Source organism: Elephas maximus, chromosome 17 (assembly GCF_024166365.1).
Source record: "Elephas maximus indicus isolate mEleMax1 chromosome 17, mEleMax1 primary haplotype, whole genome shotgun sequence".
NCBI lineage: Eukaryota > Metazoa > Chordata > Mammalia > Proboscidea > Elephantidae > Elephas > Elephas maximus.
The window spans coordinates 44639669-44783847 of record NC_064835.1 but is presented as its reverse complement, the minus strand read 5'-3'; the positions used below and the strand labels follow the sequence as shown (position 1 = coordinate 44783847).

The following is a 144179-nucleotide window of genomic DNA, read 5'->3' as shown; positions in this document are numbered from 1 at the left end:
CTACTTGAATCTTTACTTTGCCTTAAATAAATACTGCTGGTGCATTCTGGGATGGACGATGAAGATTAATTCTCATAATCTGTTTCAAATTTCACCCAGGGCTGCCAAGATATTCACCTATGAGAGAACCAAATAAGGAGGTTCCTAATTTCCAAGGAAAAGAGTATAAAAGAGGCGTAAGATCTGCCCAAGTAAGTTTCTATCCAGTTCTTACAGCCTCTAAATTTTTGTTCAACTTTCTGGTTTTATCCCCTGACTATTCTCGGGAGCTCAAATTGGTTTGATTTGGTTTCATTTTATCTTAATATATTATTTCATTCTATCCTGTTTAATTCAATTCGTTTTGATTCAAATTGATTTGAGTATTTTGATTTATTACTGACCCTCCATTCTCCCCTTGGCCTAAGAGCTGTTGTAGAGGGGTCAACATACAAATTTCTAGAAGTACTCTGAGTCATCTAGTGCTGCTATAACGGAAATACCTCAGGTAGATGACTTCAACAAAGAGAAATTTATTCTCTCACAGTGTAGTAGGTTTTGTGTCCAAACCCAGGGTTTCAGCTCCAGGAGAAAGGTTTTTCTCTTTATTGGCTCTGGAGGAAGAGTCCTTGTCATCAAACTTCCCCTGGTGTAGGAGCTTCTCAGGCTGAAGGACCCAAAGTCCAAAGGAAACACTCTTGTTCCAGGTGGTGCTTGCTTGGTGCTCTGAGGTCCCCACACTCTGCTTGCTTCCCTTTCCTTTTATCTCTTGAGAGATAAAAGGTGGTTCATGTCACACCCCAGGGAAACTCCCTTTACCATGGATCAGGGGGGTGACCAGAGTAAGGGTGGTGTTGAAGGAGAGAAAATACATTTTCTGTAGTGGTTTAGTATGAAAATAAGAGAGAATGTATTTTCTAGTTTAGTTGTATAAGCTTTGATTACAACCTTTAGTCTGAAAACGTCGATTATTTGCTCTGGAATCTGTCTCATGATTGTTCCGTTGTAGAAAAACAAATTCCATTGTAGAAAAACAAGGTAATCAAGATCTTTGTTGTTGATTAAACCATACTTCTCTCCGAGGTGACAAAAACACTGAGCAATGCCATCAGGACCAGAGATAATTGGGCAAAACCCAGACCCATCCAGTGACAGAAACCAAGATGGCATAAAGAGGCTTGCAAGACGTCAACAATAAGTCACTTGGTCATTTCGTTCCCCTCAAAGAAGAATCAACATTCCTGGGAATTTCTAAATTCTCCCTGTAAAACTCTTTTGTAGCCCTCGTGGGGCAGACAAAATCTGAGGGAAACTTTGCCCCCTCTGTCTCTTCAACAGGGTGTTCAGTAAAGCCCTCTTGCTGCTTACCTCCTCCTGTCTCACTATTGGCTTGAGGCAAGGGGCTGGAATCTGCAAATTGAGGTAACAAATTCTTGCTCCCAAAGTGGGGCATTTTGTCCCTTGAGAGGTGGTGGCCGTGGGTGGGGCTAGGACAGGCCAATTAACCCTTAAGTGGCCGCTGGAGGTTTTTTTTTAAAGCTCAGAAGGGAAACACTAAAAAAAAAAAAAAAGTTTTTTTTTTTTTTTTTTTAACCTCAGAAGGGAAACATTGTAGGGTCCTTATTCTCTCATTGACACTGCGGGTCCCTAACCACACAGAAGCGATGTAAGCAGGGCGCAAGATTGGCTAAGGAAAAACTCCTGGGGCGAGTCTGCGAAACCTCTCCCTGTTGCGCTCAGGGCCAGGGCAAATAGAGGAAGCCCAGAGGGGGCTTAGACTCTTGGTTTCTGAAGCCAGTGCTGTTTCCGATGACTGACCCTGTGAGTAGATTCGTATAAGGGACTCTTGGTGGCTCTAGAGTCTTGGCTTTAGTTTTTTGGGTGTGTGAATGAGGCTGTCACAATTACCTCTGTCATTCTAGGGATTGTCTGGGAGGTTGAGATTGCCGAGGGTGAATGTGAGGCCAGCCAAGTAGTTGGTGCAGGTGTGTGTGCGTATGTGTGTAGGTATATGTGTGAATGTGGGAACTTCACTTGAACTTGACTGATGGAGAGTGTCCAGCTGAGGCACTTGAGATACTGCACTGTCTCTGTCACCGTGTCAGCCCCTATCTGTATATGACCTGTTCCCAAATCCGTGAATACTTTTGGTCCCAGTTTTCTGAGCATGACGACTAGTTTCATAAATTTTCAGTAGCACATCAAGCTCAGGTGTTGTTGGAAAACCATCTCAGTGAGAACTGGGGACCAAAAATCAGCATCAGGGGCATTTTAACTGAAATTATGTTGATAACAGCAGAGATTGAATTTCAAGTAGATGTGGCCGCAGATTGCATTCAAGCAGAAAGGAGAAGGGCCCGGCCTTCCATCACAGTTGAGAAAATAGACCGGGGACCAGGGATGGGAGGGGGATCCTCCATACTGGTAGAGGCCCCCTTGGCATGCGTTCTGACCAGTTCGGGGCCCTACAGTTATGCCCCAATGACTAAAAAGATGATTTTTCTATGCAATAGTGTTTGACCACAAGATAAATTGGCAAGTCAGGAAGCTTTGCCTAAGTTTGGGTCATTAAAGTTTAATACAATTTTTTCAATTGGACCTGTTTTTTAGAAAAGAAAAGAAATGGGGCGAAGTTCCCTAGGTTCAAGCTTTTATGTCACTATATCAGAATATGCACCCTTCTAACCAAGTTCTTTTTCAAGGCAAAGAGAAGCCAAAAGTACTTCCTGATTCCTCCTGTGAGGACCCCTTGTTGGGGGGGATGGGCTCTGGTTTCAGCTGCGGCCCCACCTCCTCCTTATGGTGGCGGTGATGCCTCTGGTGGAGGAGGACAGTGTCGGAGGAGGAGAAAGCACACTTCCCCACCAGGGCCAGAACCAGACTCTAGTGCTAGTCCATCGAGGGGAGCAGAAAGGGGAGACACGGAGGAGATGGGCGGTGGAGACAGGGCTTCAGGTATGGTTTCCCCTTCTCGTACCTGGCAGGGTACAGTTTTCGGTGAGGGAGCCCCGAACACCAAGCAGGGCGTTATCCCCTTCCAGAGGCATCAGCGGGGGTGGATGAAGCAGGCCGTCCCCGGAGGCCGATACTGGGATAGACTCCGTTTTCCACCTCTGACTTACATAATTGGAAAAATCACACCCGCCATATCGGAGCGACCCTAATCGCATGATTGAACATTTTCTTTCTGTTCTCAACTCACCGCCCTACTTGGGCAGATATACAAACTTTACTAACTACCCTCCTTACTGTAGAAGAGCGTCGGATGGTGTTAGAACAGGTACGAAGGGGGGCAGAGAGACTGCATGATTTAGACCCACTAATATTTTTTTTTTTAAAATGAATCAAGGTCCCCAGGTGTGGAAACTGTCCCTACCCCAGATCCAGGACGGGATCACAATAGCGCTGATGGGCGGGGTCGACTTCAACTATATCAGAATTGTCTTTCTGTGGGTTTAAAGTTTGAGGTCCCTAAAACTAAGAGTTTGCAAAAATTAAGAGAAATAATGAAGGAGAAAAAGAGGACCCTTCTGCCTTTTTGGAGAGGGTGACAAATGGTTTCCGGCAATATCCGGATGTAGGCCCTGAAAAAAAAATTTTCAGGGCCTACATCCGGATACTGAGACCTCCCAAAATTCCGTACTTGTGAATATGACTTTCATTTCCCAAAGTGCCCCAGACATACGTAAAAAGTTACAGAAGCTAGAAGGAGGTTTGGGCATGCCTATGGGACAGCTGCTCGAAATTGCTTTTAAATTATATAATAACAGAGAAAAGGCAGCCGAACAAAAAGAAAAGCAAAAAATGAAACAGAAGGCTGCTTTACTGACTGCTGCACTGTCACCTCCGAATTCTGAGCAAGAGAAGGGGCCTAGAAAGTGGTTAAGGCCAGAACATAGACCAAGACCCTCTTTGGGGTCAGGCCAGCGTGCATATTGCAAAAAGCGTGGACATTGGAAACGTGAGTGTCCCAATAGCCCAAAGAAACCGGTGCAGCCAGCCGCCTTGCAGGCTGACCAGGAAGGACCATCCCCTGGAGACGAGTCGGAGGGACGAAGCCAGGACCGATATCGCCATTGGCCATCTCCCTCCGTGAGCCCCGGGTGACCCATAAGGTGGGAGGAAGTCCCATAGACTTTATCTTGGAAACTGGAGCAAGCCTTTGAAAAAAATTAACTATAAGTTAATGACGGCCCCAGCGTTGGGATTGCCTGATTTACAAAAGCCTTTTGAACTGTTTGTGCATGAGGGGAAGGGGATTGCTGTGGGAGTTCTGAGTGACTTGGGGCCCAGCCCAGCGCCCTGTGGCATACTTCTCAAAGCAATTGGACACTGTGGCTAAGGGATCGCCACCGTGTTTACAGGCGGTGGCTGCAACCTGTGACTTGCTCCTGGAAGCTGAAAAGTTCACACTTGGCCAAAAGGTGACTGTAAATACCCCACACACAGTCTTTCCTCTTTTAGAACAAAAAAGGGGGGTTCTGGCTTATGGCAGTCAGGATGGGACAGTACTAGGCCATCCTATTAGATAACCCTAATGTTGTTTTAAAACCTGTCTCCACCCTGAACCCTGCTACCTTGCTGCCAGTATCTGAGGACCCCCCTATGCCCGACCATGTAGAGGCCACCGAAGAAGTCTATTCAGGTAGGCCTGACCGGTCTGATGTCGCACTGCAGGATTCCGAGGTTGAAATATTCACAGATGGAAGCAGCTTCATGCATGAAGGACGCTGAGCGGCAGGATATGCAGTGGTAACCCTGACAAATATCTTGGAGGCTGCCTCCTTGACTAAGGGAACTTCAGCCCAAAAAGCTGAGCTCCTAGCTCTCAGTTGGACTTTCCATCTGGGAAAAGGGAAGCAAGTGACCATTTACACGGACAGCAGGTCCGCTCATTTAGTTTTACATTCCCATGGAGCCTTATAGAAAGAGAGAAGACTCCTGACAGCTGCTAATGAAGAAATAAAAAATGTGCCTGAGATCCTTGAGCTTTTAAAAGCTGTTCACTATCCCTGTCAGGTGGCAGTGGTATATTGTCCAGGGCATCAAAAGGGCCAATCCTTTGAGGCCATTGGAAATCGAAAAGCTGAAATAGAAGCAAAAAGTGCTACCTTACAAGAATAGAGAAAGGCGGGAAAACAGTTAGCCCTGATTCTGCATTTAAACCCCAGTGAATTCTCCAACCCAACATATAATCCCCATGATTTAGTTAGAGCAAAAGAGTGGGGGTTTCAGTCTTCACCACGCTCTAGTTGGCTGACTAATTTTGAAGAATAAATATTGTTACCCAAAGACCAAGTGTACAGTATAATATAATATCAACTCTGCATGAAAGCACGCAGTATGGAAGAGACGCAAGTCTTGAATGGATTCAACAAATTGTTGGGGGACCAAAGATTCTTAAGACAGCATGTGAGGTCACTAAAAGATGTCCTTTATGTGCTAAAAACAATCCAAAGATGGTGCCCTACCCAGCAGAGCCAAGAATCCAGCACTGAGGAATGAACATGGGAAAAAATTGGCAAATAGATTTTGCAGTAATGCCTTGAGCACCTGGAAACTTCTGATATTTACTGGTTTTTGTAGACACATACTCTGGGTAAAAATTTAATTAAAAAAAAAAAAATTATTTATTTATTTTTTACTCTGGGTGGGTAGAGGTTTTTCCTTGCCAGACTGCACAAGCTCAAGAAGGGACTAAGGCATTACTCAAAGAGATTATTTTCCGATTTGGTTTGCCACTCTCAATTCAGAGCGACAACGGGGGAGCCTTTGTGGCCCAGGTTAATCAAGAACTTAATAAAGCCTTAGACATCACCTGGAAACTGCACTCAGCATAGAGACCACAATCTACTGGAAAGACTGAAAAGATGAGTCACACTTTGAAAAAGACTCTAGCTAAAGTTAGCCAAGAAACCCACTCCACTTGGTTACAATCCTACTTAGGATTCGGGTGGCCCCTCGAAGAGGACTTAAGTTGAGTCCTTATGAACTTATAGGAGACCATTCCTAAAACGGTCAACTTTCCACATCTCTGTCATGACAGAAGTTGAAAAGAGAGATTGGGTCCAATCCTTAGGAGCAGTTATAAGTACCATTAACAAATATGCCTCTTCCCATTTGTCTTCCCCCTCTAATGTGCCTCTTCATAGGTTCAAGCCAGGGGATCAGGTCCTGTTAAAGGTTTAGAAAAATCAACATCCAGAAGATCAACTGGCCCCCATCTGGTTGGAACCATATGAGGTCCTTCTGACTACTCATTCCTCTCTGAAACTGGCCAAAGTAACTGCATGAGTCGGGCCTGCCTCGACCAGAAAAGAGTCAAGGCAGGCTCCTACAATTCTCCAGTCAGGAAGCACCTCGACTTTACAAGTAGGAGACACCCTGACTCTCCCTTGTGTTATTTCAACTTTAACTCCTTTAGGTCCTATTAAGTGGATTCAGGAATCCTCAGATGAAGGGCAATCTATAGTTTGGGGAGCTACTGGGGATTTTCTTCAAGCTTCCCCCATGACAGAAATTACTCAGTCTAAAAATGGTGATTTTTCTATTATTATCCAGAATGTTAGTCTATCTGACACAGGGACATATTTCTGTTTGAAATATAGGAAAGGATTTCCTATGGATGTCAAAATCAGCTGGGGGAAGGGGACTCATGTGATTATTATTGGGAAAAAAGAATCATCTCACCTTCCAGATGGCTGGGACAGGTCATCTAATGGTCTATTTACCACGTCCCAAGCTGTGCTTAAGGGAGGGAATCTCAGTGATTGCTGGGTGTGCCACCATTTGCCATGATCTGGTGCACCCCTAAGTTCTATGGCTGCCCCGGTTTTCGGCTATGATAAAATTATGTCTGGGGGTGTATTAACACACCATGCTCCCTGAGCCCCTATAAGGGCAAGATTAGTGCAATATCCTTTTTCCTTCCCTTGTTTATCCTCTCTCATCTGTATAGCATGGTGAAAAAGGAAATTGGGAATTAAAGTCCCAGCTACCCCAAGTACGAATAGATCAGGAAATTTTCAGGAATTTCCAGCTCCTCTCTTCATTCAATGACTCTCTTGTCAACCCTTATTTGTTACATTTTAATTCAAGCCTTCCAAATGTCCCAAATAATGATTGTCTTTATGTGCTCCTCCAGGTTATACTTTTCTATGTGGAGGTAAGCCATACCTCAATAGTGAGTTGCCCAATTTATCTAATTCACCCTGGACTTTGGCCATCCAATGCTTAAATGGAATCCACTTTGTGGGTCAATGCAACCTATGGTTCCTAGTCTTTCCCACCCAAGTCCATTCCATCACCAGCATTCCACATCCATCAAGAAAAAAGCGTGATATTTTCTCCATAGATCCTGTTACATTAGAAACTAAGAATGATAGATACAATCTGGTGTTAAAAAAAAAATGGTTTTGGTTGGTGGTGTCTGAATTCCCTGGTTAAAGTGGTCTTAGACCACAGAATTGCGCTGGACTTCTTATTGGCAGAATCAGGGGGCGTTTGTGCCATAATTAATAAGACTCATTGTACCTGGATTAACACTTTGGAGGAAGTGGACATCAGATTAAAAGCAATCCACAAAGTTGCTGAATGGACAAATCCCATAGCACGGTCCAGTGGACTGTGGGATTGGATCTGGAATGTATTCCCATCCATAGAATCTTGGTTAGTCCCTCTTGTCACCTTGGGAATTATAATTTTAATGGTGTGTATTTGTGTTCCCTGTTTTCTCAAAATCTGGGCCAAAGGAACTGAGACCACCTTAAAAGCAAGAAATACATTTGCCTTAACTGGCCGAGGGTATTCTCTAGTCAACCAAGGGGATGTTCACCCTCTGATTCAATTAAACACTATTGCCTTTTATGCTAACTCTACTTCTAACACCCACCCTAAATAAACATTCCCTGACTTCATGTCCCTCTTCAGCAGGAAACAGCCAGATTGAGCAGCCGCTCCATTTCCCAAGATTGAGAAACCTTCAGAAAAAGGGGGGATTGAAGTCGAGAAAATACATTGTCTGTAGTGTTTTAGTATTAAAATAAGAGAGAATACATTTTCTAGTTCAGCTGTATAAGCTGTGATTAAAATCTTTAGTCTTTAAAAACATCGATTATTTGCTCTGGAATCTGTCTCACGATTGTTCCATTGTAGAAAAAGAAATTCCATTGTAGAAAAGCAAGGTAATCAGAATTTTTGTTGTTGATTAAATCATGCTTCTCTCCGACGTGAGAAAAACAATGAGTGATACCATCAGGACCAGAAATAATTGAGCAAAACCCGGACCCATCCAGTAACCGAAACCAGGATGGTGTAAAGAGGACTGCAAGACGTCAACAATAAGTCACTTCGTCATTACGTTCCCCTCAAAGAAGAATCAACATTCCTGGGAATTTCTAAACCCTGACCCTCTCCCTATAAAACCCTTCTGTAGCCCTCTTGGGGCAGACAGAATCTGGGGGCAACTTTGCCCCCTCTGTCTCTTGAACACGGTGTTCAATAAAACCCTCTTGCCGCTTACCTCCCCCTGTCTCACTATTGGCTTGCGGCAGGCTGCTCAAATCCGCAATTTGCGGTAACAGGTGGAGGCTGCGGATATTGCAGTTTATTACTGCCAGCAAAGTATACAGCTTCCTCCTGCAGTGATACAGCCGTGCAAGCAAACCTCTCTGCTTGGGGTGGCCCAGCTTCCTAAATGTGTTGCCTGAGTTATGAGCAGTCCCAGCAGATCCTCTGAGGCTACTGAGAGGAAGACTTCGGAGACCTCAGGGGAATGGGTTGCAGCTGCGGACTCTGGACCATGAGTGCCTCTGTTTCACCTCAGGCACTGCTTGTTTGTGGCCAGTCAGCTGCACAAGGCTTGACATGGCAGAGAAAGCAGGGAAGATGGAGGAGGTCCAAGTGCCTCTAAGCAACCAGACCAGATGTCAGGAGAACTGACTGAGAGCTTATCCTAATCCTCCTGCCTGCATACATTTGTCAGTTAAATTTAGTCAGCATGACAGGCAGGCATTTGACACAGACAGGGGAAACACAAGTGGAATACATCTGGAGGTTAAGTAAGCTTTTTGCATTATTTCATCAGGATAATATTTGGTGATATTTAGCCATTAGTATTTTCCCACTTTCCCAACCCCCGCTTCTCAATTTACCACTTACACTTCCCCTTGAATTAAGATAGTTGAAATATCATTCTCTATTAGATGTCCTCAGGGGGAGTGTGGCTGGGAAGGATTTGTGAAGATGCTGGTTTTTGAGCCTCCAGAGAGCGTTTAGTATATGTATAGCAGACACAAGATGCTAATTCCATAAGCTTTGAATTTCCCCAATTACTTCATGTTGAGAAAAATGATTTCCAGGAATTTTATAAGTTGGATTTTAAAAATAAAAAGCAAACAGAAAGATGTAGAACATTTACTCCATAAACTACTAGAAGGATACAGAATGACAGAAATGTTTTTCTTTCTAAAGGCCAGAATTTTAAGACTGTGTCCATATTTGTGCCTATTCCCACGAAAGGTAATCCAGCTGAATGTGGAAATCATCGAACAATATTCATTCAAAAGTGGCTACAGCAGTATATTGACAGGGAACTGCCAGAAATGCAAGCCAGATTCAGACAGCAACCTGAAACAAGGGCTATCATTGCTAATGTCAGATGGAGCCTGGCTAAAAGCAGATAATACCAGAAATATATTTACCTGTGTTTTATTAACCATGCAAAGGCATTCAGCTGTGTGGTTTGTAACACATTATGGATAACACTGCAAAGAATGGGAATTCCAGAACACCTAAACGTGTGCATGAGGACCTGTACATAGGTCAACAGGCAGTCATTCAAAGAGAATAAGGAGATGCTGCATGGTTTAAAGTCATAAAATGTGTGTGTCACAGTTGTATCCTTTCACCATACTTATTCAGTCTCTATGCTGAACAAATAGTTTGAGAAGATGGATTATATGAAGAAGAATGAGGAATGAGATTTGGAGGAAGATCTTTTAGCAACCTGCATGATGCACATGACACGACCTTGTTTGCTGAAAATGAAGAGGACTTGAAGCATTTACTGATGAAGATCAAGGACAACAGACTTCAGTACGGATTACACTTTAACATAAAGAAAACAAAAGTCTTCACAACTGGGCTAATAAGGAACATCCTGATAAATGGACAAAACACTGAAATTGTTATGGATTTCATTGTCCTTGGATCCCTAACCAATACCCATGGAAGCAACATTCAAGAAATCAAAGGATGCATGGCACTGGGCAAATTGGCTGCAAAAGACCTGTCTAAAGTGTTAAAAAGCACAGAGGTCACTTTAAAGACTAAGATGTATCTGTACCAGGCCATGATGTTTTCAAATCGCCTCCTATGCATCTGAAAGTTGGGCAATGAATAAGGAAGACCAAAGAAGAATTGATGCCTTTGAATTATTGTGTTGGCAAAGAATATTAAACATACCATGGACTTTCAGAAGGAACAAAATTTGCCTTGGAAGAAGTATAGCCAGAGTAATCTTTAGGAGGGAGGGTGGCGAAACTTCTTCTCACATACTTTGGATATGTTCTCAGGAGGGATCAGTCCCTGCAGAAGGACATTGTGCTGGGTAAAGTAGAGGGTCAACAAAACAGAGGAAGACCCTCAACGAGATGGATTGACTCAGTGGCTGCAACAAGGGTCTCAAGCATAAGAAGAATTATGAGGATGGCCTAGGACTGGGCAGTGTTTCATTGTGTTGTTCATACGGTCACTAAGAGCTGGAACTGACTGCACAGCACCTAACAACAGCAACAAAAATGAACAGTATACTGATGAGATTTTTTTTTTCAACTCCAAAAATCAGAAATGTAAAATGGTTAGTATAAACATTAATATTCAAGGTGAAAAAACATTGATGAAGATCTAAAACTGTCAAATATTGAAGTATATTCTTATCAGTCAGGGATTTTGATTGCAAACAAGAGAATCCAAACAAGTCTAAACTAAGCAGAAAATAAAATGATTACCTGGTGCCATGCAGATTTGACTGAAAGTCTACAGAACATGGTGTAGAAAATGTATATGAAACCAACTGGGAAAAGCACAGTTCACGATAAATCAGAGAAGGAAGTTGTATGTGATCCCAGCACCACCACAGATGGACTGGTCCACCACCACTGAACACCAGTGATGGAACATTGGATATTGGAAGCCTCTGCTACCACTAAGTTTCCAAACATTTTTTTTAAATAATTTTTATTGTTGTTTAAGTGAAAGTTTACAAATCAAGTCAAGTCAGTCTCTCACATACAATCTTGTATACACCTTACTACATACTCCCACTTACTCTCCCCCTAATGTGTCAGCCTGCTCCCTCGTTCCAGACTCTCCTTTCGTGACCATTTTGCCAGTTTCTTACCCCCTCTATCCTCCCATCTCCCCTCCAGACAGGAGATGCCAGCATAGTCTCAAGTGTCCACCTGACGCAAGTAGCTCACTCTGTATCGGCATCTCTTTCCAACCTATTGTCCAGTCCAATCCATAACTGATGAGTTGGCTTTGGGAATGGTTCCTGTCCTGGGCCAACAGAAAGTTTGGGGACGATGACCGCTGGGATTCTTCTAGTCTTAGACCATTAAGTCTGGTCTTTTTATGAGAATTTGGTGTCTGGATGCCACTGTTCTCCTGCTCCCTCAGGGGTTCTCTGTTGTGCTCCCTGTCAGGGCAGTCATCGGTTGTGGCCAGGCATCATGCAGTTCTTCTGGTCTCAGGATGATGTAGTCTCTGGTTCATGTAGCCTATTCTGTCTCTTGGGCTCATAATTCCCTTGAGACTTTGGTGTTCTTCATTCTCCTTTGATCCAGGTGAGTTGAGACAAATTGATGCATCTTAGATGGCCGCTTGCTAGCTTTTAAGACACCTGACACCACACTTCAAATTGGGATGCAGAATGTTTTCTTAATAGAATTTATTTTGCCAATGACTTAGGTGTCCCCTGAAGCCATAGTTCCCAAACTCCTGCCCCTGCTCCACTGACCTTCAACGCATTCATTTTATTCAGGGAACTTCTTTGCTTTTAGTCCAGTGCAGTTGTACTGTCCTCCCCTGTATTGAGTGTTGTCCTTCCCTTCACCTAAAGTAGTTCTTATCTACTATCTAATGGGTAAATAACCTTCTCCCACCCTCCCTCCCTCCCCCCTCTTGTAACCACAAAAGAATGGGTTTTTCTCAGTTTAAACTATTTCTCAAGATCTTATAATAGTGGTCTTATATCATATTTGTCCTTTTGCATCTGACTAATTTCACTCAGCATAATGCCTTCCAGGTTCCTCCATGTTATGAAATGTTTCACAGATTCCTCACTGTTCTTTATTGATGCCTAGTATTCCATTGTGTGAATATTCCACAATTTATTTATCTATTCATCCACTGAGGGACACTTTGGTTGCTTCCAACTTTTTGCTATTGTGAACAGTACTTCAATAAACATGGGTGTACATAAATCTGTTTCTGTAAAGGCTCTTATTTCTCTACGATATATTCCGAGGAGTGGGATTTCTGGGTTGTATGGTAGTTCTATTTCTAGGTTTTTAAGGAAATGCCAGATCACCTTCCAGAGTGGTTTTACATTTTACATTCCACCAGCAGTGTATAAGTATTCCAATCTTTCCACAGCCTCCCCAACATTTATTATTTTGTGTTTTTTGGATTAATGCCAGCCTTCTTGGAGAGGTTTGGAATCTCATCGCAGTTTTAATTTGCATTTCTCCCATGGCTAATGATCGACAGCATTTCCTCATGTATCTGTTGGCCCCCTAAATATCTTCTTTAGTGATGTGCATGCTCCTATTCTTTGCCCAATTTTTAATTGGGTTGTTTGTCTTTTTGTGTTTGAGTTTTAGCAGAATCACATAGATTTTAGAGATCAGGCGCTGGTCGGAGACGTCATAGCTGAAAATTTTTTCCCATTTTGTAGGCATTCTTTTTACCCTTTTTTGTAAAGTTTTTAGATCAACATAGGTGTTTGACTATTAGGAGCTCCTAGTTATCTGGTTTCTCTTTGTTATTTTAAGTAATGTATTGTATTCTGTTTATGCCTTGTATTAGGGCTCCTAATGCTGTCCCTATTGTTTCGTCCCCGACCTTTATCATTTTAGACTTTACTCTGATCCATTTGGAGTTAGGTTTTGTGCATGGTGTGAAGTATGGGTACTGTTTAAATTTTTTGCTGATGGATATCCAGTTATGCCAGCACCATTTGTTAAAAAGACTATCTTTTCCCCAATTAACTGACCCTGGGCCTTTGTCAAATATCAACTGCTCATATGTGGATGGATTTACATCTGGGTTCTCAATTCTGTTCCATTGGTCTATGTGTCTGTTGTTGTACCAGTACCAGGCTGTTTTGAATACTGTGGCTGTATAATATGTTCTAAAACCAGGCAGAGTGAGGCCTCCCACTTTTTTCTTCTTTTTCAGTAATGCTTTACTTATCTGGGGCTTCTTCCCCTTCCACATATAGTTGGTGATTTGTTTCTCCATGACATTAAAAAATGTTGTTGGAGTTTGGATCGGAAATGCATTGTATGTATAGATGGCTTTTGGTAGAAGAGACATATTTACTATGTTAAGTCTTCCTATACATGAATAAGGCATGTTTTTCCACTTACGTAGGTCCCTTTTAGTTTCTTGCAGTAGTACTTTCTAGTTTTCTTTTTATAGGTCTTTTACATCTTTGGTAAGAATTATTCCAAAGTATTTTATCCTCTTGGGGCTATTGTGAATGGTATTGATTTGGTGGTTTCCTCTTCGATGTTCTTTTTTGTTGATGTAGAGGAATGCAACTGATTATTGTATGTTTATCTTGTAACCTGAAACTCTGCCGAAGTCTTCTATTAGTTTCAGTAGTTTTCTTGAGGATTCCTTAGGGATTTCTGTGTATAAGACACTGACATCTTTGCAAAACTTTTTTACTCTGTGAATTGCTCTTCAAGAACATATTTCTATTCCCGGAAAGTGTAATCAACCAAAATCAAACCCATTACCATTGAATTGATTCCAATTCCTAGCAACCACATGTGTTACAGAGCAGCCCTGAGCTCCGTAGACTTTTCTGTGCTGTAACCTTCATGGAAACAGACCACTAAGCCTTTCTTCTGTAGCTTCACTGGGTGGGTCCCAACTGCCAACCTTTAGGTTAGTAGCTGAGCACAAACTGTTTGCACCACTCAGGCACCTTGAGCAATTATGGCAGGAAAAGTAAAATATAACTATTTTCATCAGAGAATCCAAGAACACCATATTTGCCATATTCAAATAGCGCTGCCCTATTCAAAAAATCAGAAACATGCAGATTAGAAGTTTTTGAACCACAATCCTTTGGTCTAAGAATTTCACCATTACACTCCCTGGTGCTTTGCATAACTGTGAGCTTGGCGCACCCCAACCTGAGCTGACACCTACTGACCTGAATCTCATAAAAAGCTACGAAATATAGAAACTGTTGAATCAGTGTGTGCTTTCTTGAGTATGTTCTCAACAGCAACAACAAAAAAATGCAACCATTTACCATCGAGTCAATTCCAACACACGGTGACATATAGGACAGAGTAAAATTACCTCATAAAGTTTCCAAGGTCCGGCCAATAAATTCGAACTGCTAACCTTTTTGTTAGCAACTATAGCTCTTAACCAGTGTGCAACCAGGGTTACCACAACCAAACGGAAAAAATAAATAAATAAATAAAGCTATGAAATAGACTTTCTTGGGCGATGGAATCTGAGCAAGATCACACAAAGAGAAGCTGCAGGATGAGCACCACAAAGATACTAGGCTCCTACTCTGCTATGTTGCAGTTGAGACAAAATCTAGACATGGAGTTTTCTCTCCAGAGTGATCCCCCTGTTCAGATAGGTCTACAATTTGAAAAGAGATGTGAAATAAATGTTACAAACCACACAGGCCTGTCTGCTTGTCCCAGGTAGAGACCATTTTGGTTTGATTTTCCTTTTATCCCTGATGGCACCTATCTCTGGATCATCCTCGTGTGCCTGTCATTTTAGGTCCCAGGGGGCAGATCCTGCTCACTAGGTGCCAGAATCTCTGCTGTCTCCCAGGAGAGAAAGTCTCCATTAGCTGCAGGGCCAGTTGGAGTCTCCTGTACACTGACTGGAAACACTACTTAGCCTGGGATCTGCATAAACCTGAGGAGGGACCTACAGGCCTCATTCACCTCACTTCCCCTGTGCATGTTGTTGTGATTCTGAACAGGTTTCAGCAGCACTTTCAGACTAATAGAGACTAGAGAGAAAGGCCTGGTGATCAACTTCTGAAAAACCAGCCTGTGAAAATCCTATGGATGAAAACAGTCAGATCTTATTGTTCTTTGGGTTGTCATGACTCAGGGGCTGGCAAGATGACAACTAACAACAAGAAAGAACCATGATTTCCTTCGGTTACTATATTAATCTTGGGTGCCCAAGAGATTAATTTAAAGAGGAAGTAATGAAAAAAGAACATGGAAAAGCTGGACCCTGTTTCTAGAGTGACAGAGTTAATGAGTTAGGGATTGGCCTTTGAGAGAATGAGTGCCAGTGAAAGAAATGTAGAAAGGAGAAAAGGGCAGTAAAATGGGAGCTTAGAGCAGGAAAACACCTTCATTTGTATTGCCCAGGAAGGCCTGGCTGGAAAACAGTCCATGGAAGGCAAAAGTAAGAGAAGAAGATCATGTTCTGTGAGGGAAGTTTTAAACATGAAGGGCCCAGATTTAATACCGGGTTAGGTCCAGAGCTCTGAGGGGTAATTGCAGAGAAAGGGAAGGGTTCAGGAAAATAAGAAATTAAAACGAGAATGTTCTAGATTAGAGAAGGCACAAGGAAGACAGAACTAATCTTTCAGGGTATAAAACTCACTGGATCCTTCCCCCAAATCAGTCATGTGATCCATCCTTGTAAAACAAGTAGGTTCCTGTGATATGAAAACTCCTGAGAAAGCCTACAAGAGATTTTTAGAGCATTCTTTTTTGTATAATTTCCCACAAAAGGGGACCCAGAAGAAGCCAAATCCCTTACGTTTCTCCTGGAACCTACACATACTCCAAGGAATTAGTCAGGAGATGTGGTCTTTAGGGCAGACGGAGGAAGCGTGCATGTTCAGGGCTGAGCAGAAAGGAAGCAGCTGGTGCAGTGAAGACTCACTGGCTTGTAGCCCTCGGAGGGAGGTTTGTGTTAGAGGCTGAAGCACTGTGGGAGGTAAGTTATTACTCTGCTGACAATAATAAACTGCGGCATCATCAGCCTGGAAGTTGTTGATGGTGAGAGTGAAGTCTGTCCCAGACCCACTGCCACTGAACCGGTCAGGGACCCCAGATACGTGGCTGGATGCACCGTAGATGAGCAGCTTAGGAGCCTGTCCTGGCTTCTGCTGGTACCAAGCTAAGCTCTTGCTCACACTCTGGCTGGCCTTGCAGTTGATGGTGACTGTTTCTCCTTGAGACTTAGCCAGAGAGGCTGGAGACTGGGTCAGCACAATGTCCCCACTGGCACCTGCAATCAGAGTGGATGGTTACCATGCACACATTTATACACACACTTTTTCACACATTCATTAAAATGTAGCATTTATTTTTTTTTATTACATATCAGCAAATAATTGGTTCCATTTTGTAAATAACTGTCATTTCCCACTATATGTTAAAATCTTTTTTCAACTCTAGAAGGATACTACTCTAGAGAGATTGAAACACTTTTAATTTCTCACCAGAGACCCAGAGCAACAGAGAAATGAGGACCAGAGTGTGTGGCACCATGTTGCTGCCCCTGCCTGCCCGATGCAGATCAGCTCCCATAGCAAAGGCCCTGTTTATAGTATCTGAGCAGCCAGCCTCGTGTTGGTGGGGCTTATGCAAAGCAGTCAGTTAATGGAAAGCAAATTACATGGGCGACAGGTTGTGAAACTAGCCAATGTACTTCAAGAGCCAAATATATCACATAAAGTATAATTTTATGACTAGAAAAGACAAAGCAGGGTCATAGAAGGTCTAGTATCTCTAAAAAAAAAAAAACAACTTGCAGTCCAGTGGATTCAAACTCATGACAACCCCATGTGTTACACGGTAGAGCTGCTCCATAGGGTTTTCTTGCCTCCATTCTTTACAGAAGCAGGCTGACAGGCTTTTCTTCCAGGGTACCACTGGGTGTGTTCAAACCGCCAGCCGTTATGTTAGCAGCCCATCACAACTGCTCGAAACACCTAAAATCTAATGAATAGCTTCAATTTTAACTTAAAAACAATTTTTAATGGGTTCAGATTCCATAAATGTTGGACTAGTTTCCTCAAAACAACAGTTTCATGATGCAATAAAAAATGCTGGAAAAAAATAGAAGGAAACGGAAGAAAATGGGAACTTTTTGCCTCAATGTTTGATAAAAATTTATAGCTAGGAAATGTCTGAGCTCTGATGATACTTGTATCCTGAAGGATACCTAAAAGACACTGCAAGCACTTGAGATTGGATTCTGGGGCTATGCAGGGGCCAGAGAAATGGAAAACAGGCCCCAAATTTATTCGTATTGATAGTCCTCAGGGAGCCTATATTGAGCGAGGTTCCAGGAGGGCTCAGATCACAAAGGAAGTGTGAATCAAAGAGAAAATGGAACTTATCATGCCCACAGTGGGTAGGACCTGATAAGAGGGCTCTAGAATCATTTGTGGAAATGGAGAGGAAAAAACAAGCAGAATTTCCTTGTAAAGTTGTGACTGAATACCAACTCTTCAGAGAGTTCCATTCCAGTTATGGATGGCCACCTGTACGTACCTGGTGTATGGGCCACACCAGTATACCTGGGGGTGGAATGAAGATCCAGAACTCAAAGCGGCCTACCAGGTACTTCTCTCTTTTAAGAAAAAAGGCACCCAGTAAAAATGCTAAGGTAGAATGTATATTCTCTCTTACACCTTGTCTATGGGGCACACAACATTTATCTTATAGTGGGGATGATATTTCACGCCATCTTGTGACAGCTTATAGAGGACAGTTCTCAGAAATAAAAGCTTAAGATCACCTTCAAATAGGGGACATCAGCCACCAGACCTCAGCCAACATGTTGCCTGGCAACCCAGGAAGACCCTCCGGGTCGTTTTCAGACCCCCTAGCTTATCTTGACTTGATCCCTGGATTTGTGCTCTACTTAACCAGTTGCCATGTTGTCAGCTGAGACTCCTGGTGACCCCGTGTGTGTAAGAGTAGAACTGGGCTCCATAGGGTTTTCAATGGCTGACTGGTCTGAAGCAGGCCAACTTGCCTTTCTCCTGATAAGCCTCTTGGAGACTCAAACTTCCAGCCTTTTGCTTAGCAGCCAAGTGTTTGAACTGCTTGCACCACCCAGGGACTCCTGAGCTCTAGGTTAATAACCTGCTGCTGTTGAGTCACTTCTGAGTCATAGAAACCTTTCTGGACAGAGTAGAGCTGCCCCAAAGGGTTTCTTTATGGAAGCAGGTGCTCTAGTTAACCCACTGCCCTTGGGTTGATTCTGACTCATAGCGGCCCTCTAGGACAGAGTTGAAGTGCTCCATAGAGTTTCCACGGGTGTAAATCTTTAACGGAAGAGGACTGCCCCATCTTTCTCCTGCAGAGCTGATGGTGCGTTCAAACCACAAACCTTTTGGTTACCATCCAAGCACTTTAACCATTGCAAAACCAGGGCTCCTTGTTAGGAGGGCCAACAATTGGAGAGTGTAGATTCTGTACTTCTTTTGTATTTAGGAAACCTTGGTGGCATAGTGGTTAAGAGTTCAGATACTAAGCAAGAGTTTGGCAGTTTGAATCCACCAGGTACTCCTTGGAAACTTTATGGGGTGATTCTACTCTGTCGTATAAGGTCACTATGAGCCCCATTCCACTCCAACACAAGTTTGGTTTTTGGTATTTGGTCCTAAGTCAACAGCACACTAGGGGCACTCAGGTCAAATTCTTGGCATGTTTCTCCTGTCTCAGTTTGCAGTCCAAAATGTTCTCTGTATTTGCCTGACTCATTGACTGTTACTGTTATAAAACCAAAAGAACCAAACCAAACTCGCTTCGATTGATTCAAACTCTTCCTCTTTCTCTCCCTTTTCCTCTCCCCCCTCCCTGATTGCCTGCAAATGTTAATCTCGGGCAACTTTCCTAAGAGGTTTTCCACTATCTTTTTCTGTACAAATTCTGAGGGTAGAAGAGCTACTGTTACAACCAGTATTAATTGTATAGTTTGAATCCAAGGTACATCAGTTTTACTGAATCTTGTAACTTTAGTATCAAGCCAGAAACAAAAGATATTGCTGTCTTACAACTCAAATATTATTGACAAGCAAACATTTGCTATACTTTTTTTTCATATAATCAACAAGTTTTGCCTTTTCAAAAACAAAAATAATTAAAAAAAAAATTAAACCCGTTTTCTTCGTGGTAGTTCCAAATAATGGTTACCCCATGTGTGTCACAGCAGAAGTGAGCTCCACAGGGTTTCCTTCGCTGTAATCCTTATGGAAACTGATTTCCTGGCCTGTCTTTGGTGGCATCGCTGTGGGAGTTTGAGTCACCAATCTTTGGATTAGTGGGTGAGTGCAAACCGTGTGTGCCACCCAGGGACTACTCGAATCTTTACTTTGCCTTAAATAAATACTGCTGGTACCTTCTGGGATGGATGATGAAGATTCATTCTGATAATCAGTTTCAAATTTCACCCAGGGCTGCCAAGATATTTGCCTATGAGAGAACCAAATAAGGAGGTTCCTAATTTCCAAGGAAAAGAATATGAAAGAGGAGTGAGATCTGCCCAAGTAAGTTTCTATCTAGTTCTTATAGCCTCTAACTTTTTGGTAAACTTTCTGGTTTTTTCCCTGGAGTGTTCTAGGGAGCTGAAATTTGTTTGATATGGTTTCATTTGTATCTTATTTTATCATTTCATTCTATCCTATTTAATTCAATTTGATTTGATTCAAATTGATTCAATTATATTCGATTTACTACTGACCCTCCATTCTCCTCTTGACCTAAGAGGTGTTCTAGAGGGGTCAACATACAAATTTCTAGAAGAACTCTGAGTCATCTAGTACTGCTATAACAGAAATACAACAGATAGATGACTTTAACAAAGAGAAATTTATTCTCTCACAGTCTAGTAGAGTAAAAGTCCAATCTCCGGGTGTGGGCTCCAGGAGAAGGCTTTTTCTCTCTTTTGGCTCTGGAAGAAGAGTCCTTGTCATCAATCTTCCCCTGGGGTAGGAGCTTCTCAGGCTGAGGCATCCAAGGTCCAAAGGAAGAGCTATTGCTCCTGGTTTTGCTTCCTTGGTGGTATGAGGTCCTCAAGTCTCTGTTTGCTGCCCTTTCCTTTTATCTTTGAGAAATAAAATGTGGTTCTGGACGCACACCAGGTAAACTCCCTTTACCTTGGATCATGGGGGTGACCAGAGCAAGGGTGGTGTTACAAACCCATCCTAATCCTCTCAACATAAAATTACAATCACAAAATGGAGGACAACCACACAGTACCGGGAATCATGGCCTAATCAAGTTGATACACACATTTTGGGGGTGACATAATTCAATCCATGGCATACTGAAAGATGACTAGTTTGTGTTTCAAAGAGCGGTAACTTTGGGTTATCCTTCGTTCCTGAGAAGAAGACCAAGACTGGGCTGAAGTTTACTGCTGAGAGAATGCTTCTTTCTTAAAGCTGAAAGTCACTGTTTCCACTTGCTAAGAAAGAGACTGTACTATTATTATAAGACGAAGAACAGCTACTAAATAGTTCACTGAGCCCTTGACTCTTGCTTTCAGTTTTCAATGTTTGCTAATAGGTGATGAGACAAAGTGCTTAAGGCAGAATCAACTGACTTCAGAAATCATTTTAACCGATTTAATTAGTGTTTGATTTTCCCAGAGGGTCTTAAACTGTCCTTTTAAAATTCATATGAACAGTTTTTTAAATTCTTGAAACTGTTTAATATGAAAGGAGAATCATGGAATTGGAGAACTCAGTCTATGTTCTCCATTTCTCTGAAGGTAAACCGTAATATCCAAATAAATCTATTACAAAAATAACATTTTCTTTGTCATTTTGGTATATCCATACAAATCCTCATGGCAAAGGAAGTTTCAGCAACAATTTACAAAGACTAGGATCTGCTTTTGATACCCAAAATTTTCTTTGGGCCCTCCACTCGCCATCTCTAAGGTAAACCACGCCTTCTTACAAGGTCAGACAAGCAGACAGATCTCACCATCAAACTTCCAGGCAAGTTGTGACTTCTAAGGAGGCCATGTTTTGAAGCCAGAGGCCCCTTTCCTCAGGGGTGAGTCCTGAGAGGGGATTTCAGATGAGGTAACTTACAAGGCAGAGAATGCCAAGATAGTCAATGGAATGAATGTCCCCTTTGCAGTGAGCTGGGGATCAACTGAAGGAGCCAGGAAATGTTTCCCCCACCTATCTAAAGACTCAGTTGTGTGTTTCTACAGGATGTTTCCATTTATTCTAAGAAAAAAAGAAATAAAAGTAATTCAGACATTTGGAAACAGACTCAGATTAGGAAGATGGAGAATAGGGTCTTGAGCCTCCAGAAAAGTCTGGCATGGTAACATCCCTGTTTTTCACAGAGGTTAGAGAGAACATCTAAACTCAGAAGATAAACATATTCTCAGAGCTGTCCTGAGGTCCCTGCAGTCAGAATATTTATCCATGAATGTATCCCTTAGTGGGTGACCATTTACTGCTTTTAAATAGCAACAAATTGTTTGTAATGCCTCAGGGCTAAGGAATCAATCCAAGCCCACCTATAGGTGGAAATCTCCCTCTACTGGGGGCTTGCTCTCAATTCCTAGCAAAGGAAAAACTCTCCTGTTTTATCAGAAAGAATCTCCATTTGGGTCCAGGTGGGAAATGGACCTGTTGTGTAAATCTGTGAGGTTTTGGGCTATTTGAGTAAGAAAGTCTACAGAACAAAGTTTACAGAATGTATGAGAATATCACACTCTCTGCCCCATAAACGCTGACACAAGGGTAACAGATTCAAAGCGTTCCACCTCCACAGCTGTTTCCCAAGTCCTACAAATCACACCCTAGCTTCCAAATCGATGTACACCAATTCAGTGTCCTCCAAACTGCCACCCTAAATTCTCTTTCAATGTACACCAAACTACAGTAGATAATCTACTATGTGACCAATTTATACAAGTTTCAACGTTCCTTTGAGTGTGATCAAGATGAGAGAATTAGTGAGATCTGCTGCTCCCCATAGGAACGAATGGAGGTTATTTTTAACATTCTTTTACCAGCTCTTGTTATTTGTGTCTATTAGGGGGTGACCATCTTTGACTGTTGGTCAGTTTTGTTGTCCAAGCCAGAGTATGGTTTCCTAACTTACAGGAGACAGTGATTCTTTTAGAATTAGAAATATTATACTGTCTGTGTGTAGGTAACATAAGAACATTTCAAAGCCATTTTCTAAGCAAGAAATATTTTTTACAAGCTTTTTCATTTTCTGGATATTTTAGTTCAATATGTTAAGAAACCAAGCAATCCTTCATAATGGAATTTCAAAATGTTTTATTGTGCGCATGAGAAAACTACAGAGAACAAGAGGGAGTCATTCGAACAGAGCAAGGAGATACTGCATGGTTTAAAATCAGAAAAGTTACACCAGGGTAGTATCTTTTGACCATACTTGTTTAATCTGTATGCTGAGCAAATAGTTTGAAAAGCTGGACTATGTGAAGAAGAATACAGCATCAGGATTGGAGGAAGACTTATTAACAACCTACAATGTGCAGATGACACAACCATGCTTGTGGAAGGAAAAGACTTGAAGCCACTTACAGATGAAGACCGAAGACTACAGCCTTCAGTTTTGATAGCACTTCATCATGAGGACAACAAAAATCCTCACAAAAGGATCAATAATCACCATCACGATAAATGGAGAAAAGATTGACATTGTCAAGGATTTCATTTTACTTGAGTCCACAAACAACGCTCATGGAAGGAGCAGTCAGGAAATCAAATAACTTATTTCATTGGGCAAATCTCCTGCAAAAGAACTCTTTAAAGGTTTAAAAAGCAAAGGTGCTATTTTGAGAACTACAGTGTACTTGACCCAAACCATGGCATTTTCAATTGCCTCATTTTCTTGTGAAAGCTGGACAATCAATAAAGAAGATTGAAGAAAAAATTGATGCCTTTGAATTATGCTGTGGAAAAAGATATTGACTCTGTCATGAACTTCCAGAAGAACAAACAAATCTGTCTTGGAAGAATTAGAGCCAGAATGCTCCTTTGAAGCCAAAATGACAAGAATTCATCTCATGTATTTTGGATATGTTATCAGGAAGGACCAGTCCCTGGAGAAAGACTTCATGCTTAGTAAAGTAGAGGACCAGGGAAAAAGAGGAACAAGATGGCTTGACACAGTGGTTGCAATAATGGGCTCACAGATAACAAAGGATCTAAGGCTGCTGCAGTACTGAGCACTGTCTCCTTGTGGTGTACACAGGGTTCCCATAAGTCAGAACCGACTTCCAGCACCTAAAAACTACAACTTTATACATACATATACAGAAAGAGAAGTAAGATAGAATATTCATCAAGTTTAATAAGTGGTTACCAGGAATATCATATTCACTACCTGAGGCATAAAACATCTTTCCTCTTTTCCCCTTGCCTTAAACTGGGGTATTAGCTGTCTATGCATAAGAGACAATTTTTTTCTTCCCTATCAAGCTGTTTTGACTTGAGGATCTTTAGGAGTTTCATTCACAGAGTCCCAGGGAAAGAGAGTTTGTAGCACTAGATTTCAACATTCTTAAACAATTAACCTGGTATCAGCAGGTAGCAGACAATATTTTTTACTAGGAATCTGTTTTCCAATTTTTTTTTTAAATTATACTTTAGATGAAGGTTTACAGAACAAACTACTTTTTCATCCAATATTTAGTACACATAGTGTTCTGTGGCATTAGCTGACCACCCCAGGACATGTCAACACTCTCCCTTCTCAACCCTTTGTTTCCTATTATCATCTTTCCTATTCTCTCCTGCCTTTCAGTTCCTGTCCCAGGGCTGGTTCCCTCCTTTAGCCTTGTTTTGTTCTGTGGGTCTTTTCAATCTTTGATGGAAAGGTAAACTTCAGAAGTGAACTCATTACTGAGCTGAAAGCATGTCGGGGTCCATACTTTCAGGGTTTCTCCAGCCTCTGTCAGGCCAGGAAGTCTGGTCTTTCTTTTTGAGGTAGAATTTTTTTCTAGATTTTTCTCCAGCTCTTTCTGGTACCCTATATTGTGATCTCTGTCACAGCAGTCAGTGGTGGTAGCAGGACACCATTTCGTTGTACTGGACTCAGGCTGGTGGAAGCCATGGTAGATGTGGTCCATTAGTCCTTTGGACTAATTTTTCCCTTGTATCTTTAGTTTTCTTCATTATTCCTTACTCCCAAAGGGGTGAGACACGTGGAGTACCCTAGATGGAAGCTCATAGGCTTTTAAGCACCAAGACGCTACTCACCAAAGTAGAACGTAGAACATATTCTCTATAAAGTATGTTATGGCAACTGAGCTAGATATTCCCCGAGATCACAGTCCCCTCAGCCCTCAGCCCAGCAATTTGTTCCCTTAGGGAGTCTGGATGCGTCTATGGAGCTACCATGACCTTGTCTTGTACAAGCTGTGCTGTCTTCCCCAGTATTGTGTACTGCCTTACACTTCACCAAAGTTTCCACTTATCTATTGGATACCAGACAATCTTGAATGATCTCAAGTCCAACTCATTATTTGCAGACACTCTGTGGATCAGCATGGTGGGTGTGGGGAATGATTCCTTTTTTAGATTAGCTGAGAGAGAACCATGCACGATGGCCCTAGACACTCATCTGTCCATCTTCAGGGTCTCTGATGTTTTTTTATAGTGTCAGGGCCATGTGCATTGTGTCCTTGACATGAATACTGCCTTTTACAATCCAAAGTGACCACTACTGCAGGCAATACTGGCTTTATTTCTGTTGCTTTTCCTCCAAACACAGAAGACGCTTTGTTGTTTGCTCACAAGAGAGGCCCACCCACCTCTTGGTTCTCTCCACACTGCTGCACCCACTAAGGGATTTGCATATTGTTCCCCAGGCAGGACCTTCCCTGGCCAAGTCTGAGATAAAAGGTCAGCTCTAATCTGCCTTTACTTATCAGGACTTATTCCTTCAACTTCTGAAATGAGGTTTCCTGCTCAGCTCCTGGGGCTGTTAAAGCTCTGGATCCCTGGTGAGGACAGAAGGGGGATGGGAAAGGAGAAGGAGGTGGGGAGGGTGAGCTCTGGGGGCACCACAGGTTCCTGTGTGTATTCTGTTCTCAAGTTAGAGGCCTATGTCACAGCCACTAGGAGAGTCATGTGGTGTTCAGATCTGTGAAACAAAAGAGAACGCAAGAGTAAGAGGGACCTGCTCTCTGGTGAAGATTTTAGCAAAGAAATAGGTTCTTTTATGCCTGGCATTCTCAGGCTTTTTTTTTTTTTTTTTAATTGTCTTGTTTGGGGTATGAATAAAAATTTCAGACACACACACATACGCACTCACACACTCACACACACAAATAATTAGCCTGAAGGAAATCTTCAAAATAATTCTTAATATTGGTAGTAACCTTTTATTCTCTCTCATAATTTTAACTTCCAATGGGGATACTGTGGTGATTCACACTCCAATCTCTCTGCCAGTCATACTTAGAGAGCCAGCCCCCATCTCCTACAGGTAGAGTCAGAGCCTCCTAAGTAGTGATGGTTACACCTATCTGAACTAGGACCAGCAGAAGCCGGGCCAGTCTCCACAGCTCCTAATCTATAGGGCATCAAGCCTGTTCTCTCGGGTCCCAGTGGGTCAGGAACAGATTTCACTCTGAAGATCAGCAGGGTGGAGGCTGATGATGTTGCAGTTTATTACTGCCAGCAAAGTATACAACTTCCTCCCACAGTGGTCCAGCCCTGCACTCAAATCTCTCTGCTTGGGGTAGCCCAGCTCTCTAAACCTGTGGCCTGTGTGGAGAGCAGTCCCAGCAGATTCTCTGAGGCTGCTAAGAGGAAGATGTTGGAGACCTTAGGGGAATGTGTTGCAGCTGAGGACTCTGGACCATGAGTGCCTCTTCTACACCTCAGACACTGTCTGTTCCTGGCTGGTCAGCTGCACAAGTGTTGACATGGCAGAGCCAGCAGGAAGGATGGAGGAGGTCCAAGTGCCTCTGAGCAACTAGACCTGTTGCCAGAAGAGGTGCTTGAAAGCTCATCCTAATCCTCCTGCCTGTGTACATTTGTCAGTTAAATGTAGTCAGCATGACAGGCAGATATTTGACACAGACAGTGGCAACACAAGTGGAATACATGTGGAGGTTAAGTAGGCTTTTTGTATATTTCATGACAATAGTATTTGGTGATATTTAGCCATTAGTATTTTCCCACTTTCCCAACCCCGTGCTTCTCATTTTAGCACTTATGCTTCCCCTTGAATTAAGGTAGTTGAAATATCATTCTATATTAAATGTCCTCAGGGGGAGTGTGGCTGAGAAGAATTTGTGAAGATGCCGATTTTATAGCCTCCAAAAATCCTTTTGTAAATGTATAGGAGACACAAAATGCTAATTCCTTAAGCAATGAATTTCCTCAATTACTTCATGTTGAGAAAAATGATTTCTAGGAATTTCATAAGTTGGGTTTTAAAAAGAAAAAGCAAACTGAAAGATGCAGAACAACAATTATTCCGTAAACTACTAGAAGGATACAGAATGACAGAAATGTTTTTCTTTCTAAAGGTAACAATTTTAAGGCTGTGTCCATATTTATGCCTATTCCCATGAAAGGTAATCCAACTGAATATGGAAATCATTTAACAATATTCATTCAAAAGTGGCAACAGCAGTATAGTGGCAGGGAACTGTCAGAAGTACAAGCCAGATTCAGAAAACAACCTGGAGCAAGGGATATCATTGCTAATGTCAGATGGAGCCTGGCTAAAAGCGGATAATACCAGAAATATATTTACCTGTGTTTTATTGACTATGTAAGGGCAGTCAACTGAGTGGTTTGTAACAAATTATGGATAACATTGCGAAGAATGGGAATTCCAGAACACCTAAATGTGTGCATGAGGACCTGTACATAGGTCAACAGGCAGTCATTCAAAGAGAATAAGGAGATGCTGCCTGGTTTAAAGTCATAAAATGTGTGTGTCACAGTTGTATCCTTTCACCATACTTATTCGGTCTATATGCTGAGCAAATAGTTTGAGAAGATGGATTATATGAAGAAGAATGAGGAATCAGGATTGGAGGAAGACTCTTTAGTAACCTGCATGATGCAGATGACACAAAGTTGTTTGCTGAAAATGAAGAGGACTTGAAGCATTTACTGATGAAGATCAAGGACCACAGCCTTCAGTAGGGATTATGCTTCAACATAAGGAAAACAAAAATCTTCATAACTGGGCCAATAAGTAACATCATGATAAATGGACAAAACACTGAAATTGTCATGGATTTCATTGTCCTTGGATCCCTAATCAATGACCATAGAAGCAACATTCAGAAAATCAAAGGATGCATTGCACTGGGCAACTTGGCTGGAAAAGTCCTCTCTAAAGTGTTAAAAAGCGAAGACGTCACTTTAAAAACTAAGATGCACCTGAACCAAGGCATGATGTCTTCAATCGCCTCCTATGTATGTGAAAGTTGGGCAATGAATAAGGAAGACCAAAGAAGAATTGAATTATTGTGTTGGCAAAGAATATTGAACATAACATGGACTTCCAGAAGGAACAAATTTGTCTTGGAAGAAACACAGCCAGAGTGATCTTTAGGAGGGAGAGTGGTGAAACTTCATCTCACATACTTTGGATATGTTCTCAGGAGGGATCAGTCCCTACAGAAGGACATTGTGCTTGGTAAAGTAGAGGGTCAACAAAACAGAGGAAGACCCTCAACGAGATGGTTTGACTCAGTGGCTGCAGCAATGGGCTCAGGCATAACAAGAATTATGAGGATGGCCTAGGACTGGGCAGTGTTTTATTGTGTTGTTCATACGGTCGCTAAGAGTTGGAACTGACTGGACAGCACCTAACAACAACAGCAACAAAAATGAGTAATATACAGATGAGATTTTCTTTTTTTTCAACTCCAAAAATCAGAAATGTAAAATGGTTAGTATAAACATTAATATTCAAGGTGAAAAAACATTGATGAAGATCTAATACTGTCAAATATTGAAATATATTCTTATCAGTCATGGATTTTGATTGCAAACAAGAGAAACAAACTAAGTCTAAACTAAGCAGAAAATGAAATGATTACCGGGTGACATGCAGATTTGACTGAAAGTCTACAGAACATGGTGTAGAAAATGTACATGAAACCAGCTGGCAAAAGCACAGTTCATGATAAATCAGAGAAAGAAGTTGTTTGTATATGATCCCACCACCACCACAGATGGGCTGGGTCCACCATCACTGGACACCAGTGATGGAACATTGGATATTGGAAGCCTCTGATACCGTTCCGTTTGCAAATATTTTTTAAAAAATAATTTTTATTGAGTTTTAAGTGAAAGTTTACAAATCAGGTCAGTCTCTCACATGTAAACTTGTATACACCTTACTATGTACTCCCACTTACTCTCCCCCTAATGAGTCAGCCTGCTCCCTCCTTCCAGGCTCTCCTTTTGTGACCGTTTTGCCAGTTTCTAACCCCCTCTACCCTCCCATCTCCCCTCCAGAGAGGAGATGTCGACATAGTCTCAAGTGTCCACCTCATGCAAGTAGCTCACTCTGTATTGGCATCCCTCTCCAACCCATTGTCCAGTCCAATCCATATCTGATGAGTTGGCTTTGGGAATGGTTTCTGTCCTGGGCCAACAGAAGGTTTGGGGTCCATGACCGCTGGTATTCTTGTAGTCTTAGACCATTAAGTCTGGTCTTTTTATGAGAATTTGGTGTCTGGATGCCACTGTTCTCCTGCTCCCTCAGGGGTTCTCTGTTGTGCTCCCTATCAGAGCAGTCATAGGTTGTGGCCGGGCACCATGTAGTTATTCTGGTCTCAGCATGATGAAGTCTCTAGTTCATGTAGCCCTTTCTGTCTCTTGAGCTCATAATTCCCTTGAGACTTTGGTGTTCTTCATTCTCCTTTGATCCAGGTGAGTTGAGACAAATTGATGCATCTTAGGTGGCTGCTTGCCAGCTTTTAAGACTCCTGACACCACACTTCAAATTGTGATGCAGAATGTTTTCTTAATAGCATTTATTCTGCTTATGACTTAGGTGTCCCCTGAAGCCATAGTCCCCAAACCCCCACCCCTGCTCCGCTGACCTTTGAAGCATTCAGTTTATTCAGGAAACTTCTTTGCTTTTGGTCCAGTCCAGTTGTACTGACCTCCCCTATATTGAATGTTGTCCTTCCCTTCACCTAAAGTAGTTCTTATCTACTATCTAATGGGTAAATAACCCTCTCCCACCCTCCCTCTCTCCCCCCTCTTGTAACCACAAAAGAATGGGTTCTTCTCAGTTTAAACTATTTCTCAAGATCTTATAATAGTGGTCTTATATCATATTTGTCCTTTTGCATCTGACTAATTTCACTCAGCATAATGCCTTCCACGTTCCTCCATGTTATGAAATGTTTCACAGATTCATGACTGGTCTTTATGGATGCATACTATTCCATTGTGTGAATACACCATATTTTATTTATCCATTCATCCATCGAGGGACACCTTGGATGCTTCCAAATTTTGCTATTGTAAACAGTGCTGCAATAAACGTGGGTGTGCATATATCTGTTTGAGTAAAGGCTCTTATTTCTCTAGGATATATTCCGAGGACTGGGATTTCTGGGATTTCCAGCTTTTTAAGGAAACTCCAGATCACCTTCCAGAGTGGTTGTACCATTAGACATTCCCACCAGCAGTGTATAAGTGTTTCAATCTTTCCACAGCCTCTCCAACATTTATTATTTTGTGATTTTTGGATTAATGCCAGCCTTGTTGGAGAGAGATGGAATCTCATCGTAGTTTTAATTTGCATTTCTCTAATGGCTAATGATCTACAGTATTTTGTCATGTATCTTTTAGCCCCCTAAATATCTTCTTCAGTGATGTGCATGCTCATATTCTTTGCCCAATTTTTAACTGGGTTGTTTGCCTTTTTGTGGTTGAGTTTTAGCAGAATCATATAGATTTTAGAGATCAGGCTCTGGTCGGAGATGTCATAGCTGAAAATTTTTTCCCAGTCTGTAGGTGGTCTTTGTACTCTTTTGGTGAAGTCTTTATATGAGCATAGGTGTTTGGTTTTTACAAGCTCCCAGTTTTCAGGTTTCTCTTCGTCATTTTAAGTAATGTATTGTATTCTGTTTGTGTTTGTATTAGGTCTCCTAACGTTGTCCCTATTTTTTCTTCCATGACCTTTATCATTTTAGACGTTATGTTTAGGTCTTTGATCCATTTTTCGTGAGTTTTTGTGCATGGTGTGAGGTATGGGTCCTGTTTCATTTTTTTGCAGATGCATACCCAGTTATGTCAGCAAGATTTGTTAAAAAGGCTATCTTTTCCCCAATTAACTGTTACTGGGTCTTTGTCAAATATCAGCTGCTCATATGTGGATGGATTTATATCTGGGTTCTCAATTCTGTTCCATTGGTCTATGTGTCTGTTGTCGTACCAGTACCAGGCTGTTTTGACTACTGCGGCTGTATAATATATTCTCAAATGAGGCAGAGTGAGGCCTCCCACTTTCTTCTTCTTTTTCAGTAATGCTTTACTTATCTGGGGCTTCTTTCCCTTCCATATGAAGTTGGTGATTTGTTTCTCCATGACATTAAAAAATGTCGTTGGAATTTGGAACAGAAATGCATTGTATATATAGAAGTCTTTTGGTAGAAGAGACATTTTTACTATGTTAAGTCTTCCTATCCATGAACAAGGTATGCTTTTCCACTTACATAGGTCCTTTTTAGTTTTTTGCAGTAGTACTTTGTAGTTTTCTTCATATAGGTCTTTTGCATTTTTGGTAAGATTTATTCCTAAGTATTTTATCTTCTTGGGGGTACTGTGAATGCTATTGATTTGGTAGTTTCCTCTTCAATGTTCTTTTTGTTGATTTAGAGGAATCAACCCCCTCGTGCCTCTCAGTTTGTCATACTGTGGGGGCTTGTGTGTTGCTGTGATGCTGGAAGCTATGCCACCAGTATTCAGATACCAGCAGGGTCACCCATGGAGGACAGGTTTCAGCTGAGCTTCCATACTAAGACAGACTAGGAAGAAGGACCCTGCAGTCTACTTCCGAAAATCATTAGCCAGTGAAAACCTTATGAATACTAGTGAAACATTAACTGATATAGTGCTGGAAGATGAGCCTCCAAGTTGGAAGGCACTCAAAAGATGACTGGGGAAGAGCTGCCTCCTCAAAGTAGAGTTGACCTTAATGATGTGGATGGAGTAAAGCTTTTGGGACCTTCATTTGCTGATGTGGCGTGACTCAAAATGAGAAGAAACAGCCGCAAACATCCATTAATAATCAGAACCTGGGATGTATGAAGTATGAATTCAGGAAAACTGGAAAACGTCAAAAATAAAATGGGACACGCAAACATCTATATCCTAGGCATTAGTGAGCTGAAATGGACTGGTATTGGCCATTTTGAATTGGACCATCATATAGTCTACTATGCTGGGTATGAAAACTCGAAGAGGAATGGTGTTGCATTCATCATCAAAAAGAACATTTCAATATCTACCCTGAAGTACAACGCTGTCAGTGATGGGATAATATCCATACGCCTAGAAGGAATATCAGTTAATAAGACTATTATTCAAATTTCTGCACCAACCACTAGGGCCAAAGATGAAGAAATAGAAGATTTTTATCAGCTGCTGTAGTCTGAAATTGATCAAACATGCAATCAAGATGCATTGATAATTACTGGTGATTGGAATGTGAAAGTTAGAAAGGAAGAAGAAGGATCAGTAGTTGGAAAATATGGCCTTGGTGATAGAAACAATGCCGGAGATCAAATGACAAAATTTTGTAAGACCAATGACTTCCTCATTGCAAGTACCTTCTTTCACCAACATAAACGACGACTATACACATGGACCTCGCCAGATAGAACATACAGAAATCAAATAGACTACATCTGTGGAAAGAGGCAATGGAAAAGCTCAATATCATCAGTCAGAACAAGGCCAGGGGCAGATTGTGGAATAGACCATTAATTGCTCATATGCAATTTCAAGCTGAAACTGAAGAAGATCAGAGCAAGTCCAAGAGAGCCAAAATATGACCTTGAGTATATTCCACTTGAATTTAGAGACCATCTCAAGAACAGATTTGATGCGTTGAACACTAGTGACCGAAGACCAGCGGAGTTGTGGAATGACATCAAGGAGATCATACATGAAGAAAGCAAGAGGTCACTGAAAAGACAGAAAAGGAAGAAAAGACCAAGATGGATGTCAGAGGAGACTCTAAAACTTGCTCTTAAGTGTGGAGCAGTGAAAACAAAAAGAAGAATTGATGGAGTAAAAGACTGAACAGAAGATTTCAAAGGGCCTCTCGAGAAGACAAAGTATTATATGACATGTGCAAAGAGCTGGAGATGGAAAAAAAAAGGTAAGAACATGCTCTGCGTTTCTCAACCTGAAAGAACTGAAGAAAAAATTCAAGCCTCCAGTTGCAATAGTGAAGGATTCCATGGGGAAAATATTAAACAATGCAGGAAGCATCAAAAGAAAATGGAAGGAATACAGAGTCATTATACCAAAAAGAATTAGTTGATATTCAACCATTTCAAGAGGTGGCATATGATCAGGAACTGATGGTACTGAAGGAAGAAGTTCAAGCTGCTCTGAAGGCACTGGTGAAAAACAAGGTTCCAGGAATTGATGGAATATCAATCGAGATGTTTAAACAAACAGATGCAACGCTGGAGGTGCTCACTCGTCTATGCCAAGAAATATGGAAGACAGCTTCCTGGCCAACTGACTGGAAGAGATCCATATTTACGCCTATTCCCAAGAAAGGTGATCCAACTCAATGTGGAAATTAGAGAACAACATCATTAATATCACACATAAGCAAAATTTTGCTGAAGATCATTCAAAAATGGCTGCAGCAGTATGTCAACAGGGAACTGCCAGAAATTCAGGCTAGTTTCAGAAGAGGACGTGGAACCAGGGATATCATTGCTGATGTCAGATGTATTCTGGCTGAAAGCAGAGAATACCAGAAGGATGTTTACCTCTGTTTTATTGATTATGCAAAGGCATTCGACTGTGTGGATCATAACAAACTATGGATAACACTGCGAAGAATGGGAACTCCAGAGCACTTATTTGTGCTCATGAGGAACCTTTACATAGATGAAGAGGCAGTTGTTCAGACAGAACAAGGGGATTCTGATTGGTTCAAAGTCAAGAAAGTTGTGCGTCAGGGATGTATTCTTTCACCATACCTATTTAATCTCTATGCCGAACAAATAATCCAAAAAGCTGGACTATAAGAAGAAGAACGGGACATCAGGATTGGAGGAAGACTCATTAACAACCTGCGTTATGTAGACGACACAACCTTGCTTGCTGAAAGTGAAGAGGACTTGAAGCACTTACTAATGAAGATCAAAGACCACAGACTTAAGTATGGATTATGCCTCAACATAAAGAAAACAAAAATCCTCACAACTGGACCAAAGAGCAACATCATGATAAACGGAGAAAAGATTGAAGTTGTCAAGGATTTCATTTTACTTGGATCCACAACCAACAGCCATGGAAGCAGCAGTCAAGAAATCAAAAGACGCATTGCATTGGGCAAATCTGCTGCAAAGGACCTCTTCAAAGTGTTGAAGAGCAAAGATGTCACCCTGAAGACTAAGGTGCACCTGACCCAAGCCATCTTATTTTCAATCACATCATATGCATCTGAAAGCTGGACAATGAATAAAGAAGACCGAAGAAGAGTTTACGCCTTTGAATTGTGGTGTTGGTGAAGAATATTGAATATACCATGGACTGCCAAAAGAACAAACAAATCTGTCTTGGAAGAAGTGTGGCCAGAATGCTCCTTAGAGGCAAGGATGGCGAGACTGTACCTTACATATTTTGGACATGTTCGCAGGAGGGATCAGTCCCTGGAGAAGGACATCATGCTTGGCAGAGTACAGGGTCAGCAGAAAAGAGGAAGACCCTCAACGAGGTGGATTGACACAGTGGCTGCAACAATGAGCTCAAGAATAACAATGATTGTAAGGATGGCGCAGGACCTGGCACTGTTTCGTTCTTTTGTGCAAAGGGTAGCTATGATTCGGTACCAACTCGACCGCACGTAACAACAACAACAGAGGAATCCAACTGATTTTTGTATGTTTATCTTGTAGCCTGAAACTCTACAGAACTCTTCTTCCATTAGTTTCAGTAGTTTTCTGGAGGATTCCTTACAGTTTTCTGTGTCATCTTTGCAAACATTTTTTACTCTGTGACTTGAGCTTTAGTACCATTTCCTCATGAATAGTTTCAATAAGTGGTCTTCAAGAATGTATTTCCATTCCCAGAAACTGTTATCAAGCAAAATGAAACCCATTGCCGTTGACTTGATTCCAATTCATAGAAACCACATGTGTTACAGAGCAGCCCTGAGCTCCATAGACTTTCCTGTGCTGTAACCTTCATGGAAGCAGAACACTAAGCCTTTCTTCTGCGGCTCCACTGGGTGGGTCCCAACTGCCAAGCTTTAGGTTAGTAGCTGAGCACAAACTATTTGCACCACTCAGGCACCTTCAGGAATTATGGCAGCAAAACTAAAATATAACTATTTTCATCAGAGAATCCAAAAAAAACATAAATGCCATATTCAAATAGCACTGCCCTATTTAAAAAGTAAGAAACGTGCACTTTAGAAGTTCTTGAACCACAATCCTTTTATCTAAGAATCTCACCATCGCACTCCGTGGTTCTTTGCATAAATGTTCACTTGGCGCACCCCAATCTGAGCTCACACCTGCTGACCTGAGCCTCATAAAAAGCTATAAAGCATAGAAAGTGTTGAATCAGTGTGTGCTTTTTTGTATTATGTTCTTAACAGCAACAACAAAAAAACGCAATCCTTTCCCATTGAGTCGTTTCCAATACATCCGGACATATCGGACACACTAAACTGCCCCATAAAGTTTCCAAGGTGCAGCCAATAGATTCCAGCTGCTAACCTTTTCATTAGCAGCCATAGCTCTTAACCACTGTGCAACCAGGGTTCCCACAAGCAAATTGAATGAATGAATGAAGAAAGATAGGAAGGAAGGAAGAAAGGGAGGGAGGGAGAGAGAGAGAGAAAGACAGAAAGACAGAAAGCAAGCAAGATATGAAATAGAGTTTCCTGGGGAATGGAATCTGAGCAACATCACACAAAGAGAAGCTGCAGGACAGGTGCCACCCAGATGCTAGGCTCCTGCTCTACTTTGTTCCAGGCGAGACAAAACCTAGACATGGAGTTTTCTCTCCAGGGTGATCCTCCTATTCAGATAGGTCTATGATTTGAAAAGAGTTATGAAGTAAGTGTTACAAGCCACACAGTCCTGTCCACTTGTCTCAGTTAGAGACTATTTTGGTTTGATTTCCCTTTTATCCCTGGTTGCACAGTACCTCTGGATCATCCTCGGGTGCCTGTCATTCTAGGTCCCAGCAGGCAGATCCTGCTCACTAGGTGCCAGGATCTCTGCTGTCTCCAAGGAGAGAAAGTCTCCATTAGCTGCAGGGCCAGTCGGAGTCTCCTCTACACTGACTGGAAACACTACTCAGGCTGGCATCTGCATAAACCTGAGGAGGGACCTACAGGCCTCATTCACCTCACTTCCTCTATGCATGTTGTTGTGATGCTGAACAGGTTCAGCAGCACTTTCAGACTAACAGAGACTAGAGAGAAAGGCCTGGTGATCTGTTTGTGAAAAATCAGCCAATGAAAACCCTTTAGATGACAACGTTCAGAGCTTATTGTTCATTGGGTTATCATGACTGAGAGGCTGACAAGATGGCAACTAACAACGAGAAAGAACCACGATTTCCTTCAGTCACTAAATTAATCTTGGGTGCCCAAGGGATTCATTTAAAGAGGAATTGACAACTAATGAAAATAGAACATGGGAAAGCTGTCACAGGTTTCTAGGGTGTTAGGGTTAATGAGTTAGAGTTTGGTCTTTGAAAGAATCAGTGCCACTGAAAGACATGGGGAGGGAAGAAAAGGCCAGTGAAATAGGAGCTTGGAGCAGGAAAACACCTTCATTGACATTGACAAGGATGGCTTGGCTGGAAAACAGGATCCACGGAAGGAAAAAAGTAAGAGAGGAAGATTACCTTCTGTGAGGGAGATTTTAAATATAAAGGATCCAGGTATAATATCGGGTTAGAGTTGTGAAGGTTGATTGCAGAAAAAGTAAAAAGTCCAGGAAAATAATGAATTAAAATGAGAACTTTCTAGAGTCAAGAAGGCACAATGAAGACAGACCTGATCTTTCAGGGTAGAAAACTCACTGGACCCTTTCCTGAATCAGTCATGTGACCTACCCATGTGAAACAAGTAGGTTCTGTGATATGAAAACTGAAAAAGCGTAGAAGGGATTTTTACAGCATTCTTTTTGTATATTTTACCACAAAAGGAAATCCAGAAGAAGCTACATCCCTTAATTTTCCCCTGGAACCTACAAATACTATGAGGAATTAGTTAGGAGATGAGGTATTTGGGGCAAACAGAGGAAGAGTGCATGTTCGGGGCTGAGCAGAAAGAAAGCAGCTGGTGCAGTGAAGAGTCACTGGCCTGTAGCCCCCGGGAGGAGGTTTGTGTTCGAGGCTGAAGCCTTGTGCGTGGATTATTATAGCCTTGCAGACAGTAATAAACTGCTGTGTCTTCAGCCTGGAAGTTGGTGATTGTGAGAGTGAAGTCTGTCCCCGACCCACTGCCACTGAACCGATCAGGGACCCCAGATGCCCGGTTCGTTGCGCTATAGATGAGTCGCTTAGGAGTCTGTCCCGGCTTCTGCTGGTACCAGTTTAAGTAGCTGCTCATACTCTGGCTGGCCTTGCAGTTGATGGTGACCGTTTCTCCTTGAGACTTAGCCAGAGAGGCTGGAGACTGGGTCAGCACAATGTCCCCACTGGGACCTGCAATCAGAGTAGACAATTACCATGCACATATATGTACACACACTTTTTTCACACATACATTAAAATATACCATTTATACCACAACTTCTAGTGATATTACATATCAGCAAATAATTGGTTCCATTTTACAAATAACTGTCATTTCCCACTATATGTTAAAGTCATTTTTAAACTCTAGAAGGATACTACTCTAGAGAGATTGAAACAGTTTTAATTTCTCACCAGAGGCCCAGAGCAACAGGGACATGAGGACCAGAGTGTGTGGCACCATCTTGCTGCCCCTGCCTGCCTGATGCAGATCAGCTCCCATAGCAAAGGCCCTGTTTATAGTATCTGAGCAGCCAGCCTGGTGTTGGAGGGGCCTATGCAAAGCAGTCAGTGAATTGAAAGCAAATTACATGGGAGATCGGTTGTGAAACTAGCCAATGTACTTCAAGAGCCAAATATATCACATAAAGTATAATTTTTTGACTAGAAAAGACAAAGCAGGGTCATAGAAGCTCTAATATCTAAAACAAAACAAAACTTGCAGTCCAGTGGATTCCAACTCATGACAACCCCATGTGTTACACAGTAGAGCTGCTCCATAGGGTTTTCTTGCCTGTATTCTTTATAGAAGCAGACTGACAGGCTTTTCTTCCAGGGTACCACTGGGTGTGTTCAAACTGCCAACCTTTAGGTTAGTAGCCCATCACAACTGCTTGAAGCGCCCCAGATCTAATGAAGAGCTTCAATTTTAACTTAAAAACAGTTTTAAATGGGTTCAGGTTCCATAAGTTTTGGACTAGTTTCCTCAAATCAACAGCTTTGTGAAACAATAAAAAATGCTGGGGAAAAAAACAAGGAAAGGGAAAAAAATGGAAAATTTTTGCCTCAATGTTTGATAAAATTTATAGCTAAAAAATCTCTGAGCTGTGATGATACTCGTACCCTGAAGGATACCTAAAAGACAGTGCAATCACTTGAGATTGGATTCCGGGGCTATGGAAGGGCCTGAGAAATAGAAGACAGGCCCTGAATTACTCCTATTGAAAGTCCTCAGGGGGCCTATATTGAGCTAGTGTCCAGGAGGGCTTAGATCACAAAAGATGTGTGAACCAAAGAAAAAGTGGGACCTATCATGCCCACAGGGGGTAGCGCCTGATAAGAGGGCTCTAGAATCATTTGTGGAAATGGAGAGGAAAAAAATAAGCAGGATTTCCTTGTAAAGTTGTGGTTGAATGCTGACTCTTCAAAGAGTTTCTTTCCAGTTATGGATGGCCTTGGTGGGCCGGGAAGCCTTCAGCCTTTAAGGTGAGACTTCATCTCTCTTACTTTGGATATATTATCAGGAGGGACCAGGAGGACCTGCAGATCATGCGCCATAAAGCAGAGGGTCAGCAAAAAAGAGAAAGAGCCTCAAAGAAATGGATTGACATGAAATAAATGCTATAGTAACAGAGGCCTGTCCACCTATCACAGTTAGACTATTTTGGCTTCATTGTTTCTTGTATCCCTGATTGCACAGAATCTCTGCATCAATCCGTGTGACTGTCATTGCAGGTTCTTGCCAGCAGATGGCGGTGACACAGGGTTCACAAGTTTCCCTGGAAGAGCTTCCATCAGCTGAAGAGCCAGAGTCTTCTCTACACTGACCTGAGAGGCCGCTTAACCTGGACAGACTCCTAAGGCCCTGATTGACTTCACCTCACCTGTGTTGATGGGGTGCCCACCCGCTTCAGTGGTGGTGGTCTGAGGCCAACTTCACTCTCACCATCAGCACCATCAGATCAAAGATAGTACAACAAACTGCTGTGTTGGAAAATCAAGATATCCTCTCATAACAATGTGACCCCAGATATAAACCTCTTACCAGGGCAGAGGTGGGGAAAGGTCTCACTTACTAGGCATTCTCGCAGAGATTGCTGCGGTTTATTTGTTTTGATCAAGGAAAAAAGTTGGCATGAAGTAGTCAGAAAATCGGCAACTAGGCCTTCTCTGGCTTCAAAAGAGAGCAGGCCTCCAGCCCTTCCTGCTTGCTTCCTTTAAATCTGCTTTCAGCCCTCACCCTGGGGTCACTAGGTGGCCATTTGCAGTCCCACCTGACTCTCTCTAACTTGCCTCAACCCTGACTCCCAAACGCCTTTACTGCTGCCCCAGAATAGCACCTCCTCTCTAGGCCAAAGTCTAGAGCCCTTATCCCCTGAGCATTCCTGTCCCTGTTTCCCCACTCAAGTTTATGTCAGAGAAAACATCTCAGGAATGAAAAATACTAGATCCCTGCTTGCCTTTTGTATAAAAGCAATGCAAGTTATATTATCCCAAATATGTTTAAAAAAAAACATTCCTAGTATAAAACTGAGAAACAGAAAATAAGGTCCTTCAATCATAAGAAAAATTAAAAAACAGAGTGTCTCTTTTTTTTTTTTTTTTTTTTTGTATTTTATAAGACAGAATTTTAGCTTCTTCTTAGAAGAAGTTTTTAACAAATCTATTTTGGCTTTCTCTGCACCCCTCATATTCCCATTTCCCTACTTCTTGTTGTTAGCTGCCACTTAGTTGATATTCAATTCATACCCACTATAAATTCCAAGCTTCTCCTTTATAATAATGCCCTCACCCAAACCAAGAATGCCATGGCCCCTCCATGATTTCATCACATTCATTTTGCAAAACTCAAACCCTGGAAAAAACTCCACCCTCCACACACCTGCATCCATGTTCACAATGTGGCTGGAAAAAAAAAAACATAATTATTCTGATTCTCTCATCATAAATTTATGCACACTCCCTCTTTTTTTTTTACCTCAGGACAGCCCTTAATCCTGCCTCACTATGTTCCTTCATTTACCTGGTCGGTTCAGTCTCCACCCTTTCTCTCTTCTTTTCACTTCAAATTTTAATACCTACTTCTCATTCTGCCTTTCAGCAAATGACCTCATTTCCTGTGTCTTGGAAGAGCTTCCACTAGCTCCTCTCATGCATCTTCTGACCCACAGGCATCTACACCCCCATGTGCTGCCTGCCTGCCTGCCTGCCTGCCTGCCTGCCTGCCTGCCTGCCTGCCTGCCTTCCTATTACTGTAGATGAGCAGACAGTCCTCCTACCTGAGGCCAGGCCCTCTGCTCCTATACTGCTGTCCCTTCCAAGGGCATCTTGGCATTCCTCACCTCTCTTTTCTGAGTTATCTGTGTTCCCCTCACTTTAGCATCACTTCTATCAGCATGAAACATCATTTTTAAAAACTCCGCTGATTTCACATCCCCCTCCATTTATGTCCTGTTTCACTCATTGAAAGACTTCTAGGTAGTCACCAAGCTGAGACCATCTGTTTTCATACTCCCCAAATTATGCAATCTCCACAATTCTTTCTACCACCAAGGCCATATTTTCCATCTACTGATCCTTCCTTGTTTCTAACTTTCTCATCCCATTCACCATCCTGATTGGATATTAAATCAATTTCAGACCAAAGAAGTTGGTAAAAATCTTCTATGTCTTCGTCTTTGGCCTTGGTCATTGGTGGGTAAATTTGAATACTACTTGTATTAACTGGTCTTACTTGTGGGCCTGTAGATGTTATTCCATCACTGTCAGCCTTGTACTTCAGGATGGATTTTGAAATGTTCTTCTTGATGAAAAGTACAACGCCATCCCTTCAAGTTGTCATTCCCTGCATAGTAGACCACATGATTTTCCTCCTCAAAATGACCAATACCAGTCCATTTCAGCTGACTAATGCCTAGGATATTGATCTTTATGCATTCTATTTCATTTTTGACAATTTCTCATTTTCTAAGACTCGTACTTCATACATTCCACATTTCAATTATTAAAGGATGTTCAGCTGTTTCTTCTCATTTTGAGTCATGCCACATCACCACACCAGTGTCCCAAAAGGTTGACTCCATGCGTGTCATTAAGGTCATCTCTAAGGAGGCAGCTCTTCCCCAGTCGTCTTTTGAGCGCCTTCCAGCCTGAGGGGCTCATTTTCTGGCACTGTAACAGACATTGTTCTCCTGCTATTAATAAGGCTTTCACTGGCTGATTCTTTCAGAAGCAGACCACCAGGTCCTTCTTCCTAGTTTGTCTTAGTCTGGAAGCTCAGCTGAAATCTGTCCACTGTGGTGACCCTCCTGGTATTTGTATATCAGCAGCATAGCTACCAGCATCACAGCAATACGCAAGCCCCCACAGTATGACAAGCTGACAGACGTGAATTCTGTACCTAATTTCTGGAAATTTTTTTTCAGATCTGTAGTGCCCTGCTTTTAGTTTTTGTGCCTTGCGTGCAATCTAAAGTTTATCATTTATTTGTCTAAATAAACTCACACAGCTCCCAAATCTAAAGAGTGAAGAGAATGCCTTTTGTTCTCTGTTATTTCAGTAGCATCACCTTCATATTCATATCCCAGTTATCTCATGTTCTTGGCTGTTAAGGATCTCTGACTTCTTGGAGGTATCAGTCTTTGAAAAATTATTTGTGAGGTGTCCTGAGGATTTACGATGGGTGTGCCCTCTTCCAGAGCACCTTCCACTTGTCGGACCTATCTATTGGGCTTTCTGAAACAAATTTCAAGGTTGGAGAGTTCCAGAATCACCTAGGCCTTACACGCCTGGAGTGAAACTCCTTGGAAGGTTGACTTTCAGACACAACTTCCCAAGGAAATCTTGCTTATTTTTTCCTGTCCTTTTCCACAGTGACCCTAAAGCCCTTTGATCATTTTCTAGGAGTCGTGGGAAGGATAGGTTCTCTTTCTTTGCTTCACAGTGACTTTGGGATTACAGCCCTCCTCCCTTGGCTCTAGCACAACATAGGGTCCCTCAGGACTCCCCACTTGGGTAATTTCTGGGCTTCTCTTCTATTTCCTTGGATCTTATATACCCTAGAATTAATTCTTTAATGTATGCAGTGACCTTAAACTGTCTGTCAGGATACAACATGTCTTTAGAACTCAGACATTTTCTGGTCATAAATTTTTATCAAAAAGTGAGCCAAAAGTTGTCCATTGTCATCTGTTCTTGCTTTTATATATTTCCAGCATTTTGTGTTATTTCACCTGGATTGTAGATCTCAGGAAACTAGCCCACCATTGAACCCATTTCATTTTTTTCCCTTTATTTCAAATAGAAACTCTTCTTAAGAGAAGCTCGTGTTTGTAGTTTTAGAGCTTCTTAGTTGATATTAGAGCTTCTAAGTTGACTACTTTGTGTTTTCTAGTTATTGGATCTTGATTGACATTGCTTAGTTTCACAACCAATCGCCCATGTACTTTGCTTCCATATTCAATGATGGCTTTGCATAAACCCTCCAGGCCAAGTCTGGCTGCTCATATTTTATAAATGGGGACTTTGCAATGTGAGCTGATCTTATCAGACAGGTGAAGGCAGCAAGGTGGTGTTACAGGCTCCTGTCCTCATGTTCCTGTTGCTTTGGGTGTCTGGTGAGAAATGAAAAGTGCTTCAATCCCTTTAGAGAAGTTTCTTTGTAGAGCTGAAAAATGATTTTAGGATATAGTGGTAAATAATGGGCTAATAATGTGTGACATGTATTCCGCTGAAATGCATATTTAAAACGGTGTATTTTAATGTGCCTAGGAAAAAGTGTGTGTATGTATGTATAGTAATTGTCCTCTCTGATCGCAGGTGTCAGTGGGGACATCATGGTAACACAGACTCCAGTCTCCTTGACTATGTCTCCAGGAGGAAACGTTACCATCAGTACAAGCCCAGCCAGAGTGTTAGCAGCATTTTAGCCTGGTACCGGCAGGAAGCAGCACAGGCTCCTAAGCTGCTTATCTCCTTCGCATCCCACTAGGCATCTGAGATCCCTGACCGGTGTCCTGGCAGTGGATCTGGGGCAGACTTCACTCTCACCATCAGCAGCCTCCAGGCTGAGGATGAGGCAGGTTATTGCTGTTAGCAACATTATGGCTACCCTCTCACAGTGCTTCAGCCTGGAACACAAGCCTCCTCCCAGGGCTGGAGGCCTGTGAGTCTTCACTGCACTAGCTGCTTCCTTCCTCCACAGTCCTGAACATGCACACTTCCTCTATCTGCCCCAGAAGCCTCATCTCCTACACATGGAGTTTTCTCTCCAGAGTGATCCTCCTATTCAGATAGGCCTACATTTTGAAATGAGATATGAAATAAATGCTACAAGCCAACCAGGTCTGTCCACTTGTCCCAGTTAGAGACCATTGGTTTGATCTTCCTTCTCTCCCTGATTACATAGCCTCTCTGGATTATCCTTGTCTGTCTGACATTTTAGGTTGCAGAGGGCAGATCCTGCTGAGTAGGTGCCAGAATCTCTGCAGCCTCTGAGGAGAGACAGTCTCCCTAGCGCAGGGACAGTTAGGTTCTCATCTACACTGAGTGGAAACACTATTTGGGTTGTTAGCATAAACCGGAGTGGGGACCTACAAACAAGGCCTCATTTACCACACTTCCTCTACACATCTTGTTGTGATGCTGGCCAGGTTTCTGTAGCACTTGCAGATTAATACAGACTAGAAAGAAAGCCTGGTCATCTACTGCGGAGAAATTAGCCAGGGAAAACCCTGTGGATCACAACAATAATATTGTTCATGGAATCGTCATGAGTCATGGAGTCACAAGGTGGTAGCTAACAACAGGAAGGGACCATGATTTCCTTCAGTCACTAAATTAAACTTGGGCACCCAAGCGATTAGTGTAAAGAGGAATTGAGAACTAATGAAAAAAGAACATGGGAAAGCTGTCACATGTTTCTAGAGTAAAAGGGTTAATGAGTTAGAGTCTCACCTTTGAAAGAATGAGTGTCACTGACGGAAATGGAGAGGAGAAAAGGGCAGTAAAATGGCAGCTTAGAGCAAGAAAACACCTTCATTGACATTGACCAGGAAAGCTTTGTTTGAAAACAGGATCCATGGAAGGAAAATTAAGAGAGGAATATTTCGTCCTGTAAGGGAGATTGAAAGTGTGAAGGGCCCAAGTTTAATACTGGGTTAGGTCCAGAGTTGTGAGGGGTGATTGATAAGAAAGAAAAAAGTCCAGGAAATCTAAGAATTAAAATGAGAATATTTCAGAGGCAAGGAAGCACAGGGAAGAGAGAACTAACTGATCTTTCAGGGGGTAAAACACACTGGATATTTCCCCAATTCAGTCATGTGATCTATCCTTGTGAAATAAGCAAGTTCCTGTGATATGAAAACTCCTGACAAAGCCTACAAGAGATTTTTAGAGCTTTCTTTTTTCTATAATTTCCCACAAAAGGGGATCCAGAAGAAGCCACATCCCTTAAGTTTCTCCTGAAACCTGCACATACTCCAAGGAATTAGTCAGGAAATGTGGTCTTTGAGGCAGAGAGAGGAGGCGTGCACTTTCAGGGCTGAGCAGAAAGGAAGCAGCTGGTGCACTGAAGACTCACTGGCTTTAGCCCTCGGGAGGAGGTTTTTGTTCGAGGCTGAAGCACTGTGGGAGCTTGATAATAATAACCTGCGAAACAGTAATAAACTGCGGCGTCTTCAGGCTGGAAGTTGCTGATGGTGAAAGTGAAGTCTGTCCCGGACCCACTGCCACTGAACCGGTCAGGGACCCCAGAATCCCGGTTAGATGCTCCATAGATGAGTCGCTTAGGAGCCTGTCCTGGTTTCTGCTGGTACCAGCCTAAGGAGTTGCTCACACTCTGGCTGGCCTTGCAGTTGATGGTGACCGTTTCTCCTTGAGACTTAGCCAGAGAGGCTGGAGACTGGGTCACCACAATGTCCCCACTGGCACCTGCAATCAGAGTAGACAATTACCATGTATACATTCATACACACACTTTTTCACACATACATTAAAATATACCATTTATAACACAACAGCTAGTGATATTAAATATCAACAAATAATTCGTTCCATTTTACAAATAACTGTCATTAACATTATATGTTAAAATCCTTTATCAACTCCAGAAAGATACCACTCTGGAGAGGTTGAAACACTTTTAATTTCTCACCAGAGGCCCAGAGCAACAGGGACATGAGGACCAGAGTGTGTGGCACCATCTTGCTGGCCCTGCCTGCCTGATGCAGATCAGCTCCCATAGCAAAGGCCCTGTTTATAGTATCTGAGCAGCCAACCTGGTGTTGGAGGGGCCTATGCAAAGCAGTCAGTGAATGGAAAGCAAATTACATGGGAGATAGGTTGTGAAACTAGCCAAAGTGCTTCAAGAGCCAAATATATCACATAAAGTATAATTTTATGAATAGAAAAGACAAAGCAGGATCGTAGAAGCTCTAATACCTCTCAAAAAAACAAAAAAAAACTTGCAGTCTAGCACATTCCAACTCATGAGAACCAGATGTGTTACAAGTGGAGCTGCCCCATAGGGTTTTCTTGCCTGCATTCTTTGTAGAAGCAGACTGACAGGCTTTTCTTCCAGGGTAGCCCTGGGTGTGTTCAAACTGCCAGTCTTCAAGTTAGCAGCCCATCCAGCTGCTTGAAACACCTAAAGTCTAATGGATAAAAAAAAAAAAAAGTCTAATGGATAGCTTCAATTTTAACTAAAAAACCAATTGAAATGGGTTCATGTTCCATAAATGTTGGACTCGTTTCCTCAAATCAACTGTTCTGTGAAACAGTAAAAAATGCTGGAAAAAAAAATAGAAGGAAAAGGAAGAATACGGAAAATTTTTGCCTCAGTGTTTGATAAAAATTTATAGCTAGAAAATGTCTGAGCTCTGAAGATACTGTATCCTGAAGGGTACCTAAAAGACACTGCAAGCCCTTGAGATTAGATTCCGGGGCTATGGAAGGGCCAGAGAAATGGAAGACATGTCCCGAATTTACTTGTATTGAAAGTCCTCAGGGAGCCCATACTGAGCTAGGGTCCAGGAGGGCTCTGATCACAAAGGAGCTGTGAACCAATGAGAAAATGGAACCTATCATGCCCATAGTGGGTAGGCCCTGATAAGAGGGCTCTAGAATCATTTGTGGAAATGGAGAGGAAAAAACAAGCAGGATTTCCTCATAAAGTTGTGACTGAATGCCAACTCTTCAAAGAGTTTCATTCCAGATATGGATGGCCTCTGTGGGCCTGGAACTCTTCAGCCTTCAGGGTGAGACTTCATCTCTCTTACTTTGGATGGATTATCAGGAGGGACCAGTCCTTGCAGGAGATCATGCGTCATAAGGTAGAGGGTCAGAGAAAAAGGGAAAGAGCCTCAAAGAAATGGGTTGACACAGTGGCTGCAACATTGGGCTCAAACATAGCAAAGGCTGTGAGGGCGGCTCAGGACAAGGGGGTGTTTCGGTTTGTTGTACACAGAGGGTCACTATCAATCGGACCCAATGTGATGATGCAGAACAACAACATGATATGAATACAAATGTGATGCAACAGAAATAACGGGGAACAAAATGAGTTCTGTTCATACTTCACATTTGGGCATTATACGAGTTTATTCAAAGAAAAAAATGACAAACTTAACATTGTATGCAAGGCACTGAAAACTAAAATGGGGACACTTCAGAACTGAACAAGACCTACTTGAATTTCTACAATTTAGAGATAGAGTTACCAAAATTTTAAAACTCAATGGAAGACAGACTTCCACTTGTACGCTAGATGGAACAACAAGGGCAAGATTTACCATCACGCATGAAACAATCAAAAAATAATTAACTAATTAAAAATTATATTTAACAGTTAATACACTCAGCTCCTAGTCCTAGCCTCAAAACCAAATAAAATAAAATAAACAAAAAACCTGGCGATCTACTTCCGAGATGAATCATTGAAAACCATACCATTGACACACATGGGGTCACCATGAGTCAGAATCAAGTGGCTTTTCATCCTACTGAAGTACATGGCTAGGCCTTTCTTCTAGGACCCACAGGTGGATTCGAAGTGCTAACCTTTCAGTAGTAGTCTAGCACAAATCATTAGCTCCACATCACCACTTAAATCTTCATCTGGGGAAGATAATCCAAGATCATAGGTGCCCATCACTGCCATATTCAAAGAGTAAGTCAGAATAGAGAGCCTACAAGATTTTTTACCACAACCCTGTGCTCTGAGATTTTCACCATCAAACTCCCTGGCTCATGCCGTAAATGTCCCCTCACCACCACCCTACCCTGGGCTCAGCCCTGCTGACCTGAGCCTCATAAATGGAGCCTTTTCTGGAGAGTGGAACCTGAACAACATCACACGAGAGAGAAGCTGCAGGATGGTGACACCATCCAGAACCTCAGGCTCCTGCTTTGCTCTGCTCCAGGGGAGAGGATATTTGCAAACCTAGCAATGGAGTTTTCTATTCAGAGTAATCCTTTCATTCAAAGCTATGATTTTAAAATGAGATATGAAATAAATGCTGGAAGCAACACAGGCCTGTGCACCTATCGCAGATAGAGATTATTGTGGTTTGGTTGTTTCTTCTCTCCCTGATTGCACTGCGTCTCTGCATCATCCCATGTGCCTGTCATTGCAGGTTCCTGCCAGTAGATGACGGTGACACAGTCTCCAGAACCCCTGACTCTCTCCCTGGGAGAGAGTCCCCAGCAGCTGAAGGGCCATAATTCACATGATTTGAACTCATTGAATTTTATTGAGAGATGTTATAGGCCATAACATGGTCTATCTTAGCAAGTGTTTTAAAAGAAAAGTGTTTCCTGCTGTTGTTTGGAGAGTGTCCTCCAAGTATCAGTTATGTCACCATGGTTAATAGCGTTGTTCAGTCTCCTACATGCTACCTGGCCGCACTGCATGCTGGACCTGCTACAGAGCCTTTACTACTCTGAGCCCCTCTCAATGCTGGCCGCCTCTATGAATCAGGTGTGTGGGCCACACCAGTGTACCTGTTAGTGGAATGAAGGTCCAGAACTCAAAGAGGCCTACCAGTTCCTTCCTTCCTTTAAGAAAAAAGGTACACAATGAAGATGCTGAGGTAGAATGTATTTTCCCCCTTACACCTTGTCTATGGGGCACACAACATTTATCTTTTAGCAGGGACAATATTTCACGCCATTTTGTGCCAGCTATAGAGGACAGTTCTCTGAAACAAAAGCTTGACATCACCTTCAACTAGGGGACATCAGCCACCAGACCTCAGCCAATATGTTGCTTGGCAACCCAGGAAGAGCCTCCAGGTCATTTTCAGACCCCCTAGCTCATCTTGACATGAACCCTGGATTTGCAGTTATCATGTTGTCAGCTGAGACTCATGGTGACCCCATGTCTGTAAGAGTAGAACTGGGCTCCACAGGGTTTTCAATGGCTGACTGGTCTGAAGCAGGCCAACTTGCCTTTCTCCTGATAAGCCTCTTGGAGACTCAAACTTCCAGCCTTTTGCTTAGCAGCCAAGTGTTTGAACTGCTTGCACCACCCAGGGACTCCTGAGCTCTAGTTTAATAACTTCCTGCTGTTGAGTCAATTCCGAGTCATAGAAACCTTTTTGGACAGAGTAGAACTGCCCCATAGGATTTCTTTATGGAAGCAGGTGCTCTAGTTAACCCACTGCCCCATGCGTTGATTCTGACTCACAGTGGCCCTATAGGACAGAGTTGAAGTGCTCCATAGAGTTTCCAAGGGTTGTAAATCTTTAACAGAGGAGGAATGTCCCATCTTTCTCCTGCAGAGCGGATGGTGGGTTCAAACCACAGACCTTTTGGTTACCATCCAAGCACTTTAACTACTGCAAAACCAGGGCTCCTTGTTAGAGGGCCAAACATTGGAGAGTGTAGATTCTGTACTTCTTTCTGGTTTAGGAAACCCTCGTGGTGTAGTTGTTAAGAGTTCAGCTGCTAACCAAATTTTGGCAGTTTGAATCGACCATACTCTCCTTGGAAACCTTATGGGTTGATTCTACTCTGTCCTATAGGGTCACTATGAGTCCCATTCTACTCCACCACAAGTTTGGTTTTTGGTTTTTGGCCTTTAGTCAACAGCACACTAGGGGGCACTCAGGACAAATTCTTGACATGCTTCTTCTGTTTCAGGTTGCAGTCCAAAATGTTTTCTGTATTTGCCTGAATCATTAAAGTGTTACTGTTATAAAACCAAAAAAAAACGAAAAACAAAAAAAAACAAACTCACTGCCATTGAGTCAAATTCTTCCTCTCTCTCTATGTCCCTTTTCCTCTCCCCCTCTCTCTGTTTGCCTGCAAATGTTAATCTCGGGCAACTTTCCTAAGAGGTTTTCCACTATCTTTTTCTGTACAAATTCGGAGGGTAGAAGAGCTACTGTTACTACTAATATTAATTGTATAGTTTGTATCCAAGGTACACCGGCTTTACTGAATCTTGTAACTTTAATATCAAGGCAGAAACAAAAGATATTGTCCACTTGCAACTCAGAAATATTACTGACAAGTAAACATTTGCTATACTTTTTTTCATATAATCAACAAGTTTTGCCCTTTCGAAAACAAAAATAATTAAAAAAAAAATACCAAACCTATTGTCTTCATGGTATTTCCAAATAATGGTTACCCCATGTGAGCCGCAGCAGAAGTGAGCTCCACAGGGTTTCCTTCGCTTTTATCTTTATGGAAACTGATTTCCTGGCCTTTCTTTTGTGGCATCGCTGTGGGGGTTTGAGTCACCAATCTTTAGATTAGTGGGTGAGTGCAACCTGTTTGTGCCACCCAGAGACTACTTGAATCTTCACTTTGCCTTAAATAAATACTGCTGGTGCATTCTGGGATGGACGACGAAGATTAATTCTGATAATCACTTTCAAATGTCACCCAGGGGTGCCAAGATATTCACCTATGAGAGAACCAAATAAGGAGGTTTCTAATTTCCAAGGAAAATAATATGAAAATGGAGTGAGATCTGCCCAACTAAGTTTCTATCTAGTTCTTCTAGCCTCTAAATTTTTGTTCAACTTTCTGGTTTTATCCCCTGACTATTCTAGGGAGCTCAAATTGGTTTAATTTGGTGTCATTTTTATCTTATTGTATTATTTCCTTCTATCCTATTTAATTCAATTCGATTTGATTCAAATTAATTTGATTATATTCGATGTATTACTGACCCTCCCTTCTCCCCCTGGCCTAATGTCTGTTCTAGAGGGGTCAACATACAAATTTCTAGAAGTATTCTGACTCATAAATACCACAAGTAGATGACTTTAACAAAGAGAAATTTATTCTCTCACAATCTAGTAGGTTTCAAGCCCAAACTCAGGTTGTCTGCTCCATGAAAAGGCTTTTTCTCTCTATTGGCTCTAGAAGAAGAGTCTTTGTCATCAATCTTCCCCTGGTGTAGGAGCTTCTCAGGCTGAGGCACCCAAGGTCCAAAGGAAGCGCTCTTGCTCCTGGTTCTGCTTCCTTGGTGGTCTGAGGTCCCCAACTCTCTGCTTGCTTCCCTTTCCTTTTATCTCTTGAGAGATAAAATGTGGTTCAGGCCACATCTCAGGTAAAATCCCTTTACCTTGGATTAGGGGGGTGACCAGAGTAAGGGCGGTGTTACAAACCCACCCTAATCCTCTCAACATAAAATTACAATCACAAAATGGAGGACAACCACACAATACTGGGAATCATGGCCTAATCAAGTTGATATACACACTTTTGGGGGGACATAATTCAATCCATGGCATACTGAAAGATGACTAGTTTATGTTTCAAAGAGCAGTAACTTTGGGCTATGCTTCATTCGTGACAAGAAGTCCAAGATAGGGCTGAAGTTTACTGCTGAGAGAATGCTTCCTTCTTAAAGATGAAAGTCACTGTTTCCACTTGCTAAGGAAGAGACTGTACTATTATTATAAGACAAAGAATGGCTACTAAATAGTTCATGGAGCCCTTGACTCTTGCTTTCATTTTTCAATATTTGCTAATCAGTGATGAGACAAAATGCTTAAGGTAGAATCAACTGACTTCAGAAATCATTTTAAGTGATTTAGTGTTTGATTTTCCTAGAGGGTCTTAAACTGTCCTTTTTAAAACTCATATAAACAGATTTTTAAATTCTTGAAACTGTTTAATATGAAAGAAGAATCATGGAATTGGAGAACTCTCAGGCTATATTCTCCATTTTTCTGTAGGTAAACCGTAATATCCAAATAAAACTATTACAAAAATAACATTTTCTTTGTCATCTTGTTATGTTCATATGAATCCTTATGGCAAAGGAAGTTTCAGCAACAATTTAAAAAGACTAGAATTCCCTTTTGGTACCCAAAGTTTTCTTTGGGTCCTCCACTCTCCATCTCTATGGTGAACCAGGCCTTCTTACAAGGTCAGACAAGCAGACAGATCTCACCATCAAACTTCCATGCAAGTTGTGACTTCTAAGGAGGCCATGACTTGAAGACAGAGGCCCCTTTCCTCAGGGGTGAGTCCTGAGAGGGTATCTCAGATGAGGTAACTTATAAGGCAGAGAATGGCAAGATAGTCAATGGAATTAATGTTTTTTTTTTAGCTGGGGGTTAACTGAAGGAGCCAGGAAATATTTTCCCCACCTATCTTAGACTCAGCTGTGTGTCTCTACGGAATGTTTCCATTTATTCTAAGAAAAAAGAAAGAAAAATAATTCAGACATTTGGGAACAGACACAGATTAGGAAGATGGAGAATAGGGTCTTGAGCCTCCAGAACAGTCTGGCATGGTAACATCCCTGTTTTTCACAGAGGTTAGAGAGAACATCTAAACTCAGAAGATAAACACATGCACAGAGCTGTCCTGAGGTCTCTGCAGTCAGAATATTTATCCATGAATGTATCTCCTAGTGGGTGACAATTTGCTGTTTGTAAATAGCAGCTAATTGTTATTTGTAATGCCTCAGAGCTAAGGAATCCATTCAAGCCCACCTGCCAGTGGAAAGCTCCCTCTGCTGGAGGCTCGATCTCAATTCCTGCCAAAGGAAACATTCACCTGCTGTCAGAAACAACCTCCATTTTGGTCCAGGTAGGAAATGGACTTCTTGTGTAAACCTGTGTGCGTTTGGGCTATTTGGGTAACAAAGTCTACAGAACAAACTCTGCAAAATGTGTGAGAATATCACACTCTCTGCCCCATAAACACTGACACTAGGGTAACAGACTCAAAGAGTTCCAACTCCACAGCTGTTTCCCAAGTGCTACGAATCACACCCTAGTTTCCAATTCAATGTACGCCAATGCAATATACACCAAACTGCCACCCTAGTTTCTAATTCAATGTACACCAAACTACAGTAGAGGTAATCTACTATGTGACCAATTTACAGAAGTTTCCACATTCCTTTGAATATGATCAAGGTGGGAGAATTAGAGAGATCTGCTGCTCCCCAGAGGGACCAAATAAAGGTTATTTTTAATGTTCTTTTACCAGGTCTTGTTGAAGTAGAGAAAATACAATTTTTGTGGTGTTTGTTGTTGATTAAACCATGCTTCTCTCCGAGGTGACAAAAACAATGAGCAATACCATCAGGACCAGAGATAATTGAGCAAAACCCAGACCCATCCAGTGACCGAAAACAGGACGGAGTAAAGAGGTCTTCAAGATGTCAAGAATAAGTCACTTCATTTTTATGTCCCCCTCGAAGAAGAATCAACATTCCTGGGAATTTCTAAACCCTGACCCTCTCCCTATAAAACTCTTTTGTAGCCGTCTTGGGGCAGACAGAATTTGGGGGAAACTTTGCCCCTTCTGTCTCTTGAACAGGATGTTCAACAAAGCCCATTTGCTGCTTACCTCCTCCTGTCTTGCTGTTGGCTTGAGACAGGAGGCAAGGATCCTGGGTTTGTGTTAACAAATTCTGGGGACCAATGTGGGGTACTTTGCAGCTTGAGACCTGGTGGTCTGGCCCAGAGCTTGGATTGGCCAATCAACCCTTAAGTGGCTGCTGGAGTTTTTTTTTTTTTTTTTACCTTAGAAGGGAAACATCGCCGGGTCCTTATTCTCCCAGGGCACCACAGGTCCCTAAACAAACAGAAACAAGGTGAGCAGAGCACAAGATTGACTAAGGAAACCCCCCTGGGGCTAGTCCGCGAATCCTCTCCCTGATGGGCTCAGGGCCAGGGCACATGGAGCAAGCCCAGAGGGGCCTAGACTCTTGGTTTCTGAAGCCAGTGCTGCTTCCGATGACTGACCCTGTGAGTAGGTTTCCATAAGGGACTCTTGGTGGCTCTAGAGTCTTGGTTTTGGTTTTTTCAGTGTGTGAATGAGGCTGTCAAGATTACCTCTGTCATTCTAAGGATTGTCTGGGAAATTGGGGCAGCTGAGGCTGTCGAGGTACCTCTGTCATTCTAAGGATCGTCTGGGAGGTTGAGATTGCTGAGCGTGAACATGAGGCCAGCCAAGTAGTTGGTGCTTGTGTGTATGTGTATGTGTATGTGTATGTGTGAATGTGGGAATTTCACTTGAACTTGGCTGACGGAGATCGTCCAACTGAGGCACATGAGGTACTGCACCGTCTCCATCGCAGTGTCAGCCCCTATCTGTATACGACCTGTTCCCAAATCCGTGAATATTTTTGGTCCCAGTTTTCGGAGCATGACGACTGGTTTCATAAATTTTCAGTAGCATATCAAGCCCAGGTGTTGTTGGAAAACCGTCTCAGTGAGAATTGGGGACAAAAAATTGGTATCAGGGGCATTTTAACTGAAATTAAGTTGATAACGGCAGAGATTGAATTTCAAGTAGATCGGGCCACAAATTGCATTCAAGCAGAAAAGAGAAGGGCCCGGCCTTCCATCACAGTTGAGAAACTAGACCGGGGACCAGGGATGGGAGGGGGATCCTCCATACTGGTAGAGTCTCTCTTGGGATGCATCCTGACCAGTTAGAGGCATTAGAGTTATGCCCCAATGACTAAAAAGAAGATGATTTTTCTATCCAATAGTGTCTGGCCACAACATAAATTGACAAGGCAAAAAGCTTGGCCTAGGTTTGGGTCATTAAACCTTAATACAATTTTTTAATTGGACCTGTTTTAGAGGAGAAAGGAAACGGGACGAAGTCGCATATGTTCAAGCTTTTATGTCACTATATCAGAATATGCACCCTTCTAACCAAGTGCTTTTTCAAGGCAAAGAGAAGCCAAAAGTGGTTCCCGATTCTTCCAGTGAAGACCCCCTGCAGGAGGAATGGGGTCTGGTTCTGGCTGCGGCTCCTCCTCCTCCTTGTGGTGGTGAGGCTGCTGCTTGAGGAGGACAGGGCCGGAGGAGGAGAATTCACACTTCTCAGTGGGGGCTAGAACCAGACTCTACTACTAGTCCAACAAGAGGAGCAGAAACGGGAGACAAGGAGAAGACAGATGGTAGAGACGTGGCTTCAAGTATGGTTTCCCCTTCTCATACCCGACAGGATACAGTTTTCAGTGAGGGAGCCCCCGGACACCAGGCAGGGCAATATCCCCTTTGAGAGGCACCAGAGCGGGTGGATGAAACGGGCCATCCCTGGAAGTCAATACTGGTGTACACTCCATTTCCACATCTGACTTATATAACTGGAAAAATCACGCCCCTTTACAAAGCCTTAAAAGGAGAAGAAAGGGAACCTTTAGTAGGGACTAAAAAATGTCAGCAAGCCTTTGAGGAAAATTAAATATAAGTTGATGACGGCCCCAGTGTTGGGACTGCCTGATTTACAGAAGCCTTTTGAACTGTTTGTGCATAAGAGGAAGGGGATTGCTGTGGGAGTTCTGAGTCAGACTTGGGGCCCAGCCCAGCGCCCTGTGGCATACTTCTCAAAGCAATTGGACACTGTGGCTAAGGGATCGCCACCATGTTTACAGGTGGTGGCTGCAACCTGAGACTTGCTCCTGGAAGCTGAAAAGTTCACGCTTGGCCAAAAGGTGACTGTAAATACCCCACACACAGTTCTTCCTCTTTTAGAACAAAAAAGGGGGGTTCTGGCTTACGGCAGGCTGCATGGGACAGTACTAGGCCATCCTATTAAATAAGTGTAATGTTGTTTTAAAAGCTGTCTCCTCCCTGAACCCTGCTACCTTGCTGCCAATATTTGAAGACCCACCAATACACGACTGTGTAGAGGTCACTGAAGAAGTCTATTCAAGTAGGCCTGACCTGTCTGATGTCGCACTGCAGGATTCCGAGGTTGAAATATTCACAGATAGAAGTAGCTTCATGCATGAAGGACATCGAGCAGCAGGATATACAGTGGTAACCCTGACAAATATCTTGGAGGCTGCCCCTTGCCTAAGGGAACTTCAGCCCAGAAAGCTGAGCTCATAGCTCTCAGTTGGGCTCTCCATCTGAGAAAAGGGAAGCGAGTTACCATTTACACAGACAGTAGCTATGCTCATTTAGTTTTACATTCCCATGGGGCCTTATGGAAGAAAAGAGGGCTCCTGACAGCTGCTAATAAAGAAATAAAAAATGTGCCTGAGATCCTTGAGCTTTTAAAAGCTGTTTACGATCCCCTTCAGGTGGCAGTGGTATATTGTCCAGGGCATCAAGAGGGGCAATCCTTTGAGGCCATTGGAAATCGAAAAGCTGACATAGAAGCAAAAAGGGCAGCCTTACAAGACTAGAGAAAGATGGGAAAACAGTTAGCCCTGATTCCCCATTTAAACCTCAGTTAATTCCCCAAGCCAATGTATGTTGTTGTTGTTGTTAGGTGTTGTCGAGTTGGTTCGGACTCATAGCGACCCTATGCACAACAGAACCAAATACTGCCCGGTCTTGTGCCATCCTTACAATCATTGTTATGCTTGAGCTCATTGTTCCAGCCACTGTGTCAATCCACCTCATTGAGGGTCTTCCTCTTTTCTGCTGACCATGTACTCTGCCAAGCATGATGTCCTTCTCCAGGGAGTGATCCCTCCTGGCAACATGTCCAAAGCATGTAAGATGTAGTCTCGCCATCCTTGCTTCTAAGGAGCATTCTGGTTGTATTTCTTCTAAGACAGATTTGTTTGTTCTTTTGGCAGTCCATGGTATATTCAATATTTTTCTCCAACACCACAACTCAAACTCATTAACTCTTCTTTGGTCTTCCTTATTCATTGCCCAGCTTTCACATGCATATGATGTGATTGAAAATGGCTTGGGTCAGGCACATGTTAGTCTTCAGAGTGATATCTTTGCTCTTCAGCACTTTAAAGAGGTCTTTGCAGCAGATTTGCTCAATGCAACGTGTCTTTTGATTTCTTGACTGCTGCTTCTGTGGCTGTTGATTGTGGATCCAAGTCAAATGAAATCCTTGACAACTTCAATCTTTTCTCCATTTATCATGATGTTGCGTATTGGTCTAGTTGTGAGGATTTTTGTTTTCTTTACGTTGGGGTGTAATTCATACTGAAGTCTGTGGTCTTTGATCTTCATTAGTAAGTGCTTCAAGTCCTCTTCACTTTCAGCAAGCAAGGTTGTGTCATCTGCATAATGCAGGTTGTTAATGAGTCTTCCTCCAATCCTGATGTCCCGTTCTTCTTCTTATAGTCCAGCTTTTTGGACTATTTGTTCGGCATAGAGATTGAATAGGTATGGTGAAAGAATACGTATACTCCCCAAGATTTAGAAAGAGCAAAAGAGTGGGGATTTCAGTCTTCACCAGGCTCTAGTTGGCTGACTAATTCTGGAGAAAAAATATTGTTACCAGAAGACCAAGCGTACAACATAATATCAACTCTACATGAAAGCACGCAGTATGGAAGAGACACAGGTCTTGAATGGATTCAACAAATAGTTGCGGGACCAAAGATTCTTAAGACAGTATGTGAGGTCACTAAAAGATGTCCTTTATGTGCTAAAAACAATCCAAAGATGGTGCCCTACCCAGCAGAGCCAAGAATCCAGCACTGAGGAATGAACATGGGAAAAAATTGGCAAATAGATTTTACAGTAATGCCTCGAGCACCTGGAAACTTCAGGTATTTACTGGTTTTTGTAGACACATACTCTGGGTGGGTAGAGGCTTTTCCTTGCCAGACTGAACAAGCTCAAGAAGTGACTCAGGCATTACTCCAAAAGATTATTCCCTGATTTGGTTTGCCACACTCAGTTCAGAGCGACAACGGGGGAGCCTTTGTGGCCCAGGTAAATCAAGAACTTAATAAGGCCTTAGACATCACCTGGAAACTGCGCTCAGCAGAGAGACCACAATCTACTGGAAAGACCGACAAGATGAACCATACTTTGAAAAAGACTCTTGCTAAACTTTGCCAAGTAACCGACTCCACTTGGTTACAAGTATCACCAATTGCCCTACTTAGGATTCGGGTGGCCCCTAGAAGTGGACTTAAGTTGAGTCCTTATGAACTTATATATAGGAGACCATTCCTAAAACGGTCAACTTTCCACACCTCTGTCATGACAGAAGTTGAAAAGAGAGATTGGGTCCGATCCTTAGGATCAGTTATAAGTACCATTAACAAATATGCCTCTTCCCGTTTGTCTTTCCCCTCTGATAAGGCTCTTCATAGGTTCAATCCAAGAGATCGGGTCCTGTTAAAGGTTTGGAAAAATCAACATCCAGAAGATCAACTAGCCCCCATCTGGTTGGGACCATATGAACTCCTCCTGACTACTCATTCCTCTCTGAAACTGGCCAGAGTAACTGCATGGGTTGGGACTACCTCAACTGGAAAAGAGTCAAGGCAGGCTCCTACAATTCTCCAGTCAGGAGGCACCTTGACTTTACAAGTAGGAGATACCCTGACTCTCCCTTGTGTTATTTCAACTTTAACGCCTGTAGGTCCTATTAAGTGGATTCGGGAATCCTCAGATGAAAGGCAGTCTATAGTTTGGGGAATGACTGGGGATTTTCCTCAAGCTTCCCCCATGACAGACATTACTCAGTCTAAAAATGGTGATTTTTCTATTATTATCCAGAATGTTAGTCTATCGGGACATATTTCTGTGTGAAATATAGGAAGGAGTTTCTATGGATGTCAACGTCAGCTGGGAGTAGGGGACTCATGTGATTATTATTGGGAAAAAAGAATCATCTCACCTTCCAGAAGCCTGGGACTTGTCATCTAATGGTCTAGTTACCTTGTCCCAAGCTGTGGCTAAGGGAAGGAATCTCAGCAATTGCTGGGTGTGCCACCATTTGCCACTCTCTGGTGAACCCCTAAGTCCTATGGCTGCCCTGGTTTTTGACTATGATAAAATTATTTCTGGGGGTGTGTTAACACACCATGCTCCCCGAGCACCTGTAAGTGCAAGATTAGTGCAATATCCTTTTTTCATCCCTTGTTTTTTCCTCTCTAATCTGAATAACCATAGTGAAAAAGGAAATTGGGAATTAAAGTCCCAAGTACCCCAAGTATGAATAGATCAGCAAATTTTCAGGGATTTCCAGCTCCTCTCTTCATGGAATGACTCTCTCGTTAACCCTTATTTGTTACATTTTAGTTCAAGCCTTCCAGATGTCCTGAAAGAAAATTTGTCTTTCGTGCCCCTCCAGGTTGGTTTTCTCTGTAGAGATAAGCCATATGCCTATAGTGAGTTGCCCAATTCAACTAATTCACCGTGGACTTGGGCCATCTAATGCTTAAATGGTATCCACATCGTGGTTCAATGCACCCTAGGGTTCCTAGTCCTCCCCACCCAAGTCCATTCCACCACCAGCATTCCACACCCATCAAGAAAAAAATGTGATGTTTTCTCTGTAGATTCTGTTACATTAGAAACCCAGAATGAGGGATATAACCCAGTGTTAGAAGAATCTGGTTTTCGTTAGTGGTATCTGAGGACCATAATCCTTGGACTAGGCGTATACCATATGGAAATGGTTATTAAAAACCTTTCAGATGCAATCCATTTGTTAGCCATGGGTATGGAAAGAGCCCTGAAGACCCAGCAAGCCTCCTTAAATTCCCTGTTGGAAGTGGTCTTAGACTATAGAATTGCATTGGACTTCCTATTGACAGGATCAGGGGGTATTTGTGGCATCACTAAGAAGACTTGTTGTACCTGGATTAACACTTCAGGAGAAGTGGACATCGGATGAAAAACAAAGTTACTGAATGGACGAATCCCATAACACGGCCCAGTGGACTGTGGGATTGGATCTTGAGTCTATTCCCATCCATAGCATCTTGGTTAGTCCCTCCTGTCACGTTGAAATTTGTAATTTTAATAGTGTGTATTTGTGTTCCATGTTTTCTAAAAACCTGTGCCAAAGGAACTGAGACCACCTTAAAGGTAGGAAATATATTTGCCCTAATTGGCCAAGGGAGTTCTCCAGGCAACCAAGGGGATGTTCAGCACCTGATTCAATTAGACATTATTGCCTTTTATACTAACTCTACTTCTAACACCCACCCTAAATAAACATGCTCTGACTGCATGCCCCTCTTCGGCAGGAAGCAACCAAATTGAGCAGCATCCCGCTTCCCAAAATTGAGAAACCTTCAGAAAAAGGAGGGATTGAAGCAGAGAAAATACATTTTCTGTAGTGTTTTAGTATTAAAATAATAGAGAATGTATTTTCTTGTTTAGCTGTATAAGATGTGATTAAAATCTTTAGTCTTTGCAAATGTCGATTATTTGCTCTGGAATCTGTATCACATTTGTTCCATTGTAGTAAAAACGAAGGAATCAAGATTTTTGTTGTCAATTAAACCATGCTTCTCTCTCAGGTGTCAAAAACAATGAGCAATACCATCAGGAAACGAGATAATTGAGCAAAACCCGGACCCATCCAGTGACAGAAAGCAGGATGGCATGAAGAGGCCTGCAAGACATCAACAGTAAGTCCCTTTGTCATTACGTCTCCCTCGAAGAAGAATCAACATTTCTGGGAATTTTTAAACCCTGTACCTCTTCCTATAAAACCCTTCTGTAGCCCTCTCAGGGCAGACAGAATCTAGGGGCAACTTTGCCCCTTCTGTCCCTAGAACACGAAGTTCAATAAAACCCTCTTGCTGCTTACCTCCTCCTATCTCACTATTGACTTGGGACAAGCAGCACAAATCTGCAATTTGCCGTAATATTGTTTTTTGTGTCTAGCGTGGGGTGGCCATCTTGGACTGTTGGTCAGTTTTGTTGTCCAACCGAAAGTATGGCTTCATAACTTACAGGAGACAGTAATTCTTTTAGAATTAGGAATACTATACTGTCTGTGTATAGGTAATATAAGAAAATTTCAAAGCCATTTTCTAAGCAAGAAATAGTTTTTACAAGATTTTTCATTTTCTAGATATTTTAGTTCAATATATCATGAAATCAAACAATCCTTCATAATGGAATTTCAGAACACTTAATTGTGCACATGAGAAAACGACAGAGAACAAGAGGGAGTCATTTGAACAGAGCAAGAAGATACTGCATGGTTTAAAATCAGAAAGGATATAAATCAGGGTGGTATTTTTCCACCATACTTATTCAATCTGTATGCTGAGCAAATAGTTTGAAAAGCTGGACTATGGGAAGAAGAATACAGACTCAGGATTGGAGGAAGGCTCGTTAACAACCTACAATGTGCAGATGACACAACCATGCTTGTAGAAAGAAAAGACTTGAAGCGCACTTACGGATGAAGATCAAAGACTACGACCTTCAGTTTTTATTGCACTTCAACATAAGGAAAACAGAAATCCTCACAAATGGATCAATAATCATCATCATGATAAGTGGAGAAAAGATTGACATTGTCAAGGATTTCATTTTACTTGAGTCCACAAACAAAGCTGATAGAAGGAGCAGTCAGGAAATCAAATAACTTATTTCATTGGGCAAATCTCCTGCAAAAGAATTCTTTGAAGTTTTAAAAAGCAAAGACGTCACTTTGAGAACTATAGTGCACCTGACCCAAACCATGGCATTTTCAGTTGCCTCATTTTCATGCGAAAGCTGGACAATCAATAAGGAAGACTGAAGAAAAAATTGACGCCTTTGAATTATGCTGTGGATAAAGGTATTGACTCTGTCATGAACTTCCAGAAGAACAAACAAATCTGTCTTGGAAGAATTAGAGCCAGAATGCTCCTTAGAAGCCAGAATGACAAGAATTCATCTCATGTACTTTGGATATGTTATCAGGAAGGACCAGTCGCTGGAGAAGGACTTCATGCTCAGCAAAGTAGAGGACCAGTGAAAAAGAGGAACAAGATGGCTTGACACAGTGGCTGTAACAATGGGCTCAAACATAAAAATGATTCTAAGGCTGCTGCAGGACTGGGCACTGTCTCCTTGTGTACACAGGGTTGCCAAAAGTCAGAACCGACTTCCAGCACCTAACAACAACAGCTTTATATATACATATAAAGAAAGAGAAATAAGATAGAATATTCGTCAAGTTTAACAAGTCGTTACCAGGAATATCATTTTCACTACCTGAGGCATAAGAATTCTTTCCTCTTTTCCCCTTGCCTTAAACTGGGGTATTAGCTGTCTCTGTATAAGAGACAGTTTTTTTCTTCACTATCAAGCTGTTTTGACTTGAGGCTCTTTAGGAATTTCATTCATTAAGTCCCAAGGAAAGAGAATTTGTAGCACTAGATTCAAACATTCTTAAACAATTAACCTGGTATCACCAGATACCAGACCGTATTTTTTACTAGAAATCTGTTTTTTTTTAATTGTCCTTTTTCATCAAACATTTATACACACAGTGTTCTATGACATTAGTTGACCACCCCACGACATGTCAACACTCTGCCTTCTCAACCCTTTGTTCCCTATTACCATCTTTCCTATTCTCTCCTGCCTTTCAATTCCTGTCCCAGGGCTCGTGCGCTCCTTTAGCCTTGTTTTGTTTCGTGGATGTGTTCAATGATTGGCTAAAGAGTAAACATCAGGAGTGAACTCATTACTGAGCTGAAAGCATGTCAGGGGCCATACTCTCTGGATTTCTCCAGTCTCTGTCAGGTCAGCAAGTCTGGTCTTTCTTTTTGAGTTAGATTTTATTCCTACATTTTTCTCCAACTCTTTCTGGGGCCCTCTATTGTGGTCTCCGTCACAGCTGTCAGTGGTGGTAGCAGGACACTGTCTCATTGTACTGGACTCAGTCTAGTGGAAGCTGTGGTAGATGTGGTCCATTAGTCCTTTGGACTAATCTTTCCCTTGTCTCTTTAGTTTTCCTCACTATTCCTTACTCCCAAAGGGGTGAGACAAGTGAAGTATACTAGATGGCAGCTCACAGACTTTTTAGACCCCAGACACTACTCACCAAAGTAGAATGTAGAACATATTCTTTACAAACTATGTCATGGCAATTGAGCTAGATATTCCCCGAGATCACAGTCCCCTCAGCCCTCAGCCCAGCAATTCGGTCCTTTAGGGAGTTTGGATGCACCTATGGAGCTACCATGACCTTGTCTTGTACAATTTCTGCTGCCTTCCCCACTATTATGTACTCTCTTACTCTTCACCAAGGTTTCCACTTATCTATTAGATACCAGACAAACTTGAATGATCTCAGGTCCAACTCATTATTTGCAGACACTCTTTGGGTCAGCAAGATGGGTGTGGGAATGATTCCTTTCTTAGATGAGCTGAGAGAGAACCATGCAGGATGGCCCTAGACACCCATCTGTCCATCTTCAGGGTCTCTGATGTTTTCTTACAGTGTCAGGGCCATGTGCTTTTTGTTCTTGACATGAATACAGCCTTTTACAATCCAAAATGACCACTACTGCAGGCGGTACCAACTTTCTCTCTGTTGGTTTTCCTCCAAACACAGAAGGCACTTTGTTATTTGCTCACAGGAGAGGTCCACCCTCCCCTTTGTTCTTTCCACACTGCTGCACCCACCAAGGGATTTGCATATTGTTCCCCAGAGAGGGCCTTCCCTGGCCAAGTCTGAGATAAAAGTTCAGCTCCAATCTGCCTTTACTTATCAGGATTTATTCCTTCAACTTCTCAAAATGAGGTTTCCTGCTCAGCTTCTGGGGCTGTTAATGCTCTGGATCCCTAGTGAGGACAGAGAGGGGATGGGAAAGGAGAAGGAGGTGGGGAGGGTCATCTCTGGGGGCACCACAGTTTCCTGTGTGTATTCTGTTCTCAAGTTAGATGCCTATGTCACAGCCACTAGGAGAGTCATATGGTGTTCAGATCTGTGAAACAGAAGAGAACACAAGAGTAAGAGGGACCTGCTCTCTGGTGAAGATTTTAGTGAAGAAAGAGATTCTTTTATGCCTGGCATTCTCAGGCTATTTTTTTTTAATTGTCTCGTTTGGGGTATGAATTAAAATTTCACACACGGACACACAATTAATTAGCCTGAAAGAAATCTTGAAAATCCTTCTTAATATTGGTAGTAACCTTTCACTTCTGTCTCATAATTTTAACTCCCCATAGGGATACTGTGGTGACTCACACTCCAGTCTCTCTGCCAGTCATGCTCAGAGAGCCAGCCACCATCTCCTACAAGTAGAGTCAGAGCCTCCTACATAGTGATGGTTACACCTTTTTGAACTAGGACCAGCAGAAGCCAGACCAGCCTCCACAGCTTCTATGCTATAGGGCATCAAGCCTGTTCCCTTGGGTCCCAGTGGGTCAGGACCAGATTTCTCTCTGTAAATCAGTAGGGTGGAGGCTGAGGATGTTCCAATTTATTACTGCCAGCAAAGTATACAACTTCCTCCCACAGTGGTCCAGCCCTGCACACAAACCTCTCTGATTGGGGTAGCCCAGCTGCCTAAATGTGTGGTCTGTGTGGGGAGCAGTCCCAGCAGAGTCTGCTAAGAGGAAGACGTCAGAGACCTCAGGGGAGCGGGTTGAAGCTGAGGACTCTGGACCATGAGTGCCTCTGCTACACCTCAGACACTGCTTGCTCGTGGCCGGTCAGCCGCACCAGTCTTGACATGGCAGAGCCAGCAGGGAGAATGGAGGAGGTCCCAGTGCCTCTGAGCAACTAGGCCAGATGCCAGGAGAACTGACTGAGAGCTTATCCTAAACCTCCTGCCTGTGTACATTTGTCAATTAAATTTAGTCAGCATGATAGGCAGACATTTGACACAGACAGTGGCAACACAAGTTGAATACATGTGGAGGTTAAGTAGGCTTTTTGTGTATTTTATCAGGATAATATTTGGTGATATTTAGCCATTAGTATTTTCCCACTTTCCCAAGCCTCTGCTTCTCATTTTACCACTTATGGTTCACCTTGAATTAAGATAGTTGAAATATCATTCTATATTAGATGTCCTCAGGGGGAGTGTGGCTGAGAAGAATTTGTGAAGATGCTGATTTTATAGCCTCCAAAAATCCTTCTGGAAATGTATAGGAGACACAAGATGCTAATTCCTCAAGCGTTGAATTTCCCCAATTACTTCATGTTGAGAAAAACGATTTCTAAGAATTTTATAAGTTGGGTTTTAAAAATAAAAAGCAAACTGAAAGATGTAGAACAACATTTATTCCATAAACTACTAGAAGGATACAGAATGACAGAAATGTTTTTCTTTCTAAAGGTCAGAATTTTAAGGCTGTGTCAATATTTATGCCTATTCCCACGTAAGGTAATCCAGCTGAATGTGGAAATTGTCAAACAATATTCATTCAAAAGTGGTTACAGCAGTATATAGGCAGATAACTGCCAAAAATGCAAGCCAGATTCAGACAACAACCTAGAACAAGGGCTATCATTGCTAATGTCAGATGGATCCTGGCTAAAAGCAGATAATACCAGAAAGATATTTACCTGTGTTTTACTGACTATGCAAATGCATTCAAGTGTATGGTTTGTAACACATTAGGGGCAACATTGCGAAGAATGGGAATTCCGGAACACCTAAATGTGTGCATGAGGACCTGTACATAGGTCAACAGGCAGTCATTCAAAGAGAATAAGGAGATGCTGCATGGTTTAAAGTCATAAAATGTGTGTGTCACAGTTGTATCCTTTCACCATACTTATTCAGTCTATATGCTGAGCTAATAGTTTGAGAAGATGGATTATATGAAGAAGAATGAGGAATCAGGATTGGAGGAAGACTCTTTAGTAACCTGCATGATAAAGATGACACAAACATGTTTGCTGGAAATGAAGAGGACTTGAAGCATTTACTGATGTAGGTCAAGGACCACAGTCTTCGGCAGGGATTACAATTCAATATAAAGAAAACAAAATTCTTCACAAATGGGCCAATAAGTAACATCATGATAAACGGACAAAATATGGATTTCATTGTCCTTGGATCCCTAATCAATGACCATGGAAGCAACATTCAAGTAAACAAAGGATGCATTGCACTGGGCAAATTGGCTGGAAAAGTCCTTTCTAAAGTGTTAAAAAGCAAAGACGTCACTTTAAATACTAAGATGCACCTGAACCAAGACATGATGTCTTCAGTCGCCTCCTATGCATGTGAAATTGGGCAATGAATCAGGAAGACCAAAGAAGAATTGATGCCTTTGAATTATTGTGTTCGCGAAGAATATTGAACATATCATGGACTTCCAGAAGGAACAAATTTGTCTTGGAAGAGGTACAGCCAGAGTGATCTTTAGGAGGGAGGGTGGCGAAACTTCGTCTCACATACTTTGGATATATTATCAGGAGGGATCCGTCCCTGCAGGAGGACATTATGCTTGGTAACGTAGAGGGTCAACAAAACAGAGGAAGACCCTCAACAAGATGGATTGACTTGGTGTTTGCAGCAATGGGCACAAGCCTAACAAGACTGATAAGGATGGCCTAGGACTGGGCAGTGTTACATTGTGTTGTTCATACAGTTGCTAGGAGTTGGAGCTGACCGGACAACATCTAACAGCAACAACAACAAAACTGAGCAAGATACTGATGAGATTTTTTTTTTTTGAAACTCCAAAAATAAGAAATGTAAAACGGTTAGTATAAACATTAATCTTCAAGGTGAAAAAACTTTGATGAAGATCTAATACTGTCAAATATTGAGATATATTCTTATCAGTCAGGGATTTTGATTGCAAACAAGAGAAACCAACCAAGTCTAAACTAAGCAGAAAATGAAATGATTACTGGGTGACATGCAGATTGGACTGAAAGTCTACAGAATATGCTGTAGAAAATGTACATGAACCAGCTGGCAAAAGCACAGTCCACGATAAATCAGAGAAAGAAGTTTGTATATGATCCCACCACCACCACAGATGGACTGGCTCCACCACCATTGGACACCAGCGATGAAACTTTGGATATTGGAAGCCTCTGCTACCATTCTGTTTGCAAATACTGTTGACTCTGTGAATTGAGCATTAGTGCCATTTCCTCAGGAACAGAATAAGTGGTCTTCAAGAATATATTTACATTCCCAGAAACTGTAATCAACCAATATGAAACCCATTACCATTGACTTGATTCCAATTCCTAGCAACCACATGTGTTACAGAGCAGCCCTGAGCTCCATAGACATTTCTGTTCTATAACCTTCATGGAAGCAGACCACTAAGGCTTTCTTCTGTGGCTCCCCTGGGTGGGTCCCAACTGCCATCCTTTAGGTTACTTGCTGAGCATGAACTGCCTGCACCACTCAGGCACCTTCAGGAATTACGGCAGGAAAACTAAAATATAACTATTGTCATCAGAGAATCTAAAAAAACACATTTGACATATTCAAATAGCACTGCCCTATTCAAAAAGTAAGAAACATGCACTTTAGAAGTTTTTGTACCACAACCCGTTGATCTAAGAATTTCACCATTACACTCTGTGGTTCTGTGCATAGATGTTCGCTTGGCACCCCCCAACCTGAGCTCACACTTGCTGACCTAAATGTCATAAAAATCTACCAAGTACAGAAACTTTTGAATCAGTGTGTGCTTTCTTGTGTATGTTCTCAACAGCAAAAACAACAAAATGTAACCCTTTCCCATCGAGTTGATTCCAACACATAGGGACACATAGGACAGAGTAAAACTGCCCCATAAAGTTTCCAGGGTATGGCCAGTAGATGCGAACTGCTAACCTTTTCGTTAGCAACCATAGCTCTTAACCAATGTGCAACCAAGGTTACCACGATTGAACTGAAAAAAAAAAAGCTATGAAATATAGTTTCTTGGGGGATGGAATCTGAGCAATATCACACAAAGAGAAGCTGCAGGACAGGCACCACCCAGATGCTAGGCTCCTGCTCTGCTGTGTTCCAGGTGAGACAAAACCTAGGCATGGAGTTTTCTCTCCAGAGTGATCCTCCTGTTCAGATAGGTCTACAATTAGAAAAGAGATATGAAATAAATGTTACAAGCCACACAGGCCTGTCCACTTGTCCCAGTTAGAGACCATTTTGGTTTGATTTTCCTTCTATTCCTGATTGCACAGTATCTCTAGATCATCCTCGGGTGCCTTTCATTAGGTCTCAGCGGGCAGATCCTGCTCACTAGGTGCCAGAATCTCTGCTGTCTCCCAGGAGAGAAAGTCTCCATTAGTTGCAGGGCCAGTCGGAGTCTCCTCTACACTGACTGGAAACACTGCTTAGGCTGGCTTCTGCATAAACCTGAGGAGGGACCTACATGCCTCCTTTACCTCACTTCCTCTATGCATGGTGTTGTGATGCTAAACAGGCTTCAGCAGCACTTTCAGACTAATAGAGACTAGAGAGAAAGGCCTGGTGATCAACTTCTGAAAAAGCAGCCAGAGAAAATCCCATGGATGAAAACAGTCAGATCTTATCGTTCAGTGGGTTGTCATGACTCAGGGCCTGACAAGATGGCAACTAACAACAGGAAAAAACTATGATTTTCTTCGGCCACGAAATTAGTCCTGGTAGCCCAAGGGATTAATTTAGAGAGAAAATAATGACAAAAAAAAATGGTAAAACTGGGCCCTGTTTCTAGAGTGTTAGGGTTAATGAGTTATAGACTGGACTTTGAAAGAATGAGTGCCACTGAAAGAAATGGAGAGAGGAGAAAGGGGCAGTAACATGGGAGCTTAGAGCAGGAAAACACCTTCATTGACATTGCCCAGGAAGGCTTGGCAGGAAAACAGGATCCATGGAAGGAAAAAGTAAGAGAGGAAGATCATGTTCTCTGAGGGAAATTATAAACACGAAGGGTTCAGATTTAATACTGGGTTGGATCCAGAGCTGGGAGGGGAAATTGCAGAGAAAGGAAAGTGTCCAGGAAAATAAGAAATTAAAATGAGAATTCTCTAGAGTAAAGACGGCACAAGGAAGACAAAACTAATCTTTGTGGGTATAAAACTCACTGGATCAGTCCCGAAATCAGTCATGTGATGTAGCCTTGTGAAACAAGCAGGTTCCTGTGGTATGAAAACTCCTGACAAAGTCTACAAGAGATTTTTAGGCATTCTTTCTTCTATAATTTCCCACAAAAGGGGATCCAGAAGAAGCCACATCCCTTAGTTTTCTCCTGGAGCCTGCCCAGACTCCAAGGAGTTGTTCAGGAGATGTGGCCTTTGGGGCAGAGAGAGGAAGCATGCATGTTCAGGGCTGAGCAGAAAGGAAGCAGCTGATGCAGTGAAGACTCACTGGCCTGTAGCCCTCAGAGGGAGGTTTGTGTTCAAGCTTGAAGCACTGGGGGAGTAAAGTTACTATGCTTCAGACAATAATAAACTGCGGCATCATGAGCCTGGAAGTTGCTGATGGTGAGAGTGAAGTCTGTCCCTGACCCACTGCCACCGAACCGGTCAGGGACCCCAGATGCCCAGTTCGATACACCGTAGATGAGCAGCTTAGGAGCCTGTCCTGTTTTCTGCTGGTACCAGGATAAGTAGTTGCTCACAGTCTGCCTGGCCTTGCAGTTGATGGTGACCGTTTCACCTTGAGACTTAGCCAGAGAGGCTGGAGACTGGGTCAGCACAATGTCCCCAATGGCACCTGCAATCAGAGTAGACAATTAACATGCATACATATATACACACACATTTTCACACATACATTAAAATATACCAATTATACCGCAACATCTAGTGATATTACATATCAGCAAAGAAATGGTTCCATTTTGCAAATAACTGTCATTTCCCACTCTATGTTATAAACCTTTTTCAACTCTAGAAAGATACTACTCTAGAGAGATTGAAACACTTTTCATTTCTCACCAGAGGCCCAGAGCAACAGGGACATGAGGATCAGAGTGTGTGGCACCATCTTGCTGCCCCTGCCTGCCTGATGCAGATCAGCTCCCATAGCAAAGGCCCTGTTTATAATATCTGAGCAGCCAGCCTGGTGTTGGAGGGGTCTATGCAAAGCAGTCAGTGAATTGAAAGCAAATTACATGGGCCATAGGTTGTGAAACTAGCCAGAGTACTTCAAGAGCCAAATATATCACATAAAGTATAATTTTATGACTAGAAAAGACAAAGCAGGATCATAGAAGCTCTAATATCTCTCAGAAAAAAAAAAAGGAAAATTTGCAGCCTGGTGGATTCCAACTCACAGCAATCCCGTGTGTTACACAGTAGAGCTGCTCCATAGGGTTTTCTTGCCTGTAGTCTTTATAGAAGCAGATTGACAGCCTTTTCTTCCAAGGTAACACTGGGTGTGTTCAAACTGCCAACCTTTAGGTTAGCAGCCCATCACAAGTGCTTGAAACACGTATAATCTAATGATTAGCTTCAACGTTAACATAAAAACAGTTTTAAATGGGTTTAGGTTCCGTAAATGTTGGACTAGTTTACTCAAATCAACAGTTTTGTGAAACAATAAAAAATGCTGGGGGGGTTGGGGAAGAAAACCAGGAAAGGGAAGAATATGGGAAATTTTTTCCTCAATGTTTGATAAAAATTTATAGCTAGAAAATGTCTGAGCTCTGAAGATACTCGTACCCTGAAGGATACCTAAAGGACACTGCAAGCACTTGAGATTAGATTCAAGGGTGTGGAAGAGCCAGAGAAATGGAAGACAAGTCTCGAATTTACTGGCATTGAAAGTCCTCAGGGAGCCTATATTGAGTTACGGTCCAGGAGGGCTCAGATCACAAAGGAAGTGTGAACCAAAGAGAAAGTGGAACCCACCATGCCCACAGTGGGTAGAACCTGATAAGAGGGCTCTAGAATCATTTGTGGTAATGGAGAGGAAAAACCAAGCAGGATTTCCTTGTAAAGTTATGATTGAATGCCAACTCTTCAAAGAGTTTCTTTCCAGGTATGGATGGCCTTGGTGGGCCTGGAACTCTTCAGCCTTCAAGGTGAGACTTCATCTCTCTTACTTTGGATATATTACCAAGAAGGACCAGTCCCTGCAGGAGGTCATGGGTCATAAGGTAGAGGGTCAGCAAAAAAACGGAAAGAGCCTCAAAGAAATGGCTTGACACAGTGGCTGCGATATTGGGCTCAAACATAGCAAAGGCTGTGAGGACGGCTCAGGACAAGGGGGTGTTTTGGTTTGTTGTACACAGAGGGTCACTATCAGTTGGATCCAATGTGATGGTGCAGAACAACAACATGATATGAATATGAATGTGATGCAACAGAAGTAACAGGGAACAAAAGGAGTTCTGTTCATACTTCACATTTGGGCATTATACGAGTTTATTCAAAGAAACAAATGACAAACTTAGCATTGTATGCAAAGTACAGAAAACAAAAATGGAGACACTTCAGATCTGAAGAAGAGTGAACTGAATTTCTACAAATTAGAAATAGAGTTACCAAAATTTCAAAACTTTGGGGAAGACAGACTTCCACTTGTAGGCTAGATGGAATAACAAGGAGAAGATTTACCATCACCCACGAAAAAAAAAAAAATTAACCAATTAAAAATTATATTTAACAGTTAATGAGCTGAGCTCCTAGTCCAAAAACAGTAGCCCAAAAACCAAATAAAATAGACAAAAAACCTGGTGATCTACTTCTGAGAAATGAATCATTGAAAATCCTATGAAAATTATTGGAAATCATACCATTGACACACGTGGGGTGACCATGAGTCAGAATCAAGTCAACAGCAAATGGCTTTCATCTTACAAGAGTGCATCGTTAGGCCTTTCTTCCAAGGCTCCACGGGTGGATTCAAAGTGCTAACCTTTCAGTAGTAGTCAAGCACAAAACATTAGCTCCACATCACTAGTTAAATTTTCATTTGGGGAAGATAATCCAAGCTCAAAGCTGCCTATCACTACCCTCTTACCAGGGCAGAGGTGGGAGAAGGTCTCACTTACTAGACACTGTCACAGAGATTGCTGTGGTTTATGTTTTGATCATGCAAAAAAGTTGGCAGGAAGTAGTCAGAAAATCGGCAGCTGGGCCTTCTCTTGCTCCAAAAGAGAGCAGGCCTCCTGCTATTCCTGCTCACATCCTTCAAAAATGCTTTCAGGCCTCACCCTCACTAGGTAGCCATTTGCAGTCCCATCTGACCTTCTCTAACCTGCATCAAGCCTGACTCCCAAATACCTTTACTGCTGCCCCAGAACAGCACCTCCTCTCTAGGCCAAAGGCTACAGTCACTATCCCCTGGGCATTCCTATCCTGTGTCCCTGATCAAGTTTATGTCAGAAAAAACATCTCAGGGTTGAGAAAATACTAGAGCCCTGCTTACTCTTGTGTAAAAGCAGTGCAGGTTATGTCTTCCCAAACACATTTTCACAACAACAAAAAATCCAAATATGAAAGTGAGGAAGAGAAAATAAGTTCTTTCCATCCAAAAAAAAAAAAAAAATGTTGTGTCAGCTCTTTCTTGTATTTTATGAGTCAGAAATTTACCTTTTTGTGAAAAGAGGTTTTTAAAAAATCTATTTTGGCTGTGTCTGCACCCCTCACATTCCCATTTCCCTACTTCTTGTTGTTAGCCGCTGTCGAGTCAATTTTATATTTAAAATTCCAAGCTTCTCCTTTATAATAATGCCCTCAGCCAAACCAAGAACGCCATGGCCCCTCTCTTATTTCATCACATTCATCTCGCAAAACCTAAACCCTGGAAACTCCACCCTCCACATACCTGCCTCCATGGCCCTAATGTGGCTGGAGAAAAACACATAATTATTCTGATTCTTTCATCCCCAAATTTATGCACACTACCTCAGGACAGCTCTTATTCCTGCCTCACACTGGTACTTCATTTACCTGGTTGGTTCAGTCTCCAACCTTTCTCTTTTCTTTTCTCTTCAAGTTGTAGCACCTACTTCTCATCCTACGTTTCAGCAAATGACCTCATTTCCTGGGTCTTGGAAGAGCTTTCACTAGCTCCTCTCAAGCATCTTCTGATCCACAGGCGTCTACACCCCCATGTGCTGCCTTCCTTCCTTCCTTGCTATTCCTGTAGATGAGCAGACAGCCCTCCTACCTGAGGCCAGGCCCTCTGCTTCTATACCCCTGTCCCTTCCAAGGGTATTTCTTGGCATTTCTCTCCTCTCTTTTCTAAACTATCCATGTTCCCCTCACTTCAGCATCATTCCTATCAGCATGAAACAGTATTTTAAAAAAATCTTTCAATTTCACACCTCCCTCCAGTTACGTTCTCTTTCACTCTTCTCCTTTACCTTAAGGCTCATTGAAACACTTGTATGTAGTCACCAAATGCACACTGTCTCTTTTCATACTCCCTTGGGCTCCCTCCATTGAAGTTGTTAACCCCACCTTCTCATAGAAACTGCTCTACTCAAAGCCACCGAAGACTTCCACACTGACCAATCCAGCGGTCACTTTTGAGTCCTCTTAGCAAATACACCAGTGGCTTTGAACACTTTGGTGATGCCTTCCTCCTTAATACAGCCTCCTCACTGAGCTCCCGGGCATCACACTTTTTGTTTTCCGTCTACACTGCTTCTTCTCAGACTCCTTTGCTGGATCTTCCTAGTCTCCGTTGCCTGAAAGCTCAGTCCCTGGGCATCTTTTGCTCTTCATCTATGCAACACTCATTTCATTGCTTATCAGATTAAATTCTCCAGCCCATATCTCTCTGCTGAACTCCAAACTCAGGTCCAATTGTCTACTTGACAGCCACAGGTGGAGGGCTAATACACAACTGAAACCTAAAATTCCTGATTTTCCTCCCCAAATCCACCCCTCCCAAGGTCTTTCCTATCTGAATAATCGTCAACTCTGCCCTTCTAGTTACTCACAGTGAAACCTTGAGGTCATCTTGAGACTTCTCATGCTCTTTGACAAAATCTTCAGGGTACTGTACCGACAGGGTTAAACGGTTCCCACCACTCCCATCATATCAGGGCCTGTGAGCTCCTGATGAAGCACTCTGTGCAACAGCCCAACGTGCAACTTACTGCTGCTCTTCTCCAGACCGCTTCACCGCCCACTGCCTCACCCCCTCCATTCAGACAGGGGAAATTAGCCACAAAGCTGCCCTTCTTGCTGCCATATTGCACCCCTAGTGCACTCTGATATGTGGTGTCTAGTTCCTGAAAATGCCAGCTTATTCTCAGAAATTTCATGAGCTCTGCATAGCCCTACAACTGCCCTAGACTCCCCAACCTCGGGGAGCTTGATTTTAGACTTAGTCTCTGAACTCCTTGCTTGACTGGCTTGCAATAAATTCTACCTAATCTTTCTCAAAGGCCTGGTGTCTCTCAACTGAATTGAAGGGTCACAGGGAGCAGGACTCACCCTCGTCAGATTACAATATTGTAAAACTATTTTCAAAATATGCCACTCCTCATCCCCTCCACTGCTACAACCATCACCAAAGCAATTGTCCTTTCTACCTGGATGATGGTAACGACCAGCTAATTGATACTTCTCCTGCCCTTGTCCCCCAAAGAGTTCCTGTTAAGCTACAAATCAAATCATGTCCTCTTTTGAAAACTATTCCAGTCATTATCACATCCTTTAAAATGAAAAGAAAATCCTTAAATTAGCTTACAAATCCTACAAAATGAGCCCCTTCATTATTTCTTTGACCTTATTGCCCACACTACCCTTCACAAAGCTGCTTCAAGAACAATGGCTTCCTTGCCTCTTTCCCAACATGTTGGATACATTTCTGCCTCAGAAATGTGTGATTTTGTCTAACTACAACACCTTTGCCTGGAGATATTCCCATGACTCATTTTCTCGCCAACATTGAGACTTTGATCAGTTCATTCCTTCTTAGTGTTGCCTTCCATCACCAATTATTGTAGACCAATTGCAAAAACACCCCAATTCTTTATCCCTCCCTGTATCCATACTACTGGTGACATGACTTTGTAGCTGCTCCTATTAGGGGATAAGTGCTATTTGCCCTCTCCTTCATATGAGTTATCTGTGTGAATTGTGTTGATAGATAACATGCAGCAAAAGAGACACTGTGCCAGTATTGAATCTAGACTTCAACAGTACTTACGTGCTTTTACTTACTCTCTTGGAATTCTTCCAATTGCTATCACAACAAACTAGTTTCAGTCTGGCAAGTGTTTAGAGAAATGTGGTCAAGTCACCTCAATAGCTGCATCTGATGACCAGCCAACTACAGACATGTGAAAGTTACCTGAGCCTTTCTAGATGAGCTAGCACGCAGGTGACCTGCCAGATAACTCTAAATGCATGAACTTTCCAGACAAGATCACTCAAGACTGGTCTATATCAACAGAACTCTTTATTGGTCCAACTCACCAATAAACATGAAAGCAATAAAAATGCTTATTGCTTTTAGCCACTGGGTTTTGTGGATGGTTTATGTGGATGGCAAGAGCTAACTGATACATCATCCTTTTTCAAAGTGCTACTCATCTGTTGTGGATTGAATTGTGTCCCACAAAATATATGTCAACTTGGCTAAGCCATGATTTCCAGTATTGTCTGGTAGTCCAAGATTTTTTGATCTGATGTGATTATCCTATGTGTTATCAATCCTACAACCATGAAGTCAACGAGGCAGGATTAGAGGCAGCTACATCAATGAGGCAGGAGTCAAACTACAGGGTTAGGTTTATCTTGACTTGATCTCTTTCGAAATATAAAAGAGAGACTCGAGCAGAAAGTAGAGACTTCTACCACCAAGAGTGAATAAACAGGGGTGGAGCTCGTTCTTTGGACTGGGTTTCCCTGTGCTGAGAAGCTCCTAGACCAGGGGAAGATTGATGACAAAGACCTTTCCCCAGAGCTGACAGAGAGAGACAGCTTTCTACTAGAGCTGGGATTCTTATTTGGGACTTCTAGCCTCCTAGACTGTGAGAGAATAAATTTCACTTCATTAAACCCATCCTTTTGTGATATTTCAGTTATAGCAGCACTAGATAAGTAAGACAACACCTTACACCAGCCAGCTCTTATTCCTTCCCCCTCTTTATTTTTCTTCATACCCATTACAAAATTACTTAGTAAATTTTAACTTATCCATGTGTTTATTTTCCATCTTCCCCAACTAGGATGACAGCAATGTTTCTGAGTATGACACATAGTAAGCTCTCAATTAATATTTCTTGAGTGAATAAATGACATGGAAACTTTAACATCCATTCTTTGAAAATATTTCTCATTGTTAGAGAAAAGGTGCTGTTTTGCACATAAGAATGTTCACAGTATATCGATCAAGTTTTTTTGAGATGACTCTGATGCCAAATTTTATCAATACATGTATTTCAGAAGGAGATACAGAAATAACACTAGAATACCTGGAGTTTTTGTATTAATACACTGAGATGAGAATATTAATTAAATGTTGTCAGAAGGATTCAATTATAGCTGAACAAAGAACCCTGGGTGGCAACAGTGGTTCAGTGGTAAGATTCTCGCCTCTATGCAGGAGACCTGAGTTTGATGCCAAGCCAATGCTCCTCAAACACAGGCACTACTCCTCTGTCAGTGGAGGCTTGCATATTGCTATGATGTTGAACAGATTTTAGGAAACCTTCCAGACTAAGACCAACTAGGAAGAAAGGCCTGGAGATCAGCATAGAAAAATCAGCCAGTGACAACCCTATGAATCACCATGACCCAATCCAATTCTTCATGAAATCACCATTGTTCTAGGAACCATAGCAGCTAAGAATAAAAAGAACCATGATTTCATTCAGTTAAAAAGTTAGACTGGGGTGCCCATGGGGTGAACTTAAAGTTGTGAGTTAATGAAAAAAGATGTGGGAATAGCTTCACTTATTTATAGAGTGAAAGGGTTAATGAGCTAGACACTTGCTTTTGAAAGAATGAATGTCACTGAAGGAAATGAAGAGAAGAGAAAGGTGAATAAAAAAAGGAGCTAGAACAGAAAAACACCGTCAGTGACATTGACCAGAAAGGCTTGGCCAAAAAGGGGATCTGTGGAAGGAAAAAGCAAAAAAGGAATACTACCTTCTATGAGGGAAGTTCAGAATATGAAGAGTTAAAGATTTAATCTTGGGAAAGTCAAGAGTTAAGGGGTAATTACAGAGAAAGGAAAAAGCCAGGGAAAGAAGGAATTAAATTGGGAATATTCCAGAGTCAAGATGGCACAGGGAAGAGAGAATTCATCTATCAGGATGTAAAACTCACTGAATGCTTCTCCGGATGAACCTTGTGATCTAGCCATGTGAAACATGCAGGTTTCTATACTATGAAAATTCCTGACATGACAAAGGCTATAAGAAAGGTTTACAGCACTTTTCTACAGTAATGTCCCAGAAAAAGGAGTTTAGAAAAGTCCGTGGCTCTTAATTTCCCGAAGGAGCCAAGGAATTAGTGAGGAGAGGAGGCATCTGGGGCAGAGAGAGGAAGTGTACGTGTTCAGGACTGTGTGGGAAGGAAGCAGCAGGTGCAGTGAAGAGTCACAGGCCTGCAGCCCTGGTGAGGAGGCTTATGTTCCAGGCTGAAGCACTGTGAGAGGGCAGCCATAATGTTGCTAACAGCAATAATCTGCCTCATCCTCAGCCTGGAGGCTGCTGATGCTGAGAGTGAAGTCTGTTCCAGACCTAATGCCACTAAACCCGTCAGGGATCTCAGATTTCCAGTTGGATGCCAAGGAGTTAAGAAGCTTAGGAGACTATCCTGGTTTCTGCTTGTATGAGGCTAAGGCATTGCTAACAGTCTGGCTGGACTTGTTCTGATGGTGACCGTTTCTCCCGGAGACACAGTCAGGGAGACCGGAGGCTGGGTTATCATCATGTCTCCACTGACACCTGCAATCAGAGAGGACAATTACCATACATACATGTATACACACACTTTTTCATAGGCACATTAAAAATACCATTTTAAATGTGCATTTTAATGGAATACATGTCACACATAATTGAGTCAATTTTGGAAATAGCCATCATTTCCCATTACGTCTTAATGTCATTGTTCAACTCTACAAAAATACTTCTCTCAAAGAATTGAGGCACTTTTCATTTCTCTCCAGAGACCCAGAGCAACAGGGACATGAGGACAGGAGCATGTAACACCATCTTGCTGCCTCCATCTGCTTGGTAAAAATCAGCACACATTGCAAAGCCCCATTTATATAATCTGAGCAACCACACTGGGCCTGGAGGGTCTATGCAAAGCCATCATTGAACGTGGAAGCAAACTACCTGGACAGAAAAAATAAGCAAGTTTCCTTGTAAAGTTGCAGCTGAAAGTCAATGCTCCAAGGAGTTTAACTCCAAGTGTGTATGGTCTGTGAGTGTCTGGTTCTCTCCAACCCTGCAATTAGCTTAAGATAGCCCAACTGATAGAACCAACAAATGGAAGCTGCTCTGTAAGAGGGCACGCCCATCATAAATCCACAGAACACCTCACAAATAATTTTTCAAATACTGTTACCACCAAGGAGTCAGACATTCTGGATATCCAAAAACATAAGATAACTAGGATATGAATATGAACGTGATGGAAGTGAAATAACAGTGAACAAAAGGAGTTCTCCTTACACTTTAGACTTGGGAGTTACGTGAGTTTTTATAAAGAAATAAATGATAACCTTTACATTCCATGCAAGGCACAGAAAACTAAAAGCAGGGGTACTAGAGATTTGAAAAAATTTTTTCTAGAAATTAGATACAGAATACACTTCTGTTAGTTTGTTATACTGTGGGGACTTACATGTTGCTTTGATGTTGGAAGCTATGCTGCCAATATAATAATACCAGCAGGGTCACCACAGTGGACAGGTTTCAGCTGAGCTTCCAGACTAAGGCAGACTAGAAAAAGGACCTGGTGGTCTGCTTCTCAAAGAATTAGCCAGTGAAACCTTATTAATAGCAACAGAACAATATCTGTTAAATAGTGCCAGAAGATGAGGCCCTTAGGTTGAAAGACACTCAAAAGAAGGCTGGGGGAGAGCTGCCTCCTTACAGTAGAGTTGACCTTAATGAAATACATGGAGTCAAGTTTTCAGGACATTCATGTGCTGATGTGGCATGACTCAAAATGAGAAGAAACAGCTCAGTACATCCATTAATAATCTAAATATGGAATGTACAAAATACGAATCTAGGAAAATGAAAATTGTCATAAATGAAATGGAATGCATAAACATCAATATTTTGTCATTAGTCCACTGAAATGGACTGGCACTGGTCATTTTGAATTAGAAAATCATATGGCCTACTATGCAGGGAATGATAACTTGAAGAGGAATGGCATTGCATTCAGCATCATCAAAATAAATAAATAAATACAAAGTACGATGCTGTCAGTGATAGACTAACATCCAAACATCCAAAGGAAAACCAGTTAATACGACTATTACTCAAATTTACCAACAAACTACTAAGGTCAAAGATGAAGAAATACAAGATTTTTACCAACGTCTGCAGTCTGAAATTGATCGAATAAGCAATCAGGATGCACTGATAATTACTGGTGATTGGAATGCAAATTTTTGGGGAAAAAAAAAGGATCAGTAGTTGGAAAATATGGCCTTGGTGATAGAAATGATGCCAGAGACTGTATGATTAAATATTGCAAGACCAAAGACTTCTTCACTGCAAGTCCCTTTTTCCACCAATATAAATGGCGACTATACACATGGACCCCACAAGATGGAATGCACAGAAATCAAATCAACTACACCTGTGAAAAGAGATGATGGAAAAGCTCAGTATCATAAATCAGAACAAGGTCAGGGGCTGAGTGCAAATCAGACCATCAATTACTCATATGCAAGTTCAAGTCGAAACTGAAATTAGAACAAGTACTTGAGAGCCAAAAAACGACCTTGAGTATATCCCACCTGAATTTAGAGACCATCTCAGGAACAGAGTTGACACGTTGAACACTAATGACCGAAAACCAGCCGAGTTGTTGAATGACATCAAGGACATCATACATGAAGGAAGCTAAGAGGTCATGAAGAAGACAGGAGGGAAAGGAAAGACCTAAATGGATGTCAGAAGAGACTCTGAGAATTGCTCTTGAATGTCAAGAAGCTAAAGCAAAAGGAAAAAATGATGAAGTAAAAGAACTAAAGAGAAGTTTTTGAAGGTCAGCTCGAGAAGACAAAGTAAAGTATTATGATGACACGTGCAAAGGTCTGGAGATAGAAATTCAAAAGGGAAGCACATACTCAGCATTTTTCAGGCTGAAAGAACTGAGGAAAAAATTCAAGTCTCAAGTTGCAATATTGAGGGATTCTATGAGAAAAATACTAAACAACACATGAAGCATCAATAGAAGATGGAAGGAATACACAGAGTAACTATGCCAAAAAGAATAGGTCAACTTTCAAATATTTCAGGAGGTAACATATGATCAGGAACTGATAGCAATGAAGGAAGAAGTCCAAGCTGCACTGAAAGCATTGGGGAAAAACAAGGCCCTCGGAATTGACCCAATACCAATTGAGGTGTTTCAACAAACAGAGGCAGTGCTGGAAGTTCTCTGTCGCCTATGCCAAGAAACTCAGAAGAGAGGTACGTGGCCAACCGACTGGAAAAGTTCCACATTTATGCCTATTCCCGTGAGAGGTAATCGAACCGGGTATAGAAATTATTGAACAATATTCATTCAAAAGTGGCTACAGCAGACTATGAACAGGGAACTGCCAGAAATGCAAGCCAGATTGAGAAAACAATGTGGAACAAGGGATATCATGGCTAGTGTCAGATGGATCTTGGCTGAAAGCAGATAATACCAGAAAGTTGTTTACCTGTGTTTTACGGACTATGCAAACCATTCAACTGTGTGATTTGTAACAAATTATGGATAACAATTGGGAAGAATGGGAAATCCAGAACCCCTAAATGTACTCATGAGGAAACTGTACATAGATCAAGAGGCAGTCATTCAAACAGAATAAGGACATACTGCATGGTTTACAGAAACCCTGCTGGCGTAGTGGTTAAGTGCTACGGCTGCTAACCAAAGGGTCGGCAGTTTGAATCTGCTGGCCACTCCTTGGAAACTCTACGGGGCAGTTCTACTCTGTTCTATAAAGCCGCTACTAGTCGGAATCGACTTGACGGTACTTTTTTTTTTTTTTTGGCATGGTTCACATTCAAAAATTGGCTGTGTCATGGTTGTATCCTTTCACCATACTTATTCAGTCTATACGCTGAGCAAACTGAGAAGATGGATTATATGAAGAAGAATGAGGAATCAGGATTGGGGGAAGACTCATCAGCAACCTGCATGATGCAGATGACACAAACTTTTTTGCTGAAAATGAAGGCGACTTGAAGAATTTACTGATGAAGTTCAAGGACCACAGCCTTCAGTATGGATTACGATTCAACACAAAGAAAATAAAAACCCTCACTACTGGGCCAATAAGTAACCTCATGATAAATGGAGAAAATACTGAAATTGTCATGGATTTCATTTTCCTTGGATCCACAACCAATGTCCACAGAAACAGCATTGAAGAAATCAAAGGATGCATTGCTCTGGGCAATTTGGCTGCAAAAAACTTCTTTAAAGTGTTAAAAAAGCAAAGATGTCACATTAAAGACTAAGAGGCATCTGAACCAAGCCATGAGGTTTTCAATCACTTCTTTTGCATGTGATAGTTGGGCAAGGAAGAAGGAAGACCAAAGAAGAATTGACGTCTTTCAATCATTGCGCTGGCGAAGAATATTTAACATACAGTGGATATCCAGAAGAAGGAACAAATTTGTCTTAGAAGAAGTACAGCCAGAGTGATCTTTAGGAGGGAAGTTGGCGAAACTTCATCTCATATACGTTGGAGAAGTTATCAGGTAGGATCAGTCCCTGCAGAAGGACATTATGCTTAGTAAAGTAGAGGGTCAACAAAAAAAAGAAAAAGACCACCAACAAAATGGATTGACTCAGTGCTTGCAAAAATGGGTTCAAATAACAAAACTAGTGAGGCTGGCCCGGGTCTGGGCACTGCTTCATCAGGATGTTCATAGGGTCACTAAGAGTCAGAGTTGGCTGGACAGCCCCTAACAACAGCAAAAATGAGCAATATACTAATGAATATTGGAAGCCTCTGCTACCATTTTGTTTGCAAACATGTTGACTCTGTGAATTGAGCATTAGTACCATTTCCTCACGAGCAGTTTCAATAAGTGCTCTTCAAGAATGTATTTCCATTCACAGAAAGTGTAATCAACCAAAATCAAACCCATTACCATTGACTTGATTCCAATTCCTAGCAACCACATGTGTTACAGAGCAGCCCTGAGCTCCGTAGACTTTTCTGTGCTGTAATCTTTATGGAAGCAGACCACCAAGCCTTTCTTCTGGGGCTGCACTGGGTGGGTTCCAACTGTCAACCTTTTGGTTAGTAGCTGAGCACGAACTATTTGCACCGCTCAGGGATCTACAGCAAGTGTAAGAGGAAAACTAAAATATAACTATTTTCATCAGAGAATCCACAAAAATAGTATATGCCGTATTCAAATAGTACTGCCCTTTTCAAAAAGTAAGGAGACATGCAGTTTACAACTTTATTAACCACAATCCTGTGATCTAAGAATTTCTCCATTACTCTCCAAGGTTCTTTGCATAAATGTCCCCTTGCCACATCCCAACCTAAGCTCACACCTGCTGAGCTGAGCCTCATAAAAAGCTATGCAGGATAGAAACTGTTGAATCAGCGTGTGCTTTCTTGTGTGTATTCTCAACAGCAATAACAACATCAACAGCAAAAACAAAACCCTTTCCCATCAAGACAATTTCAACTCATAGTGACGTATAGGAAAGAGTAGAACTGCTCCTTTGAGTTTCCAAGGTGCAACCAGTAGATTCAAACTGCTGCCCTTTGGTTAGCAAATATAGCTCTTAACCACTGTGCAACCAGGGCTCCTACAACAAAATACTAAATTGAAAAAAAAAAAAAAGCTATGAAAGAGAATTTTTTGGGGGGATGGAATTGAGAAACATCACACAAAGAGAAGCTGCAGGACAGGCGCCACCCAGATGCTAGGCTCCTGCTGTACTAGGTTCCAGGTGAGACAAAACCTAGACATGGAGTTTTCTCTCCAGAGTCATCCTCCTATCCAGATAGGTCTACAATTTGAAAAGAGATATGAAATAAATGTTACAAGCCACACAGGCCTGTCCATATTGCCCAGTTAGAGACCATTTTGGTGTGATTTTCCTTCTATCCATGACTGCACAGTATCTCTGGATCATCCTTGGGTGTCTGTCCTTTTAGGTCATAGCAGGCAGATCCTGCTCACTAGGGGTCAGAACCTCTGCTGTCTCCCAGGAGAGAAAGTCTCTATTAGCTGCAGGGCCAGTCGGAGTCTTGTCTACACTGACTGGAAACACTACTTAGGCTGGCATCTGCATAAACCTGAGGAGGGGTCCAGAGGCCTCATTTACCTCACTTCCTCTATGCATGTTGTTGTGATGCTGAACAGGTTTCAGCAGTACTTTCAGACTAATAGAGACTAGAGAGAAAGGCCTGGTGATCAACTTCTGAAAAATCAGCCAGTGAAAATCCTATGGATGACAACAGTCAGATCTTTTTGTTCTTTGGGTTATCATGACTCAGGGGCTGACAAGATGGCAAGTAACAACAAGAAAGAACCATGATTTCCTTCAGTCACTAAATTAATCTTGGGTGTCCAAGGGATTCATTTAAAGAGGAATTGACAACTAATGAAAATAGAACATGGGAAAGCTGTCTCATGTTTCTAGAGTGATAGAGTTAATGAGTTAGAGACTGGCCTTTAAAAGAATGAGTGCCACTGAAAGACATGGAGAGAGGAGAAAAGGGCAGTACAAAGGGAGGTTAGAGCAGGAAAACGCCTTCATTGACACTGACCAGGATGGCTTGGCTGGAAAACAGGATCCATGGAAGGAAAAAAGTAACAGAGGATACTACCTTCTGTGAGGGAGATTTTAAATATGAACGACCCAGGTTTAATATCCGGTTAGGTGCAGAGTTGTGAGGGTTGATTGCAGAAAAAGGAGAACGTCCAGGAAAATAAGAAACTAAAATGAGAATGTTCCAGAGTCAAGAAGGCACAATGAAGAGAGAGCTGATCTTTCAGGGTAGAAAATTCACTGGACCCTTTCCCGAATCAGTCATGTGATCTATCCATGCGAAACAAGGAGGTTCCTGTGATATGAAAACTCCCGACAAAGCCTAGAAGGGATTTTTACAGCATTCTTTTTCCTATAATTTCCCATAAAAGGGGATCCAGAAGAAGCCGCATTCCTTATTTTCCCCTGGAACCTACAAATGCTATGAGGAATTAGGAGATGTGGCCTTTGGGGCAGAGAGAGGAAGCGTGCATATTCAGGGCTGAGCAGAAAGGAAGCAGCTGGTGCTGTGAAGACTCACTGGCCTGTAGCCCTCGGGAGGAGGTTTGTTTTCGAGGATGAAGCCCTGTGGGTGGATTATGATAACCTTGCAGACAGTAATAAAGTGCGGTGTCTTAAGCCTGGAAGTTGCTGATGGTGAAAGTGAAGTCTGTCCCAGGCCCACTGCCACTGAACCAGTCAGGGACCCCAGGATCCCGGTTAGATACCCAGAGATGAGTCGCTTAGGAGCCTGTCCTGGCTTCTGCCGGTACCAGGCTAAGTAGCTGCTCACACTCTGGCTGGCTTTGCAGTCGATGGTGACCATTTCTCCTTGAGACATAGCCAGAGAGGCTGGAGACTGGGTCATCACAATGTCCCCACTGGCACCTGTAATCACAGTGGACAATTACTATTCAGACATATATACACACACATTTAAATATACTATTTATACAACAACATTTAGTGATATTACATATCGGCACGTAATTGGTTCCATTTTGCAAATAGCTATCATTTCCCACTATGTCTTAAAACCATTTTTCAGCTCCACAAAAAAAACTATTTTAGAGGGATTGAAGCACTTTTAATTTCTCACCAGAGGCCCCGAGCAACAGGGACATGAGGACTAGAATCTGTGGCATCATCTTGCTGCCCCTGCCTGCCTAATGCAGATAAGGTCACGTTGCAAAGGCCCCATTTATAATATCTGAGTGGCCAGCCTGGGTGTGGAGGGGCATTCAGTGAACTGAATGCAAATTTCATGGGCAGTGATTTGTAAAATTAACCAATAGACATTAAGAGCCAAAAATATTTTCACAAAAAGTGTAATTTTATGACTAGAAAAGACACAGTAGTGACTTAGAAGCTCTAATATCAACTTACCCAAACAGAAAAATCTGTTGCAACTCAGTGTATTCCAACTTACGGAGACCCCATGTGGTACAGAGTAGAACTGCCCCATAGGGTTTTCTTGCCTGTATTCTTTACAGAAGCAGATTGTCAGACTTTTCTTCTATGGCACCACTAGTTGGGTTCTAACTGCTAACCTTCAGGTTGGCAGCCTGTCACAAACTGCTTGAAGCACCGTGATCTAAAGAATGGCTTCTGTTCTAACTCACAAACAGTTTCAAATGGGTTAAGATTCCATAAATGATGGACTAGTTTCCTCAAATCAACAGTTTTGAGAAATAATAAAAAATTCTGGAAAAAAATAGCAAGGGAAATGGAAAAATATGGAAAATTTCTGCCTCAATTTTTCATAAAAAATTATACCTAGAAAATAAGCTTCAAAGATACTTTTATCCTGAAGGCTGCTTGAAAGACACTGCAAACACTTGAGATAGGATTCCAGGGCTATGCCTGGAATGCCAGGACTATGCCAGAGAAATGGAAGACAGGTCCAGAATTTACCCTTGTGGAAAGTCCTCAGGGACCCTATTAAGTAGAGTCCAGGAGAGCTCGAATCTCAAAGTAAGTGTGAACCAAAGAGAAAGTGGAATCTATCATGCCCACCATGGCTAGGAACTGATAATAAGGCTCTAGATTCATTGTGGAAGTACCCACTAAAACCCACAGGAAAAAAAAAATACAGGATTTCATTTTGAAGCTGTGATTAAACATGAACACTTCAAGGAGTTTCGTTCCAGGTATGCATGGCCTTGGTGTGCCTGGAATTCTTCAATCTTGAAGTTGTTTCAAGGTAGTCCAACTGATAGGGCCAACAAATGGAAGCCCCTCTGGAAGAGGGCACGCCCATCATAAATCTTCAGGAAACCTCACAAATAATTTTTTAAGGGCCAATATCACCAAGAATTCAGAGATTCTTGACATCCAAGGACAAAAGCTAACTAGTATAGCCTTGCTTGCTAAAAGCACAGAGGATTTGAAGCACTTACTGATGAAGATCAAAAACTACAGCCTTCAGAATGGATTACAACTCACATAAAGAAAACAAAAATCTTCACAACTGCACCAATAAGTAACAGTATATTAAATGGAGAAAATACTGAAGTTGTCAAGGATTTCATTTTAATTGAATCCACAGTCAATGCTCCTGAAAGCAGCAGTCAAGAAATCAAACAACGTATTGATTTGGACAAATTAGCTGCAAAAGACCCCTTTAAAGTGTTGAAAAGCAAACATGTCACTAGGAGCTACGGCTGTTAACCAAAAGGTCGGCAGTTTGAATCTACCAGGAGCTCTGTGGAAACCCTATTGGGCAGTTCTACTCTGTTCTATAGGGTTGCTATGAGTCAAAATCAACTGGACGGTAATTTTTTTTTTTTTTTTTGTCACTAGGAGGACTAAGGTTAGCCTGACCAAGCCATGGTATTTTTAGTCACCTCATATGCATGCAAAAGCTGGCCAGTGAATGTAGCTGTTGTTGTTAGGTGCAGTCACATCGGTTCCAACTTATAGTGACCCTACGTAGCACAGAACGAAAACAACGCCCAGTCCAGCGCCATCCTTATAATCATTGTTATGCTTGAGCCCATTGTTGAAGCCGCTGTGTCAATCCATCTTGTTGAGGGCCTTCCTCTTTTCCACTGACCCTGTAGTTTACCAACCATGATGTCCTTGTTCAGGGACTGATCCCTCCTGACAACATGTCCAAAGTATGTAAGACACAGTCTCAGCATCCTTGCTTCTAAGGAGCATTCTAGTTGTACTTCTTCCAAGACAGATTTGTTCATTCTTTTGGTACTCCATGAACTATTCGATATTCTTCAGCAATGCCACAAATCAAAGGCATCAATTCTTCTTTGGTCTTCCTTTTTCATGTCCAGCTTTCACATGCATGTGATGCGATTGAAAATACCAAGGCTTGGGTCAGGCGCACCTTCGACTTCAAGGCGACGTCTTTGTCTTCAACACTTTAAACAGGCCCTTTGCAGCAGAGTTGCCCAATGCAATGCATCTCTGGATTTCTTGACAGCTGCTTTCGTGGGTGTTGATTGTGGATCCAAGTAAAATGAAATCCTTGACAGCTTCAGTCTTCTCTCTGTTTACCATGATGTGGCTTATTGGTCTAGTTGTGAGGATTTTTGTTTTCTTTATGTTGAGGTGTAATCCATACTGAAGGCTGGGGTCTTAGATCTTCATCAGTAAGTCCTCGAAGTCCTCTTCACTTTCAGCAAGCAAGGTCGTGTCATCTGCATAACACAGGTTGTTCATGAGTTTTCCTCCAAACCTGAGGCCATGGTTTTCTTCATATAGTCCAGCTTTTCAGATTATTTGCTCAGCATACAGATTGAATAGGTATGGTGAAAAAACACAACCCTGCCACACAACTTTCCTGACTTTAAACCACTCAGTATCCCATTGTTCTGTCCTAACAACTACCTCTTCATCTATATACAGGTTCCTGATGAGTGCGTTTAAGTGTTCTGAAATTCCCATTCTTTGCAGTGTTATCCATAATTTGTTATTACCCACACAGTCAAATACTTCTGCACAGTCAATAAAACACAGGTAAACATCTTTCTGGTGCTCTCTGCTTTCAGCGAGGACCCACCTGACCTCAGCAATGACATCCCTGGTTCCACATCCTCTTCTGAATCCAGCCTGAGTTTCTGGCAGTTACCTGTCGATATACTACTGCCGCAGCTGCTTTTGAATGATCTTCAGCAACATTTTGCTTGTGTGTGATATTAACAATATTGTTTGATAATTTCCTCATTCTGTTGGATCAACCTTCTTGGGAATAGGCATAAATGTGGATCTCTTCCTGTTGGTAGGTCAGGTAGCTGTCTTGCAAATCTCTTGGTTAGATGAGTGAGCAGTTCTAGGACTTCATCCATTTGTTGAAACATCTCAATTGGTATTCTGTCAATTCCTGGAGCCTTGCTTTTTGCCAGTGCCTTCAGTGCAGCTTGGACTTCTTCCTACCACTGGTTCCTGATCATATACTACCTCTTGAAATGGTTGAACACCAATGAATAAGAAAGACCAAAGAAGAACAGATGCTTTTAAATTATGGTGTTGAGTATACCACGAACTGACAGAAGAATGAACCAATCTGTTTTTGAGCCAGAATGCTGCTGGCCAATGATTCCAGCTCTCCTGGGCCCTAGCTCAATAGGGTCCCTGAGGACTTTGCACAAGCGTAAATTTTGGGCCTGTCTTCCATGTGTCTGGCATAGTCCTGGCATTCCAGGCACAGTCCTTGAATCCTATCTCAAGTGTTTGCAGTGACTTTAAGGTATCTTTCAGGGTGGCAAGACTTCATCTCTCTTACTTTGGACATGTTATCAGGAAGGACCAGTACTTGGAGAAGGACGTCATTCTTGGTAAAGCAGAGGGTCAGCAAAAATAGGAGGATCCTAAATGGGATAGATTGACACAATGGCTAAAAAAATGGGCTTGAAGATAGTAAAGATTTTGAGAATGGTGTAGGACCAGGGAGTGTTTTGTTCTGTTGTACTTATGGTCACTATAAGTTAGAACTGATTTGATGGCACCTAACAACAACAACAACAGGATATGAATACAAATGTGATGCAACAGAAGTAACAAAATAAAAAAAAAGGAGTTCTATGCGCACTTCAGATTTGGGCATTATAGGAATTTTTTTTTTTTAAGAAATAAGTGACGAACTACAGGAAACTAAAACAGGGACACTTCAGATCTGAAAAACAACCAATTGATTTTCTAGAAATTAGCAATGGAATTTAAAAATTTTAAAAGTCAGTGGAAGAAAGACTTCCACTTGTAGGCTAGATGCAATAACAAGGAAAAAAATTTACCCTCAAGCATGAAACAACAATAAAAAGAATTAATTAATAAAAATTACATTTAACAGTTCACATCCTCAGCTCCTAGGCTATTGAAAGTCACCTCAAAAACAGAAAAAAACAAGCAAACAAAATGCCTGGCAATCTACTTCTGAAAAATCAGCCTTTGAAAACACTGTGGTCACAGTACTACTCAGACACAGGTGGGGTCACCATAAGTCGGAATCTACTCAACTGCAAACAGTTTTTAATCTTATAAAAGAAGACTGTCAGGCCTTTCTTCCAAGGCCTCATGGGTAGATTCGAACTGCTAACTTTCTCTGTAAGAGTTCCAGCATGAAACATTTGCTCCACATCTCTAGATAAATCTTAGTTTTGGACAAAGAACACAAGGTGAATGGTGTCCATAACTGCCTTATTTAAAAAGGAAGTTAGAAGAGAGCACCCTACAAGATTTTCTACCACAACCCTGTGCTCTAAGACGTCACCATCCTACTCCCTGGGTCTTGGCGTAAAGGTTTCCTTGCCACCACCTCACCTGGGCTCAGCCCTGCTGACCTAAGCCTCATAGTGGAGCCTTTTCTGGAGGGTGGAACCTGAGCAACGTCACACAAGAGAGAAGCTGCAGGAAGGTAACACCACCCAGAACCTCAGGCTCCTGCTCTGCTGTGTTCCAGGGGAGAGGATATTTGCAAACCTAGAGATGGAGTTTTTTCTCCAGAGTAATCCTTCCATTCCCATCTACAATTTTAAAATGAGATATGAAATAAGTGCTACAGCAACACAGTCCTGTCCACCTATCGCAGATACAGATTATTTTGGTTTGGTTGTTTCTTCTATGCCTGATTGCCCAGCATCTCTGCATCATACCCCTGTGCCTGTCATTACAGGTTTCTGCCAGCAGATGGCGAAGACACAGGCACCAGAACCCCTGGCTGTCTCCCTGGGAGAGAGTCTCCATCAGCTGAAGGGCCAGTCAGAGTCTTCCCTAGCGTGACCTCAGACACCACTTAACTGGGAAGACTCCTAAGGTCCTCATTTACCACATTTCCACCAACGTTGATACCGTGTCCATCTACTTCATTGGCAGTGGATCTGAGGCCAACTTCACTCTTGCTATCAGCACCATCTGATCAAAGAAAAAAAAATTTTTTTTTTTTTTGGATCAAAGATAGTACAACAAATTACTGCATGCCAAAATCAAGATAACCTCTCATAATAATGTGACCCCAGATATAAACCTCTTACCAGGGTAGCAGTGAGGGAAGGGTCTCACTTACTAGAAACTGTCACAGAGATTTCAGTGGTTTGTTTGTTTTAATGCAGATTTTCTTATTCAGTGCTACCAAGGAAATAAAGCAGTCATTTGAGTACATTTTTTCGGTGCAAGAAAAAAAGTTACTGATTGGTGTTAGAAAATGCTCTAAGCTAGTCGATCATCAGCGTAACTTATTTTTAATTCATGAATTGTCCAAATTGAAGCTTTACTTGATCATTAACTCATTACATTTATGTTGTACCTTTTGTTTTTGTTTTATTTATTTATTTAACTTGGTTATATGTGTGTGAATAGCAACTTAAGAAGTTTGTAAATTAAATTCTCACTCAAAGAAGAAATGAAGAAAAAGGAAAACAACATGTATGACATAAACCATGTACGACACTGGGCTATTTATATTACTTCATGTATTCTTCATTACATGTCTGAACTATGTACTGATAGCTCAGCTGCACAGATGAGGAAAATGAGGCTTAAAGAAGTTAAGCAATTAACTCAAGATCCACCCCTGGTCAGTTTATTTTACAGCCCTCAACGTTTCTGCCTCTTTCTGTGTTGCCACTGTTCTAAACACTTACACAAAAGTTGCCTAATACTTCTTTCCTTTCATCAATTTTTTAAAAATAATTTTTATTGTGCTTTAAGTGAAAGTTTACAAATCAAGTCAGTCTCTCATACAAAAATTTATATACACCTTGCTATATATTCATAATTGCTCTCCCCTTAATGAGAGATCCTGCTCCTTCCCTCCACTCTCTCTTTTCATGTCCATTCCACCAGCTTCTAACCCTCTCTTCCCTCTCACCTCCTCTCCAGATAGGAGATGCCAACATAGCCTCAAGTGTCTGCTTGATTTAAGAAGCTCATTCTTCACCAGCATCTTTTTCTATTCCATTGTCCAGTCCAATCCCTGTCTGAAGAGCTGGCTTTGGGAATGGTTTGTGTCCTGGGCTATTGGAAGGTCTAGGGGCCAGGACCACTGGGGTCCTTCTAGTCTCAGTCAGACCATTAAGCCTGGTCTTTTTATGAGAATTTGGGACTGCATTCCACAGCTCCCCTGGTCCCTAAGGGGTTCTCTGTTGTGCTCCCTGTCCGGGCTGTCGTTGCTTGTAGCTGGGCACCATCTAGTTCTTCTGGTCTCAGGCTGATGTAGTCTCTGGTTTATGTGGGCCTTTCTGTCTCTTGGGCTCATAATTACCTTGTGTCCTTGATGTTCTTCATTCTCCTTTGATCCAGGTGCGTTGAGACCAATTGATGCATCTTAGATGGCTGCTTGCTAGTGTTTAAGACCCCAGACCCTGCTCTCAAAGTGGAATGCAGAGAGTTTTCTCAATAGATTTTATTATGCTAATTGACTTAGATATCCCCTGAAACAATGGTCCCCGAACCCCTGCCCCTGCTACACTGGCCTTTGAAGCATTCAGTTTATTCAGGAAACTTCTTTGCTTTTGGTTTAGTCCAGTTGTGCTGACCTCGCCTGTATTGTATGCTGTCTTTCTCTTCACCTAAAGTAGTTCCTATCTACTATGTAATTAGTGAATACACATCTACCACCCTCCCTCCCTCCCCACTCTTGTAACCTTCAAAGAATGTTTCTTGTTTGTTTGAACTATTTCTCGAGTTCTTATAATAGTGGTCTTATACAATATTTGTCCTTTTACTATTGACTAATTTCCCTCAGCGTAATGCCTTCCAGATTCCTCCATGTTATGAAATGTTTCACAGATTCATCACTGCTCCTGATCCATGCATAGTATTCCATTGTGTGAATATACCATAATTTATTTATCCATTCATCCATCAATGGGCACCTTGGTTGCTTCCATCTTTTTACTATTGTAAACAGTGCTGCAATAAACATGGGTGTACATATATCTGTTTGTGTAAAGGCTCTTATTTCTCTAGGATATAGTCCAAGGAATGGGATTTCCGGATCGTATGGTAGTTCTATTTCTAGCTTTTTAAGGAAGCGCCAAATCAATTTTCAAAGTGGTTGTACCATTTTCCATTCCCACCAGCAATGTATAAGAGCCCAGTTTCTCCACAACCTCTCCAACATTTATTATTTTGTGTGTTTTTTTGGATTAATACCAGGCTTGTTGGAGTAAGATGGAATCTCATTGTAGTTTTGATTTGCATTTTTCTAATGGCTAATGATCATGATCATTTCCTCACGTATCTGTTAGCTACCCGAATGTCTTCTTTAGTGAAGTGGGTGTTCATGTGCTTTGCCCATTTTTTTTTATTTGGGTTATTTATCTTTTTGTGGTTGACTTTTTGCAGTATCATTTAGATTTTAGAGATCAGATGCTGATTAGAAAATGTCCTAGGTAAAAACTTTTCCCCAGTCTGTAGGCAATCTTTTAACTCTTTTGGTAAAGTCTTTGGATGAGCATAACTTTGATTTTTAGGAGCTCCCAGTTATTTTTTTTTTCAGTTATCTAGTTTTTCTACTGCATTGTTAGTAATGTTTTGTATACTGTTTATGCCATGTGTTAGGGCTCCTTGCACTGTCCCTATTTTTTCTACCATGATCTTTATCATTTTAGATTTTATATTTAGGTCTTTGATCTATTTTGATTTCATTTTTATGCATGGTGTGAAGTACTGGTCTTGTTTCATTTTTTTGCAGATGGATATCCAGCTATCCCAGCACCATTTGTTAAAAAGATTGTGTTTTCCCCATTTAACTGCTTTGGGGCCTTTGTCAAATATCAGCTGCTCATATGTGGATGGATTTATGTCTGGATTCTCAATTCTGTTCCATTGGTCTATGTATCTGTTGTTGTACCAATACCAGGCTGTTTTGACTACTGTGGCAGTATAATAGGTTCTAAAATCAGGTAGAACAAGGCCTCCCATTTTGTTTTTCTTTTTCTGTAATGCTTTACTTACCCGGAGCCTCTTTCCCTTCCATATGAAGTTGGTGATTTAATTCTCCATCTTATTAAAAAATGTCGTTGGAATTTGGATCTGAATTATGTTAAATCTAGAGATCATTTTTGGTACAATAGACATTTTTACAATGTTAAGTTTTCTTATCCATGAGCAAGGTATGTTTTTGGACTTATGTAGGTCTCATTTTGTTTTTTGCAGAAGTGTTTTGTAGTTTTCTTTGTATAAGTCTTTGACGTCTCTGGTAAGATTTACTCCTATGTATTTTATCTTTTGGGGGGCTACTGTAAATGGTATTGATTTGGTGATTTCCTGTTCAACGTTCTTTTTGTTGGTGTAGAGGAATCCAACTGATTTTTGTATGCTTATCTTGTATCCTGATACTCTGCTGAACTCTTCTATTAGTTTTAGTAGTTTTCTTGAGAATTCTTAAGCATTTTCTGTGTATAAGATCATGTCACCTGCAAATAGAGACACTTTTACTTCTTTCTTGCCAATCTGGATGCCCTTTATTTCTTTATCTAGCCTAATTGCTCTCGCTAGGACCTCCAGCGCAATGTTGAATAAGAGCGATGATAAAGGGCACCCTTGTCTGGTTCCCAACCTCAAGGGGAATGCTTTTAGGCTCTCTTCATTTAGGATGATGTTGGCTATTGACTTTGTGTAAATGCCCTTTATTATGTTGAGGAATATTCCTTTTGTTGCTATTTTGCTGAGAGTTTTTATCATGAATGGGTCTTGAACTTTGTCAAATGCCTTTTCTGCATCAATTGATAAAATCAGGTGATTCTTGTCTTTTGTTTTCTTTATGTGATGGATTCCATTAATTGTTTTTCTGATGTTGAACCATCCCTGCATACCTGGTATGAATCCCACATGGACATGGTGAATTTTTTTTTGTGATATGTTGTTGAATTCTATTGGCTAGAATTTTGTTGAGGATTTTCACATCTAAGTTCATGAGGGATATAGATCTGTACTTTTCTTTTTTTGTGGTGTCTTTACCTGGTTTTGGTATCAGGGATATGGTGGCTTCATAGAATGAGTTTGGGAGTATTCCATCCTTTTCTATACTCTGAAATACCTTTAGTAGTAGTGGTGTTAACTCTTCTCTGAAAGTTTTGTGGAACTCTGCAGTAAAGACATCGGAGCCAGGGCTTTTTTTTGTTGGGAGTTTTTTGATTACCTTTTCAATTTGTGCTTTTGTTATGTGTCTATTTAGTTGTTTTACCTCTGTTTGTGTTAGTTTAGGTAGGCAGTGTGTTTCTAGGAATTCATCCATTTCTCTCCGGTGTTCAAATTTATTAGAGTACAGTTTTTCATAGTAATCTGATATGACTGTTTTAATTTCAGTTGGGTCTATTGTAATACGCTCATCTCATTTCTTATTTGGGTTATTTGCTTCCTCTCCTGTTTTTCTTTTGTCACTTTGGCCAATGGTTTATCAATTTTGTTGATTTTTTCAAAGAACCAGCTTTTAGTCTTGTTAATTCTTTCAATTGTTTTCTATTTCATTTAGTTCTACTCTAATTTTTATTGTTTGTTTTCTTCTGGTGACTGAGGGTTTCTTTTGTTGGTCTCTTTCTATTTGTTCAAGTTGTAGGGATAATTCTTTGATTTTGGCCCATTCTTCTTTTTGTATGTGTGCATGTATTTATATAAATTGACCTCTGAGCACTGCTTTTGCTTTGTCCCAAAGGTTCTGATAGGAAGTGTTCCCATTCTCATTGGATTCTCTGAATCTCTTTATTCCATCCTTAATGTCTTCTATAATCCAGTCTTTTTTGAGCAGGGTATTGTTCTGTTTTTAAGTATTTGATTTCTTTTCCCTGCTTTTTCTGTTATTGATTTCTACTTTTATGGCCTCATAGTCAGAGAAGGTGCTTTGTAATATTTCAATGTTTTTCATTCTTCTAAGGCTTGCTTTATGACCTGATATGTGGTCTATTCTAGAGAATGTTCCATGTGCAGTAGAAAAGAAAGTACACTTGGCTGTTTTTGGGTGGAGTGTTCTGTATGTCTATGAGGTCAAGCTGGTTGATTGTGGCATTTAGATCTTCTGTGTCTTTACTGAGCTTCTTTCTGAATGTCTTGTCCTTCACCAGAAGCGGTGTGTTGAAGTCTCCTACTATTTCTGTGCAGCTGTCTATCTCACTTTTCAATGCTGATGGAGTTTGTTTTAGGTATCTTGCAGCCCTGTCTTTGGGTGCATAAATTTTCAGTATGGTTATATCCTCCTGGTATATTGTCACTTTTATCAATATATAGTGTCGTTCCTTATACTTTATGATGGATTTAACCTTAGAGTCAATTCTGTCAGAAATTAATATTGTCACTCCTGCTCTTTTTTGATTGTTGTTTGCTTGATATATTTTTTCCATCATTTGAGTTTTGATTTGTTTGTGTCTTGAAGTCTAGACAGCATATAGACAGATCATGTTTTTTAATCCATTCTGCCACTCTCTGTCTCTTTATTGGTGCTTTCAGTTCATTTGCATTCAGCATAATCATGGATGGGTATGAATTTAGTGCTATCATTTTGATGTCTTTTTTTGTGTTTTGTTGACAGTTTCTTTTTCCCACTTAATTTTTTGTGCTGAGTAGACTATCTTTGTCATTTCCTCGTATTCATTGTTGTTGATTTTGTTTCTGCTAAGTCTCTATTTTTTTTCTTGTGTTTTATTTTTATGTGTAGGATAGTTTGTCTCCTGTGTGGTTACCTTATTATTTACCCCTATTTTTCTAAATTAAACCTAACTTTTTTTTCTTTGTATCCCCTTGTCTTCCTCTCTCACTGGAAGTGTCTGTCTATTCTGCCATTTTGGCCCCCTTCACAGCCTTTTACCGAAGAAGCAAAGATGGCACATGGAGCCAGGTGTTTGCAGGAAAGGAGGGGAAGGTGGTGGGAGACATGGAAGAAACCAAAAGAAACAGAGAAAAGCAACATTAGAAATAGACAAATGGCCCTCAGGGACTGGGCCACTGTGTGCAGGGTGAATCCAAGCAGCCCACAGGCAAAACAGTTGCCTCCCGGCCAAGAGACTGCTGCCAGTGGAAAGCAGAGGAGGTGGGGGGGGTGGAAGACAGGTAGGTTTAAGACATTGTATATCACTGGTTATTGGGTGCTTTGCCTCTGGCTGGGAACTTCGTAAAGCTGCTTTCCTGTTCTCCATTACTGTCGATCTCCAATCTCAGAGAGGAGTCCAAGATGCCGAATCTGTGCTGTGTTAGCTAACAGGGGACATCCACACGTATTTGCCCTCACTCTGTCTTCTCTGTCAGTTTCTTATTCTACTCGGTGCTTGCCTGAGTTCTTTATATCTTCATTTGACTCTTCAGGTTCCAGGAATGAAACTTATGTCTGTTTTACTTAGTTTCAGGTGCTTCTGTCTATGGTGTCATGTTAGCAGGATGTTTAGACTCCACATTTGGTCAGAGAACATATTTTGTATGATTTCTAACTCTAAAATGTTAGGATTTATTTCATAACTCTGGGTTGATCTATTTTGGTGAATATTTCATGCATTTTTGTTTTCATTTTGATTTATTAAATTATATTTATTCGAATAAATTTCAGCAAAATTCTTACCCATTTATGTGTCTTTTATGATGACCTATCTCTTATTTAGTCTTTGTCCATTTTCCTATGAGAATGTCATCTCATTTCGTTATTTATTATTGTTAGAGTTTGAATCATGTGTGTTTAAAAATATGAATTGGAGTCATGGCCCCTGTACTTGTGTGCTGTTTGGAAATAGGGTTTTTATTTTGTTATGTCAATGAGGCCATACAGGAGCAGGGTGGGTCCTAAACTTAATCACTTCCGAGTTATGTAATAAAATCATTGTTAGTATTTCACAAAACATAGAAATAAATGATCACAATGTGGGAAAAATGGAACCCTTATCCACTGCTGGTGGATGGTATAAACTTTGTGGAGAAATTTTGACAGCTCCTCTGCAGAAACTTGAACAGGCATATGTACACCAATGTTCATTGCAGCACTATTTGAAACAGCCAAAAGGTGAAAACAACCTAAATGTCCATCAATGGATGAATGGATAAGCAAAAGGTGATACAGACATGCAAATGGAATACTATTTACATGAAATGAGTCAAAGTGCTGATACATGCTCTGATGAGCCTTGAAGACATAGTGAGTGAACTAAGTCAATCAAAAAAGCCCAAATATTGTATGATTTCACTTATATAAAATGACAAGACTTGGCAAATACATAGAGAGCAAAGTTTATTGGTGAATAACAGGGACGGGAGGGAAGGGGACAAGTGTAACTATTGTTTGAGAAGCAGTGAGTTTCTGTTTATATAGTGATGGGAAATTTGGTACTGATTAATGACAATGGTTGTGTAATTGATTAATGTACTTAATATCACTATCTGGTACACCTGAAAAATGTTGTTTACAAAAACAAGAAAAGAAAAGGAGCAGCTAGTTGAAGCAGCTTATACAACTAAACACCTCATTTGTAACCCATTTCCTTTAAATAAACTTCTCCGTATATATGTATTTTATATATAAGCTTCTCTGCTTTTGCTTCTTTAGAGCACCCAGCCTAAGACATATGGTATGGAGAGTGGTTCTATAGGAACAAAAACACAAGGATCAGCTTTCTGAATTAGTTTTCAAATCTGGCTAGCCTTAAAGGTACTGATGAGTCTCCTCCAGTAATAAAGAGGGTGGGCGTGCCTAATACATGGCATTAAGTGGCAATAGAAACACACAAAATATCACCACCAAGGAATCAAATATGTGGGAGAGACAAGGCTCTGCGTCATTGCATATTTGAAACTTGTCTTCAATTTTGGCAGAATGAGAAGTATATGGAAGCTGGTTAGTTGGTCCTGATTTCAATAGACAAAGTGGTGAAAGAGAGAGATGAGCTCAGGGTTTCAAAATCACAGCTCAAGTGCCACATAAAATACCTGAAATTTGCCACTTGTGTCCTAAAAGTAATCCTTATTTCTCATAGTGCTGAAATTGCTGAAAACTAAACTAAGAGTGGCTGAATTACAACACCAATTAATTCCCAACCTCAAGTGGTGTCTGACATTAAAGTGAAGGCATTAATTGGGAAGAACTGAGAACCGGAAATTTGGGATGGGGACATTTGGGAAGATAATCAGGAAGCTGGGGACAATGGGCACCTAAATACCATTGAACCACTTCTGCCAACAGAACCAGCCCTGTTACCCCCATATGAAGAGATCACTCTGTCTTTGTCTGTTAAGCCCTCCTCCCAAGTAAAACTGTTATCCCTTCCAACTCCATCTGATGAGATTAACCCAGCTGTGCCTGAAGAGTCTTTGTCAGAGATATCACCTGTGAAAGTGCATGGGTGGTTGAGCTGAAGAGTTGAGGAAATTTCCATGCACTGATCCATACTGATAAATTAATTTGGTAAAAAAACTATCACTGGCAGCAGTGATACCCCAATAGAAATGTGCGTACTTAATAACAAATCTTGCCTTTTTAGTACCATTGCCTAGTAAGAGGAAGCAGAACTCCTCAGAGAAATAGCCATTTCCAAAACTGTATATTCCAAGAAAATGCAATATAAACTTTGAAATTTTTGTGGTAGAAATCAAGGAAGAGCCTAAAAAATGATGGGTTATTTCAAAGGACTGGGGAAGGTACACACTGGCCTGATTAGGGACAATATGAGAATCAAGATGCACTGTGTTGATAATGGATTATAACTCAATGAAAGGAAAGAGAATATATGAGCTCATAATGACATGAAGAAATCAATTAATAAATTAAAAGTTTGATAAGAACTGGAATATTTACATGATTGTAAAATAACAGCCAAAAAAATACCAATGTATACATAGAGAAAGGATAACTTTCACAGGGGAGGAACCTAGAAGACTCTGCCTTAGCCGAGTGGTCAAAATGCCTTCTATAATACTGAACGAGTCCTTTGTTGTGTTGGTTGGAATCACCTGCTGCCCCTTAATCCATTCACTACACATTTTTGTGCCTTTGCCAAATGAACCATCACTCTCATTTAACTATCAGAAGAATAGAAAGCTGCCTGCACTTTCATGATTTTTGACTTTTGAGCAGGTCAACACTCAGAGGAGCCTCACGTATGTACAGTGCAATAATAACTTTGCCTAAAGATTTCATTATGACTTTTCCTGTCATGGAAGTGCCCATTCACTTTTTTGTGAAGTGGCTAATATCAGTTTTAGTTTCAGACTGATATGGTCCTAATGCTGCAAACATGTTACATTTCCACACTTCTATGGATACAAATTCCCTAAGTTTTTGTTGTTTTTCAGCTTATTTTGCTCTTTTTTTTCCTGAATAGTTGTCCTTTTTTTTTTTTTTTTAATCAATGGACTTTAGTTCATAGAGCAGCTATAAGTTTACAGAATAAATGAGCAGAATGTGTAGAAAGTCCCCATATACCCTCTCTCCCCACTCAGTTTCCTCTATTAGTTACATCTCCAATGAGTGTGCTACCTTTGTTATAATTGGTGAACCAGTGTGGATATGTTATCATTAACTGAAGTCCCTAGTTTACCTTAGGGCTCACACACGCTGTACAGTTGTATAGGGTTTGAAAAATGCAAAATATGAAATATCCACCATTATATTCTCATACAGAATATTTCCACTGCCCTAAAAATCCAGGGTTTCACCTACAAATTCACTGATTTCTTACACTCACAAATTTTGATAGGCAAAGTTTTCACTTTCTTTCAGCTCAAAATACATCCTAATTTCCCTTTTTGCTTTTTTCTTTGACCCAAATTTTACTAGTAATGTGTTGTTTGGTCTCCATATCAAAGGGGATTTTTCTGATAACACCTTGTTACTGGTTTCTAATATAATTCCCTTGGCTTTGGAAATTATACTTTATATGATTTGAACTTATTTAATTTTATTGAGAGATGTTATAGGCCATAACATGGTCTATCTTAGCAAGCATTTTAAAAGAAAATTGTTGCCTGCTATTTTTTTTTTTTTTTATTGTGTAGAGAGTGTTCTCTAAGTGTCAGTTATGTCACAATGGTTTATAACCTTGTTCAGTCTCCTACATCCTCACTGGCCTCACTGCATGGTGGACCTGCTACAGGGTCTTTTGTGACTCTGAGACCCTCTAAATGCTGGCCGACTCCATGTACCTGGTGTATGGGCCATGCCAGTATACCTGGGGGTGGAACGAAGGTCCAGAACTCAAAGAGGCCTACTAGATGCTTCCTTCCTTTAAGGAAAAAGGCAAACTGTCAAGATGCTGAGACAGAATGTATATTCCCCCTTGCACCTTGTCTATGGTGCACACAACAGATGTCTTATCACTGGGGGACAATACTTCATGCCACTTTGTGTCAGCTATAGAGGGTAGTTCCCAGAAATACAAGCTTAATATCAGCTACTAGACCTCAGCCAAAATGTTGCCTGGCAACCTAGGAAGAGCTCCTGGGTCATTTTCAGACCTCCTAGCTTATCTTGACACAATCCCTAGATTTGTGCACTAGTTTACCATTTGCTGTTGTCTCAGCTCAGACTCATGGTAACCCCATGTTTATAAGAGTAGAGCTGTGCTCCACTGGGTTTTCAGTGGCTTACTTTTCTGAAGCAAGTCACCATGGCTTTCTTTTTATAACCCTCTTGTAGATTTGAATTTCCAACCTTAGCTTAGCAGCCAAGTATATTAACTGTTTGCACTCCCCAGGGACTCCTGTGCTCTAGTTTAATAACGTCCTGCTGCTCTTGAGTCAATTCCAAGTCATAGAAACCTCTTTGGACAGAGTAGAATTGTCCCAAAGGTTTCCAAAGCATAATCTTTATGGAAGCAAGTGGTCTAGCTATCCCACTGCCCTTGAGTTGATTTGGACTGACAGAAATCCTATGGGACAGAGTTGAACTGCTCCATACAGTTTCCAAGGCTATAAATCATTACTGGAAATGGAATGCCACATCTTTCTTCTGCAGAAGAGCTGGTGGGTTCAAACCACAGACCTTTCGTTTAGCAGCCAAGGACTTTAACCACTGCAAAATCCGGGCTCCTTGTTAGGAAGGCCAAAAATTTGAGAGTGTAAATTGTATACTTCTTTTGTATTTAGGAAACCCTGGTGGCGCAGTGGTTAAGAGTTTGGCTGCTAATGATAAGGTCGGCAGTTTGAATCTACCAGGTGCTCTTTGGAAACCTTAGGGGGTGATCCTTCTCTGTCCTATAGGGTTGCTATGAGTGGAATCCACTCCACCTCAACTGTTTTGGTTTTTGGTTTTTGCTCCTAAGTCAGCAGCCCGCTAGGGGGCACTCGAGTCAAATTCTTGACATGTTTATCCTGTTTGAGCTTGCAGTCCAAAATGTTTTCTGTTTTTGCCTGACTCAAAGTGTTGCTGTTATAAAACCAAAACCAAAACAAAACAAATTCACTACCATTGAGTCAAATTCTTCCTTTCTCTGTCTCCCTTTCTCTCTCAGAGTCTCTCTTTTCTTCTTCCCCTTTCTCTGTTTGCCAGCAAATGTTAATCTCCAGCAGCTTTCATAAGAGGTTTTCCACTATCTTTTTTTCTCTACAGGCTCTGAGGGTAGAAGAGCTACTGTTAAGACCAATATTAATTGTATAATTTGAATCAAAGGTTAATCAGTTTTACTGAGTTTTGTAACTTTAGTATTAAACCAGAAATGAAAGATATTGCTCCTAGGAAATACTATTGACAAGCAGATTTTTGCCATTATTTTTTTAATATAATGAACAAGTTTTTCACTTTAAAAAAAAAAATCCCAAACCCGTTGTCTTCGTGGTACTTCCAGCTAATGGTTACCTCATATGTGTGAAAGCAGAAGTAAGCTCCACAGGTTTCTTTGGCTGTAATCTTCATAGAAACTGATTTCCAGGTCTTTCTTTTGTGGCACTGCTAGGTGAGTGCAGACTGCTGATGCCACCCAGGGTCTATTTGAATCTTTACCTTCAGTAAATTTTGCTTGTGCATTCTGGGATGGAAGATTAATATTAATTCTCGCAATCAGTTTCAAATTTCACATAGGGCTGTTAGGATATTCACCTATGACAGAACCAAATTTCCAATGAAAACAATATGAAAGAGGAGTTAGATCTGCCCAAGGAAGTTTCTATCAAGTTCTTATAGCCTCTGACATTTTGTTAAACTTTAGGGTTTTATCCCCTGACTATTCCAGGGAACTCAAATTTATTTGTTTGGTTTGGTTTTACCTTATCTTACTGTATTATTTCGTTCTATCTTATTTGAATCAATTTTTTTCAATTGTATTTGATTTATTACTGACCCTCCATTCTCACCTTGGCCTAAGATGTGTTGTAGAGGAGTCAACATAAAATTTCTGGAAATACTGAAAGATGAGTAGATCATGCCTCAAAGAGCTTTAACTCTGGGCTATCCTTGGCTCCCAATCAAGAAAATCAAGATGGAGTGAAATTTACTACTGAGAGAATGCTGCGTTCATAAAACAGAAAGTCCCTGTTTCACTTGCTAATGAAGAGATGGCATTATTATTATAAGACAAAGAATGGCTACTAAATAATTCATTGAGTCCTTGACTCTTACTCTCAGTTTTCAATGTTTGCTAATAGGTGATGAGATAAAGTAGTTAAGGCAGAATCCACTGACTTAAGAAATCATTTTAAGTAATTTAATTTGATGTTTGATTTTTCCAGAGGGCCTTGAAATCTCCTTATTAAAATTCATATAGGCAGTTTTTAAAATTCTTGAAACTGATATGGAAGAATATTCATGGAATTTGAGAACTCGCAGTCTATACTCTCCATTTTTCTGCAGGTAAACTATAATTTCCAAATAAAAATAACATTTTTATTTGTCATCTTGATATATCCATGCGAATCCTAATGGCAAAGGCAGCTTCAGCAACAATTACAAAAGACTAGTATTCCCTTTTAGCCCCCAAAGTTTTCTTGGATCCTCCACTCTCCATCTCTAAGGTGAACCAAGCCTTCTTACAAGGTCAGACAAACAGACAGACCTCACTATCAAAATTCCAGGCAAGTTGTGACTTCTAAGGAGGCCCTGTTTTGAAGAAAGAGACCCTTTCCCTCAAGAGTGACCCTTGAGAGGGGATCTCAGACGAGGTAAAGAATTTACAAGGCAGAGAATGCCCAGATAATCAATGGAATTAAGTTCCCTTTTGTGGTGAGCTGGGGATGAGCAGAAAGAGCCAGCACAGGCTTCCCACACCTATCCTAAGAGTTTTGTGTCTCTGTGGGATTTTTCCATTTATTCTAAGAAAAAAGAAAGAAAAATAATTCAAGTGTTTGGAAACAGACTCAGATTAGGATGATGGAGAATAGGGTTTTGAGACTCCAGAGAAGTCAAGCATATTAATATCTCTGTTTTACACAGAGGTTAGATAGAACATCTTAAACTCAGAAGATAAACACATTTATAGAGCCGTCCTGAGATCCCTGCATTCAGAATATCTATCCATGAATGTATCCCTTAGTGGGTGACAACTTGCCGGTGTATATAGAAGACAATCAGCTTTAATCACAGGTATCTCAGAGCCTAGGAATCTACTCAAGCCCACCTACAGGTAGAAAGCTCCCTCTGCTGGAGCCTTGATCTCAATTCCAACCCAAGGAAAAACTCTACCCTTTCATCAGAAAGAACCCCGGTTTGGGTACAGGTGGAAATTGGGCCTCTTGTATAAGTCTGTGTGGGTTAGGCCTATGTGGGTAACAAAGTCTACAGAACGAAGTTTAAAGAATGTGTGAGAGTATGGCACTCTCTGCCCCATAATCATGGACTCTAGGGTAACTGACTCAAACAGCTCCACCTCCACAGTTGTCTTGCCAAGTCCTACAAATCACATCCTATCTTTCAATTCAATGCACACCAAACTATCAGCATCTGACAACAAAGATAATCTATTATACCATCTACCTGTATAAGTTTCCTCATTCATTTACGGTCAAGATGAGAGAATCAGAGAGGTCTGCTGCTCCCCACCTGGACCAAATGGAGGTTATTTTAAAAAATTATTTTACCATCTCTTGTTCTTTGTGTCCAGTGTGGACTGACCATCTTTGACTGCTGTTCAGTTTTGTTGTCCAAGCCAGAGTATGGTTTCATAACTTACAAGAGATAGTGATTCTTTAGAATTAGGAGTATTGTCCTGCCTGTGTATAGGCAATACAAGAAAATTTCAACCCATTTCCTGAGTAAGAAAAATTTTTTACAAGATTTTTCATTTTCTGAATATTTTAGTTCAACATATTAAGAAATCAAAAAATCATTCAGGTTGGAGTTCCAGAACACTTAATTGTGCTCATGAGAAAGCTACAGAGACCAAGAGGTAGTCATTCGAACTGAGTAAAGAGAAACTTCATGGTTTAAAACATGAAAAGGTATAGATCAAGGTAATATCTTTTCATGATACTTATTCAATCTTTATGCTGAGCAAAAGATTTGAAAAGCTGGACTATGAGGAGAAGAATGCAGCATCAGGACTGGAGGGAGACTTATTAAAGACCTGCAATATGGACATAACACAGCCATGCATGTTGAAAGAGAAGGCTTGAAGAACTTGCTGATGAAGATCAAAGACTGCAGTCTTCAGTTTCATTACACTTCAACATAAAGACCAAAAAAAAACCTCACAAATGGACCATAAGCATCATTGTGATCAATGGAGAAAAGACTGACATTTGTTTTACTTTTATCCACAAAAACACTCATGGAAGGAGCAGTCAGAAAATCAAACAACTCATTGCACTGGGAAAATCTCCTGCAAAAGAACTCTTTAAAGTGTTAAAAAGCAGAGATGGAGAGGCGGGGCCAAGATGGAGGACTAGACGGACGCTACCACGGATCCCTCTTGCAACAAAGACTCAGAAAAACAAGTGAATCGATCACATACATAACAATCTACAAACCCTGAACAACAAACACAGATTTAGAGACAGAGAACGAACAAATACGGGGAGGCAGCGATTGTTTTCAGAGCCTGGAGCCAGCGTACCAGTCAGCGGATTTTCTGGAAAAACTAGTTTCCCAGTGATGGCTCGGAGACAGCAGTTCATATCAAACCACATAAAGAAGTAGACCATGACAGCTTCTCCAGCCCCCCAAACAAAAGAATCAAAATCTTTCCCAAATGAAGATACAATCCTGGAATTATCAGATATAGAATATAAAAAACTAATTTACAGGATGCTTCAAGAAATCACAAACGAAATAAGGCAAACTGCAGAAAAAGCCAAGGAACACACTGATAAAACTGTTGAAGAACACAAAAAGATTATTCAAGAACATAGTGGAAAAATTAATAAGTTGCAAGAATCCATAGAGAGACAGCATGTAGAAATGCAAAAGATTAACAATAAAATTACAGAATTAGACAACGCAATAGGAAGTCAGAGAAGCAGACTCGAGCAATTAGAATGTAGACTGGGACTTCTGGAGGACCAGGGAATTAACACCAACATAGCTGAAAAAAAATCAGATAAAAGAATTTAAAAAAATGAAGAAACCCTAAGAATCATGTGGGACTCTATCAAGAAGGATAACTTGCGGGTGACTGGAGTCCCAGAACAGGGAGGGGGGACAGAAAACACAGAGAAAATAGTTGAAGAACTCCTGACACAAAACTTCCCTGACATCATGAAAGACGAAAGGATATCTATCCAAATGCTCATCGAACCCCATTTAAGATTGATCCAAAAAGAAAAACACCAAGACATATTATCATCAAACTCGCCAAAACCAAAGATAAACAGAAAATTTTAAAAGCAGCCAGGGAGAAAAAGAAAGGTCTCCTTCAAGGGAGAATCAATAAGAATAAGTTCAGACTACTCAGCAGAAACCATGCAGGCAAGAAGGGAATGGGACGACATATACAAAGCACTGAAGGAGAAAAACTGCCAGCCAAGGATCATATATCCAGCAAAACTCTCTCTGAAATATGAAGGCGAAATTAAGATATTTACAGATAAACACAAGTTTAGAGAATTTGCAAAAACCAAACCAAAGCTACAAGAAATACTAAAGGATATTGTTTGGTCAGAAAACCAATAATATCAGATACCAGCACAACACAAGGTCACAAAACAGAACGTCCTGATATCAACTCAAATAGGGAAATCAAAAAACAAACAAATTAAGAGTAATTAAAAAAAAAATAATACACATAACAGGGAATCATGGAAGTCAATAGGTAAAAGATCACAATAATCAAAAAGAGGGACTAAACACAGGAACAATTGAACTGCAATATGGAGAGTGATACAAGGCGATATAGAAGGATACAAGTTAGGTTTTTACCTAGAAAAATAGGTGTAAATAATAAGGTAATCACCAAAACGTATAACAACTCCATAACTCAAGATAAAAGCCAAGAAAAACGTAACGACTGAACTAACATAAAGTCAAACACTATGAAAATGAGGAACTCACAATTTACTAAGAAAAATGTCTCAGCACAAAAAAGTATGTGGAAAAATGAAATTGCCAACAACACACATGAAAAGGCATCAAAATGACAACACTAAAAACTTATTTATCTATAATTACACTGAATGTAAATGGACTAAATGCACCAATAAAGAGACAAAGAGTCACGGACTGGATAAAGAAACACGATCCGTCTATATGCTGCCTACAAGAGACACACCTTAGACTTAGAGACACAAACAAACTAAAACTCAAAGGATGGAAAAAAGTATATCAAGCAAACAATAAGCAAAAAAGAAGAGGAGTAGCAATATTAATTTCTGACAAAATAGACTTTAGACTTAAATCCACCACAAAGGATAAAGAAGGACACTATATAATGATAAAAGGGACAATTGATCAGGAAGACATAACCATATTAAATATTTATGCACCCAATGACAGGGCTGCAAGATACATAAATCAAATTTTAACAGAATTGAAAAGTGAGATAGACACCTCCACAATTATAGTAGGAGACTTCAACACACCACTTTCGGAGAAGGACAGGACATCCAGTAAGAAGCTCAATAGAGACACGGAAGACCTACTTACAAAAATCAACCAACTTGACCTCATTGACTTATACAGAACTCTCCACCCAACTGCTGCAAAGTACACTTTTTTTCTAGCGCACATGGAACATTCTCTAGAATAGACCACATATTAGGTCATAAAACAAATCTTTGCAGAGTCCAAAACATCGAAATATTACAAAGCATCTTCTCAGACCACAAGGCAATAAAACTAGAAATCAATAACAGAAAAACTAGGGAAAAGAAATCAAATACTTGGAAAATGAACAATACCCTCCTGAAAAAAGACTGGGTTATAGAAGACATCAAGGAGGGAATAAGGAAATTCATAGAAAGCAACGAGAATGAAAATACTTCCTATCAAAACCTCTGGGACACAGCAAAAGCAGTGCTCAGAGGCCAATTTATATTGATAAATGCACACATACAAAAAAAAGAAAGAGCCAAAAGCAGAGAACTGTCCCTACAACTTGAACGAATAGAAAGTGAGCAACAAAAGAATCCATCAGGCACCAGAAGAAAACAAATAATAAAAATTAGAGCTGAACTAAATGAATTAGAGAACAGAAAAACAATTGAAAGAATTAACAAAGCCAAAAGCTGGTTCTTTGAAAAAATTAACAAAATTGATAAACCATTGGCTAGACTGACTAAAGAAATACAGGAAAGGAAACAAATAACCCGAATAAGAAACGAGAAGGACCACATCACAACAGAACCAAATGAAATCAAAAGAATCATTTCAGATAACTACGAAAAATTGTACTCTAACAAATTTGAAAACCTAGAAGAAATGGATGAATTCTTGGAAAAACACTACCTACCTAAACTAACACAATCAGAAGTAGAACAACTAAATAGACCCATAACAAAAAAAGAGATTGAAACGGTAATCAAAAAACTTCCAACAAAAAAAAGTCCTGGCCCAGACGGCTTCACTGCAGAGTTCTACCAAACCTTCAGAGAAGACTTAACACCACTACTACTGAAGGTATTTCGAAGCATAGAAAATGACGGAATACTACCCAACTCATTCTATGAAGCCACCATCTCCCTGATACAAAAACCAGGTAAAGACATTACAAAAAAAGAAAATTATAGACCTATATCTCTCATGAACATAGATGCAAAAATCCTCAACAAAATTCTAGCCAATAGAATCCAACAACACATCAAAAAAATAATTCACCCTGATCAAGTGGGATTTATACCAGGTATGCAAGGCTGGTTTAATATCAGAAAAACCATTAATGTAATCCATCACATAAATAAAACAAAAGATAAAAACCACATGATCTTATCAATAGATGCAGAAAAGGCATTTGACAAAGTTCAACACCCATTTATGATAAAAACTCTTACCAAAATAGGAATTGAAGGAAAATTCCTCAATATAATAAAGGGCATCTATGCAAAGCCAACAGCCAATATCACTCTAAATGGAGAGAACCTGAAAGCATTTCCCTTGAGAACGGGAACCAGACAAGGATGCCCTTTATCACCACTCTTATTCAACATCGTACTTGAAGTCCTAGCCAGGGCAATTAGGGTAGACAAAGAAATAAAGGGTATCCGGATTGGCAAGGAGGAAGTAAAGTTATCACTATTTGTAGATGACATGATCGTATACACAGAAAACCCTAAGGAATCCTCCAGAAAACTACTGAAACTAATAGAAGAGTTTGGCAGAGTCTCAGGTTATAAAATAAACATACAAAAATCACTTGGATTCCTCTACATCAACAAAAAGAACACCGAAGAGGAAATCACCAAATCAATACCATTCACAGTAGCCCCCAAGAAGATAAAATACTTACGAATAAATCTTACCAAGGATGTAAAAGACCTATACAAAGAAAACTACAAAGCTCTACTACAAGAAATTCAAAAGGACATACTTAAGTGGAAAAACATACCTTGCTCATGGATAGGAAGACTTAACATAGTAAAAATGTCTATTCTACCAAAAGCCATCTATACATATAACGCACTTCTGATCCAAATTCCAATGACATATTTTAAGGGGATAGAGAAACAAATCACCAATTTCATATGGAAGGGAAAGAAGCCCCGGATAAGCAAAGCATTACTGAAAAAGAAGAAGAAAGTGGGAGGCCTCACCTTACCCGACTTCAGAACCTATTATACAGCCACAGTAGTCAAAAAAGCCTGGTACTGGTACAATAACAGACACATAGACCAATGGAACAGAATTGAGAACCCAGATATAAATCCATCCATGTATGAGCAGCTGATATTTGACAAAGGACCAGTGTCAGTTAATTGGGGAAAAGATAGTGTTTTCAACAAACGGTGCTGGCATAACTGGATATCCATTTGCAAAAGAATGAAAAAGGACCCATACCTCACACCAAGCACAAAAACTAACTCCAAGTGGATCAAAGACCTAAACATAAAGACTAAAACGATAAAGAGCATGGAAGAAAAAATTGGGACAACACTAGGAGCCCTAATACAAGGCATAAACAGAATACAAAACATTACCAAAAATGATGAAGAGAAACCCGATAACTGGGAACTCCTAAAAATCAAACACCTATGCTCATCTAAGGACTTCACCAAAAGAGTAAAAAGACCACCTACAGATTGGGAAAGAATTTTCAGCTACGACATCTCCGACCAGCGCCTGATCTCTAAAATCTACATGATTCTGTCAAAACTCAACCACAAAAAGACAAACAACCCAATCAAGAAGTGGGCAAAGGATATGAACACACATTTCACTAAAGAAGATATTCAGGCAGCCAACAGATACCTGAGAAAATGCTCTCGATCATTAGCCATTAGAGAAATGCAAATTAAAACTGTGATGAGATTCCATCTCACACCAACAAGGCTGGCATTAATCCAAAAAACACAAAATAATAAATGTTGGAGAGGCTGCGGAGAGACTGGAACTCTTAGATGCTGCTGGTGGGAATGTAAAATGGTACAACCACTTTGGAAATCTATCTGGCGTTATCTTAAACAGTTAGAAATAGAACTACCATACAACCCAGAAATCCCACTCCTCGGAATATACCCTAGAGAAACAAGAGCCTTTACACAAACAGATATATGCACACCCATGTTTATTGCAGCTCTGTTTACAATAGCAAAAAGCTGGAAGCAACCAAGGTGTCCATCTACGGATGAATGGGTAAATGAATTGTGGTATATTCACACAATGGAACACTACGCATCGATAAAGAACAGTGACGAATCTGTGAAACATTTCATAACATGGAGGAACCTGGAAGGCATTATGCTGAGCGAAATTAGTCAGAGGCAAAAGGACAAATATTGTATAAGACCACTATTATAAGATCTTGAGAAATAGTAAAAACTGAGAAGAACACATACTTTTGTGGTTACAAAGGGGGGAGGGTGGGAGGGAGCTAGAGGGTTTTTTATTGATTAATCAGTAGGTAAGAACTGCTTTGGGTGAAGGGAAAGACAACACTCAATACATGGAAGGTCAGCTCAATTGGACTGGACCAAAAGCAAAGAAGTTTCTGGGATAAAATGAATGCTGCAAAGGTCAGCGGAGCAGGGACAGGGGTCTGGGGAACATGGTTTGAGGGGACTTCTAAGTCAATTGGCAAAATAATTCTATTATGAAAACATTCTGCATCCCACTTTGAAATGTGGCGTCTGGGGTCTTAAATGCTAACAAGCGGCCATCTAAGACGCATCAATTGGTCTCAACCCACCTGGATCAAAGGAAAATGAAGAACACCAAGGTCACACGACAACTAAGAGCCCAAGAGACAGAAAGGGCCACATGAACCAGAGACCTACATCATCCTGAGACCAGAAGAACTAGTTGGTACCCGGCCACAATTGATGATAGCCCTTACAGGGAGCACAACAGAGAACTCCTGAGGGAACAGGAGATCAGTGGGATGCAGACCCCAAATTCTCATAAAAAGACCATACTTAATGGTCTGACTGAGACTAGAGGAATCCCGGTGGCCATGCTCTCCAGACCTTCTGTTGGCACAGGACAGGAACCATCCCCGAAGACAACTCATCAAACATGAAAGGGACTGGTCAATGGGTGGGAGAGAGATGCTGATGAAGAGTGAGCTAATTTTATCAGGTGGACACTTGAGAGTGTGTTGGCAGCTCTTGTCTGGAGGGGGGATGGGAGGATAGAGAGAGAGAGGGAAGCTGGCAAAATTGTCACAAAAGGAGAGACTGAAAGGGCTGACTCAATAAGGGAAGAGCAGATGGGAGTACGGAGTAAGATGTATGTAAACTTATATGTGACAGACTGACTGGATTTGTAAACGTTCACTTGAAGCTTAATAAAAGTTAATAAAAAAAAAGCAGAGATGTCAGGAGGCGGAGCCAAGATAATGAAATAGACAGACGCTTCCAGTGAGCACTCTTTACACCAAAAAAAAACAAGTGAAACGAGTATATTTATGACAAGCTAGAAGCCCTGAGCATCAAAGGCAAGCTTAGAAAACTAACTGAGGAGCAAGAGGAGGAAGAGACAGTGGAGAAGCGGAGAGGAGTTACAAGACATGAATCACGGGGAGCTGTAAGGCACCATTCCCAGAACAGTGGCGGAGGGCTGGTACTAGCTTTAGGCTAGAGTTTACTCAGGCAGAGGCAGCCAGCTACAAAGCCTACTCACACCTCCAGAAGCAGAGAAGAATGGAGCTCTTGGCAAAAGCTAAGTACTTGCATATATTTTACTGCACCTCCCAGCCCCCAAGCTGGCTTCAGCAGCTGAATTCCTTGGGCCTGAGATAGGCCCTGTGGAGCACCTAGAGCCATCCTCCTGGCCTTGGAGAAGAACAAATTTGTAATTTGGGGAAAAGATAATTTGCCAGCTCCACTAACCGGCGAAGCTCAGGACAGAAACGGCTCCTGTCCAGGCATAAAAGTTCCATGGACTTTGAGTACATATCCCCTCTGCATGGACCTGTGTGGGCCTATTTCAGGAGAATAGGCCCTTGTTGGCAGACTCCAACCATTTCAGCTGTGTGGAGGAGAGTTTGGTGTTTGATGTTTGACATTTCTTTGCCTATTAAACAGGGTCCTCACCTATCCATATGAGGGGCCTAAGGACTGGTAGCTCCACTCAGGTCACCCAGCCACCTGCGACAGGGGTCCAAGGATAACTGGTGCCTCCCGGTCCATATAACCAAAAACATTGGGTGCCCATGGTCCATCTGAAGAACCCACCCACCTGTACACTCTAGGGATCAGGGACACGCTTTCCTTAGGGCACGTGGGGCAGAATTCTCAGTCCCCTGCATTGTTCAGAGTGTGACCCCTTGCTGCAACCAGATACTGGTACCTACATCAATCACCCCTGCCCCTCTAAGATTGTAGGACAGAGCCTATACCACACACTTGATGATCGGCTACCTGGACACCTGAGATGAATTCACACAAGAAAAGTGAATGGACTCCTAGAGTCTTAGACTGATATACCTGATAACAGCTCTATCCAACTGGAGACAGGAAGTCAGAGGTCCAAGGGTTAAAACAATCAAGCTAGCTCACTCAAGCAACCCATTTGGGCATATCAAAGCAAAACAAAGCAAGAAGCTATGACACAGTAAGCAAATGTAAAATAAACTAATACAATAACTTATAACAGTTGCTATCAAGTCACATAAAGAAACAGACCATGATCACTTCAACAAGCTCTCAAAACAAAGAATCAAGGGATCTTCTAGATGAAAGTGCAGTCCTGGAATTACCAGTGCCAGGATACAAAAGATTAATACACAGAACCCTTCAAGACATTAGGAAGGAAATGAGGCAATAAGCAGAACAAGCGAAGGAACACACAGATAAAGCAATTGAAGAAATTAAAAAGATTATTCAGGAACATAATGAAAATTTTAATAAGCCGAAAAAAAAATCCATAGACAGACAGGAAGCAGAAATTCAGAAGATTAACAATAAAATTACAGAAGTAGACAACTCAATAGAAAGTCAAAGGAGCAGAAATGAGCAAGTGGAAGGCAGAATTTCTGAACTTGAAGATAAATCACTTGGCACGAAAATAATTGAAGATAAATCAGATAAAAAGAATTTAAAAAATGAAGAAGCCTTAAGAATCATGTGGTAATCTATCAAGAGAAATAACCTACCAGTGACTGGAGTACCAGAACAGGGAGGGATAACAGAAAATACAGAGGGAATTGTTGAAGATTTGTTGGCAGAAAACTTCCCTGATATCGTGAAAGATGAGAAGATATCTATCCAAGATGCTCATTGAACTCCATATAAGGTAGATGTTAAAAGAAAGTCATCAAGACATATTATAATCAAACTTGCCAAAAACAAAGAGAGAATTTTAAGAACAGCTAGGGATAAATGAACAGTCGCCTACAGAAAAGAGTCAATAAGAAAAAGCTTGTACTACTCAGCAGAAACCATGCAGGCAAGAAGGCAATGGGATGAATTATTTAAAAAATTGAAGGAAAAAAAATTTCCAGCCAAGAATCAAATATCCAGCAAAACTGTCTCTCAGATATGAAGGTGAAATTAGGACATTCCCAGATAAACAAAATTTAGGGAATTCGTAAAAAACCAAACCAAAACAATGAGAAGTACTAAAGGGAGTTCTTCGGTTAGAAATCAATGATATCAGGTATCAGCCCAAGACTAGAACACTGGGCAGAGAAATCAGAAGTCAACCCAGAAAGGGAAATAAAAAAAAAAGCTGAAAACAGGGTAACAACAATGTTATTATGTAAAAGAAGACAGCATGAAAAAAATAAAGAAGGACTAAAGAATGTAACCATACATCTTTCATATGGAGAGGAAGATAAACTGATACAAACAAATAAAAATTAGGTTTAAATTTAGAAAATAAGGGTAAATAATAAGGTAACCACAAAGGAGAAAAACTATTAGAAACATCAAAATAAAATATAAGAAAAAAACAGAGACTCAGCAGAAACAAAATCAACAACAAGGAATAGGAGGAAAGGATAATATATAAAGATAATCTACACAGCACATAAAATTCAGTGGGAAAAAGAAAGTGTCAACAAAACACAAAATAAGATATCAAAATATTAGCACTAAATTCATACCTATCAATAATTATGCCAACTGTAAATGGACTAAATGCACCAATAAAGAGACAGAGAGTGGCATAATGGATTAAAAAACACGATCCGTCTATATGCTGCCTACAAGAGACATGTCTTAGACATAGAGACAAAAACTAAAACTCAAAGGATGGAAAAAATATATATCAAGCAAACAACAATCAAAAAAGAGCAGGAGTGGCAATATTAATTTCTGACAAAATAGACTTTAAAGTTAAATCCACCACAAAGGATAAGGAAGGACACTATATAATGATTAAAGGGACAATATGCCAAGAAGATACAACCATATGAAATATTTATGCACCCAATGACAGGGCTGCAACATACATAAAACAAGCTTTATGAGGACTAAAAAGTGAGATAGACAGCTCCACAATAATAGTAGGAGGCTTCAGCCCACCACTTTCGGTGAAGGACAGGACATCCAGAAAGAAGATTAATAAAGACACGGAAGATCTAAATGCCACAATAAACCAACTTGACTTCATACACATATACAGAACACTCCACCCAACAGCAACCAAGTATACTTTCTTTTCTAGTGCACATGGAACATTCTCTAGAATAGACCACGTATTAGGTCATAAAGCAAGTCTTAGCAGAATCCAAAGCATTGAAATACTGCAAAAAACCTTCTCTGACCATAAGGCCATAAAAGTGGAAATCAATAACAGAAAAAACGGCAAAGAAATCAAACACCTGGAAACAGAACAATACCCTCCTCAGAAAAGACTGGATTATAGAAGACATTAAGGATGGAATAAAGAAATTAATAGAATCCAATAAGAATGAAAACACTTCCTATCAGAACCTTTGGGACACAGCGAAAGCGGTGCTCAGAGGTCAATTCACATCAATAAATGCATACATACAAAAAGAAGGGCCAAAATCAAAGAATTATCCCTACAACTTGAACAAATAGAAAGAGAAAAACAAAGAAACCTGCAGGCACCAGAAGAAAACAAATAATACAAATTAGAGCAGAATTAAATTAAATAGAAAACAGAAAAACAAGTGAAAGAATTAACAAGACTAAAGCTGGTTCCTTGAAAAAATCAACAAAATAGGTAAACCAGGGGCTGAACTGACAAAAGAAAGAGAGGAGAGGAAGCACATAACCCAAATAAGAAACGAGACGGGAGGTATTGCAACAGATCCAGTTGAAATTAAAAGAATCATATCAGATTACCATGAAAAATTGTGCTCTAACAAATTTGAAAACCTGGATGAAATGGATGAACTTGTAGAAACCTACTACCTACCTAAACTAACACAAACAGAGGTACAACAACTAAATAGACCCATAACAAAAGAAAAGATTGAAAAGGTAATCAAAAAACTCCCAACAAAAAAAAAAGTCCTGGCCCGGAAGGCTTCACTGCAAAGTTCTACCAAACTTTCAGAGAAGAGTTAACACCACTACTACTAAAGGTATTTCAGAGCATAGAAAAGGACGGAATACTCCCAAACTCATTTTCTGAAGCCAGAATATCCCTGATACCAAAACCAGGTAAAGACACCACAAAAAAAAAAGACCTATACCCCTCATGAACACATACATAAAAATCCTCAACAAAATTCCAGCCAAAAGAATTCCACAACATATCAAAGAAAAAATTCACCATGACCAAGTGGGATTCATACCAGGTATGCAGGGATGGTTCAACATTAGAAAAACAATTAATGGAATCCATCATATGAATAAAACAAAAGACAAGAATCACATTTTTTTATCAGTTGATGGAGAAAAAGCATTTGACAAAGTTCAGCACCGATTCATGACAAAAACTCTCAGCAAAATAGGAATAGAAGGAATATTCCTCAACATAATAAAGGGCATTTATACAAAGTCAATAGCCAACATCATCCTAAATGGATAGAGCCTGAAAGCATTCCCCTTGAGATCGGGAAACAGACAAGGATGCCCTTTATCATCGCTCTTATTCGACATTGGGCTGGAGGTCCTAGCGAGAGCAATTAGGCTAGGTAAAGAAATAAAGCGCATCCAGATTGGCAAGGAAGAAGTAAAATTATCTCTATTTGCAGAAGTCATGATCTTATACACAGAAAACCCTAAAGAATCCTCAAGAAAACTACTGAAACCAATAGAAGAGTTCAACAGGGTATCAGGATACAAGATAAACATACAAAAATCAGTTGGATTCCTCTACACCAACAAAAAGAACATCGAAGAGGAAATCACCAAATCAATACCATTTACAGTAGCCCACAAGAAGATAAAATACTAAAGAATAAATCTTATCAGAGATGTAAAAGACTTATACAAAGAAAACTACAAAACACTTCTGCAAGAAACAGAAAGATACCTACGTAAGTGGAAAAATATGCCTTGCTCATGGTTAGGAAGAATTAACACTATAAAACTGTCTATTCTACCAAAAGAGATCTATAGATTTAATGCAGTTCTGATCCAAATCCCAACGACATTCTTTAATGAGATGGAAAAACAAATCACCAACTTCATATGAGAGGGAAAGAGGACCCAGATAAGTAAAGCATTACTGAAAGAGAAGAACAAAGTGGGAGGCCTTACTCTACCTGATTTTAGAACCTATTATACCGGCACAGTAGTCAAAACAGCCTGGTACTGGTACAACAACAGGTACATAGGCCAATGGAACAGAATTGAGAATCCAGACATACATCCATCCACATATGAGCAGTTGATATTTGACAAAGTCCCCAAAACAGTTAAATGGGGGAAAAGAGAGCCTTTTTAACAAATGGTGCTGGCATAACTGGATATCCATCTGTGAAAAAGTGAAACAAGACCCATACCTCACTCCATGCACAAAAACTAACTCAAAATGCATCAAAGACCCAAATATAAAATCTAAAATGATAAAGATCATGGAAGAAAAAATAGGACATCTTAGGAGTCCTAATACATGGCATAAACAGATACAAAACATTACTGACAATGCAGAAGAAAGGGAAGATAACTGGGAGCTCCTAAAAATCAAAAACCTATGCTCATCCAAAGACTTCACCGAAAGAGTGGAAATCTCATCTACAGACTGGGAAAAAGTTTTTAGCTATGACATTTCCGATCAGCGCCTCATCTCTAAAATCTACATGCTATTGCAAAAACCCAACTACAAAAAGACAAATAACCCAATTAAAAAATGGGCAAAAGATATGAACAGACAATTCACTAAAGAAAACATTCAGGTAGCTAACAGATACATTAGGAAATGGTCACGATCATTAGCCATTAAAAAACAAAAACCAAACCCAGTGGTGATGAGTCAATTCCAGCTCATAGCGACCCTATATGACAGAGTAGAAGGTCCCCATAGAGTTTCCAAGGAATGCCTGGCATATTCAAATTGCCGACCCCTTGGTTAGCAGCCGTAGTGCTTAACCACTATGCCACCAGGGTTTCCCATTAGCCATTAAAACCAAAACCAAACCCACTGCCATCAAGTCCATTCTGACTCATAGCAACCCTATAGGATAGAGTAGAACTGCCCCCTATTAGCCATTAGACAAATGCAAATCAAAACTACGATGAGATTTCATCTCACTCCAACAAGGCTGGCATTAATCCAAAAAAACACAAAACATTAAATGTTGGAGAGGCCGTGGAGAGGTTGGAACACTTATATACTGCTGGTGGGAATGTAAAATGGTACAACCACTTTGGAATTGATTTGGCGCTTCCTTAAAAAGCTAGAAATAGAACTACCATACGATCTAGCAATCCCACTCCTTGGAATATATCCTAGAGAAATAAGAGCCTTTACACAAACAGATATATGCACACCTGTGTTAATTGCAGCACTGTTTACAATAGCAAAAAGATGGAAGCAACCAAGGTGCCCATCAATGGATGAATGGATAAATAACTTATGGTATATTCACACAATGGAATACTACACATTGATAAAGAACAGTGAGGAATCTGTGAAACATTTCATAACATGGAGAAACCTGTAAGGCACTATGCTGAGTGAAATTAGTTGCAAAAGGACAAATATTATGTAAGACCACTTTTATTTTACATTTATAAGGTCTTGAGAAATAGTTTAAACTGAGAAGAACACATTCTTTTGTGGTTACGAGAGGGGGGAGGGAGGGAGGGTGTGAGAGGGCATTCACTGATTAAATAGTAGATAAGAACTACTTTAGGTGAAGGGAAGGACAACACACAATACAGGGGAGGTCAGCAGAACTGGACTAAACCGAAAGCAAAGAAGTTTCCTGAATAAACTGAATGCTTCGAAAGCCAGCATAGCAGGGGCGGGGGTTTGGGGACCATGATTTCAGGGGACATGTAAGTAAATTGGCATAATAAAATCTATTAAGAAAACACTCTGCATCCCACTTTGGAGAGTGGCATCTGGGGTCTTAATCACTACCAAGTGGCCCTTTGAGAAGCATCAATTTGTCTCAACTCACCTGGATTAAAGGAGAATGAAGAACACCAAGGACACAAGGTAATTAAGAGCCCAAGAGAGAAAGAGCCACATAAACCAGAGACTACATCAGCCTGAGACTAGAAGAGCTAGATGGTGCCCGGCTACAACCGATGACTGCCCTGACAGGGAACACAACAGAGAACCCCTGAGGGAGCAGGAGAACAGTGGCATGCAGACCCCAAATTCTCATGAAAAGACAAGACTTAATGGTTGGATTGAGACTAGAAGGACTCTGATGGTCATGACCCTCATAACTTCTATTTGCCCAGGAGAGGAACCATTCCCAAAGCCAACTCTTCAGACATGGATTGGACTGGACAATGGGGTGGAGAGGGATGCTGGTGAGCAGTGAGCTTCTTGGTTCAGGTGGACACCAGAGAACATGCTGGGATCTCCCGCCTGGAAGGGAGAAGAGAGAGTAGAGGGGGTTAGAAGCTGGCGAAATGGACACAAAAGAGAGAATGGAGGTAGTGAGCGGGCTGTCTAATTAGGAGGAGAGCAATTGGGATTATGTAGCAAGGTATATACAATTTTTTGTGTGAAAGACTGAGTTGATTTGTAAACTTTCATTTAAACCACAAAAAAATTAAAAAAAAAAAAAGAAACAGCCATGTCACTTTGAGGACTGCGATGCACTGGACCGAAACCATGGCCTTTTCAATTGCCTCTTTTTCACGTGAAAGCTGGACAATGAATAAGGAAGATGGAAGAAAACTTGATGCCTTTGAATTACGCTGGGCTGAATGACATAGAATATGTCATGGACTTCCAGAAGAACACACAAATCTGTCTTGGTAGAAGCAGAACCAAAATGCTCCTTAGAAACCAGAATGGCAAGACTTGGCCTCATGTATTTTGGACATATCAGGAGGGACCAGTCCCTCGAGAAGTATATCATGCTTAGTAAGGTAGAAACCAAAAAAAAAAAAAAAAAAAACTGCCATTGAGTCAATTCCAACTCATATTGATCCTATAGAACAGAGTAGAACTGCCCCATAGAGTTTCCAAGGAGCTTCTGGCAAATTCAAAGTGCCGACCTTTTTGTTAGCAGCCGTAACACTTAACCGCTACGCCACCAGGGTTTCCTAGTAGAGTAGAGGACCAGAGAAAAAGAGGAAGAAGATGGATTGACACAGTGGCTGCAATAATAGGCTCAAACATAGCAGTGAGTCTAAAGCTGCTGCAGGACTGGGCAGTGTCTCCTTGTTGTGTACACTGGGTTGCCATGAGTCAGAACCAACTCGTCAGCACCTAACAGCAACAACTTTATATATACATATAAAGCAACAGAGAGAAATGAGATATTATATTCATTAATTTTAACAAGTGGTTACCAGGAATATCATATTCACTGCCTGAGACATAAAAATTCTTTGCTGTTTTCCTCTTTCCTTAAACTGGGCTATTAGCTGTCTATGTGTAAGAGACAACTTTTTCCTTCCCTATCAAGCTTTTTTGACTTGAGGACTGTTTAGTGGTTCAATTCACTGTGTCCCAGGGAAAGAGAGTTTGTAGCACTTGATTCTAACATTCTTAAACAATTAACCTGGTATCTGCAGATACCAGACAATCTTGAAGGATTTCAAGTCAATCTCATTATTTGCAGATATTCTGTGTTTCAGCATAGTGGGTGCCGGAGGTGTTTCCTTTTTTAGATTAGCTGAGAGGGAACCATGCAGGATGGCCCTAGACACCCATCTGTCCATCTCCAGGGTTTCTGATGTTTTCTTACAGTGTCAGGGTCATGTGCATTGTGTCCTTGACATGAATACAGCCTTTTACAATCCAAAGTGACCACTACTGCAAGCAGTACCAGCTTAATCCCTGTTGGTTTTCCTCCAAACACAAAAGACACTTTGTTATTTGCTCACAGGAGAGGTCCACCCTCCCCTTGGTTCTCTCCACACTGCTGTACCCACCAAAGGATTTACATATTGTTCCCCAGGGAGGATCTTCCCTGCACAGTCTGAGATATAAATTCAGCTCTAATCTGCCTTTCCTTACCAGGACTCATCAGTTCAACTTCTAAAATGAGGTTTCCTGCTCAGCTCCTGGGGCTGTTAATGCTCTGGATCCCTGGTGAGGACAGAAGGGGGATGGGAAAGGAGAAGGAGGTGGGGAGGGTCAGCTCTCAGGGCACCACTGGTTCCCCTGTGCATTCTGTTCTAAAGTTAGAGGAGTGTGTCACACATACTATGAGAGTAACGTGGCATTCAGATCTGAAAAACTCAGGAGAACAAGAATAAGAGGGACCTGCTCGCCGGTGAAGATTTTCACAAAGAAATAGCTTCTTTTATGCCTGGCATTCTCATACAAACCTCTTGCCTGGTGTGTCCCAGCTGCCCAAATATGTGGTCTGTGTGGGAGCAGTCCCAGCGGATTCTCTGAGTCTGCTAAGAGGAAGACGTCGGAGACCTCAGGGGAATGGGTTGCATCCGAGGACTCTGGACCATAAGTGCCTCTGCTACACCTCAGACACTGCCTGTTCATGGCTGGTCAGCTGCACCAGTCTTGACATGGCAGAGACAGCAGGGAGGATGGAGGAGGTCCAAGTGCCTCTGAGCAACTAGACTTGATGCAGGGAAAACTGACTGAGAGTTCATCCTAAGCCTCCCGCCTGTGTACATTTTCCATTAAACTTAGTCAGAAAGACAGGCAGACATTTGACAGATTGTGGCAAGACAAGTTGAATCCATGTGGAGGTTTACCAGGCTTTTTGTATATTTCATCAAGGTAATATTTGGTGATATTTAGAAATTAGTATTGTCCCACTCTCCCAATCCCCTGCTTCTCATTTTACCACTTACCAGTCCTCTTGATTAAGATAGTTGAAATATGATTCTGTATTGGCTGTCCTCAGGGGGAGTGTGGCTGAGAATAATTTGTGAAGATTTTGGTTTTTGAGCCTCCAAATAGCCTTTTGTAAATTTATATCAAACACAAGATCCTAATTCCACAAGTCTTTGAATTTCTCCAACTACTTCTTATTGAGAAAAATAAGGAGTTCTGGGAATTTTAAAATTTGGATTAAAAAGAAAAAATAAACTGAAAGATGCAGAAAATAGAATTTATTTCATCAACTACTAGAAGGATACAGAATGACAGAAATGTTTTTCTTTCTAAAGGTAAGAATTTTAAGACTGTGGCCATATTTATGCCTATTCCCATGAAAGGTAATCCAACTGAATGTGGAAATCATTGAACAATATTCATTCAAAAGTGGCTACAGCAATGTATTGTCAGGGAACTGCCAGAAATGCAAGCCAAATTCAGAAAGCAATGTGGAGCAAGGAATATCATTGCTAATGTCAGATGGATCTTGGCTGAAAGCAGATAATACCAGAAAGATTTTTACCTGTGTTTTATTGACTATGCAAAGGCATTCAACTGTGTGGTTTGTAACAAATTATGAGTAACATTGCGAAGAATGGGAATTCCAGAACACCTAAATGTGAGCATGAGGACCTGAACGTAGATCAAGAGGCAGTTGTTCAAACAGAATAAGGAGATGCTGCATGGTTTAAAGTAAAAAAAAAAAAGTGTGTGTCACAGTTATATCCTTTCACCATACTTATTCAGTCTATATGCTGAGCAAATAATTTGAGAAGATGGATTATATGAAGAATAATGAGGAATCAGGATTGGAGGAAGACTCTTTAGCAACCTGCCTGATGCAGATGACACAACCTTGCAGGCTGTAAGTGAAGAGGACTTGAAGCATTTACCGATGAAGAACAAAGACTACAGCCCTCAGTAAACATAACAAAACAAAAATAAACATAACAAAACAAAAATCCTCACAACTGGGCCAATAAGTAACATCATGATAAACGGGGAAAATATTGAAAAATTGTCAAGGATTTAATTTTACATGGATCCACAATCAGTGCCCCTGGAAGCAGCATTCAAGAAATCAAACAATGTACTGAGAAAATGGCTGCAAAAGACTTCTTTAAAGTGTTAAAAAGCAAATCTGTGAATTTAAAGACAAAGGTGCACCTGAACCAAGCCATGGTGTTTTCAATCACTTCCTGTGCATGTGGAACCTGGGAAATGAATAAGGGGGACAGAAGAAGAATTGACACCTTTGAATTTGTGGTGTTGGCAAAGAATATTGAACATACCATGGAATTCCTGAAGAAGGAACAAATTTGTCTTGGAGGAAGTACAGCCAGAATGCTCTTAGAAGTGAGGATGGCGAGACTTCGTCTCACATACTTTGGATATATTCTCAGGGGAATCAGTCCCTGGAGAAGGACATCATGCTCAGTCAAGAAGAGGGTCAACAAAAAAGAGGAAGATTCTCAACAAGATGCATTGACTCAATGGCTGCAACAATGGACTCAAGCATAACAAAAATTGTGGGGTGGCCCACATTTCTGTTATTCTTAGGGACCCTAGAGTTGGAAATGACTGGATAATGCCTAACAACAACAACAACCAATATGCTAATGAGATTTTTTTTTGCAACTCCAAAAAATGGAAATGTAAAATGGTTAGTATAACCATAATTATTCAAGGGGAAGAAACTTTGATGAAGATCTGACACTGCCAAAAATGGGAATACCTTCACATCAGAGCTTTTGGTTGCATACAACAGAAACCAACCAAGTCTAAAATAAACAGAAAACGAAATGATTATTGGGTGATTTGCAGATTTGACCGGTGTAGAAAATGTACAGGAAACAAGCTGGCATCAACAGTCCATGACAAACAAGAGAAAGAAGTTATATATGATCCAACCACCACCACAGATGGACAGTGGATAGTCCTGCTGCCTCTACCACCACTGAACATGAGTCATGGGACATTGGATATTGGAGGCCTTTGCTGCTGCCATTCTGTTTGCAAACATTTTGACTCTGTGAATTGAGCATTAGTACAAATTATACGTAAATAATTTCAGTAGGTGGTCTTTGAGAATATGTTTCCATTTTCAGAAACTGTAACCAATCAAAACCTAACTAGTTGCCACTGAGTTGATTATGACTCATGGCAGGCACACGTGTTACTGGCAGAACTGAGCTCTCTAGGGTTTTCTGGCCTGTAATCTTCACGGAAGCAGATCACTAGGCCTTTCTGGGCAATGAATAAATGTTCAAACCGCCAACCTTTAGGTTAGTAAACCAAAAACAAACCAAACTCACTGCTGTCGAGTCGATTCCGACTCAGAGCGACCCTATAGGACAGAGTAGAACTGTCCCATAGAGTTTCCAAGGAGTGCCTGGTGGATTTGAGCTGCAGACCTCTTGTTCTGCAGCCGTAGCACTTAACCACTACGCCACCAGGGCTTCCTTTAGGTTAGTAGCCAAGTGCAAACTCTGCACAACCCAGGGACCTTCAGGAAAGTACAACAGGAAAACTAAAATATAACTATTTACATCAGAGAAGCCACGAAAATAGTATTTGCCGTATTCAAATAGTACGGCCATATTCAAAAAGCCAGAAAAGTGCAGTTTATAAGATATTTAACCAGGGTTTTACTCCATGGTTCTTTGCATAAATGTCCCCTCACCACACCCCATCCTCAGCTCAGCCCTGCTGACCTGAGCCTCACAAAAAGCTGTAAAGGAAAGAGACTGCTGAATTGGTGTGTGTTTTGCTGTGTATATTTTCAACAACAACAAAATGAAAACTTGGAAAAAAAAGCTATGAAGCAGTCTTTCCTGGGCAATGAAGTCTGAGCAACATCACACAGACAGAAGCTGCAGGACAGGGACACCACCCAGATGCTAGGCTCCTGCTCTACTATGTTCCAGGTGAGACAAAACCTAGACATGGAGTTTTCTCTCCAGTGTGACCCTCCTATTCAGATAGGTCTACATTTTGAAATGAGATGCTACAAGCCACACAGGCCTGTTCACTTGTCCCAGTTAGAGACCATTTTGTTTGGATTTCCTTTCTATCCCCGATGGCACAGTATCTCTGGATCATCCTCGCATGTCTGTCATTTTAGGTCCCAGCGGGCAGATCCTGCTCACTAGGGGCCAGAATGTCTGCCGTCTCCCAGGAGAGAAAGTCTCCATTAGCTGCAGGGCCAGTCGGAGTCTCCTCTACACTGACTGGAAACACTACTTAGGCTGGCATCTGCATAAACCTGAGGAGGGACCTACAGGCCTCCTTTACCTCACTTCCTCTATGCGTGTTGTTGTGGTGCTGAACAGGTTTCAGCAGCACTTTCAGACTAGTAGAGACTAGAGAGAAAGGCCTGGTGATCAACTTCTGAAAAATCAGCTAGGGAAAACCCTATGGATCACAACAGTCAGATCCTATTGTGCATGGGGTCATCGTGAGTCCAGGGCCCATAAGATGGCAATGAACAACAAGGAAGAACCATCATTTCTTTCAGTGACTCAATTAATCTTGGGTGCCAAGGGATTAATGTAAAGATGAATTGACAACTTATGAGAAAAGAACATGGGAAACCTGTCACATGTTTCTAGAGTGATAAAAATAAAAAAAAAAGAGTGATAGGGTTAATGAATTAGAGATTGGCCTTTGAAAGAATGAGAGCCACTGAAACACATGGAGAGAGGAGAAAAGGGCACTAAAATGGGAGCTTAGAGCAGGAAAACACCTTCATAGACATCGACCAGGAAAGCTTGGCTGGAAAACAGGACATATGGAAGGAAATGTAAGAGAGGAATACTACCTTCTGTGAGGGAGGTTTTAAATATGAAGGGCCCAGGTTAAATATTGGGTTAGGTCCAGAGTTGTGAGGGGTGATGGCAGAGAAAGAAAAACGTCCAGAAAAACAAGGAGTTAAAATGAGAATGTTACAGAATCAAGAAGGCACAGGGAAGACAGAGCTGACCTTTCAGGGAGTAAACCTCACTGGGCCTTTGCCCAAATCAGTTATGTGGTCTCTCCATGTGAACATGTAGGCTCCTGTGATGTGAAAACTCCTGACAATGTCCACAAGATATTACTAGAGCATTTTTAAATTTTTAATATAATTTATCACAAAAAGGGATCCAGAAGAAGACACATCCTTTATTTTCCTCCTGGAACCTGGAAATACTCCAAGGAATTAGTCAGGAGATTTGGCCTTTGGGGCGGACAGAGGAAGCGTGCATGTTCAGGGCTGAGCAGAAAGGAAGCAGCTGGTGCAGTGAAGACTCACTGGCCTGTAGCTCTCGGGAGGAGGTTTTTGTTTGAGGCTGAAGCACTGTGTGTGGAGGGTTATAATGTTGATGACAATAATAAACTGCGGCATCTTCAGCCTGGAAGTTGCTGATGGTGAGAGTGAAGTCTGTCCCAGACCCACTGCCACTGAACCGGTCAGGGACCCCAGATGCCCGGTTTGATGCACTGTAGATGAGCAGCTTAGGAGCCTGTCCTGGTTTCTGCTGGTACCAGGCTAAGTAGCTGCTCACACTCTGACTGGCCGTGCACTTGATGGTGGCTGTTTCTCCTTGAGACTTAGCCAGAGAGGCTGGAGACTGGGTCAGCACAATGTCCCCACTGGCACCTGTAATCAGAGTGGACAATTACCATGCATACATATATACACACACTTTTTCATACACATGTTAAAATATACAATTTATACCACAACATCTAGTGATATTACATATCAGCACATAATTGGCTCCATTTTGGAAATAACCATCATTTCCCACCATGCCTTAAAATCATTTTTCACCTCTACAAAGATACTGCTCTAGAGGGATTAAACACTTTTAATTTCTCACCAGAGGCCCAGAGCAACAGGGACATGAGGACCAGAGTGTGTGGCACCATCTTGCTGCCCCTGCCTGCCTGATGCAGATCAGCTCCCATAGCAAAGGCCCTGTTTATAGTATCTGAGCAGCCAGCCTGGGTGTGGAGGGGCCTATGTAAACCAATCAGTGAAGTGAATGCAAATTTCATGGGTAGTGATTTGTGAAACTAACCAATAGACTTTAAGAGCCAAAAATATTATCACAGAAAGTATAATTTTATGACTAGAAAAGACACAGTAGTGACTTAGAAGCTCTAGTATCAACTTCGATAAACAAAAAAACCTGTTGCAATTCAGAGTAGAACTGCTCCATATTCTTTATAGAAGCAAATTGACAGGCTTTTCTTCCAGGGCACCACTAGTTCTGTTCCAACTGCCAACCTTTAGGTTAGCAGCCCATCACAAACTGTTTGAAGCACCCATGATCTAAAGAAAAGCTTCTGTTTTAACTCAGAGACAGTTTTAAATGGGTTCAGGTTTCGTAAAGGATGGACTAGTGTTCTCAAATCAACAGTCTTGTGAAATAATAACAAATGCTGGCAAAAAATAACAAGGGAAATGGAAGAATATGGTAAATATCTGCCTCAATTTTTCATAAAATGTTATACCTGGAAAATGAGCTCTAAAGATGCTTTTATCCTGAAGGATACTTTAAAGACATTGCAAACACTTGAGATAGGGTTCCAGGACTATGCCTAGAATGCCAGGACTATGCCAGAGAAATGGAAGACAGGCCCAGAATTCACTCTTGTGGAAAGTCCTCAGGGACCCTCTTGAGCTAAGTTCCAGGGGCCCTTGAATCTCATAATAAGTGTGTACCAAAGAGATAGTGGAATCTATCATGCCCACCATGGCTAGGAACTGATAAGAAGACTCTAGATTCATTGTGGAAATAGACAGGAAACAAGCAAAATCCCAAAAAACAACAATAGGATTTCCTTATGAAGCTGTGATTGAACAGGAACACTTCAAGGAGTTTCATTCCAGGTATGCATGGCCTTGGCGTGTCTGAAACTTTTCAGTCTTGAAGTTGTTTTAAGGTAGTCCAACTGGTAGGACCAGAAACATAAGCCCCTCTGGAAAAGGGCACACCCATCATAAATTTTCAGGAAACCTCACAATTAATTTTGCAGGTCCAATATCATCAGGAAGTCAGAAATTCTTGACATCCAAGAACAAAAGATAACTAGTATAATCTTGCTTGTTAAAAGCACAAACGATTTGAAGCACTTACTGATGAAGATCAAAAACTACAGCCTTCAGAATGGATTACTACTCACATAAAGAAAACAAAAATCCTCACAACTGCACCAGTAAGTAACATGGTGTTAAATGGAGAAAATATTGAAGTTGTCAAGGATTTCTTTTTATTTGGATCTACAGTCAATGCCCGTGGAAGCAGCAGTCAAGAAATCAAACGAAGTATTGCTTTGGACAAATTAGCTGCAAAAGACCTCTTTAAAAAAGCAAACATGTCACTAGGAGCTATGGCTGCTAAGGAAAAGGTCGGCGGTTTGAATACACCAGGCACTCCCTGGAAACCCTATGGGGCAGTTCTACTCTGTTCTATACTGTCGCTATGAGTAGAAATTGACTGGACTGTAATGGGTTTTTTTTTTTTTTTTTTTTTTGGTCACTAAGAGGACTAGTGTTTTCAATTGCCTCATATGCATGCAAAAACTGGCCAATGAATGTTGTTGTTGTTTTTAAGTGCCATCAAATTAGTTCCAACTTACAGCGACCCTATGTACCACAGAACAAAACACCGCCCTGTCTTGCACCATCTTTATAATCATTGTTATGCTTGAGCCCATTGTTGCAGCCACATGTCAGTCCATCTTGTTGAGGGCCTTTCTCTTTTCCACTGACCCTGTACTTTACCAAGCTCGATGTCCTTCTGCAGGGACTGATCTCTCCTGACAATATGTCCAAAGAATGTAAGACACAATCTTGCCTTCCTTGCTTCTAAGGAGCATTCTAGTTGTACTTCTTCCGAGACAGATTTGTTTGTTCTTTTGGCAGTCCATGGTATATTCAATACTCTTGGCCAACACCACAATTCAAAAGCATCAGTTCTTGTTTGGTCTTCCTTATTCATGTCCAGGTTTCACATGCATATGATGCGATTGAAAATACCATGGCTTGGGCCAGGAGAACCTTAGTCTTCAAGGTGACATCTTTGCTCTTCAACACTTTAAAGAGGCCCTTTGCAGCAGAGTTGCCCAATGGAATGCATCCTTTAATTTCTTGACTGCTGCTTCCATGGGTGTTGATAGTGGATCCAAGTAAAATGAAATTCTTGACAACTTCAGTCTTGTCTCCGTTTATCGTGATGTGGCTTATTGGTCTAGTTGTGAGAATTTTTGTTTTCTTCATATTGAGGTGTAATCCATACTGAAGGGTGTGGTCTTTGATCTTCATCAGTAAGTGCTTGAAATCCAGCAAGCATGGTTGTGTCGTCTGCATAATGCAGGTTGTTAATGAGTCTTTCTCAAAACCTGATCCCAAGTTCTTCTTCATATAGTCCAGCTTCTCATTTTATTTGTTCAGCATGCAGGTTGAATAGGTATGGTGAAAAGACACAACCCTGACACACGTCTTTCCTGACTTTAAACCACTCAGTCATCCCTTGTTCTCTCCGTCGAGTCAATTCTGACTCATAGCAGATACAGATTATTTTGATTTGGTTATTTCTTCTATCCCTGACGGCACAGCATCTCTGCATCACACCCCTGTGCCTGTCATTACAGGTTTCTGCCAGCAGATGGCGATGACGCAGGCACCAGAACCCCTGGCTGCCTCCTGGGAGAGAGTCTCCATCAGCTGAAGGGCCACTCAGAGTCTTCTCTACAATGACCTGAAACACCACTTAACTGGGAAGACTCTTGAGGTCCTCATTTACCTCACGTCCACCTGCATTGATGGGGTGCCCTCCAGCTTCACTGGCAGTGGATCTGAGGCCAACTTCACTCTCAACTATCAGCACCATTGGATCAAAGATAGTACAACAAATTACTGTATTCCAAAATCAAGATATCCTCTCATAATAGTGTGACCCCAGATATAAACCTCTTACCAGGGCAAAGGTGGGGGAAGGGTCCCACTTACTAGGCACTGTCACAGAGACTGCTGTGGTTTATTTGTTTGTTTTGATCACACAAAAAATTTGTCATGAAGTAGTCAGAAAATCTGCAGCTGGACCTCTTCTGGCTCCAAAAGACACTATCCCCTGAGCATTCCTGTCCCTGCATCCCCACTCAAGTTTATGTCAGAGAAAACGTCTCGGGAATGAGAAAATACTAGATCTCTGCTTGCCCTTGTATAAAAGCAATGTAAGTTATGCTTTCCCAAATACATTTTAAGAACAACAACAAAAAAACACACACACACACACACACAAAACTCCTGGGATGAAACCGAGAAAGAGAAAATAAGGTCCTTCAATCATGAGAAAAATTTAAAAATGTAGGGATTGCTTTTTCTTGTATTGTTACTAGTTAGGATTTTAACTTTTTCTCAAAAGAAATTTTAACAAATCTATTTTGGCTGTCTCTGAACCTCTCCCATTCCCATTTCCCCACTTGTTCTTGTTAGCTGACATTGAGTCTATTTTCAGTTATACCCATTGTGTATTCCAAGATTCTCCTTTATAATAATGCCCTCACCCAAACCAAGACTCCATGGCCCATTTCTTACTTCATCACATTCATCTTGCAAAACCTAAACCGTGGGAAAAACTCCACCCTCCACACACCTGCCTCCATATCTGTAATGTGGCTGGAGAAAAACACATAATTATTCTGATTCATCTCACCACAAATTTGCACACACTACCTCAGGACAGCCCTTAATCCTGCCTCACAATCTTATTTCATTTACCTTGTTTATTCAGTCTCCACCCTTTCTCTTTTCTCTTCAAGTTTTAACACCTATTTCTCATTCTACCTTTCAGCAAATGACCTCATTTCCTGTGTCTTGGAAGAGCTTCCACTAGCTCCTCTCATGCATCTTCTGATCCACAGGTGTCTACACCCCCATGTGCTGCCTTCCTTCCTATTACTGTAGATGAGCAGACAGCCCTCTGCCAGGCCCTCTGCTCCTATACTGCTGTCCCTCCTGAAGGGCGTTTCTTGGTATTTCTCACCCCTCTTTTCTGAACTATCCATGTTCCCCTCACTTTAACATCATTCCCGTCAGCATGAAACATCTTCCTTTAAAAATCCTCCTGATGTCACATCTCCCTCCAGTTGTGTCCTGTTTCACTCTTCTTCTTTACCTTAAAGCTCATGGAAAGACTTGTATGTAAGCACGAAATCCAGACTGTCTCTTTCCATCCTCCTATGTTCTCTCTCCATTGAAGATATTAACCTTTTTTTTTTCTCATAGAAAGTGCTCTACTCAAAGTCACAAATGACTTCCATACTGACAAATCCAGTGGTTTCACATTTCAGTCCTCTTCTTAGGAGACCCATCAGTAGCATTAAACACATTAGTGATGCCCGCCTTCTGAATTGTATCCCCCCAAAATGTGTCATCTTGGCTAGGCCATGATTCCCAGTATAGTGTGGTTGTCCACCATTTTGTGACCTGTTGTGATTGTCCTATGTGCTGTAAATCCTAACCTCTATGATATTTATAGGAATCCTGTGGCTCAAGTAGTTAAGCATTTGGGTGCTAACCAAAAGGTCAGCAGTTCAAATCCACCAGCCACTCCTGGGAAACTCTACGGGACAGTTCTACTCTGTCCTATAGTGCCTCTACTTTAGTCAGAATTCATTCCACAGCAATGGGATGGGAGGTTGGTTTTTATGTTAATCAGGCAGGGCTTAATCTTCAGAAATAGGTTGTATCTTGAGTCAATCTCTTTTGAGGTATGAAAAAGAGAATCCACCAGAGAGAAGAGGGGCCTCCTGCCACCAAACCAAGAAGGAAGAACCAGGAAAGAAGTGCATCATTTGGACCTGGGTTCCCTGTACTGAGAAGCTCCTAGACAGGGGGAACATTGATGACAAGGACAACCCTTCTGAACCAACAGAGAGAGAAAGCCTTCTCCTGGAGCTAGCATCCTTAATTCAGGCTTTTGGCCTCCTAGACTGTGAGAGAAAAAACTTCTTTTTGCTAAAGCCATCCACTAGGGGTATTTCTGTTACAGTAGTACTAGCTAAATAAGACATCAGCTTATAACAGCAAGCTCTTATTCCTTTCCCTGATTTACTTTTCTTCATGCCACTTTCAAAATTACTTCGGAATTTTTACTTATGCATGTGTTTATTGTCCATCTTCCCTAACTAGGATGAAAGCATTATCTCTTCATGACTCATAGTAAGCACTCAATACATCTTGAATGAATAAATGGCTTGGATTCTTTAACATCGATTCTTTGAAAATATTTCTCATTGTTAGAGAAAAGGTGCTGTTATGTAGATAAGAATGTTCAGAATCACTGATCAATTTTGATGAAATCATCCCTGAAGCTAAATTTTATTCATCTACGTATTTCAGAAGGAGATGCAGAAATGACACTACAATGCCTGGAGTTTTTGAATGATTACCCTGAGATGAGCATGTTAATTAAATGTTGTCAGAAGGATTCAATTACAGCCAACTAAAGAACCGTGGCGGGGGGGGGGGGGGAGGGCAGTGGTGGTTCAGTGGTAGAATTCTCGCCTTAGTGCAGAAGACCTATATTCTACCCCCAGCCAATGTTCCTCAAACAAAGCCACTACTCTTCTGTCAGTAGAGGTCTACATGTTGTTATGATGCTGAACAGATTTTATTGAAACTTCCAGACTAAGTCCAACTGGGGAAAAAAAAGCCTGGAGATCTGCTTAAAAAAATCAGCCAGTGAAAACCCTGTGAATCACCATAACCTGATCCCATTGTGCGTGGAATTACCATTGTTCTGGGATTCACAGCAGCTAATAACAAAAAAAGAGCCATGATTTCTTTCAGTCACCAGATTAGACTAGGCTGGCCAGAGGGTGAATTTAAAGAGGAAGTTGACAGTTAATGAAAAAAGGACATGGGAAAACTATCCCATACTTCTAGAATGGTAGGGTTAATGAATTAGACACTTGCTTTTGAAAGAATGAATGCCACTGAAAGAAATGGAGAGAAGAGAAAGGTCAATAAAAAAGAAGGTAGAGCAGAGAAACACCATCAGTGATGTTGACCAGAAAGGCTTGATTGAAAACGGGATCTGTGGAAGGAAAAAGCAAGAGGAATGCTACCTTCAAAGAGGGGGTTTTGGAACATGAACGGTCAACTATTTAATCTTGGGAAACTCCAGACTTAGGCCATAATTGCAGAGAAAGGAAGAAGTCAGGGAGATAAGGAATTAAAATGGGAATATTACAGAGTCAAGATGGCACAGGGAACAGAGAATGGACCTTCCAGAGTGTAAAATTCATTCAGCCCCTCTCTAGGTTAGTCATGTGATCTATCCATGTGAAACATGTGGGTTCCTGTGATATGAAAATTCCTGACATGACAAAGGCTATATGAAATGTTTACAGCATTTTTCTTCTGATGTCCCACAAAAAAGAGTTCAGAAAATTCCACGCCTTTTAATTTTCTCAAGATCCCAAGGAAATAGTCAGGAGATGAGGCTTCTGGGGCAGAGAGAAGAAGTGTGCATGTTCGGAACTGTGTTTGAAGGAAGCAGCTGGTGAGGTGAAGAGCCACAGGTCTACAGCTCTGGGGAGGAGGCTTGTGTTCGAAGATGAAGCACTGTGAGAGGATAGCTAATATACTGCTGACAGTAATAATCTGCCACATCTTCAGCCTGGAAGGGGCTGATGGTGAGAGTGAAGTCTGTCGCAGACCCACTACCACAGAACTGGTCAGGGAACCCAGAAACCGGGGTCAATGCCAAGAGATGAGCAGCTTAGGAGCCTGTATTTGTTTCTGCTGGTACCAGGCTAAGACACTACTGACACTCTGGCTGGACTTGCAGTTGATGGAGACCATGTCTCCTGGAGACTCAGCAAAGGAGACAGGAGACTGGGTCATCACAATGTCCCCACTGGCACCTGCAATCAGAGTAAACAATTACCATACATACATATATACACACATTTTGTCATGGGCACTGTCATGGATTGAATTATGTCCCCCCAAAAATGTGTATATCAATTTGGCTGGGCCATGATTCCTAGTATTGTATGATTTTCCTATATGTTGTAAATCCTGCCTCTCTGATGTCAATGAGGAAGGATGGGCAGTAGTTGTGTTAGTGAGGCAGAACTCAACCTATAAGATTGGATTGCGTCTTGCGGCAATCTCTTGAGATATAAAATAAAGAAGTGAGCAGAGAGGCAGGGAGACCTCACACCACCAAGAAAGCAGTGCCAGGAACAGAGCACATAATTTGGACCCGGGGTCCCTGCACATAGAAGCTCCTAGTCTGGGGGAAGATTGGTAAGAAATCTGATAGAGAAAGAAAACCTTCCCCTGGAGCTGTTGCCCTGAACCTGGCCTTCCCCCTCTGGGAAGTACTTCTTTCCCAGTTACCTACCTTCTCCCTGTTCTTTTCCAGTCCCAATCAAGCTTTAGTGATTGCTATGCCCCCTAGGCCAGAAGTTAGACCCATTGTGCACTCCGAGCCATTCTCCCAGCTTTGGAGAGGGAGCAAATCAGCATACAAATAACAAGCAGGAAACAATAATTTGCCAGCTCCCCTAAATTGGGACCTCAAAGCAGGCACAACACCTTTTCCTAGGCAGAGGCATAAAGAATCCAGGAACTTTAACGCCTTTCACCCCTGCCTAGACCTGTGTGGGCTCATTTCAGCAGCATAGGTTGCCATATAGTACAATGGGGTACATACCTGAAACTTATTTTCAACTGCAACAGCAAAGGGAAGTGGCAGATTAGTGACATTTGACACCGCCCTACCCATTAAGCAGAACCCTCACCTACCCACATCAGGGGCCTGAGGACTGGTGGCTCCACCCACTCCACCTACCCACCCAAGACAGGGGTCCAAGAATAAGTACTGCCTTCCAGACCTTACAGCCAACAGCATTGCCTCCCAGTAGATGGAGGAAGTGTATGAGTCCAGGGCCTGTGGGAGGAAGCAGCTGCTCCTGCAGAGACTCACTGACACACAGCCTGGGGAAGAAGTTTATGTTCACACTAAAGCACTGTGAGAGGAAAGCCATAATGTTGCTGACAGTAATACTCTGCCGTAACTTCAGACCGGAGTCTGTTGATGGTGACAGTGAAATCTGTCCCAGACCCACTGCCACTGAACCAGATAGGGACCCATAGCCCTGGATGGATGCTGAGTAAAGGAGCTTCTTAGAAGCCTGTGCTGATTTCAGCTGGTTACAGGCTAAGAAACTGTTCGCGCTCTGACTGCATTTGCAGTTCATGGTGACCATTTGTCCTGGAGCTGCAGCCAGGGAGTCAAGAGACTGGGACATCACAATGTCCCTACTGGCACCTGCAATCAGAGTGGACAATTAACATACACACATACTTTTAGGTCAACACAATTAAAAGCATATTGTTCATAATGTATAACAGAGTCTGTTTAGGTAATAAACAGAATTTCAATCCATACCTAAAATCATTTTTCCTGATCTACAAAGGCATTAACCTGGGTGTGTGGACATGCTTTTCAATCTCTCATTGAGACCCAGAGCAGCAATACCATGAGGAGCTGGGTCTGTGCCATCATCATCGTGCCGTTGCCCTGCCTGATGCAGCTCATTCACACTAAGAGGAGAGAACCTTTGGTAAAGCTCAGAGAAGATGGCCAGCTGGTACAGTGGTTAAAGCTATGGCTTCTTACCAAAAGGTTGGCAGTTTGAATCTGCTTTTTGAACCTTGGAAATCCTATAGGGAAATTGTACTCTGTCCTATAGGATTACTATGAGTAGGACTCGACTCCACAGAAACAGATTTTTTAGCAGCTGGCCAAGGCCCAGAGGGGCCTAGGCATGCAGACACAGGCTGTGGAAGCAAATATCATAAAATGCAAACAAAGACTTTAATATGTCATCACAAGAGGTAGCTGACTATGAAAGATGCAGAAATCAATTTAGAAAGTTTAATTGTAAGTAAAATCTTCAGAAGCAAGTTGAAATATAAAATGCATTTCAAAATTAATAGCATTGAGGGACAGAGTAGCAGGGGTGGGGGTCTGGGAACCATGGTTTCAGGGGAATCTAGGTCAATTGCCATAATAAAGTGTATTAAGAAAATATCCTGCATCCTACTTTGGTGAGTGGCATCTGGGGTCTTAAAAGATAGCAAGCAGTCATCTAAGACACATCAATTGGTCTCAATCCACCTGGAGCAAAGGAGAATGAAGAACACCAAAGACACAAGGAAAACAATGTCCAAGAGACAGAAATTGCCGCATAAACCAGAGATTCCATCAAACTGAGACTGGAAGAACTAGGTGGTGCCTGGCTACCACCAACAACTGCCCTGACAAGGAACAAAACAGGGAATCCTTGATGGTGCATGAGAAAAGTGGGATGCAGAACTCAAATCCTAGCAAAAAGACCAGGCATAATGGTCTGACTGACACAGAGGCACTCCAGAGGACATGGCCCCTGAACTTTGTTACCCCAACACTAAAACTATTCCTGAAGCCAACTCTTCAGACAAAGATTAGACTGGACTATAAGACATAAAATGATACTGGTTAGGAGTGTGTTTCTTAGTTCAAGTAGACATATGAGGCTATGTGGGCAGCTCTTGTCCGAAGGTGAGATGAGGAGGCAGAGGGGTACAGAAGCTGGTTGAATGGACATGGAAAGTACAAAGTGGAGTGGAGGAATGTGTTGTGTCACATTGTAGGGTGAGCAACTAGGGTCACATAACAATGTGTGTAAAAGTTTTTGTATGAGAAACTGACTTAATTATAAACTTTCAGTTAAAGCACAATAAAAAGAGAACAAAATTTAATAACATTCTCTTACACAAGGAACAACCAACAATATAATCTAAACATTCTCTTTTTAAAACAGAAATATGTATGTATTTTTCCTTATATGTGTATAAAGGTGAAGCAAACAGTTAAGCACCCAGCTACTAGCAGGAAGGTTGGCAGTTTGATGCTACATAGATGCCCCTAAGAAGACAGATCTGGAGATCTTCCAAAAGCTCATAGCCTTGAAAGCCCAATGGAGCAGTCCTAATTTGTACACAGTGGGCCACCCTGAGTTGGAATCTTCTCAACAGCTTCTTCAATCTGTTTGCTCTTTCTGGAATCACTGTCTCCTTCTAAGCATATAGAATAACTGCTTAGAATAAAACTTATGTTTAAATTCCGGTGAATTTAGATTATTTTTTACAAGAGTAACTAAAAGGCATAAAAGAAATGTGCATGACACCCTGGAGCTAAAGGAGCCCTAGATGCTCTGAACAAAGTTTTGTGTCCAGATCTCATTGGAGAAAGTATAGTTGCACCCACTGAATGGCAGAGAAGTTCACTGGTTTGCTCCGGCCAGAGCTGGACTATAGTCACCTAGCAAGGAAGAAGTCCTCTTCCAGGGCACAGACCTACACAGGAGAGCCACAGTAGCTGGTGGGGTGGGCAGCTATGCAGAGGGATTGGGGATACTGGTGTAGAAGGGAAACCTGGAAGCACAGTGTCCTTGTTAAGAGGGCTATGCAAAGGTGATCACCAGGTTGTGTAAGGGCTGCAAAGTTATCAAGGGACCATGTGATCTGTGTGTGGGTGGGGCAAAACGTCCTTATACCCACTCCACCGAGCAACTCGGGAGCCACTTCCTTCCGCAACATCCCTTCAATACACCTTATGAGGATTAAATGAGATATGTAAATCATATATTAAGAGTTAATCATTATCGTATGTCCACAAATATCAAATTAATGAAAATTGGGCTAATGTTTGAAAATGTCTATTTGATTTGGAAACTAAGGGTCCATGGCCGACCTTCATGGCATGGTGGGTGAAAAGTAGCAGAGTATTCAAGAGAATAACAGGTAAGAATTGAAAGGAACAAATCCAAGTAAGGTCAGTGGACATAGGACTCGTGAGGTTTGAGGATACATGGTTAATCAGATGGCAGTTGGCTGGATAATGACTCTCAAAAACATTAGGTCTTAATATCCAGTGGTGTCATGAGGGTTGGTGTCACCACTTCCCCATGGACCTCCTCCCATACCAGACAATACAGAATCCTTAGTAATTTTTTTGTACCAATGCCACTTGTAAATGGTAATTCCTATGTATCACTCTTTCTTTTCCTTTAATTGAGGCCTTGGTGGCACAGTGGTTAAAAGATTGGCTGCTAACCAAAAGGTGGGCATTTTCAATCCACCAGCTGCTCCTTGAAAACCTTATAGGGTAGTTCTAGTCTGTTCTACATGGTCGCTATGAGTGGGAATCACCTCGATGGCAACAGGTTTATTTTTGGTCCATTTTAAAACCTTGTTGTTGTTGTTGTTAGATGCCCTCAAGTCGGTTCCAACTCATAGTCACCCCATGCACAACAAAATGAAACACTGCCTGGTTATGTGCCATCTTTACAATCTTTGTTATGCTTGAGAACTTTGTTGCAGCCACTGTGTCAATCCACCGAATTGAGGAGCTTCCTGTTTTCCACTGACCCTGTACTTCTCCAGGTACTGATCTCTCCTGAGAACATGTCCAAAGTATGTAAGACAGTCTCACCATCCTTGCTTCTAAGAAGCATTTTGGTTGTGCTTCTTCCAAGACAGATTTGTTTAAAACCTACATATTTCTAAATCCATCTCTCCCTTCATGGTCTTAGAACAACTCAATTGCTGAAAGAGCTTCCTCACTGGTCTTGCATATAGTCTTTCACTCTGGGAAGCGTACTCCACTAAAACCAGACTGATCTCTTTAAAAACCAAATTTGATCATGTTAGCTGCCTGCAAAATCCTTCCAAATCTTCCCATTTTGTACAGGAGAAACACAAAAGACACCTAGAGGGCCTTCCTCACCGGCCTCATACATACATCTTCTACCTCAAATTTATTTATTTATTCATTCATTCATTTTATCTATTTATTCATTCATTCATTTATCTATTTACTCATTCATTCATTTACCTATTGATCTATTTGTTTATTTATTTATCTATTATTTATTTTTGTGGTATTCTTTAGTCAGTGTCTGTATCCCTTTCACTTACAGTCCTAAGAACAAGGCTCAGTCTTAAATTGCTTACCACAATTAATATAACACTAATACCCAGAAGGCTACCTCAGGTAGCAGACTTTCAATTAGTATTTGTTTAATAAACGAATAATGAAAAGATAAATAAATGAAAACATTAATTTTATTAGGTTCACTTACAAATAGTGGTTAAGAGCTATTGCTGCTAACTAAAAGGTCAGCACCTCAAATCCAGCAGCTGCTCCTTTGAAACCCTATGGGGCAGTTCCACTCTGTCATATAGGGTCGTGATGAGTCAGAACTGATGCAATGGCAACAGTTTTTTTTTTGTTTGGTTTTGAAGCAATATACTCACCCATGGGTCTGTCAGTTTGTCGTACTGCAGGGGCTTGTGCGTTGTTGTGATGCTGGAAATTACACCAAGTACTGGTATTCAATTACCAGCAGGGTCACCCATGGTGGACTGGTTTCAGATGAGCTTCCAGACTAAGACAGGCTAGGAAGAAGGGCCTGGCAGCCTACTTCTGAAAATAATTAGTCAGTGAAAACCTTCTGAATACCAGCAGAAGACGGTTTAATACAGTGCTGGAAGAAGAGCCCCTCAGGTTGTAAGTCACTCAAAGTACAACTGGGGACAAGCTGCCTCCTCAAAGTAGAGTCTACCTTAATGATGTGGGTGGAGCCAAGTTTTGGGGACCTTTGTGTGCTTATGTGGCATGACTCAAAATGAGAAGAAACAGCGGCAAACATCCATGAATAAATGGAACATGGAAAGTCGTAGGTATGAATCTACGAAAATTGGAAATCATCAGAAATGAAATGGAACACATAAACATTAATATCTTATGCATTAGTGATTTGAAATGTACTGGTATTGGCAGTTTTGAGTCAGACAATCATATGGTATACTATGCCACAAATGACATTGAAGAGGAATGACATTGCATTCACTGTCAAAAACACCATTTCAAGATCTATCCTGAAGTACATGCTGTCAGTGACAGGTTAATATGCGTATATTTACAAGGAAGGCCAGTTGATACGGCTATTATTCAAAATTGCACACCAAACACTAAGGCCAAAGATGAAGAAATACAAAATTTTTTTACCAACTTCTGAAGTCTGAAATTGATCAAACATGAAGTCAGGATGCATTGGTAATTAATGATAATTGGGATGTGAAAGTTGGAAACAAGGAGGAAGGATCAGTAATTGAAAAATACAGCCTTGGTGTTAGAAATGATACCAGAGATCCCATGACAGAATTTCCCTAGGCCAATGGCTTCTTCCTTGCAAATACCTTTTTTTAATGATATAAATACAACTATACACGTGGACCTGGCCAGAAGGAATAGACAGGAATCAAATTGACTACATTTTTTTTTTTTTTTTATGGAAAGAGATAATGGAAAAGCTTGGTATCATCAGTCAGAACAAGGTCAGGGGCTAAATTCAGAGCAGAACATCCATTGCTCCAATGCAAGTTCAAGCTGAAGCTGAAGAAAATTAGAACAAGTTCATGAGAGCCAAGTACAACCTTGAGTACAAGCCACCTGAATTTAGAGGCCATCTCAAGAATAAATTTGACTATTGAACACTAATGACCAAAGATAAGAAGGGTTGTGAATGACCTCAAAGACATCATATAGGAAGAAAGCAAGAGGTTGTTAAAGAGGGAGAGGAAGAAAAGACTGAAACTGATGTCAGAAGAGACTCTGAAACTTGCTTTTGAATGTAGAGCAGGTGAAGATGAAGGAAGAAATGATGAAGTAAAAGAGTTGAATAAACGTTTATGAAGGGCAGCTCAAGAAGATCAAGTATTATAATGAAATGTGCAAAGACCTGGAGTTAGAAAACCAAAAGGAAAGAATATGCCCGGCATTTCTCAAGCAGCTTGGCCAACTGTCTGGATAAGAGCCACATTTATGCCCATTCCAAAGAAAAGTGATCCAACCTAATGTGGAAATGATCAAACAATGTCTTTACTGTCACGGGCAAGTAAAATTTTGCTGAAGTTGATTCAAAAGTGGTTTCAGCAGTATACCTAAAGGAAGAGCCAGAAATTCAAGCCAGATTCAGAAAAGGACATGGAATGTAGGATATCATTGTTAATGGCAGATGGATCCTGGCTGAAAGCAGAGAATACCAGAAAGATGTTTACCTGTGTTTTATTGACTATGCAGAAGCATTTGACTGTGTGGGTCATTACAAATTATGAATAATATTGCAAAGAATAGAAGCTCCAAAATACCTAATTGTGTACATGTGGAACCAGTAAATAGATCAAGAGGCAGCACTTCAAATAGAATAAAGGGATACTGAATGGTTTAAAGTCAGAAAATGTGTGTGTCAGAGTGGTATCTTTTCCATACTTGTGCAGTCTGTATGATGAGCAAATAATTTGAGGAGCTAGATTATACGAAGAAAGATGGGGAATCAGGACTGGAGGAAGACTCATTAGCAACCTGCCTGATGCAGATGACACAACACTGCTGGCTGAAAGTGAAGAGGATTTGAAGAATTTACTGATGAAAATCAAAGACCACAGCCTTTGGTATGGATTATACCTCAACATAAAGAAAACAAAAATCTCCATAATTGTACCAAAAAGCAACATCATGATAAGTGAAGAAAATATTGAAATTGTCAAGGGTTTCATTTTACTTTAATCCACAATTGATGCCCATGGAAGTAACAGTCAAGAAACCAAACGATGTATTGCACTGGGCAAATCAGCTGCAAAATACTTCTTTAAAGTTTTAAAAAGCAAAGATGTTAATATAAAGGCAAAGGTGCACCTGAGCTAAGCCATGATGTTTTCAATCGCCTGCTATGCATGTGAAATCTGAGCAATGAAAAAGGAAGACCGAAGAAGAATTGACAACTACGAATTGTGGTGTTGGCGAAGAATATTCAACATACCATGGACTTCTAGACGAAAGAACAAATTTGGAAGAAGTACAGCCAAAATGCTCTTTAGAAGCAAGAATGGTGAGATTTTGTCTCACATACTTTGGACATATTATCAGAGGGATTAGTCCCTGGAGAAGGACATTATGCTCGGTAAAGAAGAGGGTCAACGAAGAAAAGAAAGATCCTTAATAAGATGGATTGACTCATTGCTTGCAACAATGGGTTCAAATAACAAAAATTATGAGGATGGCCCAGGCTCAGGCACTGTTTCATTCTCTTGTTCATAGGGATGCTAAGACTCAAAACTGACTCAACGGCACCTACCAACAACAACAAGTAATATGCTAATGAGATTTTTTTTCATGATGTAAAAATTAGAAATGTAAAATGGTTAGCATAACCATAAATATTCAAAGGGAAGAAACGTTGATGGAGACCTGACACTGTCAAATACGGAAATACATTCTTACCTGTCCAACTTTTGGTTGCAAACAAGAGAAACTAACCAAGTCTAAACTAAGCAGAAAATGAAATGATTACCGGGTGACTTGTAGATTTGACTGCAAGTCTCAGGAACAAGGTCTAGAAAATGTACAGGAAACCAGCTGGCATAAACACAGTCCACGACAAACCAGAGAAGGAAGTTGTATATGATCCCACCACCACCACAGATGGACAGCGGATAGACCTACTGGCTCCGCCACCACTGGACACCAGTCATGGGACATTGGACATTGGAGGCCTCTGCTGCTGCCATTCTGTTTGCAAACATTTTTGACTCTGTGAATTGATCACAGTACAGTTTCCACTTGAATAATTTCAATAAGTGCTGTTCAAGATTATATTTCCATTTCCAGAAACTGTAGCCAACAAAAATCAAACCTGTTGCCATTGGGTTGATTCCTACTCACGGCAACAACGTGTTACAGAGCAGAACTGAGCTCCATAGGGCTGTAATCTTCATGGAAGCAGACCACTAAGCCTTTCTTCTACAGTGCTACTGGGTAGGTTAGTAGCCAAGTGCGAACTATTTGCACAACTCAGGGACCTTCTACAAGTATAACAGGAAAGGTAAAATATAACTATTTACATCAGAGAAGCCATGAAAATAGTATTTCCAGTGTTCAAATAGTACTACCATATTCAAACAGTCAGAAAAGTCAGAAAAGTGCAACTTACAAGATTTTTAACTACACCTCTGTGATCTAAGAATTTCACTGTTATACTCCATGGTTCTATGCATAAATGTTTCCTCACCACGTCCCACCCTCAGCTCAGCCTTATTCACTTGAGCCTCACAAAAAGCTGTAAAAGATAGAAACTGCTGAATAGGTGTATGTTTTGCTGTCAATAACAGCAAAAAAAAAAAATTGAAAATAAATAAGTAAATAAAGTTATGAAGGTGTCCTTTCTGGGGGATGGAGCCTGAGTGACATCACATAGAGAGAAGCTGCAGGAAGTGGGCACCATTCAGATCTTCAGTCCCCTGCTCTGCTGTGTTCTGGGTGAGATGGAACCTAGACATGGAGTTTTCTTTCCAGAGTGATCCTCCTCTTCAGACAGGTCTACAGTTTGAAATGAGATATGAAACAAATGCTACAAGCCACAAAGGCCTGTCCACTTGTCCCAGTTAGAGGCCATTTTGGTTTGATTTCCCTTCTATCCCTGATGGCACAGTATCTCTGGATCATCCTTGGGTACCTGTCATTTTAGGTCCCAGCAGGCAGACCCTGCTCACTAGGGGCCAGAATCTCTGCTGTCTCCCAGGAGAGAAAGTCTCCATTAGCTGCAGGGCCAGTCGGAGTCTCCTCTACACTGACTGGAAACACTACTTAGGCTGGCATCTGCATAAACCCGAGGAGGGACTTACAGGCCTCATTCACCTCATTTCCTCTATGCACGTTGTTGTGATGCTGAACAGGTTTCAGCAGCACTTTCAGACTAATAGAGACTAGAGAGAAAGGCCTGGTGATCAACTTCTGAAAAATCAGCTAGGGAAAACCCTATGGATCGCAACAGTCAGACCCTACTGTGCTTTGGATTGTCATGAGTCAAGGGCCAACAAGATGGCAATGAACAACAAGAAAGAACCATGATTTCCTTTAGTCACTAAATTAAACTTGGGTCCAAAAGAATTAATGTAAATAGGAATTGACAGCTAAGGAAAAAAGAACGTGGGAAAGCTGTCACGTGTCTCTAGAGTTATAGGGTTAATGAGTTAGAGAGTGGCCTTTGAAAGAATGAGAGCTACTGAAGGACGTGGAGAGAGGAGAATAGGGCGGTAAAATGGGAGCTTAGAGCAGGAAAACACCTTCATTGACATTGCCCAGGAAGGCTTGACTGGAAAACAGTATCCATGGAAGGAAAATGTAAGAGAGGAACACTACCTTCTGTGAGGGAGATCTTAAATATGAAGAGCCCAGGTTTAAAATTGGGTTAGGTCCAGAGTTGTGAAGGGTGATTGCAGAGAAAAGAAAAAGTCCGGGAAAAAAAAGGAATTAAAATTGGAGCGTTCCAGAGTCAAGAAGGCACAGGGAAGATAGAACTGATCTTCCATGGAGGAAAACTCACTGGACCCTTCCCCAAATTGGCCAGGTTAAACATGCAGGTGCCTGTGATATGAAAACTCCTGACAAAGTCTACAAGACATTTTTAGAGCATTCTTTTTCTATAATTTACCACAAAACGGGATACAGAAGAAGCCACATCCCTTAATTTTCTCCTGGAACCTGCAAATACTCAAAGGAATTGGTCAGGAGATGTGGCCTTTGGGGCAGACAGAGGAAGCGTGCGTGTTCAGGGCTGAGGAGAAAGGAAGCATCTGGTGCAGTGAAGACTCACTGCACCCGGGGGGAGGTTTATGTTAGAGGCTGAAGCACTGTGGGTGGAGCGTTATAATGTTGCTGACAAGAATAAACTGTGACATCTTCAGCCTGGAAGTGAGAGTGAAGTCTGTCCCAGACCCACTGCCACTGAACCAGTCAGGGACCCCAGATGCCCAGCTGGATGCCCAGTAGATGAGCAGCTTAGGAGCCTGTCCTGGTTTCTGCTGGTACCAGTCTGAGTAGTTGCTCACACTCTGGCTGGACTTGCAGTTGATTTTGACAGTTTCTCCTTGAGACTTAGCCAGAGAGGCTGGAGACTGGGTCATCACAGTGTCCCCCTGGCACCTGCAATCAGAGTAAACAATTACCATGCACACATATAATGAGCATCCCAAAAAACCCACTGCCATCGAGTCGATTCCGACTCATAGCAACCCTACAGGACAGAATAGAACTGCCCCATAGAGTTTCCAAGGAGCATAATGAGCACAGGCTCATAAAATATACCATCTGTACCAGAATATCTAGTGATACTACATATCAGCACATAATTGGTTTTGTTTTGCAAATAACCATCATTTCCCACTGTCTTAAAATCATTTTTCAGCTCTACAAATAGACTACTCTAGAGGGATTGAAGCACTTTTAATTTCTCACCAGATACCCAGAGCCACAGGGACATGAGGACCGTAGTCTGTGGCACCATCTTGCTGCCCCTGCC

At 41.2% G+C, this 144179-nt stretch overlaps 1 gene segment (V, D, J or C); it reads right to left on the bottom strand.

The window, feature by feature from the left end:
* Positions 1-36624: 36624 nt before the first annotated feature.
* LOC126060440 (immunoglobulin kappa variable 4-1-like) lies at positions 36625-125653 on the bottom strand. The segment is given in 3 exon segments: positions 36625-37093; positions 68703-68759; positions 125567-125653. Coding segments are annotated over 3 exon segments (486 nt in total).
* Positions 125654-144179: the final 18526 nt, after the last annotated feature.